Here is a 144,179-nt window from a genome sequence, read left to right as displayed (position 1 = left end):
TCTTTTACAGCCTTAAAGTCTCATGGAAGCTATAATAATTTTAACATTAAATTCAGAGGAAAGAAAAAACAAACGCAAAGTATTATCAGTCTGTTGATGACAAATAACTCCAGAATTGTAATCAGTCCTTCCCAGAATTTTGGTTCAGGTACAAAGTAACATAGAAGACTAGATAAAGTCCTAAAACGTCTTCTCTGGACAATTTCCAAGGGGTTGAGCAGAAATATCATTTTCTAGTTGAGTCCAATCTTAGAGACTGTAGGCAGAGAGCCGTGTTAGCCTGTGGTGGCAAAGCATCAGGAGTCTGTTAGCACCTTTTCCGACTCACAAATTTTATTAAAAGGCATCAGCTTTCACAAGCTGCCGTTCACTTCATGACATGCAATTCTGGGGGTAGCAGCTCACAAAAGCTGATGCTTTTTAATAAAATTTGTGAATCAGAAAAGGTGCAAACAGACTCCTGTTTAGTTGAATCCAGAGAACTGGAGGGCCATTACAGCAAAATGGTGTCACTATCTCCACCTCCCCCCCCCCCGCCCCAAAGTGCTTCCACAAGACACTACAATCAACAACATTGAAAGCTTTTGAGAAATCCAGGAATAACAGTGAGGTCATACTGTCTATTTCCCAGTATGGTAATCCATGAGAAAAACTCCATACTTTAAAGTTCATTCACTGAACTGGAATGGGGTCTTACACAATTAACATGAGCAACTGTTAGCAATACTTTGCATCATGTGTATATGTCTGTGGTCACCGGTGCCAAACAATAATTGAAAAGGGCCTGTGGATTTATCTTCCTGTAGGTTACATTCAGATTAGATATTATATGTGAGGCTGGATAGAGAAGTAGATGCAAGAAAGTGTTGACTGAAAGTTTCTGAAATACCAACCCCCATACCATATGGAGAAAAAGATATGGCAAAACAGGAAAGAAAACAATTGTGGTATGGCATTGGTTGTGTGTTCAGTGTTGGAACTGCTTCTCAAAAAGAAGTAAAAAAAAATCAAAAACTTCCAGCTATAACTCTTTGGTTTCCAGCCATGAATCTGCGGAACTTATCCAGATTTTGGTTTTCTGGCTGCCTGCCCCTTTTTCTTCCTTTTTCTGCAAAATGGCATTTCAGAATAATGAGCAGGTTTGGTGTGTGCCAAACTGATAATTAGGAAGGTGATATTTGCAGAGCACTTTCCAGGATCCATCAGCCAACCTAAGACAGAAAGGCAGCACTGAACTGAATAATATTCAAAAGAAGGTGAATGTTCTTCCCAGGTTCAAATGATTTCCTACTTATGAAATTCTATGCGTATTTACTCAGACATAAGCCCCACTGTATTTGGTGCATCCTATTTTCCAGTGAACAATAACTGTGGTCTGAATGAACTACTAACAATACTGGAAATACAGTATAACCTGTAGTAATTTCTCCTCTTTATGCTTAATGTGAATCTACTGCTACAAGACAATAGAAAGTACCCATGACTTATTCTTTCTAGGCTATGCCATATTACACATCTGTTATTGCTCTCTACCACCTTTTCAATGCACCAGACCCTTTTCACCAAAATACAGAGTCAAGACATGACATGAGCTAATTGACAGAAAGTTGGCATAAATTGGCCCCATCCCACTTCCTGTTTTGTGACTCATAGAAATCAGCATAAATCCTAAATTGAATTATCGGTGTTGCTCTCTCTCCCATGTGCCAGGAACATAATAAGCTAGCTAGAAATTGAGATCTTTAGCAGGATAGCCAACTGACCAAATATTGTCAAAAGGATGACGTTCTCAAACTTAATTGTGTGTGGCACCTTCAGCCAAAAATAATGCTAATACTATTTGAGGATTCACCAGCAGAACATTGTCTGTCAGCCTGTCTACTTAGACCAATATTTATTGCATTAGTAGCTATTCTGATCCCCCAAAAATGAGCACCATAGGAATAGGTGTTGAACACAGTAGAATGCATTAATACCTAAAATCTATACTGCATTAGTGGATCTTATTTTATTGGTGACAAGCTTGGGGACAGATTGTCATGGAGAAAATCCATTTATGTGGTTGCTAAGAGTTGACACCAAGGTGTGTGTGCGTGTGTGTGTGTGTGTGTGTGTGACAGAGAGAGAGAGAGAGAGAGGAAATAAGAACCCATATGTGAAAAAAAATAAAAGAAGCAAAATTAGGGCTAAAAATAATGGAAGGAATGTTATCAGTTAATTCATGAGCTGTATTATCCTGATTCCCTTGTTAATGGCTGACTGACTCAGGGGGTTACAAAATAAATGAAGTCATAGCTTTGGCACAAGTTGAGCACCCAGGTCATCAAAGGCTTCTTAACTCTGGTGTCTTGGAATCATGAAAAATCTCTGTACAATTGTTGTAGGGAGTTGCTGTTGTTTCCAAAGACAGAAAACATCTATTTCAAACTAAAAGTGGCAATTCTTTGATCTCTAGACCACGTCTGTATAACTTCTAGAGGGAAAGGGGCTACATTAATAAAAATAATTCCGGGCCACAAAGGAATGGTTAGCAAACCAATGAGCTGTCTGGTGGCTAGCAACATGGTGGCAGCAATGGAGCTGGTGGTGTTGGGGAGGCACTGGAGGCACTCAGCAGTGTGTCTTTTGGGTTTCAGCAGTGGCAGATCCTTCCTGGTAGCGGCAATGTTTGGCAGCAGTAGATTTATGGAGTTTTCAAAAAATACCGGTGGACTGCACAAGGCTGGATGTTGTACAAGCCTGCTCTAGACCATCTAGAAGTTCTAGCCAATCAGTTCTGGCCAATTTTGCTTGTGGTGACTTTGCCTGGGCTACTGTTCACCATGGGAATGACTGAAAGATCAAAAAGACCACAAAGAGATCTAAAAACAGCCAAAACAGCATGGACTGATCTAATTACAAACTTTATCAAATTGACTCAAGATTGCCTTTAGAATGCCTGGAGTTACCATTGGGGATGGAAAGGTGGGATCTCATGTATTTATCAAACATTTCTCTTATCAAGCATTCCCACTGAGTCTAGCTAATCTTTAGACTTATCTTGAATTGGGAAATGTTCTACTTGTATTCTTTTGCTGAGGATCTGGTGCAAATGCTGCACAGGTTAAAAAAAAAGCAGGTAAATTAGTTATTGGGTCTGAACTTCTGAAATACCCTGACCCATTTTCTGGTCAAGCTAGGTCTGGAAGTGATGAAAGCTCATAGTCCAAGCCTCTGCAGGATTTTTGGCATTCTGCGTGGCATTCCCCAGGTTTATGGTGCCTACTCCCCCAAATGTGCTATTTGAAAATGAGGCAGAATTCAGCAATGCAATTTTCATTATCTTTCTTTCAGATGGTAAGAGCTCTAATGACCTTTGATGTACTTGCTGGAGAGGGGGATTCTGGATGTTCATCAGTGGGATAATGAACTGAATGTTACACCTGAACTAAACAGAACATTTCTGCATTCCTTATCAAAAAGGTATATGTCACGTATCTTCTTGTTTTGTGTTGTGGAAGGTCTTTTCTTTCAACATCCTTTTGGTCTGAACTCCTCTGAGGGTTTTGACGTTCTTTAAGTCTCTAAGAAAAAAGAAGTAGGTGGAATGTGGGTAACATAGAATGGCCAGACATTTCTGATGATTTTAGGAACAAATGGGCTTTTCTGAAATAACTTATTTTAAAAATTAAAAATTTATTTCCACAAATATCTATAATCCCAATCACTACTAACCTACCCCTACCCAAAAATTATTCCTAATCCTGTATCCCTGACAGGACAGTTATTCCCAGACTTAGACTCTGAGCCTCTCTTGGATGTATCCTTCCACCTCCTCAATCCCTCTCCTCGTTTTTTCCTTACTGTGATACAACATGGGTTATCATCCTTTGATCCCAGCCATCACAGAGTGCAATCACAAGCAGAAGGAAGAAGAAATGTCCCTCAACATAATCCTTGACTCATGATGTAGCTTTGCATCCATGTATGAGCAACAGGAAAGGAAACTGCAAAGAATCATCCTAACGGCTGTTCACGCTGCCAGTTCGGGCCAGCCTGGATGCAAGGCACCATGACTGTCTACCCACTTGACCTGAGAGAGAGAGAGACAGAGGCAGAAATGAATATTGACTTTCCCTGTCAAGTCATTGATTCTCATGCCCTAAAAGAGGATCCTCCATGGAAAGACCAATGGCCCTGTTTCATTCTATGCTTCCAAGGCATGACACCCATCACTGCTTATCTGTGCTTCCACGCTGCACTTCAGAGGAGGCAGAAGTAGATCCTCACATTTATGTCCTCACTGGACAGACATAGCACCCCATACTATGAACTCTGCTATCCGTCCTTCACTTTGGCTTCTGTGAAATGGATTGGTTTTCATGGAGAATATTGGCATTCTTCTGATGAAAACTCAGTGGTGGTCTAAACTATTTCAGCCTTCTAAAAAATGGATCTGCTTTGAATTAAGCTTTCTTTTCTCTTCTGCCTTCTTACACACTTTATTTACAATATGTTGATATAAGTTTGCCCCATCCTTTCTTAATAGGCAGATAATCCTTCTTTTAACGTCATCCTATTAGGGGAAAAAAAATCATTTCTTCTCTTAATAATTTGCCTGTGAACCAGAAGATTGCAAATCTCTCAGTGTATTAATTATCAAAAATAATTAGAAAATCCCTCTGGTGACTAATTTTTGTCGACAGACTGTTTACAAACACAACATTTTGAACAGTCAAAATTCGTGCTGTGTAGATAAATTGGGGGGAAAAACCCTTCTCTTCTATTTAGGAAAAACAGAAGTGGAACCAAGAGTGCATCCTCTAAATATTATGATAATATCAAGTTTCAAATGCATCTTCTTCATAGGATGTTTTAAAGATTAACATAGTTTTTCATTAGCGTTCGTGACAGGAAAGCTTGATTTCTTATACATATGGAGAAACAGCCACAATTAATATAAAATCTATTTAAAATTCTATTTGTTCCCCAGTGAAGCCAAACATCCAAAGACTGAAGCCATTTCACATATTGTAGAGCAGAAAATCTAGATTTATCATAAGTGATAGTCAACCGGGACTCTCAGTAAATCTTGGTTCTCTGATATTTGCTGATAATACATTCGAAATTCCATGTTAATGACATAATATGTTTTATTACGTTCCATATCTTCCATGTTTATGTGTACACTTAAAGAACAAATTAGGGATAAAACATTTAATATAAGTATGTTTGTGGAAGTAGTTATGTTATTATCAGCAGCAAAATGTCCAAAAGACAGGTAAATGTACAAAGGTCTTGTTATTTTTAAAGCCTAGGGTAGGAACCAAATATTAAAATGATTTATTCTATATTAACTATGTCAGTGGATGTAGGAGAGTCTTGAAGCAGCCATATAAACCTTTAAGGAACTTGTTCTTTTGTGTCATGGATTGATATATGCCCTGTGCTCATGAGTATGGCATATCATGGAATGATCCACACAACTCTATATGTTGACTTGACTTGACTTGACTACATAGTTCCAGGAGTATATTGTGGGCAAGATCAAAGGCACCCTTTTGCCTTTTCTCTGGACTGTTCAGACAACTCTGTTTTGTGCTCTGGCTGTGCCAAAGTATGAGAGGCTGGGAAAGAACCACATGAAAGAGATAGCAGAATGCAAGTCAAGTGACAGCTTATCTCATAAATGGCCACTCAGATCAGGTGGGGAGAATTGGCGACATCCAAACAGACTCTGCCTTAATTAGTGAACCATGAATCAAGCTGAGAAATTCCTCTCACAGTTTCTAAGATTCTACAGTTACCCCAGATGAGCAAGAAAGATACCTTAGTGAACTTCATGTCCTTCTTTCTTCCTTGGTCTTGCTCAGTTTTTGATTTCACTGTTTGGTTGCCACTGGCTTCAGAAGACTCTTCTTCTGCTGCTTGACAATATGATTAAATGTGATCCAAGCTCCACAGAAGACAATGCAATCCATTTGATGCACCTGGCATATATTCTAGAGCAATGTGAATAGTGTGGCTGCCTCTTTTGTCCAAGACAACAACTGCTGCCTTCCTGAAATTCGCGAGTAAAATATTAACCAAAGAAATTCATGGTCTATTATATGCAGATGGGACCTTCTTCAGTTCCACTTTCATCTTTTAAGATGCATTTTTAATATAACTGCTATTGGTCTTCGGCACTTGTCGTCTTCCAATTTATATGAAGTCAATTATTGTCTTGGGCAAGAAAATTGCACATCTTTTTAGTTAAACCTTATACATCCATTGCTTTCAGTTCTCTGTTTAATTAGGGCATTGTGGAAAAAATATACATGGGGGAGAGGAAGCTGGACTTTGTATGTGATTTCAGCAAACTTGCCTTTTTTAATCCCATTGATTGCATGTCACAGTTTCATGGACCTCTTCTCTGCTAGCTAGCTGTTGGTTGGAATGTGTACTCTATTCTATTTATTTATTTATTCTTCCATATTTCCATATTTAATTTGATCTCAAATTAAAAACCCACTTTGGATATTAGTAAGTAAGTTTTCACATGCAATAGCCCTCCTAGGAGTGGCAATATGACCCAGGCCATGGTCACTTAATATGTTGTATTGTAGGAAGACTTTTGTGTGTATTGTCTCGTCACCGAGAATCCTCTGTCATTAATTGTTAGAAGGCAAATTTCAGGCTCCTTTCTTCAATACCAGTTTCTCATCTTAAGAACAATTGTTTTTAAATGGAGACAATTTCAAAGATTAAATTTTCTCTCTGAAAGTTGGATTATTAACTATATTTTATGTCACTCAGGACCAAATGAAACCATTTAAATGTAATGTTTATAGGAAACACCTTTTCCAGCAACCTAATAGATGATTCTACACATGGGCATCGGCAGATGGGCAAGACCAAAATCAAATTGATTCTGCAAGTAGAGATGGAGAAGCTCTACCCAGTCAGCTAAAGCAAGACCTAGTGCTGAATGTGGCTCAGATTATGATCTCCTTATAGCAAAATTATAACTTAAACTAAAGAAAACAAATAAAGAAATCAGACCAATAATATATGATCTCATCAGTACCCATATGATTATGCTGAAGGTAAAAAATAGATTTAATGGATTACAACAGAGAGCCTGAAGAAATTGGGACTGTAATTTGTGACATCATTAAAGATGAAACAAACAAAAATATATTGAATTGCAAACAGTAAAAGAAGGTGAAATGACTGTCAGCTGACAGTTGCAAATCACCAAAGAAAAATAGAAAGGAAAAATAGAAAGGAAAAAGCAACAAAGATGGAAAAATATTCCCAGTCATATGGGAATGATGAATTCTAGAGAAGGGACAAGGAAACATATCTAAATAAGTAATGCAAAGAAACTGAGGATAAGAGCTGAATGGGAAGCCCAAAAGATACGTTTAGGAAAATTACAGAAATCAAGGGAACCGATGGTCACAATAAAAGACAAAGAAAACAAAGATTTAATGGAAAAAGAAGACAAAAAAAGGAGATGGCAGAAATATGCAGATCTGTACCAAAAAAAGAAGAAGAAGAAGAAGAAGAAGAAGAAGAAGAAGAAGAAGAAGAAGAAGAAGAAGAAGAAGAAGAAGAAGAAGAAGAAGAAGAAGAAGAAGAAGAAGAAGAAGAAGAAGAAGAAGTCTTTGAATTGTGATGCTGGAGAAAATTGTTGAAGAGATCTTGGGCCACAAGAAGAACATCAGTCAATACTAGGTGGAGAAAAGTCAGACTACTCACTGAAAATACTAATAATGACGCTGAAATTTAAACATGCTGATCACATAATCCAAAGGCAAGAGTCACTGGTGAAGACTCTGATGCTTGGCAAAATCAAAGGCAAAAGAACAAGCAATTACTAGATGCTATTACTGATGATACAGAAGGAGCTTACCACAACTCAAAGAAGCTGTTGCTCACAGAAGGGACTGAACAACTGTACATCAATGTATGTGGACAGCAAAAATCGAGAGAATTATTTTATGGCAACAAACAGTGAGAACAGTCTGCATCTTTTTACATCACCATTTTTTCCAGCACAGTTGGTAGATCTGTTTTAATAGTCTTCATCTTTTAAAACAATTGAAACATTTAAAAATGTAATTCTTAAATGACATGGTGGTGAATTAATTAATAAATAATAACGTTAATAAATAATGTTATTTCAGAATGGGAAACAGCTTTCTTCTAGACCAGCCTTATGAGTGTCAGCAGTGTAGCACTAACCACACATTGGAAGAAACAGTTGATTTAACTTTACTGGATTTCCTAAGCTGACTTTTTAAATGCACCATGTGCTGAACGCCACTTATGTCTCAAATAGGCTTGATCTTCTATTTGAACTTGATTATAGATTAAAATATCCTATAACTTAGGAATTTAGTTCTATATCTCGTATACAAATCTTTCCCCCTGAACTTGTATTTCCATGACTTCTGCTCCTCTCTACTGGCTTCCCATATTATGTTCCTATTTAATTAATTTCATGTATCTTCATCCATTTTTCACAGTATCACACCAGCTCCCCCACAGGATGTACAAAGCATCAGCTTCCATCTTCTCTTTCTTTTCCTTCATGTGACTATTTCTTAAAATTATAAACTTGCATGAATAAAATCGTCATCACCATCATCATCATCATCATCATCATCACATATTGAAATTGAATGGAGGGTTTGTCAGATCAGCGGTATTTGCATGATACTGATTTATATGCTACAGCAGTAATTCTCTCTCTATTTTTTTTTCAAGGCCACAGAACTTCTGTTAAAAATGAGGAATATCTGTGATTGTTCCTTTGAAAAGAAGAGGGAATAGAAATATTGAAATAAAATGTGTTTTAATGTTTAGTTTATTTTCATTTCCATTTAATGCCTCAATTATAAATCTTTCAGGGATGCATGTAACAGCAGATCTTATCAATGTTTGGAGTGAGATTCATTAAAAATGGTCCTAGGATTGGTGTGATAATCAGTCTTGTTTCGACAGCAGCTGTTTGGCCCTAGTTGTAGGAAGAGCTAAAAATCCTCTTTCCACAAAGACGGATTGAAAGGAAAGATAGTAGGACCTTCATTGTCTTTCAAAGTACTCATGGAATAATTTATTTTTCTCCCCCTTCATGTTACTTGGGGATAACTGGTTTTCTGTGGAACATAGTTTAAGAAATTCTACATTTGATGAAACTGGATAACCTTGCTTGGGCTCAAAATCTGCTTAGTATGATGAAAACCTTCAGGAGATACTAGGCCTGTAGACTAGACTAGGAAGTAAAAAAAAAGAGCATTCCAGAAGATGTCAGCAATGGATGACTTCCATGCTGTTCCCATGAAAACCACATGGTCACAGACATTCAACTCAGAGGAGTTTTTTCCTTTATCTAGAAGCAGTTAGCTTTAACTGATCTTCAAAAGCTAAGCAGACGCACATTGTTAGTACTTGGGGAATGACCTGGGTCAGAAAAATCAGAAAGAAAGAATCAGGGAATAGCAAACCATCTCAGTAATGCTGGCAAGAAATCGGGATGCCCTTCCCCTCATGAAGACCTGGCTCTTTTCTGAGGCCTTTAGTGAGGGAGACTGAAGACACTTTGCTTTCCTCCTGTTTGGTTTGTCATTCTTGCCATCTTTTCTTTCCTTTTCATTTTACTGGTTATTACTGCATTTTGCTTGTTTTTTGTCCTAGTTGTTGTGAGCCACTCTTATTCTTTAGTAGTAAGGCAGGGAGAATCCAAATTTGATATATAAATAAATAAAATAAAATAAAATAAAATAAAATAAAATAAAATAAAATAAAATAAAAATGGCACAGGCATATCCATGTAGTCCCTTTTTCATTATAGGAAGAACATGAAGGTGTATGACTTTGAGACAAGTTGATACCGGCTTTTTGCTTTCCAGCACAACCATAGATTTATTATTCTATCATCCACTGAAGGTTCCTCGTCTGGAAATCACATTGTCTGGTTATTATTAGCTTTTATTTTCTTTGTCTGAATGAAACTGAGAAGCCTTTGTTACCTTATTAGTCAAAATGTAAATGAAATGTCCTTGGTTTAATAGGATCAAAACCAAAGAACAGACAGAATACAATAATATGCCATAGATAAGTGTTGGCATTAAACATGTAAGTTAATAATATCAGATGCTCCCTACTGTTAAAAATGCTTTGATTTTACTCATAATTCATTTCCTTGCAATGATAAACAAAGTCTAAATCATGACAGCTATTAAGTGTGTGTGTCATAGCAAACCTGTTGTTTCAGTTTCTGTAGGCTCATTGAACGTAAACAATGCCACCCATAAAATGGCTTTGTGATTCTACACCATGGTGTAAAATGCCTATGAAGTCCCTTTTTAATTATTGAGTTAATTAGATTCCTCTAGAAGATGGGAATAATAGCCAGAGGCCAACATGGTGTTCTCTTGATAGTCCTCATCTTGACATGAAAGAGACAGTTTTAATTCTAGTACAAAAATAACCTGGAACACCCATGGTACTTCTCATGCATTGTTCCTTTTGGAACAATGAATAACAGTATATCCATCTACTTTTTCCCCTTTAAAATTATATAAAGTTTTCATGAACAGCAAAGCCAGAATAGAATACATATTTTATGAAGTAAGGTCCTCCAGTGAGGCATTGCTCCAGGTGACATTTCTGTTGGAAGGCTGGTGATGATTCAAAGCAGAGCTTTTCAGATGTAGCATCAGGACTGTGAAATATCTCTACACCTGCCCAATGCAGTCCAGTTTTTTCTTTTTTCTTTTTTCTTTTGCCCTACCAGGAAGACAGCATTGGTAGCTTACAATTCTTACAGTTGTTGTATTTTTCAAATGTGTCCAATGGGAATCACTTGTACAGTGAAAAGTTTCAATAGACTTGTTTCTAACTTGATGGGGATTCTGTGCCTAAATAGATAAAGAATGGTTTCTAGAGCCATTCATAATTATGATTTCTGAGTATCCTTTGTTGCAAGAATAAGGCAAAATAATCCTATTATTGTGGAAAACTGTGTGGGGCTCTGATCATATAGCTGCCATTATGATTTTTTTTTTTTTAACTTTCCCCACCCTGATGTAATGGCAGAAGGAAGTTATGAATGTGAATGCTACACTTATTATAAGGTTCAGGAACAGAGTCTGAATCCCGTTCCCCCCTCCTTTCCTTTATCTTCAAGAGAACTAGGGAGGGTCAAGCCTGAAACACCTTATCAAATTACATTTCTGCCTCAGACTCAAACTTCTCCTGTCTGACCATTGTCTTCCTCCTGTTTCTCAACATTATTGCTACTGCCCATTATATCATGTTAATTATTATGCAAAGGGAAATCTGTACTACTTCTGCTTTGTGAAAGTACAACCGGTCAAGCAAATCACCCCTTGATAACTGCAGTTCCTAGGAGGCATATTAAGATTTGTCATTGACATGCAACCAAATTAAGGTATGGTTGATGTAGAAAAACAGACCTTCCTGCTTCTTGTTAATTCTTAAAGAAATCTGGTTTGAATAATCCTAGTGCACACAGCTTGGGATCACTGAAGCAACTTAACCTGCATTTTATATTTTCCAGTTGACAATTATCCTAGTTTCTACTATCATCTCAAACTAGGATATTTACTGAACCCTACTAGAATGGATGGATTTTTATCTGATGACTTCCCTATAGTCTTAAAAATACTTTGATTATTCTGAAGACTACTAGTTAAGCCCTTTTGCTCTGAATGCTTGATTTATGGTAGTTTAGCCCAGATCTGAAAGCCTTGATTTTAGTGTCTACCTCCCCACAACAGATTGACTGCAAAGATGGAATATCCATGGGGTAAATAGTAAAATATTGTTGTAGACTCTGACTCTTTGTAAGATAAAGGCTTTGATTTCAGAAAGGCGGCTTCAGAGGTAGTCATGAGTGCTTATGAGTGTGTTCATGAGGGTTAAAGGCCTTTTTGCTTCATTTCTATGCTTTTTGTTGAAAACTGTTCTCTCCATCTTTCCCTCTCAAATCAGATATAAATAATTTGGCCTTTAGGAAAAAAGAAAGAAGAATCTTTAACACATGTCAGTTAAAGGGAAAAAAGAAAAGACTTACTGCTAATAACACCAGAGATTATAGTAAAGACTCCTTTCAATTTCACTGAACAAATAAAAGTTTTGTCAATCAAATTAAACCTATTTTTAAATTATATTCTGACAAAAAAGCTATTGTTTTTGCAGAATGCCAATGTAATGTAATGGCATGGTCTGAACAAAGGACCAAGCAGTTGGCTTTTTAAAATTTATTTTATTTTTCTGAGAAAGAATCAGTTCACAACAGTCAGCCCTGTGAAATTGCCTTAGATGTAATGCTAGACAATGTCACTTATTTTTGCAATGTCATTTATAGATCATTCCTTCTAAAGCAATTAATTTGATTGAAATAGAATGTACCACCAGTACTTGGGAGTATTATTTGATATGGCTGACAGACAGAAGCAGAGCAAGAGGTATAAAATTGTTCCTTCAGGGTAGAGCTAAGCTCAGGTTTGATGTGATTCCAGAAGGATAAATGTATGAGATGTGCCAGATCACCAGTCAATCAGTCCACAGGGAACTGGGATTCATTGTGGGAGCCAATTTGGGAACCTATCTTCTTGAAGCTGCCACTGCCTCTAGAAAGGCAAGAACCAAGCATAGATATGCTTCCTTATTGGGGGGATGGTTATGGTATGATGAATTCTTTGCTCTTTTTGCAAAGTTCAGCTATTAAATTAAACTTTTCACCTAAAGATAACAAAGAGTGGGATACGTCTGTAGGGGAACATTGTGCAAAATGAAAAGAATTCAATAATAGTTTGAAGATTCAAAGGCAGATAAACTTCACCCCACCCACCCCCGTCCACCCCCACTGGGGAGGAAGATGAAGACAAAGAAGAGATACAGAACATGGTAGTGTTCTCCTACTGACAAGGAAGATTCTAAGTCAATCAGATATTCCATTAATCCTTCCTTATTGGAATAGACTATCCCAATCACACGTGTCTAAGATGTTTGTCAAAAAAGTAGGTAAGTAAAGTCCTAAACTCACAACAGGACAAGATGCTAAAAACAAGATATGACAATTAAGATAAGGCCTATTTTTCTATTCACCAAGTTTGGAAGACCTCATTGCAGCTTGCTCACCTCTGTCTCACTTTGGTTTCTCCTAGGACTACCAGATCTGGACTTCAAAAAAACCTAAATAACTGCTAAATGACAAGAAGGAGAGTGTTTGATATTTCTTTACTGTCATTCAGTAATTATTACATTATTATTATTATTATTATTATTATTATTATTATTATTATTATTATTATTATTATTATTTTGGTAGCCTAGATCTGGTATTCCTTGGTTTTGTACCATGCCAATTCTATTTTAGAATTTTGTTACTAGTCCAGATAGTTCTTTCTACTGAGTATTCATAAGACCATAGCATACAAATTATACCATCAGAATGAGTTTAAATCATTAACAAATTCGTTTCTTGTTAAGGAACTTGAGCATCTTGGACCTCAAGAACTCATTCAATACTGGATGAAATAAAACCAGACATCTTACCGGAAGCATTAATAATAAAGCCAGAGCTTAACCATTTAGTTGCAAAATGTAAGGCAAGAGTCATGGGAGAAGACTCTGTGGCTTGGAAGAATTAAAGGCCATCAAAAAAGAGGACAGTGGAAGCTGGATCCTATCACTGGTGACCCAAGAATGAGAGTTCAATTACTGACAACCAAAATGATATACCGTATTTTTCCGACAATAAGACGCCCCCATGTACAAGACGACCCCCACTTTTCCAACCTAAAATTAAGAAATCAATATTTTAAAGATAGTGCAGAACACATTTTTATTTAGTAATTAGTTAACATTGACCTGATACACTCGGTGGGAGGAGGTCCAAACCGTCTCTCTGCAGCTCTATTTCCAGGCTCTTTTGCTTAACTGATTACATTCAAGCACGAGTGAAACTGCCGATAGCTTGTCTCTGCAAACAGCCTTCCTCCAATTGGTTTGTTCAGCATTAGCTGACGTCAGTTACATCAGGCTCGTGATTGGAGGAAGTCTGTTTGGGAGACAAGCTATTTCACTCGTGATTGGAGGCTAGCAATAGGAGGAAGCCTCTCTGCAGAAACAAAGTATGGGCAGTTTTGCAACCACGCGATTCTCGGCTGACTTCCTTGAATAAGACGCCCTTCAATTTTTAGGGTAAGGATTTTAGAAAAAAGTATTGTCTTATAGTCAGAAAAATACGGTACATCAGGTTATTTAGAGTCAGAAGCAACTGAATAACTGAACAACAGGTATTTTGAAAAGTATAAAACTATTAGTATAAGGAAGTGAGAGGGTGTGAGATCAGACAGCATAGCTGAGACATCGGAAGGAAACTTTCAAAGAGACACTGACTTATTGGTTTGCTATAAATTTACCTTGGAATTTACATTTACAGGTTTCAAGAATATGATTTTACACCTGACTAACATTAAAGATGGGTTTCAAAAACCTGTGTGGTTCTCATTTCCTGGGTTTGCTAGCTATGTCTGGTTTGCTAGCTATGTCTGGTATTCACTGGTTTGAAGACACCGGATGATCTGGGATGAAGTTTTGCTGCCCTGAGGAACTAATCCAGAGGGAGGTTTTGCTTACAAATGAGTATCTCATTGATTTGTACAGGCCTGTTGGGAACATAGTCAAAAGTGGACATAGTTACTGCATCACTGACAAGTAGGGATCATTCTAAAATTGTGTGGACAATCTTGTGAAATAGACAATCATAGGAAAGGACCAAATCTTATTAACGTACTCCAGTTCCTGAATTACATCTGTAACAGCAAAGCAAGTACAACCAATCCTTATTCATGAGCAAGGTATCTCCCTGCTGGTAAATAGGCAAACAGAATAGTCTCCATACAACAGTCATATGTGTTTCTACTCAGGCCCAGATGCTAAGTAAGTTTTTTTTTTTTTAATAAATAAATAACAAATAAAAAAAAATAATCCATGCATTGTTAGTCTGCCCATTGTAGTACCTGTGGTGTCAGGAACTAGTAAACCTGAGTATCAGAATTTTCAGTCATCTTTCTGATCAAGAAACTGCAATCTTCTTTCTGCAAGACCTAACTTGGACGACCACTATAAAGATTGCCAAGTTTCTAGGAATAGCTAGATGGCTTACAGAAACCAGGTGCTATGTTCCTCTTGTTATTAATTGTTTCAGATTTGGAATTTCCCCTGTATTTTAAAGTTTGTATTTGTTTTTTATTGATGTTCCTGTATTTTAAATTTTGCATTTGTTTCACTGGGTCTTGGACCATAAATACAGTGGTACCTCGGGTCACGAACGCTTCTGTTCACGACCAATTCGGGTCACGAACAGCACCGTTCGCAAAATTTTGCTTCCGTCCGCAAACTCCGCATTGGGTGACGAATAGGATCCGCGGCCATTTTCCCTGCCGTGACACATGGTCGTGGCTTCCTGTAGGGAGGGGGATTCTCCCTCCAAGCAATAACCGCCTCCCCACCCGCCTTCCTGTCCTCCATGCCAGAAGTCGCCTCGAGCAAGGTTAGCATTCTCTCTCTTCATACTGTACTGTACTTTGTTTCATATTTTTGTGGTTTTAAAAAAAAATACATATGGTTCAGAACGGATTAACCGTAATTACATTGAACCTTATGGGAAAATTTGATTCGGGTTGCAACCAATTTGGGTCGTGACCAGAGTCGCGGAACGAATTAAGTTCATGACCCGAGGTACCGCTGTAAATGAATTTAAGTCCTTATTCAACTTTCTCTGAGGTTACCAAAATTAATGAAATATTATTTTCCTGTTCTAGGAACCTCACAATAATAGTGGTTGGAGTAGTATTAAAAACTGTAAAATTAAAAATAAAATAAAATCAATACACTTAACATCAAGAAACTAGTTTCACTTTTTAAAAATCTTCCGTATTCTTAAAGAATATTGGAGCTTATTATTCCAAAGCTTATACAGGTAATATCAATTTCATCTATTTCTTTCAACTTTATATGAAGATGGATTACTGGCTCAGGAGACCCTATAATTTTTCTAGAATGTCTAACAAATAACTTGACAAAAATCATGAAGACCAAGAGAAACATTTAATTTGAATAAATTGCCAAGAAACATCAAAATACAAATTTAAGTTCTACTAAAGTTGCTTTACTGGATCTAATTTGATCCAAAGTAGTAGTAGTAATAGTAACAATAATAATATTTATTTTATGCCAAAGCAGTTTACCAGCTATTCTTAAATTAATGTTATTCCATAAAGAAAGCTTTTTATGAGATGAAAGGATAAAAATTATAACTGAACCAATATTTTCTCTCTCTGTCTCTTTCTTATCTATCTATCTATCTATCTATCTATCTATCTATCTATCTATCTATCTATCTATCTATCTATCTATCTATCTAATAGGTATTCAAGTTTATCCCAGAACAGATATATGGGACAGATATATTTTTTTTAAGAGTATTTAGAAAATTAATACAATAATACATGTATTTAAGAAAGTAGTAATAAAAATAGATACTAGAGAATGATGCCTCAGGTATACACAAAATGCAGATGTTAGGGAATGATGTATTTGAAACCTTTTTTTTTTTAAATCACAGAAACGGTGCAGAATTTTGATGGAAGAGATTAATGATTATATATACATAATCTAAGACTGATTCATACATAGTATTTCCCATTTTTTAGGCCACTCTGACTATACTGTGACAGAAGAGCAGGTTAAATAAATTTAATTAAAATAATAGCATTATACTTTACAGAACTGTAACAGAAAACAGTAAAAAGAGAATGTCCAAACTTGCATTTTAAGTCCCCCGTGCTTTATTTCTAACTCAGAAGTAAGTTCCATGGTGCTTACTGAAATAACATTGTTAATTAAGTTTCCGGCCTTATATATTACACTCTATCTCCAAAGATTATATGCTGTATAAAGTGAGTATTTACTTTTTCCAGCTGCTAATCTTACAGATACCACAATACCTATTTTGGGGATCAATTGCTATCAATTTACGCTTGCAGTATAAATACAAAGACCTACATTTTATTATGAAATGTAAACTGATATATGTTGAAAAGAAAAGCCATAATTTTGAGACAAGCTACTTGCCCTCTTGCCTTACTACCATAAATCAATGATATTTGAAATACTTGTCTTGGAGTTTGGAGGGGGGGTATTTTGTTTTGTTTTTCTTTTCTTTAAAATGCCTGAGATTTGAAATGAGCCATCTGTGGTGACAAAGCCATAAAAAAAACAAAAAACAAGAATCTTGATATAAATCTATGAATCTGTGGGTTTACAGCAAATGCACTGCTAATCTCCAAAGTCTTCCAAAATATAGATATAGATGTGGGAGTTTACCAGGTTATACTGAGGTATAACAGGGTTTGGTTTGGTTTTCTTTTGCTTTTCACTATTAACAGGAATATGGCTTCCCTTTTTATTATTCCATTCATTTGCATTGTGCAACGAACATATGTACTCCAATTTACATAACTCTCACACAGTAATGCTTTCAATGAGTTGGACAAGTCAGATGAAAAAGAAAATGAATCTGTAAGCTGTTTCTTACACTGTGAAGGATTTGTATTTGTTTACTCACCCATCTGTACCATTCTCAGACAAAAGAAGAGGAAGAGGAAGAGGAAGAGGAAGAGGAAGAAGAAGAAGAAGAAGAAGAAGAAGAAGAAGAAGAAGAAGAAGAAGAAGAAGAAGAAGAGAAGGAGGAGGAGGAGGAGGAGGAAGAGGAAGAGGAAGAGGAAGAGGAAGAGGAAGAGGAAGAGGAAGAGGAAGAAGAGGAAGAGGAAGAGGAAGAGGAGGAGGAGGAGGAGGAGGAGGAGGAGGAGGAGGAAGAAGAAGAAGAAGAAGAAGAAGAAGAAGAAGAAGAAGAAGAAGAAGAAGAAGAAGAAGAAGAAGAAGAAGAAGAAGAAGAAGAGATCTAATTTTTCCACTAAAGTAAAACTGGGTCTTCTCCCATCTCACTTCATTGTATGTAATCAGTACAGGCAAACTTCTTTTCAGCTTGTGTTTTTCTGAGTTGCTAGGGTCAAGCATGCCTGCAAGGGGCAAAGTGCAGGGAGGTAAGAGTTTCAGTGTTCTGTTTTGCACACAGCTTATGATGGTAAATATGAATGAGCCAGATATGAGAGACAAATGTGGTTGTTCCTCTTGTAACATTTAACCTTCAACACTGTACACTGTTGATAAGCAGGGTGGAGGAGAATGAGAGAAACAACATTGACTAAGACAGAATTATGGGTAGGACGCAAAATCTGTCTCCTTTGGAAGGATAAACAGACTATATTGTTTTTTGATCTACCTTTCCCTATTTACTTGTTTAGACAAAAGGCTCCAGGTTTGACAGAGCATAAATGTGAGGACTATGTAGAAACAACCTTTCTCCTTGTTCCTTACAATTTCCTGGAACCAGATCTTGTTTCATATCCCAGTCTGAAAATGGTGCGTGTTTGAATGGCATAGGCAATGTGGTTGAGAAATGGTGGCTGTTGAAGGCTGCAAGAAGAAGGAGGACAATGGGGGAGATGGCACGTGATTCATTCCTGGGCCAATAGACCCATCTTAATTAAATGCAATGGATTTTTGAATCAGAAACACTTTCTTAAGAAATAAATAGAAATAGAAAGAAACTCTGTGAGGAATCAGTAGAAGCCATTCATGTTCTCTCCACTCTATTCTGACCAGATCTGTTCAGACTTTTCCCCTGAAGCATAACTATCTTCAGAGCCTCCACTGAAGAGTGTATTCACTTTCAGAACTTTTCCCAATCAGAAAGCTTTGAAGACAAAGCTATTTCCAAAGCTTAGTAGTCTTCAAAGCTCACCCCCTCCCTTGTCTACTTTAAAGGATAATTTCTTTAAAGAAAGGTCTATTCCTATTACTATGATGGCAGCATTGCCAAAGGAGGCCTTGGAAAGTCTTTTCATCACTCACACCCTTGGTTAGCTTGAATGGCAAATGAATGGCAAGTGGCATAAAAGGATTCTGAAGGAGATCCCATCTTGGTCTGGGCTGTTGCTGCTGTTCAGAACACAACTTTTAGAACTGAGAGTCAACATTTATATTAAAGCCATCAGGTTTGTTGAAACCCTCCAGCTTGTAATTGGTCAGCCTATTCAATTTGCATATGCAGATTAATGGCACCTCAGTGACAATTACTGTGCTTGTTTTCGGCATATGATTGAAGGTGACCGTTCATTGTTGGAAAAAAACCCGTATCTCTCATTGTTTAGAAAAGGGAAAGACATTTTTCATCATTTTAATTACACTTCTCAGTCAACCTATATTCTAACCAGCCTGCTTTTTTTATGAGACTTTAACTGGGATTTTAAGGGCATCTGTATGCCACAAAATTTAATCACTGTTTTTCTTTCACTTTGGATGTTTTGGTTTTCACCCAAATAATTCCTCCTTCTTTTGTTTTCCCACCCTTACTTTTCTGTCCTGCTGATAGTTTTACTTCCCTGGATTCCCAGGTTGGCAAGAGGAAACAGCTCTTAAAACCTGAAGCCCTTGAGTGCCATTTCAGGAGAAAGGTGGGATATACATTGAATGAATGATGGTTCAGTTTGCTCCATTCTGTCCCAGGATCTACAGGGATTATTTACAAACCTATTAGTTCAAGGACCAGAACCAGCCTTCCTTCACAGGATGTAAACACCTCTTGAGTACAATTCTGGCATATGCCATATTAAATTTTAATGGGATAAGAATGAAAGGACGAGAATTATTTGAGAAGCAGTATCTCTGTGGATAAGTGTGATTGTCTGTGGGCTCGTGCTGGTGGGGAGAAAATGTGTTTTCCGAACTGACTCAGAAAATCAATTCCACTGACCCTCTTGGACAATTTGATTTGAGTTTCTAAACTGAATTGAAACTTTAAATCATTTCAAATTTCCAGTTCAACATGATCCAATTTTCTAAATCAGACAAATCCAGTGAAGCTGATTGGACTCAGTTTGCACACTCCTAAAAAGTAGAGGAAAAACTGTAAAATTTGGGTCAGTAGTAGGAGGGTCTCAGTAATTTATTCATTGGCTTTGGATATCAGTAACCTCTGTTCAGGATGACCACTGAAGTTGGGCTGGACTTTTTAATCAGTGTACTAATGTATATGCTTGATTGTCCAATCCAAAAAAAGGGAACTGAAAAGACATCCTGAAATATGTTGTATGTAGTTCTGCCATGAACAAAGGTGTTAGCTTCGGAAGGCCTCTTAATGAGCATGACTAACACCAAGAGCCATCAAAACTTTCTCTTTTTTTCCACTTTTTAAATTTTCATTTTTAGGTTTTTGTTTTTTGTTCTGGCAAGTTGCTTAAGGATACTTTTTAAAAGGAATAGCCCAGAGGTTAAAACTGAAATATCCAGAACAGACATAGAATGCTCACTGGAAAAACTGGTCACATGGATTTTCACAACACAGAGACAAAAGTGCTGTGGTTTTCATGTGTTATTTTTTAGACTTCACTTATATGCACATTGGGTTTTCCATTTTAAAAAAAGGCATCCATCTGATTACGTACAGATGGGAATCCCTGTCATCTTTAAACAGAAATGGACTTTATTGGCCTGAGGATCCAGTTTACTCTTCTTTGTTTATTTTTGCTTGTTTGTTTCTTTCATAGAAGGACTTGGGGGCTATTTATCCATCACAATAAGTAAGCAGTTTTACCTTGAAAAGTCAGTGGCTATTGATATTGCATCACTTATGTGATTCACAAACCAATGGATAACGTGGGTCAGATCTGTAGTCTTTCAGAGCCAGAAATGTTTATAATATAAGTGGCACTGCTTAAAGATTGTATGTCAGGGAGGTTGAGACCATTGTTGCTCAAAATGTGTATCCATATTTGCTTAAATTCCCTTTGAGGTGAATTTGACTCATGGCTATGTCCATGAAGGGTGGTTTTTTTTTCTTTTTTGTATTTTTTTTTTTGCATGGGGGTGCAAAATGAAAATGTTTTGTTATTCCGTCTTCTAGGATTCTTTTATTTATTCATTTATTTCCCTATTTGTGGGTTGGATTGTTTACTGGGCCTTAGATGCTATTCCAGTTCATCATCATTCTATATGAATGACTTCCATTCCCTTCTTAGAGTAAAATAGTTAAAATACAAAAGCATAGGCAATATAATAAACCCTAAGCAAGAAATAACAAGAACAGAAAGTTATTAAAAAATAAACTAAAGCCACCACAAACAGAAAACATCCACACACAATCCAGGTCTGGGGATAGGAAAGGGTTCTACCTTTTACTCCAGTTTAGCCTAGAAACTGAAATTGCCCCTGCTTAACTTTGTGAGATCGGCCAAGGTACCGCCACCAAGCCAGACATCCAGATTTATTAGTTCCTAGAAAAATGTTAATCCATAACCTATACATCATTGTAAAAGCCTTGCCTCTGAATATTGACAACTAATGTATGGGGTGGATGGTATGGTTTGTTTTTATTACAAAGTGCCCTCAAACATGGCATTTGAGTTATTCTCATACTATTCTTTTACACTAGACAAAATCAAGGGGTGTAATTTAGAGATCTCATGGGCAAGGGTGTTCACAGGGCATGGTCAAAAATGTCAAGATGTTGGCCACGGTAGTACAATTGAAGTTCTGCTTGGTTTTTAATGTGTCACACATAAACTCTCCTTCCATCTGCATAGCTGCACACTGGGCTCTTAGACCCCCATAAACTGTGATGCAATTTTGCGCTTTGACTTTTATAAATATATGGAAACTATCACAGAAACAATGTTATTTAGAAATGATGCCAAGAGTCCTGGGATTAGGCGAATAGAGCCAAATCAAGCTACTTTGTTCTTCTTTGGGTTTTTCTTAAAGACACTGCAAGATAGCAATTGTATAATTGGTAGGTCATCACTCACTTGTCTCCCAGTGTGTTTATCCAAATAAGTAGTGAAATAAAATTCAGGAAGCCCCACGTTGCTTTTATAATTTTGTGCTATTTGGAAAGTACCATTATATCCCTGCTTGTTCTCACTGAAGTATTATTTTCATGTTGGAAGACTGGTGGCGTAAATCAAAGTATGTGTAAAGAAATGATTTTTCATTTCCACAATATCTGCTTCACTCTCTTTATCTGTTTTTTGTTTATTTGTTTGTTTGTTTCCCCTACCTTCTTCCATGTCATGGCTAATGCTTTGGAAAAGCCACCCACTTGCCATCCATCAAGCCACATTTTCTTTTCTTTGAAAACTAGAGAGGCTGACTATTGCATTCCTCTTGGACTCAGCGAGGAGTTTAGTAATGCTCACAACCAGCTAAGCATTAAGAGCCTCCTTAACCTGCCACAAAGAACTACTTTCTCATTTGCTACTCCCTCTTTCCCCTTTATACTGAACTCAGTGTCTGGTGACTATAATGGCGGGAGCCTCAGCCACTGAAAGACACTAACTTTTCTGGCTTCTCTCATTTTGTCACCCTGCTGGGGAAACTCTTGAGTAACAAGAAGTTTATTTAAATGGGGGAACCAAAGGATCACACTGAATGCCATGGGTTGGCTTAGCTGAAAGAAGGGGCACTGATCCAAGGTCAGAGACAACCAGGGACAAATCACTCTCTTTCTGTCTACTCTACCCCACTGAATTGTTGTGAGTATAAAAGCAGGGGAGAGAAGAGGCAAAACATCTACTGTCTACCATCTTCTGGTTCCTATCCTGGACCATCAAGCTGATTGGCAATGTTTCTTGACAAGTTTAAATTCCTCTCAGAATGATGAGTTACATATTGTACATGAATCTTTTTTTTTTTTAATAAAAGAATACCTGAGACATGCGTATCACATCCTGTGGTACAACTAAATAGTCTGTAATCTATGTGCAAACAAGCATACCGTCTCAGATTCACTCGCATAATGAACAAATTTGTTTCTCTCTCACTCCCTTTCCAAGTGAACCTGCCTAAACTAATTCTAACAGAAAGGTGGGAGAGCATCAAAGCAGCATTCCCTCAAGCACCCTGATGGGCCAAGTTTGTGCAGGTGACACACATGATTAGCTGGCCACTCCTGACAATATTAGAAAGCGCTAAACACTGCTGAACTCCCATACCCCAGCTTTGCCTGTGTATAAAATGAATGCCACAACAACCTTTGAAATTTTGCAAGCCAGAAATTCTATTAAAACATCAAATTGCTTTCTGTTTGTTTGAAAAAAAGAGAGTCATTCAGTCTAAATCTCCTTGAAATCAAAGTGTCCTCTTGAAATGTCATGCGCCAAACCATCCAATAGAGGGTTTGCAGTTTTTCAGGAGTACTTCAAACTATATTATTTCCAGGGACTGTAATATAATAGAATTTTCTCTGCTCAGCCTGTTTGGTTTTATTAACACCTTGGTTAGGAGCAGCCACGTTTGGAGATTCAGGGATCTCATTGTTTGAGAAGTGATTGATGGAAAGTTTCACTTTTTTAAAAAGTGTTCTGCTTGGGACTCTTGTCTTTCTTACCTCTGTTTTTCAACATGTATTTATCAGGGCTATGCAAAAATGTGATATGGAGATTCAATTTGAGGGTGAGTTGATCAATTAAATAAAATGGCCTGTACAATTTGAAGTATCAAATCACAATTCAGATCAACTCAATAATTCAATTGCTTTCGTATATGCACAGCAGTCTGATTTTTCAAATCAACTGGATTTAATGGATTGAGTTGAAACATCTGGCTTTGAAATTTTCACATCATTTGAAATTGAATTGTTTTGACCTTTCCAGTACAAGGAACAATTGGTTTGGAATCAAACTGGCCATGTGAATTGGATCAGGGAAGATTTCCACATTTCAAATATTTATTACTTGTTAGTGTTTGTTTCTCAGTACCTTTCTTCCAACAGAGAAATATTGGGCAAGAGTAATATCTGCTATAAATGCTGATGTAACATTCCCTAGAAATTCAGAGAAGGAAACTAAAATTTGATATAGTGAGCCATGGGAAACTTAAGAGGGCAAAATGAAGTGTATCTGTGCATTATTCATTACCCTATACAGTGCCTGTTAAGAATATGATACGAAACTGGTTAATAGTTGAAAGAAGAAAAGAACGGTAGTTTTCACAAATGTTGCTGTCTAAATAGCATGGTTTCCAGAGTTCTCAGAAAGTAGACATTGCTGGCTCAGAGTTCTGGGAATTCTTGTTCAACCCAGCTGGGAGATACCAAGATAGGGAATTACACAACTGGGAAAGCACTGGGGTATGTTTGGAGCAGGGCAGTGGGAGAAATGGAAGAGTGGACTAAATCAGGGTTCCTCAACCTTGGCGACTTGAAGATGTGTGGACTTCAACTCCCAGAATTCTGGGAGCTGAAGTCCACACATCTTCAAGTCGCCAAGGTTGAGGAACCCTGGACTAAATAATAGGACTCTTATGAAGAGAAGCTGGAGAAGCAGAATTATTTTTAGCTATTGGAACAAGAAGATTGGAGCAACACAAAATGTCATGTTATACAGCTCTCTTGCTCAAATTCAGATTAACAGTTCAGAGGTATCAGATGTATATTTATATACTCGATTGTGAGGGCAAAAGAAATCTTAAAAAAGGGGAGGAGGGGGAGGAGGAATGTATTTTATGGGAACAATTAACAGATTTTGTTATAGTGAGTTCCAAATTAATTCTAGCTGAGAGAATGAAAGGGATGCAGCAGCCTCTCTCTCTCCGTTGTTTTCTCATTTCTCTCCCTGGCAGATTGCAATGCTAGATTTATTAAGATCTATTCTTGCCATTGTGTGCTTCAGAGAAACCTCCCCAGCCCTGTGCACCTTGACAAAGCAGACAATATTTCATGGAACCAAACAGCATCCTTTGGAATGTCAAAGCTCCTTTCCCTCCCCCCCCCACCCCGCTGCCAGTTGAATATATCTGCAACTCTGCCCCGTCCATGGTGCAATGCCACAGTAAAACGTACAAAGCAGTAATTATATATTGCTTGTAGCCTACTTGCATGATGCATCTCAGAGAGCAATGTTAGGATAAAAAAAAAGGAAAGGAATCTTTTTCATCTGAGTCACACCTTGAGAGAGGTGGCAAAGAAATATTTACAAGCAAACAGAAATGAATTAGAGGCTGTTCCAAAACTGCCAGTAGGTTTACATCCTTTGGAAGGAACATGTACTCTTTTCAGCTTTTTGCATATGTATTTTAATGTTGGAACCCAAGACATCAGAAAACCAAGAAATACAGACATAGCCAACTCTAGGATTAGAAGTTGAGAAGTTGGGACTAGGAGGCATGTTTGATAAGAGAACAAACTACCGGCTTCTTTTGCTAGATGTCTACACAATGAGGTTCGAACCCCCCCTAGAAATAACATGTATCACAACAGCAAAGACACAAAACAGATTCTGTTATGTTTTGTATTCCAATTGTGCCTTTGACATTAATTAATTTAAGACACTTTCTTAAATTTGCTGACACCAGCATCACAGTTGCTAAGACACCTCTAACGTATGTTGCTGGGACTGAGACGTGCGTGCATTAGATGCTTGGCTGAAATGTCAGGATTCAGGTAAGGATGGGATCCTGCATAATCACATTCTGCTGGAGAATTTATGCTTTTGCACATTTGCACCAGTGTTGTGAAAAGTCATACAAGAGTCTGAAAATGCAAAAGAAATAAACAGTTATAAAACTTGTGTGCACAAACTGAGCTCTCCTCCTCCCCCTCCTCCTTTTCCAGCTAGCAAAGAACTCTTGTCTGCATATCTTAACTTGTTAGCATTTTGATCTCTCGTTCAGTGGCTTTCTTTGTGCGGTCAAACTAAACTGAACTTGCTGTTTATCAGTAAAGCTCTGCTAGCAAGCATCTTCCCCATTCAATCGCCCTTCCTTCCTAGCAGCTGACTTATGCTTCTTCAATGTGCTGCCCTGTGACGACAAACTCTGACCACAAATCACCCTCTAATGGTGGATTCTCCTCAACTGTTCTCGCTTTTACTCACTTTCTCTCTCTTCTATAACCTGTTTTGAATGTTGTTGTTGTTTTAATATTTGAGATGCCCATAGTTTTCCAAAAAGGAGCAGCCAGGGCTGATTTCAGGCAGTTTGTAATAGGAATTTTAAAAAAGCCACAGGCATTTTGGACGTTGGAACCATGGGAGTTTCCAGGTTATCGCTAAAATGGGTGTCAGAATGACATCAAAGTGTTACATTCAGGAGCTCCAAAATCTGGTTAAGTTACACTTCTGATTTTAAGTGATGGATTTTTTCAGCAAGACCTAGATCCTTTTTTGTACTTGTTAGGATTAAAGGATTGGCATTACTTCAGCAAGCTATATTGCTTCAAGTTCAGTTTAGATTAATTGGGATCAGTGGCATCTGGGGTGGTGGTGATGGTGGGGGTTGCCAGGGGGTTCAGACTGCTGAAAACAGCATTGCAGCATCACAGTGCAAGCCCCACCTCCTTTCTATGTGTGTTGCAACTTCAGTGTGTCACTGCCTTTGTCATTCCGACGAAAGCAAGAAGATCCCACAGAGGCTGCTGATTCAGATACACTTTTAGCTTTGGCTCATTCCAAAAGGCACTTAAAATCTTATTCCTACATAATGTTGTTATGAGATGTGACATGCTTTAAATGACAATTAATTTTCCAGTCTCTTTTAATGACAGGAGATTTTGCATCCTGATGATCAGACTGTCACAAATTCTTTTTGACAAGTTAATTGTCCACCTTATCTTCTATTTCTCCAGAAGATCACAAGAAGCAGGGATGACCCGTTATTTCTAAGGTATTAAAACACACGCACACACGCACGCGTGCGCACACACACACACACACACATCCAAAAGAACTAGGTCTGAGTAAATGGTATGGAAAAAAACCAAATCACATCATGCATGAAAAAGGTAGAATACAGAAATGATGCAATAATTTTTTTCCATGCCATTTTAATTATATTCTTTGTCCGGGTTTATTGGAAAATAAATACAAACTTTCTTGGGAGAATGTAGAGTTCCTGTAGGTTTGACTTTGGTTCTCAAGTGTCACATATGATGTATATGAGTTTCTTCAAAACACAGAATAAGCATACTGAAGGGCTTTTTCCCCACCTCTCTCTGACACTGTTGTGTTTGACTTAACATATCAGATATATATGTTCAATTCTTAGATTTTATAAGGGTAAATATTTATTTAACATGAAAAATATGTAGTGCTCTCTGCCATCTTTCATCGTTTTTTAAAATGATATTTGAAGGATTACAGGTTAACATTTCTTGAAACTGCAATGAGTTCACCCTCCTGATTCTAAGAACTATAAAATATAACAAGTAACCATATAGTTCCCTATCAAATGTGGCTATAGATGCAATCAATCATCAATGTCCATAATATCAATTTTGAGTTTAGAATGTGGAATACATTCAAATTTGTGTGGAATACATTTCTGACCATTATTAATCATCTTTCTTAGTGGGTTCCATTTTTCTGAAATGTTAGATGAAGCAGAGTCTATGGTTCAGTGGGACTAAAATGAGCAAAATGCAGCCAAAATTAGATAGATTTAAAACAATGCTTTGCCTGGACTATCATTGCATGTTGTTGCCATCCTAACTTTCTGTGTCCCTGTCATTGTTTGTTCTGACCAACTGCATATTTCATTTATATCCAGACTTGTAATGTTATTGGCAGGCTTTCTGGTGACTCCAAACCATTCTTGAATCAAAAGACACAGAATACAATTTATTGGTTTTTCATTTACTTGCCTAATTGTTAATTCTACTGAAAGAATTGGACTTGTGGCCATATCTATGTTTCTCGGAAATCAGATTTGCCTTGGTGCCCGGGATTCTAGGAGTTGAATTTGGCAAAGACTGCATCTGACTCATAGTTTTCAACTTCTGGGTCCAACTAAGATGAAACATCATTTTCAGATTAACTTCTTTATAGAAAACATCCATCATCATCATCATCATCATCATCATCATCATCATCATCATCTGTAAAAATGTATTGTTTGGAATTAATTGATTACTATTGTCCTTATAGAGAACAGAATCATGAATAATGGTCAGACTGCATGTTATATTAACTACATATGATGTATCTCTCTCCTTGACTTGTTTACTTGAGAAGAAGCACAGATTTTGTTTACTTAACCTTCCTGATATCCACTGTTCTCCTAAAATTCCAGTTTTTCTGGCATTATTGGAAGCTTCCACATATTTTATTAATTGTGACATGTGCAGAACAGATTTTGGAAGAAGGCAGTGATAATGGAAGAATAAATACTCTCTTCCAATCCCATGTTTTTTTGGGTGGGACGGGGAAATAGAAGGGACTATGGATTAACTTGTATTTCAACTGAGCTTTTAGTTCATCCAATCTGAATTTTTGAGAGGAATAGCATGGTTCCATCTCAGGTAAGCTACAAAAAGAAGCAAAAGAATATTATGGAAATGACCAGTATTTATTTGTTTATTTATGGTCCAAGTCCAAGTCACAAAAATTTAAAATACAACACACCATTAATACATACCTATGCGGCAATAGAAACCCTACAGAATTAACAATTCATTTAAGGGACCAAATGGATTCTATAAGCTAAGGCTATACATAACAATTTTGCTACTGCCTTCAAAACATCTGGGTATTGATTGTTCAGTAAGGATACCTCATGAATAGAGTTTATCAGATTCAAGAGCAGGTGTATTAGCTCTGATCACTAATGAGAGTACAGTGAGCACTTTAAAAGGATATGTGAAATCAATTCAACCTTTAGGTTTGAAAATACATACTTTTCATATGGAGGGTTGGCATATCTACCAGCTGGAAATGACTAATAAAAATGTAGAGTTGGGGCCTATGCTTAATTAATGGGCTTGTTTTACCAAAACAAACAAGCTGAAATGAATTTACTGGGGCCTTAGGATAAGTAATCAAAGAATTATGAAGAAAAATTAATACAACATATCACAATCCTCAATTAAAAAAAAATCAAGATGAATTCCATATGCTTTCATATAGAATGAAATCTAAAGCAAATTTTAAGCCTGCTAGTTTTGGTTTTGGTAGAGAGGAGAAATATCTGAAATATCTTAAGGGGAACAAAAAGAATTTCCTCCTATTTTTATGCATGTTTCTGTTTAGAGGAAGGTCTGGATTCAACGATATACTGTATATCATTGATATATATATAATATATCATTGATTATAAAATTCCTCATATACAATGTGATACTGAACATGAAATATGTGAAAAAACATTTTGATATCAACAGTACTATATTATTATTCCATCTGAATGTAACAAAGGTTAAAATACCGTACAGAAAAAGTAAGAAATCTAGTGTGTTTTAAAACTTTATTTAATTCCAGTTCATGACTACCAGTGCTCCAAACATCCCTTCTTGGAGGCAAAATTATTCTCTGAAGAGCAGCTGATGTCAGCTGCATATTAAGTATGATGAAGAGGTTGAGACAAGAGAGAATATCAAGATGGAAGGAACACATGTCATCATGCAGTATTTTTATTTCACCAGTTGATCCATTCCGCCTTCACTTGAAAGCAATTAAACGTTGAATGTGACATCTCAGAATGTTCTCTAATGAATTCTTAAAATGGCAATTTGGTGAGTACAGAGTCCAGTCTCCAGGGTGACAACCAGAAACTGTTTGAAGGAAGATTGGTGCCCAGCCAGGCATGCCCTGCTCATAGCCTTGACAGTTTATGTGGCTTCAGTCACATACGCCCATTTAATACAATAGCTCTGCATTCCTGTTCAGCTTGATTGGCATTGTCTTGATAGGCTTCTTTAAGGCTGGGGAAAGATTGGAGTGGACTTGGGTTCAGATTCATGTTTTCATTCAGATGTGGGCTGCAAAAATCCAGTTATAACTATAATTCTTTTTTTGTCTTCTAGTGGCTGTCCATATTTTTGTAGCCCTAATTTATCCAATAAATTCACTGTCCACCTGAATGAATTACTGTCTCTCAAGTTGCCTTATTTCTGTACCATCTTCTGCAAAAGTATAAACAATGCAATGCTCTGAGCCCCTTGCAAGACAAGAAGGGCAATCGATCTATCACTGTTTTTGAGGGAGGTCACTATAACCCAAATTAAGTACACTTTTAACTTCCGTTGATTTCAGTGGGAAGAGTAAATATGTGTTCAACAGAATTCCCAATGAAATCAATGATAATTGAAGCCAAGTAAGTGTGAGCATATTGTACTACAAACATATTTATTTTTGAGAGAACTAGAAATTAACTGGTGACAACTCTAGATAAAGTTTGGTTGATCTGCTGTCTCAACATGTGTAAAATTAGAAGAGTAAACCAGGAGCTACTTTGTCTCAACCCAATGAAATAACTGATTAGGCATACCTTTTTCTGTGAACAGCAGACCACAATGGACCATCTTCTGCAACTCCTCATGGTTCAAAAGTCTCTTATCATGCACTGTGTATCTATATTCAAACACTGTATTTTTTAAAACTATAGCTTCTTGAATAATTGACATCAGACTAAGTTTATGGTTTATATGCCACAAAATGTTGAGTTTCTACATAAGCCAACATTAAACAAAGCACCTAATGGTGTTGTACAATGTGAACTTAACCATTGTGTATTAGCGTAGATGTAAATAAAATCCAAATTACAGTACTGGACTTTTCTTGAACTGAATCTATCATGTTCTTCAGTGCAAATTCATTGTTCACCATATACTGACAATTCTACCTCTGAATAGTTAAAACATTATGAAAATTAGCTTTAGAAACTATTTAGATTGTTAAAGATATTGTGGGAGCATTTTCTTTTTATGACTGGCTGAAAGAGATGTCAAATGGAAAATGTTGACATTTGAGCCCTAGGAAAATCAGTTTTTATTGTTTTGAGTGATGGTGTTTGTGTCTGCAACCAACCTTCCTTCCTTCCTTCCTTCCTTCCTTCCTTCCTTCCTTCCTTCCTTCCTTCCTTCCTTCCTTCCTTCCACACAAAGCTGGACTAGCGTCATAACCTCATCATTATTTTATTTTCACTGCTGTTTCTTATCTCGTCTTACAACTTGTCTTACAAGTTGTCATTTTAGATTTTTCATTTGTAATTGCTTTGTTTATATGGAGTTGTCTTCTCATAATGGATGTGTAGCCTGTCAAGTCTGCTTAACCTGGCCCTCAAAAATGTTATTACTTGATATATCTCCAGTCATATGTTGACTACTTCAAGTCTTGAGCTTGGGTAATATGTGAAATTTTAATAGACAGCAGTGTTTAATGAATATCCATTAAACTTGTATTTCTAAATGTAATGTCTACTGCAACAGTATAGTCGATGCACAGCAGATGGACTTAATGAAACAGCAAATATTTTGAAAAAAGAAAGCCTTGACTCACTTCAGGGCATTTCTAATTATTTCAAATATGTTTAATCTTTCTTCAGTTCTCTATCAAAAGCACTGATTAACATATGTAAAAAAAATGTATTAGTCTTCTCCAACTCTGTTTCATGTAGGCACAGAAGAAAAAAAAATAATTTAGTTGCAGTTTAATATAAACCCTCTTAATCTGTATCTTCTGAACTAGGATGCTGTTATTCTTCACTTTCAGTGTTTTTTAGAACTTGGAATCCAGTTTTCTCATTAAAAATGAGTACAAAATGCATACATAGAGTCAATAGCATATACATGATGCAAGTACTTGTAACGTGCATGGGGAAATGCACACATGATCATTTTAAAAAAAGTTTTGGAAACAGAACAAAATTTGATATGAAAATGATTGAAAACAAAATGTATTCATGTGGCCCTTTTTCTATGTAGTTCTCAGCCAAAATAAGGTGTCAGTTTCCATGTGATGTTTCATTTCATTTGTTTTTCTTTGAATTGTGAGTGTCAAGTCAATGGATATCAGCAAAGATTACTGGGCCATATTAAGGTCTAAGCAATTCCATCAAAAGCGCCTTTATTTATTTAATAATTCTAAAGATATTCCATCCATTTTGAATGGGAAAAAAAATTTCCCTTAAAATGATTCATGTGCCACGCACTCTTTCAAAATCAGATGTCCTCATTAATTTTTACAATTACAATCTTTTGCTTTTCCTTGCCAAATCTGTTTTTGCTTACCAAAATTTCTTCTTTTCATTGTATCATTTTACTTGAAAATAATCAAGCTTTCAGGGTCACTTGGGGAAGCACAGCACCTCGAACCATTTAAAGGGGAAGAGGAAGACAAGTAGTGGGCAATGGAACATGTTCAGTGAGGTTCTCTAACTCCCTCACATTCACCCAAAATCAAGCTGAGCAGCAGTTTTATAACATTAAAGCTTTATGATGCTGACTTTGATAAAGATCCTCCAGCAGCTCAAAATCTAAGCCAGATAGTGCTTGTTAAATGAACACATGAGGTCCCAGGTGGAAGAGAATTACTGATAATACTTTCATCAATGTACTAGCGGCCAGGGAATTGGCTAAAAAAAAAAAAAAATTGAAATAAACCACAGAGAATACATCTCTCTCCCTCAGCCCGCAACTCCAGTGTATCTTGTCTACAAATTCAGATGTGTGAACATGCTGGTTTTTCAAAAAGAATTAAAAAGAAAACTTGTTGATTATGTAATAAAGAAGTGACTGTGATTCAAGTAGGGCATAAAATGCAGCAGTTTCAGTTAACAAAAATAACTTTCTTGCAATTGCAAAAAATGTACCAAAAATAGGATAAGCATCCGAGGCCTAAACTAAAAATAATGTAGTTAGGCATTTAGTTAGACATTTAACTAAAAAAAAAAAACATTTAGACATTCATCTCTCATGGAAGCAATGTACAAATGGTTCTAGTCACCTCCACTGAAGGACTGGAAAACTTTAGCAATGTATCTCTTTGCACAAGTACCCTGCAGCCTAGCGCTGAGTTCAAGGAATTCAGCATATGCTGGACATAGCAACAGGTTGACTGCAGTGGTTATGACCTGCCAGGACAAGTTGGACTGTTAACCTTACATGGTAGCCAGATACGTACTCAATACAAGGTTGTGTTTAAAGCAGGCTGCTTGGACAATGTCTAGGAACCACTCAGTAGATCAAGCAGGAGGGCTCCAAAATGCACAAGGCTTGGTTGATCATATTTCGAAAAAATGACCTAACACACATTTCTGTTTAAAGAGAGACTTCACACCAATGAAAAGTCTAGAGTTTCAAAGTACCTATATATGCTACACATTATTTATCAGATTTCTCAGATGTAGAACAAGCCCTTTTTCAGCAATAAATGACCTACCATGCTTGGCCAGAAGATTGCAACCGTGTTTAAAGCGTATTCGGGTTTGGTGGGAATAACTTGAAATTGACTCCCTTGAAAGGTTCCAAATATAGATGAATACACCATTGTTCATTCCTGTGAATGCCAGAGATTTACAGCATGATCAGTTAGCAAATAAGGTGATCTGTTAGCAAATAAAATGATAGGAGGTTGCCAGGAGAATTTCATACCCAGAAAATCCACAGGAATATCACAGCTGATAAATGAGCTGTAACTTTAATAGTAGGAGAAGGCATTTCTCCTAAAATGGGAGACTATAATATTTCTAGCTTAAATATATAATACAGACTCTATGCTTATAGTACAACTAATGGGTGGAAGATCAGGGCAAAGAGTGGGAAACTGTAATGGTGCCAACACTTCATAAGTCTGCAGAACAAACACAGACTTAATGTGTTTCCCAAGGCTTTAATCAGACATTTACTCAGCTCTAATGGGATGCTCTGGTTTAATACTCAACATACATAGCCCTGATCTGTGGGCAGAGGCCATCTCAGTTAAAGAGGCTTTCATTAATGCGACATTTAATTCTGGCTAACATCACTCTTTTTAAAAATAGATTTGATTGTATCTTGGCATGGCTTGAAATAATAATGTTTAGTTCATGGGGAAATTATAAGGGCCAAAATTTAGGTTTTAAGGTGATGTGATCCCAAATTGCAGTAGCTGTTCAATCTGAACATGTGTTATAACTCAGCCTTCTATATCAAGGCCATCATCTGTGTTGTTGTTGTTACTATTATTGAATATTGTCTTGCATTTCTATATTGTATTATATATGTTTACTACCTATTATCTATTTATCTGTCTATCTATTATCTGTCTATCTATTCTAATTTGTACACTGCCAAAATCAAAAATATTTGGTGGTTTTACAACTTGTTATGATACAGGTCAAGAAACATGGATTGGCGAGTTTAGTAGTAAATATTATTACTCTCTCTCCGGTGGGAGGAAAAATGCTGGCAGCGCCTTGCAAAAAAGGAGTCGGGAGCAGTTGCCGGTAAGCGCGAAAAACCGCGCGCGTCCGAAAAGGGCGCGAAGCAACGGAAACCCCGCCTCCTGCGCTCGCCAGCTGGGCTCTGCCCTAGGAAGGAGGCTCTGGCAAACCACTTCCGAAAAACAGTTGCCTTGAAAACTGCAAGGACTCGTCCAAGCAGTCACTGCAGGGTCAGCAATGACTGAGCGCAGACAAAAAAAAAAATAAAAAATTATTACTAAAAATTAATATTAATTGAGAACCAGGGTAATGTACAGGTTAAGGAACTGGTTTTGAACAGAAGATATCAACGTCCAAGTCCTCCTTTGTAATTCAAGTCATCTTTATTTGGTCCATATGAAATAAATAAAATAAACAAAGAGTTAGAGAAATAGAAAATACAACGCAACATCTTAACGTCCCACCTCTCAAAAACATCTCAAGCAGGAAAGGGAAGTAACAATATCAGTATGTTGCATCATTAAAATGTATCTCGAAGACCAGATTAATTTTCAAGAACTTAATATTTTTGACATTAAAACTATAATCCATAAGAAAATGACTGTTGGAGGAGCTGAAGGACCAGGTTAGGGACAGATCATCATGAAGAAAAATCTATCTATGTGGTCGCTAAGAGTCAACACTGACCTGATGGCACATAATCAATCAAGAATCAGTCAAGGTAGTTCCTAAAACCCAAAAAACATAGTATTTTAGCAGTATGACTGTAATCTATAAAACCACAGCCCAAGGAACTGAAAAAAGTCAGCTTTTGTACCAGCCTTTGCTTTATTTCCATTGCAACAACACAAATCTTAGCTGTTGAGTGATAGGAGGTTTCAAATCTTCTTAAAAAAAACTTCACAAGGAGTCTGTCTTATCTTCTAGCACATCTGTGTAATAGGAGTAAAGTAAGATTGGTCCAAATGGCCTTGTCAATTTTACAGTGTAATAATAGAGGGGTGATTGTTTAGCTCAGTACTATCACGTCAACAGATGCAAGCCCTCATTTCGAGCACTGATCATACTGGTAACATTGGCTCAATCACTCTCTCAACCCAACCTTCCCCTCTCCCTCTAAGTGCCAAAAAGCCAGGATTAAAAAATTATCATTACTTGTACTGCAGTTATTTTCTGAAATCATCAGCAATGCTCTTGAATGATGAACTATTAAGCAGTTCAGAATTACATTCTGACTTAGGAACCAGCCTCAGCAAATTTGCTAGCACATGGTTCTGCTAGCAAATGCGCATAGATTTACCCTGGCAATTATCAGCAAGTTAACTTATTCCATTCTGGAAAGGCTATGCTGATCCCAGCATGGCTGGATCTCGCTATACCCAAACTCTAGAACAGACTGCAAAACTTGGGTTATAAGCTAGGCTTGTTCTTAAAATCCTGTATGTGAGGAAAACCTGGGTAACTGTACTGACAAACAACATTGCTGGAATGCAGCTGAGAGATACTCGATCTGTTCTGGAAATTATCCCACCCCAAGTAGGACCCCAGGGTCTCTTTCAGGTGGAACTGGACTGGAATGAAATTTCATTTCTGCCCCCAGATGGCAAGCTGCATTAGTATGTGTAACATCAGGGGGTTGTGCAGAAAATACATATTAGATGTTTGGGGATTAAATATGCTGTCTTGGATGACACAACAGCTCTGAATTATTTAGCAATGTGGGAGCTAAACCTGAATTATTCTGAAGGGCAAAGGCAGAGCAAGAAATTTCTGCATACGTGAGAAAGAAATCCCCTTTGGCTCCCGCCTAGCTTTTGGGCTCAAGTTAAGCAGGAGTCAATTTTACCAGTATGAATACTTTTATTGATCCTAGCCTCTGTGTAAAAAGAACTCGAGTGAGGTCAGAAAGTTTCTAGCATAGCAGTCACAGAGCAGGTGATTAAAGTCCTGTCTCTCACTCTAAGTGTTCCAGGCTGGCCTTGTGAGGTTTAATACCTCACCTCAGATCTCCAGTGGATTAGAGTTGACTCCGCAAACACACCTTCAAATTTAACAAAGGGCAAAACAAAGAGCAAACAATTTATATGCCAGAATGAGCTACTCAGAGATCAAAAAGAAGAAGGCAGAACTGCAAGATGGCTGCGAAGAGCACATTCTGTGGTTATTGCCCTCTCCTTGCTACTAGCTAGAACTGAGGCCTACCTCTTGAGGGATGATCAGTGTGCAGATAATCACGATCCACGTGACCATCCTTCACCCTAATGTACTCTGCACTGAGAAGTTTGTTATGGCAAATTTGGTTTTTCTAGACATAACTCCCAAACTCGGGCAGATTTGGCTCCCCATTTAAAGATGTCTCCAGTCCTCCTCCTCCTCCTCCTCCTCACTTCTGTGACAAACACTCTCAGTTCTCATCTGGGTCACTAAATAGCAATCCCATGATAGGAAAAACTGATGCCCAATTCATCTTGCATTGGATAAGCGCTCTTTCTGTCAGGAGAACAATGTCACTGTGTTAGTTTTATATTCTCTCCATAAACTCAGCCTCGGATCAGCTGCCAGGTATCAGGTGAAAGGAAACACACCCAGACACACCCAGACACACACACACACACACACACACATCCGGGAGGAGAAAGAACAGGAAAGAAATGTTAGCTTGAGATGACCATAGAAGAGCAGAATAAGACAGTGGACACTGTGTTTGGGATTTCCTCCCTCTATGCCTTCCAAAAATTATATACCTGAAGTGTATTGTTACCATGAACATAATGTGATAGATACCATACATTTCACTTATCCATGAAAAGCATAACCAACCAAATATTTCCATATTCACAATGCTATTCTCATAAGTGAATGCAATTCCAAAGAGGCTCCCTGATTTGGTTATGAATTTGTATTCTCAAAATGCTGTTAACATTTGCGTTCAATTGTACCAATCAGATATATAAAAATTTGCAAACTGAAAAGAGAACAGTTCAGTCTTCCAGGACAGTCTGTCACTCCCTTTAAAGTTGCAATACTTCAGTAAAAAGATTTCAGAGAAGATTTCAAACTCCAAAGGAGTCGCTAGGATTTATGAGCTAGCTTTGATTCTATGGAATTCTGGCTTAACAAGCTTTCATAATTGCTTGGACAGTGCAGAAAGGAATTGTTTCAATTTTGTCTTTCAGTAGTGGCTTCTTTGAGGCAATGGATCAGACCTATTCTGACTGGAACTTCAGTTCAATTGTACAATGCATGAAATATCTGCATTTCAGTTCCTTGTCGTTCTGGATTTTTGGATTCTACTCTGCAAAAGAAAAGAAAAAAGACCTACTTTACACTGTTGCTAGGTTTGTCAATTTTTTTCAACTGGTCTCAATCAGTCTTTTTTTCTTTTTAATGCATTTATCCAGAGGAATTAAGAGATGAAGCTTTTGACGGGCGTTACAATTCAAATTGATGTAGGAATATAAAATCCAATATATTTTGCTTAATTATAGGCTCAACCCACAGAAGCACTAAATGATTTTGACTTGACTTTGCATGCTGGATTGTACAAACTTAAAGTATATTTTGGGTACGCTGGCTTTGTGCTGGAACAGCAGACTGTATTTGATCTACCAGTACACTATATCAGACCAGAAGAAAGTTACCTTCTGTTACCTAATCCTTTGTTAGATAATAAACTCAGATATTTTCTGTTAGGCCATATGAGTTCCATGCTGAAATGGGCAGAGATTGACTACAAGCAAGGCATTTTGTTTGAGGTTCTAATCCTGGATGAGCATAAAGTTTTTATTGTATACTATTAAAAAGTTTTAAAAGGAGATCCACTTCTTAGATGACATTGACCAACCTACAGTATGTTGTACAATGAGGCAAAGGGACTTATTGTATAACCTTTAACATTAGGAAGTTTATTTTGTAGTTAAGGTAGAGATTGGATACCACTGTATTTTTCTTAGAAATACTTTAATGTCAGTGGGATGGTTTTCTTCCAAATTAAGCTAGATTCAATGATATCTATGGGGGGAAATTCAATTCATCTAAACCACCTGGCTATTTTGTTCCTCCCTAACGTGTACATTGATGCAAACTATTTGAAAACAGATCTCAATGCACAAACACGTCACAGCATTTCTTCCCCTTTTCCCCTTTCCAATACTGATCCTTGATAAAATATTTCTAAACTTGGAAAGCTTCCTTCCAATATTTTAAAGGCCTCAGTATTTCACTCATCAGAAATACTTCTCAGATCTCTGGAGTAGAGGTTCTTTTTCCTTGTTTTCAATTCTATTCCTTCAGGATAAGCCCTTGTGTAAGGCCTGGCTAAGTGTCAGCACTCACCCAACCTTGGCTGATCTCAAGATCATAAACTGATTAGTATTTGAATGGAGACTACCAGGATATCCCAGGGCTGTAGGCTAGATTCAGAGGTTTGTTTGTTTTTTAAGTAAACCAACCAACCAACCAGAGTCATTGAGAGTTGAGTGGCATGATAAATAAATAAACTCTGATAAATAAATAAACAAAACCACAACCTGCAAGAAGGCAATGGCAAATCATTTCCATATGGTTTTCAGAAGACCAACACAGATATTCCCAGACTTTCCCCAGGAACTAAGCTGGATTCGAATAGGAAATACTGGTTTTGTACACATATGGCAAGTGAAGCAACTCTTGCAGAGTCCGTTGGAGTACAGTGGCTTATACATTCAAATAAATAAATAAATACAAATAACTGGAGGGAAAATCCTATTATTGCAAATAATTTGTTTGTTGCTTCATCATACTGTAGTGCCTAAGAAAATGAGGACAACACTGTTTAAGCCTTGATGAAGGCTGAAACTAATACCAGGGTATAAGGTAAATGTAATCAACTGCGAATGCTTGTTAAAGATCAGTTTTAAAAGCATTGTAAAAGCTACTGGGATACAAGATGGCCAATCACAATAGAATTAATTGAAAAAAAAAATAGAATGTTAAGTCTCATTTCATACCAGTGGATAAATAGACAGTTAGAAATACACAAAGAGGTATAAGGTACAGAGTCAGATTTTAAATATGAATTGAATGGAAAAAAAAAGTTTTCCTACAGGGATTTTTCACTCTATACATTTAGTGTAATTTCATCTCACCCCACACCCTTCCTATTATTGCTGTCAGTGGGAAAATATTGAATAAAAAAATTGTTCTATTTATGTGAGGGGATAAGTTACAAATGCCCTCTGACAATGTTTACCCCCATAGAAATAAGTTACTATAGGTTGGCAACATGTAATACTTTTCTTCTATTCATCTCACCTCCATCCTGTTCTTCAAAGCAGAGGAACTGAATTACGCAGCGGCACAATTTTTCACAAAAAAGAGGCCTATTTAGTTCAGATGAAATACAGGTTAAAGTGTAATCTCTGGTAATCTGATGGATAAACTACACACAAAGCATAACTAAGGGCAGGCTGGAAAACCAAAAACGATTGATTTCTTCTTGACTTTGTTCCAGAAGTCCACAGTTGGCAAGGATCATAAGAGTTGTATAAGAGAGATGAAGAGGTAGAACTCAGTTCACCTTGGGTTGTGGGTGGCCTGGAAAGACTGCCTCAAGTCAAGCTCAAGCAGTTTTCTGGGGAACAGCTTCCCTCACAAGGTTGTTGTGATGTGGGATGCATACCAATACCTTGTTACATGGAAGAAGAGCAGGACGCAAATGTAAAAAGTCATCACAGCCCTGCCTGTCCTACTCCTGAAGCTGCAGAAAATCATACTGTGTCTCACAATGAACTCAATATGAACTTTGTTGTCATAATGCTTGATTTCCTTTATGTCTCCCAGTTGTCATTCCAATGATATCACAGAGTTGCATAAGCTGAAAGGGCAGTATTGTTGTTACCCTCGGTGCATTAAATATTAAGAGCAGTTTGTTGAAAGACAAATCTGGCAAGTAATTCAAAACATAAATTCAATTTTCTGTCTGTCTATAGTTTACAGTATTTCCAAGATTAGAATAAAAGCGCTGCTTTTTTTGACCTCCCAGAGAGTATAAGATTCATATTTTTGCATATTTTTGACAACATAAGGTAAATAACATTTCTTTTGTGTCAGATTCAACGCTTGGTGAACTCATGAACACATCCACATCCTTTTCTTGGAAATACTACAGAAGTGATTTGATTTGCCATTGCCTTTCTCTGGCATTTTTGTTTTGATTTCTCATGCTAGTCTGCAAACTGAGATTCCCTGGTTTTCTCCCATCTGAGTCCTAGCCAGGGCTAACCCGACTTAGCTTTTCAAAAATCCACAAAGGGAAGGCAGGCGACACCACTTGGCCGGGCTTTGGTATGGTACAGAATAGAAAACTGAACTGACAAATGTAAATTAGAACAGCAGTCCACGCTAACATATACTATATACAGGGCTGAAAACACCCATCCCACATAGATGAATGTAGATCTCTCGCTACAAGCCAACCAGCATTTGACTAAGTTCCTGTTTCTGATGTCCCAAATATGAACAAATAAATAAATAAATGCCAAGAGGCTTATTGAGTTACAGGTAATTGGGAGACAATTGCTTAGATAGATTACAAATGGTAGAAGAACACCAATTTGCTGAAGACACCTGATTAAAGAAATAAGGTTTGAAATAGAATGCCCACCACTAAATCCAGAACCGTTGCCTAATGGGCTACATCTGTGCAAGCTGTGTAATCACATACTATGCTCTGCCATTTGCTTCACAATCTGCGTTGCTGTCCTTTTGATGATTTTCCAGGCAGGCTAAAGACCCTCATACCTGACTGGTGAGTCATGGTTAGCTTTGTGCCCTGTAAGCTTTGCATTTCTTTAGGAAGAATATAAGGGACAATGCAGAGAGAGAGACACCTGCCAAATATTTCAAAATATCCTAGCAGACACAATGTCAAATATGCCACCCTATTTAAGCTGCAGATCTGCTTTCTGGATTTTGCCTTGCAGGAAAATCTCTAGCAGTTTTATGTCTTAAAGGCTGTTGCAAAAGAATAGGCTTCACTTCTGTTCACTCATCTCTTGCCCAAGTGAGCCAAGATTCTCAGTTGTCCAAATGGCATTGAACACAGCAGTTACCTATTATGGCTCTTGTTCTACAGACTATTGCAGATGGGATGCTGGAAGTCAGATGCACCATTAATTCTGGTCCTGATGTTCAGGATGTCTACTGAAAGGCTGAATAAGGCAGTTGCAGCAGGCACATAGTTATAAGTGTCATGAAAGGACAATAAAACATTATTTGATGTTATTACTATTGGACTTGATTCTCAAGGATATCATTATTGTTGTTGTTGTAGGTGCCCAGTGATTCAGCTAGACTTGAATACTGTATAGCTTGAATAGTAGGAGGAAGGGGAACAAATCCAATTCCCACCCAGGTTCTAGTCCCCTCTTGTCAATGGGAATTTACTGGCTTAGAGCTGTCTCTCTCTGTCAACCCAACCCACCTCTCAAGGTTGCAGTTTTGAGATTAAATCAAGGGACATTCCCATGTAAGCTGCTTTGAACTTCTGATTCAAAGAGAGAAAAGACAGGATATAAATCTAGCAGATGATAATGGTGATGATGATGATGATGATGATGATGATGATGATGATGATGATGATGATGGCAACAGTCATGATTATGTTCAGTGTCCTGTCAAAGACCTGTCAGTCAATTTTTCTGTATGGAGTTGCAGATAATACATTCTTATTCTTCACCTCAAGAGCAAAATATGTTGGAGTCGCCTGCATTCTGGGCTTGGATTTCTGCATTTTCAATTCCATTCAGTTAATCTGTAGATGTCCCTGGCACTATCAGGAAAAACTGCTTTCCTCAATGTAGGTAAAATTGTCTGTAGGTACTTAGGGACCATCTGACAAAAAGAGATGAACCAAAGAATCTATTGATCTTTGTGATGCCAAGATTTTAGCTGTTGGTGTTGCTGTACTTAGGGACAGTGAAGTCCTGGAAATCAGTGATCTTGCAATGTCTCTATGCATAATTCGTGCATTTTTATAGCAATGATTCTCAAGCAACAACCCATGAGGCATACCCAATCTCTGTATGTATATAATTTAAATTTTGCAGGTGTACACATGTGTAAATGAGTGTACGGGTGGTGCCATTTCCTGCCTCCAGAACCTATATCTCCAAAGACCTACAGTGTACCTTCTTTCTGATGTTCCCTCACAGGAATATGTCAAACTATCTGACCAACGGCTTTAAAACTGCTGAAAGTTTCCAAAGCCACTTGGGATCCAATAAGGTGAGGACAGACATGGATGTCAACATCCATGCACCCATGGAGTATTGTTTAAGCTATTTATCAAGTAGTTTTAAAAGCATGATTTAAATTGAGTTATCCCTTTGAGATAAAATGTATTGTGATAAGCATATCCAAAGTACTGTATATCCCCTTCGCACACCTCTTCATTCTCTCTTTAATTGTAGCCAACAAGCTTACACTGCAGGTGATATATCAAAGGGCACAAATGAGTTTTAGAAATGTTATGAATTCTACCAACATGCCTTATAGATACATTTCAAAACAAATTTCCGAAGAACATGAAGGTGCAGGGCTTGGACATCAGAGTGATATGCAAGATCTACATATATATAAATGCACAGCTGCCAACTTTCATCCTATAATATATGTATGATGACAATTATATTTTAAAGGCCCAGCTGCTGCCTTATTGTATAAAATGGGAAGCTCAATTTCCATTTAAGCAAATCAGTTTGTGGTTCTCATGAAATCTTACAGATATATATCTAGAATGTGCTCTAACAGCTTAAAGACTCAAGAGGGGGAAAAAGAACACATTAAGATGCATCTTTGGTGCATTTAATTTTTATTATTTTTCCAGTGCTTGGGACAAGCTAAAATGCTTCTCCCTTCTCCCCCAAACTGTGCTGAAAACTGCTTCCCTTTTCCAGTAAATTATTCATTTGAAGTATTTTTATGCTGTCTTTCCGGAATTATCAAGGTGGAGTTCATGTAATAGCCATTAAAAATATAAAACAAAACAACTTAGGACCATATAAAACAGCAGTGATCATAACATTTAAAAAACCACATTAGATATACTAGCATTTAAAAGGCTAAATGTGAAAGACAACTCTGAGGCCCTCTCTGGAAGCAGAAGAAAGGGGGACTGGTCCCAACTGCTGCATGCATTTCCACTGTTTGAGGCTGGTGGAGAAGACTTCTTCCTATATGTCAAGTGCTGGACCTCTGTGCATGGGGAGTCTTCAAAGAGGCCTCCCTTGTAGATCTTGTAAGAACTTGTAAGAAACGACTGTAAGTAGCTTCTCACGTATTGGATCCCATGCCATTTAGAACTAAAAAATCCACACCTGGACGTGAGCCTGGAAAACAATTGACAGCTAGTGATGGGAGTGATATAACTAGGATACTGCATGTTAGTTATGATGGTGATGATCATCATACAAATGTATGCAGTCCAAAAGTCTAGATGACCTTTTTCAGCATTGTTCTACATTCAATAAATAACATAAAGGATAAAATATGTAGTTCAATATAGTGTTAGACATTAGTTCCATAGCACCATATTCAAGACAGGATCAAACTAGAAAGACCGTGCAGGGCATCTAAGGTCAATCTTTGTCAGGTAGACTTGGAGGAAACCATGTGCTGAATGGCACTGACAGATCTTTGAGAAGTTACATGATCAAATCTCCCCTCTCTAGATTCTAAGATAAAGCATCCATTAAAGAGATAAAAATACTCTCAATCCCATATCCAAGCAAAAATGGATTGAAATAGATCCAGATAATTAGTGCCATCCAAATGCATCTAGAGCCCTGAGGGTATCATCTTCTTACACAAATGGTACATTTGAGATTGGGCTCTTACTACCTGGTTCATTTGGGTTAAGGGAAGTTTTCTTTGCAGAAAGTTCTACAATGGCCTCCTTTAATCATGTCCTTTCAACAAAGAGGTGTTAATCATTTTCTTTTACTTATAGCTTCAGTCCCATCTATCTACATCCTCAACATCTACAAGGTGAAAGGAATGTAGCTAGCCAAATTGTTGCTCAGATTACAGCAACCTGGCTGGTCTAACAGTGGAGTCCAAATTGAGAGAACTTTGTTTATCAAACTGCCCAATCATTCTCTGGTTTCTGTGCTCCAGCATCCTGGGAAGAATGCCTTGGGCCCGGCATTTCTTGCATTTATATTTGCTCTCCTTCTCAATTGCAAATATTTGTCCAAATATATATTGTCACATATATTCAGACAGAATGGGGTTCTGTTATCCTATTCGGTGTATTATCCCTGAAGAATCATTTATGTGGGCTAATCCATGCAGAAGGAAAATATAGGAACTAGTAGCAGCAGCCAGTTTTCAAGTGGGGGAAAAAAACAACAACTTTACTTTCTGCCCCCAAGATCTATATTATATTTGACACAATTATAATTATGTATTTGATACAGTTATATATTTGACACAATGATAATTATATATTGGACACAATTACAGTTATAATTATAATAAACTGGAGAATTATTCTTTGAGATGTGATTTTGGTTCATCAAGTATTTTATTACAAGGCTCACCAAGAGAAAGTATAAAGGCATATTCTGACTGTTTGCATTAAACGCTGAGACTGGTTAGTCCTAATCGTGTTTCCCTGTATTGCTCAGATCAAGCCAATGAAATCTGTTCAATGTACTGTATAAACCAGGTAACTGGCTACCCTAGTAAACCAAGATTAATCTAAATTTAGCAAGTTGTACATATGCCAAATATTTCTATTCCCTACATTTAAACCTTGCATGCTAATTAAATAGGAGGTCAGTTCAGAATCCTGCTGTACGTCAGCTAAATCTTACCCAATCCCGGGGGTGCCTGGTCCCTTGATGACCCTCCCTGAGTGGCTGCCAATTATTCCTGGATCTATTTATTTTCTATTTATTAATAGTATATTGTAATTTTGTAATTTTAATTGATTTTAGGTGTTTGGTAAACCACTCAGAGTCGTTTCAACGAGATGGGCAGTGACAGATTTAGATATATATCCTAATTCTTTAGAATCCAGTATGATTTTCTGGAATGCATTGACCATGATGTTGTACTGAAATATTGAGTTTCTCCTCTTTTCTCCTTTCAGCAAAGTCCCCCTTCCCAAAGTATCTGGTCTCTCTCTTTTCTATTCTATATGTCATTCTTATTCCTTCACACACACACACACACACACACACACTCACAGACACAGAGTATAGTACTACTTGGCAATTGATATATATGTATATTTATGTTCACTTACTTTTTAGATTTTATAGCACTGTTTTCTAGCCTTATGGCTAAAAAAAAATATTTAATTTTGTTCTATCTTTGCAGACAACCATAAGTAGCAAAAATGTGGTTGCTTTGTGGAACTGAACATAATATTGAATATAATGGGCTCGATGACTAACTTCCTTTGGATAAAGTTTAAATGTCATTGGGCCTGGGGAGGTCCCATGGAAATATGGAATCTGTGAAATGGTTGTTTTGGATATAAGATTTGGAACGCCCTCTCCAGTGTTTTTTGTTCTGTGTTTTTTAATTGTTTAAACCGTATTTTAATGGTTTTGTTTTTAATGGTTTTGTTTTTATTTTTGTTATTTTAATTCTGTGCACTACCCAGAGTCACGTATGTGAAATGGGCAACTATGTAAATTTAATATAAATAAATAAATAAATAAATAAATAAATAAATTCTAATTCAAGAAAACTGTTAGAAAAGGTAAGAAATCAGCACAGAAGCCATAAAAGCTCAGTTAGCAATGTAAAAGAAAATATAGACAGGATAAACACTTTTTTAGGAATAGTTACAGAAAATGCACACAGGATCTCTGTCTTGATGTTTTGGGGAACCCTGCATCATGCTAACGAAGCTCAAGCATTATTTTTTTTTTTTTTGAAAGAAGTAGAAAATTAGCAACTGATCAACAGATCATGGCCCTAAAACAAGTTTTGTTTGTTCTAGATCACTAATGGCCTGAATAGACCTCTAAAAAGATGAAGTCCCTTTTGAGTTAAGCTTGAGCCCTCACAGCTTCATGGATCTATCCATGCAATTTTTTTAGCAGCATAATGTTTACTACTTGTGCTCTTCTGTGAAGTTTTATGCAACTTCCCAGCGTAGACTGGTAGTTTCCTGAGAATCTCCCATCCAAGTACTAACCTAACCTCCCAGCCCAGACAAGATCAGCCTTTAATAACTTCCTGTCTATTTTGATGGAGTTTAAGTAAGCATTGCTTGTATTTGCCCCAGAAGTCTTCTAACGTAGGTGCCATCTCTTGAGATGGAATGTTGGCATCCTTGCCAATTGCAGGGTATCTCATCATGTAAACCAATTTGGTAACATTAGCTTACCTTTTTCTGTTTTTTTTTTTTCCCCTGAATGAGGATTATGTTCAAGAAATTGGTGGGACCAGGATGGAGAAACAAATGTTAAAAACAGTGGGTGGACTCATATTTTTAAAAAATACACACAGATACATACATGCATGCATACATACATACATACATACACATACACATACACATACACATATACATATACACATATATACATATATATACACATATGCATATACATATATACATACACACACACACACACACACACACACACATATATATATATATATATATATATATATATATATATATACACAAACCATATAACCAGCATATTTTGACTTTAGAGCAAACTACATCTCCAAGATCCAACAGTGTACTGAGAAGTGACTATTGGGAACTGCAGAAGGACACAAAAGGACCATATACAATCTTCAGACTGCAGTTTATCATCTCCCATACTTATTATTAGAAAAAAAGATGTTTGCAGATTTTCAGTCAAGCTCTGTACTGGCCATTATTCTCCATCTCTTAGAAGGACTGAGTGTCTTGGCTGAGCCCAAGCTCTGCATGTATTGAGTAAAGGTGACAAAATATAGACTAATGCTACCATGGAATGTCCTCTACAGTAATATCTGAAGCAAAGTTAGAATTGTCAGTTCTGAAAAGCAAAACGTTCTAAGGAATTGAGATACAAAGATGCAAATGTTCTGCAGAAAGTCTGTTTAGATATGACTGATTTTTCAGTAGGGCTCCCTAATCTAAAATCTCTTGTAAAGATTGTTCTATCTATTATAACACCGATTTCAGTGGCTTTCCCTGCTGTTCAAATGATGATGTGTGAGGTGTGCAGTCATATGTCAGTGTGCTGAAGCAATGGGCCATTGCAAATCTATTTGCAAGCCATTCTGTATCAGAACGATCTCTCACTTGGGTTTTCATAGTGCTGCCAAATATTATGTAACAATTGAATGACACAGTCACATTTATGTTAATTATCCAAGCATGATCATGTCCTGAATGGTCAGTGGCTGAAAGTTAATACTATTCATTTTAATAAATGCATGAGCAACTGGCATTTTTTGCTTTCCTTCCGGCACTATCAAGGCAACAGGAGATGTGTGATGGATATTTACTGGAATCCAAAAGCCGACTCACCTGAGCAATGGGCATGATTCCAAGGGCAGGGTTTATTCATTCTATTAACTCCCAATTATAATGTTCAACTGTTGTTCTTTTTTTATGGAAAGATAGCAGAAGCACGAGTCATTTCACACGTGGATGTTTATCACTTACGAGCCATCCCGATTTTTGCTCAGCCACAGCATTTTCATATTATCTGATGCCATCTCAGAAGAAATGGCTCTCAATAGAAGGTGTCTTTTCATTCAGCTATGAGCTACTATTAACTGGTTCACAAATGTTGCTTCCTCAGTGAATATCTCCAACATCCAGAATTGAATTGCATGAGTGAATGTTCATTATAGATTTGAAAATGTATCTATCACCTTACCACATATTCTATTTGAGGTTAGAACCTCTTACTTTCTGACTTCAGTCCTAACAAAGGCAAAAGTTCATAAGCTTGCTTGCTAAAAGACTTACTGGATACTGACAGTTTTTTACTAAGGGCACAAAATGCTGTCATCACAATAGACTTGAAGGTCAAGGTTGCATCAAGTAGGCACAGTCTTTTTTCTACCAAATAAATACTCTTGATGGAGATTGTTCTGTTCTAATAAAAGCTTGCTGTCTTGTCACAAAATCATGAAATCTCTGCCTGATAAGCCACGACACTTCTTGGAATGAATGATTAAATCTCACGTTGCTATTTGACACTTAGGGGAAGAATTGGGACTGTTTTAAAAGGTGCTTCTCTTGACCTTTAAATTGTGGTTAATTTAAACGATAAATTTAGGGCTCTGCTCCACAGAGTGTGGAAGCATGAACAAAGGATCTGTTTGCAAATCTTGAAAATGATCCTGTTTTTTTCTGGGAATGTGTGGTTCCTCTACGTTCCTGGGGGAAAAAATCTGGCTGCTTTAAAGAGTTGCGGACAGGTGCTACATTCTCCTCCATCCCCTACCCCCATTCCAAAGCAAATTCAAAATATTGCTCAGAGTCTGCTTATTTATCCATAAAAATGCACTGGAAGTCAGAAATTAGATCAAAAGAGGATTGTATCTCTCTTAGTCAGCTGTAATTGATATAATACCATATAGCATTGGCCTCAAAGTAGTGCCCTCAAAGTTATTTTCTGAAGACCTTATTATTATTTAGGGGGTTAGAGGGCAGAGTGAGCCCTGCAGGGCATGAATCTCTCAGCTGGTATGGTGGGCCCCAAAAAGGGTGTTAGTGCTCCCTGCCCATTTCAATAGGTCTAATAACGGAGAAGAGAGCAAACCAGATAGCAGACTAAGAGAGACCACAAGGGAGGGAAAATGCTGGCTTGTTTGCAGTTCAGACCAATAAAAAGCACTTCACTTACTGCACACACAGCAGGAAGTAGGACACCAGATCTTGGCCAGGTACAGCAAAGCTTCTTTTGGGCTTAACTCAGCACTAAGTGACTGACGCAGATGTGCAAGGCTGTGGCATTCATTAGAATCATTGCAGGTGCAGAGGCCAACAGCTTCAGTGAAGGATGTCATGGTTCCCCCCATGCACCTTGGACTTAATTAGCCTCCTGAAATTCACTCCCTAGTTCTGAAAAATCATCCTAAACTACTTTCCCCCTCTATGAATGTACTAGCTTACTTTTAAGACATTTGTTTTCAGATTGTATACTAAGAACCTTTACTGCTATATTTTAAAATGCTAATATACTGTTAAACATTGATGTGTTGTGCTCCAATACATTAAGTTCAGAGAAACTCATCACCAGGAAAGAGTGCCTAGGATGAGACATTAAAATTACCAACCAAAATGCTAGCTGGATACTATAACCGACCTGACGTATTCCTCTGGTTCTCACCCATTCCAGTTAGCCTCCACTGTTCATTCAGGGGATAGTAGAATGATATGTCCTTAAAAGATTCTCCATGTTACCATTCTGTGTGAGTTGCTGCTCTGGGTCCAGAGCAACCTTCAAGGTAGCCTCTCGTGTTGTGGGGTTCATATGAGAGCTAGCTGTCATACAACCTGTGAAGAACTTGAAGGAAAACCTGATGGCTGCAAAAACAAAAGACAGATGGGGACAATAAGCAGCCCTCTGAGAAGAGGGGCCAGGTAGCCCACTATGTAAGGGAAAAATGAAAACCAAATACAGGACAGTTTGTCGTATAGGGTTTGTTTTTGAAACATAGCAGTTGCTGACATTCTTTGGAGAAGTCTTCTTCCATAATATTACTTCTCTGTAGTTTCTGAGTCAAAATAGTTTATTCCTGCCTATGTGGTGAAACCTAAGAGTGAATTTCCACACCACTAGTTCCTCTTCAGCATCATCTCAGTTGAATTCTAAACTTGGTGAAGCTATAATTCCATCTCAGAAATACCTGCAACTCGACCCTAATGGAGATCATGCCTTCCTGCCACTGACAGAGAGAATTAATTTGTAATAAAATAAATGTCTCCTTATCTAATAACCTGACGAAGGATTGGCCTTCTCTGAGAGAGCAGCAGCAATGCTGAAGTCTTCTTCACATGATAGGTGAGAAAGGTCAGCTTGCAGGATGTTACTAGGAAATAAATATAAGGGGTAGCAGTGATTTAAACCTTATAAAGCTCATTTACTCTTTGTCTAGCATATGTTACCACGACACCTTATCACCTTTGCTGGGAGTATGAGTATGTATACAGTATGCGTGCCTGGCATTGCCTCCAAATCCTTGCTCCAGGCAAGCTCTCAGATCTGTAGTGATGCCAGGGAGAGGATTATGTGACAAAAAAATGCTTCAAAATACTGGCAGCCAGTGTATTTGGGATGACACTTTCCAATGTAGCTATCATCCGGAAGACATCCTATGTTTACCTTGAGTTCTACCCACATGTAGCTACAGTAATGATCTCCACTATCAAGTTGCTAAATGTCGCCTGACCTGATGTCGCAGGACCTCTCAATCTGGCGTCCGATCTGAAGCCATTATCCTTTCAAATGCAGCTCGCATTTTCTTCATTTGCCTGCCTGCAAGATTTAATTATACAGTTGGATATAACAGTATCAGGCTCTAGATGCTTTTGTGGAAATGGATTTCATAAACATTATTGGATAATGCATTATTTTAATTTCAAAACATATTGTTCTTCACATCCTTCTAGCCTTTTTTTCTAGATGGAAGAAATAATACTTTTCATGATTTTTTTTCCCCCTCCTTGAAAAATACATTTATTTTTTCTTCCTACCCTATTTTATTTTCAGAACAAGAGTATGAGGTTAGTTAAATGGAGGTCATCTTTAACTTTTTGCTTGGGAAGAAACAATCTGGAAACTGCAGTCTACATACTCCCTTCTTCCCAGTATAGTTTTCACTGTTATTTTTGTTTTCCTTGTACATTGCTTCTTTTGTTCTTAATGCTGAGCTAAAATGATAGCTTTTCATACATATACAGACACCAATCCTGAAATTTCCACACAGTAAAACTTATCTTGCAGTACCAGCCATTCCGAAATGGAAAAATTCCAGGACCTCAGGCCGACAACAGAATTGTCTCTGGAAGTTGGCCTCCCACTTGGATAAACAAGCGCCTTCATTCAAGCACGCTGAATGTCAGATGACTATTAATATATGCAGAAAAAGAGGGAGGGGAAGGAAATCCAGAGGTGCAGGTAACTAAGTTGGGTTCGATGGCATTTTTAAAAGATGTATGCCAAGGGGGACGCGGTGGCGCAGCGGCTTAATGACTCTGAAAGCTGCCGGCCAGAAATGGTCGACACTGCAGTGGTTCGAGCCCAGCCTTCCCGCAGCAGAGCGAGCTCCTGCTTCCTCCCCAGCTCCTGCCAACCCAGCAGCTCGAAAACTTACGTGAGTAGATAAATGGGGACTCTCACTCCGGTGGGAGGAAAAATGCTGGCGGCACCTTGCAAAAAGGAGTCGGGAGCAGTTGCCGGTAGTGCGGAAGCCACGCTCGCCCGAAAAAGGCACAAAGCAACGGAAACCTGCCTCCTGCGCTCACCAGCTGGGCTCTGCTCTAGGAAGGAGGCTCTGGCAAACCACTTCCGAAACACTTGCCTTGAAAACTGCAAAAGGACTCGTCCAAAAAAAGCAGTCACTGCAGAGTCGGTAATGACTGAGTGCAGATTAAAAAAATAAATAAAATGGAATTATGCCAGACACAACATGTGGGTTTACCAGAACTGATGTTAAAAATCTAGGTTATCACCTGCTGGAGCAGAGTTGGGACTTTCTGCACATCTTTTTTTTTTTTAATTTTTTATCCCACCTTTATTATTTTTATAAATAACTCAAGGGATTGAGTATACTTAAATACTCCTTCCTCCTCCTATTTTTCCCATGACAGCAACCCTGTCAGGTGAGTTGGGCCGAGAGAGAAGGACTGGCTCAAAGTCACCCAGCCGGCTTTCACGCCTAAGGTGGGACTAGAACTCACCACCTCCTGGTCTCTAGCCTGGTGCCTTAACTCCCCCCCCCCTTTGTTGCCTTCCCACCTTCCCCAATGTAGGTTTCTGGCCACCTACTGTAGATCTGGTAGCTTTCCAAAATGGAATGCAACTCTTACTCCAGTAGCAAAGTGTTCATGACACTAAGTGGAAGTGATGAAGCAATAATGGAATAAACTTCCTTAGACAGAAATCTGTATTAATGAATGTGTCCCTGGAACCACAAATAAAAGCCAGAGCCCAAGCATATTGGCTGAGTTGAAGAGGGCCAACTGGCAGAGCTCTGAGCTCTGCGTTTGTTTTTGGAAAAGAACCATCTAAATAAACAGATCTACGGGGAGGCAATGATTCATATGGAGAGACTGTTTGATTTTTGCTCTGCAGGATCTCATTGATTTATTAGGAATTGCACGAGGTACCTTTTTGAGAGAAATTAAGATATTCTGTAATGCACTAAGCCAAATGTTCGAAATGCCAAAATATTCAGCATGAAAGGGTGTTAATGTTTCACAGAAGTTCTTTTTTCACATTATTCCTTTTTTTTTTTTTTTTCCTTTTACTGTTTGTTTGCAGTCCAAGAGGCAACAGCTTTTTGCCACTACTTAGGGTAAATCCATGTGGGGTGTTTGGAGAATCCAGAAGCAGTTCCACATCTCTGTGATTCCTTGCCCTTGTCCAATTAGGCACTTGAGCTAGTCTATTTCGGGCTTGAATGTTATGCATTTGAAACCACAGTAAAGCTATTATTATTTCTGCTGCAGTTCTGCAACTTGTGAGAATCTATTTCCCCCATTTGTGGGATTTCTTGCTCAGTCTGTCTCCTCTCTCCATGCTTTGGTTCCCTAGCAGGTCTCAGAGGAAGAGTGGCTTGGTGGCTGTTCAGCTCCTTCTCACAGGAAATGCTACAATTCATAATACAATAAACAAGCTTTTTGAAAGAATGAAACTTCTGAGAAGTGGCTTGACCCCTCCCTGCTCTTCCTCCCAGTGACTTACTGTTGCAGAACAACAGAAATCATATACAGATAAATGGGGAATTTGTTTTAGCTTAGTTAACTATTGAATATCCCCAAAATGAAGAATTTACCATCCTTTCCTTTCCTTTCCTTTCCTTTCCTTTCCTTTCCTTTCCTTTCCTTTCCTTTCCTTTCCTTTCCTTTCCTTTCCTTTCCTTTCCTTTCCTTTCCTTTCCTTTCCTTTCCTTTCCTTTCCTTTCCTTTCCTTTCCTTTCCTCTCCTCTCCTCTCCTCTCCTCTCCTCTCCTCTCCTCTCCTCTCCTTTCTTTCCTCCTCCTCCTCCTCCTCCTCCTCCTCCTCCTCCTCCTCCTCCTCCTCCTCCTCCTCCTCCTCCTCCTCCTCCTCCTCTTCTTCTTCTTCTTCTTCTTCTTCTTCTTCTTCTTCTTCTTCTTCTTCTTCTTCTTCTTCTTCTTCTTCTTCTTCTTCTTCTTCTTCTTCTTCTTCTTCTTCTTCTTCTTGCTGTTCTTAGAAGAGTTAAAGGTTGTTTAGAAGAACCATGAAGACCTGGCTCTTCACAAACGTCTTTGGCAAGGGACAATGAGACCCCTTGCTTCATCGCACTTGCCATCTTTTAGCTTTATTTGTTATGTTTTATTGGTATTATTGTAATCCCTTGGTAAGTTATGAGCCACCCAGAGTCATTGATAGTCAGGTGGCATGCAAGTTTAATATATTACCATGGTTGGTTGCACAGTCAGCCAGATGTTTAGACTGGATTTGGCATTTTTATCCACCTATTGAGTCCTTCCCAAGGACTTGAAATAGGCAGATGTAGTTGTTTGATGGTGTTAAAAGTATTGTTGCAGGAAGTAAAGCTGCCTTTTGCAATTGACTGATGGTGATGTTGTCAATGCTGATGAACTTCAAGTGGTTCTCCAGATATTTTGGGATGGCACCTAAGGTTCATTCATTCATTCATTCATTCATTCATTCATTCATTCATTCATTCATTCATGCAATTTCTATAGCTGCCCATCTCAATGCAAATGTCTCTGGGTGGGGACAATTTCAGTAATCAAAACCATTAAAACAATTATAAATTATACATAGAGGCAGCTGACAGTTATCATAAAAATTACATAAAAATCAACATAGTTGATCTAATTGCAAGTCTTTATATTTTGTGATTTTCTCCAGTACTTTCTCTTCCATTCTGCTGTCTCCAGGTATTGTAATGTCCACTATCCAGACTTTTTTGTCTTTCTTATCAACAGCTGTTAAGTCTGGGGTGTTGTTTTTTAGTTTTAGTTTTATTTATTTTTTTAGCTTCTTCATTTTCTATGACTTTGTCTGTTTTGTGGTCCCGCCAGTTCTTGCTTGCAGGCAAATGGTATTTCTTGCAGATATGCCAATGCACCATTGTTGCTATTTTGTCATGACATTGTTTGTAGTCAGTCTGTGTGATCTTCTTGCAGCAGCTGACTAGGTGGTCCACTGTTTCTTCAGCTTCTTTGCAGAGGCAGCATTTGCTGTCTGTTGCTGTCTTCTCAATTCTGGCTTTATATATGTTTGTCCTTAAGGGTTTGTCTTGTGCAGCCAGAATTAGCCCCTTTGTCTTTTTCATCAACTTTCCTGCTCTTAGTCATTGCCAGATCTTCCTCCTCCTCCTCCTCCTCCTCCTCCTCCTCCTCCTCCTCCTCCTCCTCCTCCTCCTCCTCCTCCATTTAAGATATAATTGCATGCAGAGATTGAGACACCTACTTTCCCCTTTCATGTTTTCTTTCATTAGCATCTGACACAGATGAACTTGAAACTTTATTTTGTGACTGTGAGTTGGCCTAATAAAGATATTAACCCAGCATCATTTCAGATTAATTTTCCTTATGGCTACAGATGTCCCTGCTTTATGTATTATAAAGATACAATTTGATTTCTGCAAAGCCTTACTGTATTACTGAATCTGTGAAGAAATGGGATAGCAATTTAATGAAGTCTGTAAAGAAAATATGTAAGTCTTTATATTGCAAACAAAAAATAAATAAAAAAATAAACTTGAATCTTTGTTGTATTCCATGAATTCAAAAATTACTTGAGACCTACAAGTCATAACAATAATGTGGAGAAAAATATATTCGTTGATTAAGGACTCGTTGAGGGAGTTAGAATTGCTTTTCTACATACTAATTTTTCAAAATGCCTTATAATCAAAGAATAAAAAGCACAGAATAACAATAAACTCAGTTGAAATAGCTCCAGACATTGCATCTTAATTCTATCTTTTGTAACAGCCTTTTAAAATAGACTGATCTCCTCCACACAGAAGATTCACAGATTTGAATAATGACCTCTGGTATAAAAGCAAACATTCACACCTACAGTATTTATTTTCAAGTACAGACCTGACTTTCCTTTTTAGGGTTGAAGAGGCAATACTTTAGGGCAATGACCTTGGGAAACAGGAGAAAGAGACTGGACAACCAGCATGTAAAAGATATCTCAGCCCACAGAAGGAGGGAGAGTGTGGGAAACATTTCAGAAAGGACCCTCCCTAGTTTTATGGAAAGTAAAAGGAAAGGAGGGGAGAGATGTAGTTTCAGACTTACAAGATTCTGTTAATGCAATTTTACAATAAAGGTAGAGCTGGTACTCCTGGTTGTGCTTCTTCTCTGAACTATCTCACAGGGCCAACATATGTAGAACTTTAAATACCATAAGACAGAATTTTCTGCCCTTCAATTCAAACAAATCAAAACCATTTGAATTAACAAGAGCTTCTGAATTCTCTTCAGTGGCACTCCATAGCACTCAGTTATGGAAATCTAAATACAGGCTGGAAATAATTAAATAATAACAACAGCAACATCAACCATACATCATGTAATTAGTGAATGCAAAAAATTGTTCAACCTAGCTATATACAGCATCATGATAGAGCAGCCTCTACGTGTAGTTATTGATATTTTTGCAAAAATGATAATTTCTGATTATACTCAACCGTGGTATCATCAAAACATTGGAAAAAAAAATAATTGAAAATGTTGATGTTAATTTTTGAGGGGGATTTTTGAATACAAATTTATCACCATCTGGAACAAAACATATCAGTTTTGTTTTGAAAAGAAAAAGAAGTTTAGATGTGGCAATACCTAGTGACAGCAGAATCGAGGAAAAAGAATTGGAAAGAAAAATTCAAAATATGCAAAGTTAACAACCAATACAGGTAGATCTTGCAAAATCATCCCTCTAATTATTATGCAGAATAGCAAACAGATTAAACAAAAAAATTCCAAGAACTAGATCTTTTGGTTATATCAACTGAGGATTTACAAAAAAATCCAGCTTGCTGGGCACATGTTATATCTTACAACTTTATTTGGATAAGTTCTAGATTGCTGGCTGGAACTTAAATTCCAAAGAACATCATCAAAGATGTGTCCCTTTTGTTTGTTATTTGTGCTATGCTATTCTTTGCTGAATGATCATCGTCATCATTAGCAGCAGCAGCAGCAGCAGAAGCTGAATAGCATTGTGATATATCAGATATCCCCTCACCAAGACTGAATCTCCCTGTCTATTATAAGCATCCTGTGAAGACCAAGTTTCATTGACCCACCAAGACAAGTCTGTTTCACTGCGCTTTTAATCCTATAGCATTTGATTGGCTTGGATGCTCATTTGTTAAGATTGTTTGGGATGATTAATCAACTTGCGTTGTTTTTATTCTTCTCCTTATTGTATGCCAGGGCGGGTTACACAAACTGTAATCAAATCAAATAAATACGATCAATGAAGACTTTTTTTACCTTCTTCCTCCTGATTCCATACAATTTACGTAACACAAAACAGTTTTAATCAGTTTTAACTTTTTTTCTCCTTAACAATTCGATACAGATTTCTTTCAAAATGTTCTGTTAGAAAGAACTGGCTGAATGTGTGAGAAGTTACAGTCCATGAAATCAAAGAAGCAGTGTGGTTATTAATCTGTCCCTCCTTTATCCCCATCTAGGCAAGTCGATGTTGTTTACAGTAACACCAGTAAACTATCATCAGGATCAGGGCAGGAAGGACCAATGTCACTACTTCAAACAGGCTCTAGGTGGCTTTCAGTGGCCACCTTGTGGCATTTCCACATTTTATTCCTTAACCAAATTCAAGACTCTCAGCCTTTAGTCTGAACAAATTTCAGGTAGCAAGGGAGCAAATTTCAGGTAGCAAGGGAGGGAGGAATGTCCAGCAAGGGATGGAGGAATGAAATCAATAGATATACCAAGAGAAAGGTGGAGCCTTGAAAATGTAGAAGGAAAGACACCACATTAAACAATGGGAAGGTGAAGAATAGCTGCTTAATGCAATACTACAACAGACTGAGATATTTCCATGACACATAAAGAAATAAAATATTTAAACCAATCATACCTTTAAGATGTATCTGTGTATCAATGTTCTGCCACATGGTGCTGGTTTTATTGCTGATGACTCAGGGATAAGAGACAATACACCGGTTAATGTTTATTTATAATAGCTGAATTATACTAGAAGCTATGGAGATTACAGAGTCTAATTTATCTGTGGGTCTAGCTTTATAAATTTAAGAAAAAAAAAATAAGGCAAGATATTTTCATGCATTTCTTTTCTTTTTTTTAAAGGACTGGGCTGGTTAAAATAAGAATGTGGAGTCTGGCTTCTTATTAGAAATCATCCTATCTCAACACAAGGTAATTCTGAGACTTGATTTCTATGGCTCAAGGAAAAATCTGTATGTTGGACGTAGAAACAGCTACGAATTTAGTATCTACTTCTGATTATTTGTGTCCTTTGAATTTGCTTGAAAGAGAGGGAGATGAACCCCAATACTGAAAGTATTTGGTTTAATTTGCATGAAGATCGCAGTATGCATGAGACATGCAACCAATTCAGTCAGACTTGAAACAGATAATAGAAGGTAACCTTTACATCAACTGATCTGTATCTGGTTTGTATAGCTACCCATCTCACTTATTGTAATGGTATGTGGGAAATGACCCTGGGAGATAGGGCACAGAGATGCAGTCAGATAAAAGACAATCTAGTCCACAGCAGGAATGAGGGTGAGGCAAGTGGCTCAGAAGGGACCCTCCCTTGTTTCTAGGGCTGTAAAGGGGATGGGGGAAAAGATGTAATTTCAGACTTGCAAGATTCTGTGAATGTAACCTTACAATAAAGTAGAATTAGCTCATCCGGCCGCATTTCCTGTCTGGTCTACCCTGCAAGGCTGACATCAATCTTGCAAGTCTGAAAGTATATCTCTCCCCCCATTATAAAAGAATGGATTTGTTAATTCCTGCTCACTTGGCCAGTTTGTCCTTCTCTTTCTCTAGCCCTTGGGATCCCTGCCTGTCTTTTTTCAGAGTCTGGATTTGCACAGCAGGGCAAACTGGGTTTGGATCACTTGTGAGTTACTGTGTTGGGGGACCCCAGCCATTACCTTAGCACATTGTGTGATCCAGGCCATTGCATTTAACCATAATATGATTTATATGCTTCAGCATATTATATAAACACAGAAATGGTGTTTGGGTTTATTCTGTAATATGTTGTAGATGTTGTAGTTTTGGGTGGTATGCATCTGCAAGGAGAGTGGGGTGGGGGTGCATTGTGTTAGTAATGAAACAAGTGCCATGACATCACTGGCCAAACTCCATGACTCAACTGTTTGTGTCCAGCTGAAGATGTAAGTCATGGTTTGTGTTGTGATATTGCAAAGGCCATTTCATCCTTTTTTCATCAGTGTTGTTTGTAGTTGGAACCTGTCATTCAGGCAGAGAATGGTGTTTTCAGGACCAGATGTGTCATGAAACACAGTGAGCTGGAAGGCAAGATGGGCATGGAATGAAGAAGTTGTTGGAAGGTGCTCAAGGAAGTTTCAGCTGCTAGTATATGAGATGGGATACAGGCCTCTTTTCTTTTGAAATGGGTCAGATGAGCCCTACCAGATTTAATTCAGAATGCAATATAAACTTAGAATTGGAAGGGGACGTTCAGCCAACTGAATCCCACTCCAACTCAATGCAGAAATCCAAAGTAAAGTATCCTGGATAGAGGAGTGATCAGTCTTGTAGTACCTTGAAGACTATTTTTTTAAAAAGAAGCTTGATGCTAAAGCTGATCCAAGATTCTTGTTATGTTTGCCTACCTGTGTTGCCTTGTTATTTTATCTGACTCTTGATAAAGTGAACATCTCACTTCAGTTCAATATCCCACTCTGAACTGGCATTTCCTATGTTCCTTCTTGCTATCCCAAATTCTACTCTTTGAATTTGCAATACTTTGATGAGAATTGCTGCATCTGGTACAGCTGCATTCATTCTGCTAGGTGGACTATGGAGTCCTTCTGATGTTGTCCTGATGCTTGCTAGGAGCTTGGCCAGTGCAAAACCTTTTCTCTTTGAAGCACTGAATTTTAAATGCCTTGTTTCGCGTTTGAAATAGTTTTGAGTTCAGCTTCAATGTTTAAGCTGAAAACAAAGCTCCATCAAACTGGAATCATTTCCAAAATGATCAGGATAGGGTGTTTTAAGTATGAAATAGTCATTTCATGATCAACATGGGATGCTTCCAATTTAAAGCGGTTCAGATTTGAAACTTCTGCACACTATTATTAGAAGTGTCGCTATTTCTTGTATAAGGATAGAATTTGTGTAATGGCAATTTTTCCTGTAGATGGGGAAACTGTGGTGTTCCTTCATACAGTTTTGAGGGGGAGATGGCAATTTAGGGATCTTACTCCCAAATATAATTAAATACTGTACATAACATTGAACAAGAGATCCATTGAAGTCACTAAGAGTAAGCCTGCATTCATAGACTATTTGACAGCAATTATTTAAAGGTGACTCAAGGGTCATCTAGTCCATTCTCCTTGCCAGCAGAGGCAATCAGTTAGGGCAATGTCTATATGACAGGACTAATCTTCTTTAAAACCCTTAATAAAGGAGTGTCCAGTTCCTTTAGTATAAATTATTTCTATGGCGAACAACTCATATCATTAGGAAATTTGGCAGATCTTAGCCAACATAGCTAATCTCAAAAAACTAAGCAGGGCCAGACCTGGTTAATACTTGGATGACAAAATTATTTATGGGCATTCTCTACTTTTTACCCAAAACAAGCAAAAGGAATGGGTGCAGAAGGATATGAGGTTGCTGGTTGGCTGAAAATAAGCATCAGTTGCACCAGGCAAGAGGGGGATATAAATAATATAAATCAACAAATTTTGAATCCTGAGTGTGCAAATCCTGAAAAAAAGTCTGCTTAAACAAAATATAATTTAAGTGAACAGGAAAATCAGATTGTATCCAAATGCATTTTAAAAAACTACATGTCCCTGAGTTTGCTATAATTCTGTAAATTTATAGGACCCTCCTGGAATGTGTAAGTCAATTATAATTCAACTACTCTTGCTAATTAATACAGGAGTTACTCATTCACTGTAGACTTTGGCCAGAGACCCCAGTTCTAGGATGCAAGTTTGAGCACTATAATCTTTATATTTTCTAACCTCCTGAAGTTTTCAGGAATGTGCTCAGGCATAATGAACTTAAAATAAACCACATCTATTAAATTATTAACTGATTAACGATTAAATTGGGACTATTGTCTAATGTGGTAGACAAAGATATATTTACATTTCCTTGTCACAGATAAACATGCACACATATCCACAAAACACTTCCTCTGGACAGGATGAGATAAACTCTACCCAATGTGTGTCCCTGTGTTTTATGTCCCTTTGATAGCAACTTGAAACAATCTCAGAGCCCCCTGAGATCTATTCATTGGTTTTCAGTGGAAGTATCTTAAAAACAGCAGATGTCATCAAAACAAATAAAAGAAATGTATATATTGGAAATATGGAGGTGTGAAAAACTACCAGGATGAGTCTTAGGTCAAATGCAACAAAGGGGGTAAAAAAAAAAAAATTCAGACAGCCAATACATGGGGCAGAACTGTGCATGTATGAATTAGGAAGAATAGAATTCAGGTGGAGACGCAACCAAGAATAGGGAAGCTGAGTGAGTGTCTGAAGGTAATGACAAGTTCTGGGGAGGGGGGGGGAAAATATGAAATCAATTAAACCATGGATTTGGACACCAAATCGTCAGGCCTGGAGAGTTCCAAATGCCCAGCCAGGGATCATTCCAGTGTCCCATAAACTGAATCTGTAGAAACAGTGTAAAGCTTGATTGTTTGGGCTGAAATGTGTTTGAGGACCTGATAGTTCAATCCATGCTTGCTAATCCCTTGACATTTTAAACTGGGGGAGAAGGAAAGGGTAGAGGATTCTTTAGTGGTTGTGCATTTGGATTTTATACACAACTGAAGATGAGTGCTGTCTCCAGCATTTATCAAATCCCAATTTAATATCAGAAACAAGCTAGTTCCTATCCATCTCATTTACTTGAAATAACTATTTACTTTCTCTCAATGCTGCAGCTAGATAATAGAAAACTTCACCAGTGGGAATAAGCAATTCAACACTGTTATGAATTGTAAAAGCAGTACTACAACCTCAGCTCACTAAGCAGGTGCATAATTATGGCTATATCATACATAAATATGTTGAACCTACATTTGAATATTAAGGGTGAGAGAAAGTTGTACAATTTTGCCTGGTTTGATTGTAATAAACTTTTAAATTCCTATTTTTAGCAGCCACTCTGCAGGCATGCATTTTAAGCATGTCATTTTTATAATCACTCCGATTATAACTCTAACCTTTGTAACTGCCCAAGGGCATCTGATATATATTAGAAGAGGAAAATCAGTTTGGCCTCAGTGACTCTCTTGTAGACCATATAAGCTACTCACTCCTCCTGACTCAGTAGTTTCCTGAAAAAGAAACAAAGAAAAGGAATAATGACAGAGACAATGAGTAATGAAAGAAAACCATTGTACTATGTTTTTGCCTTCCCACCCCTTTCTGGCATATTCATCAACAGTTAGAGCCATGCTTAAGAATTGCTCACCCAGTGGTTGGCTACCAAAGCTACATGTACTTGTCATCTATGGGACTTTCTTACATGATTCTTTCCTGTGCATGAGCATCATTGATATTAGTAAACCAGTTTTACATTGGTGTTCCTGAGGTTATTCTTTGCTGGCAGACACTCTGTGATGTGAAAAGTTCTTTTCCAGTAGACCTGCAAAAGAAGTTGGCTTGAGATTTTGGAAGAACCATCACAGTTCTGGCCACTGTGATAACAGAGGGGTGCTGCTAGCATTCCTGGAGTCAAAGAGATATACACTGCAGGCATGACAGGTGCCATGGAGTCTGTTTGTTGAATTCAGTCGCTTCTTACAACTGTGAATTGCTCCCTTTGGATTAAAGCTGTATATGTCATGCACAAAATTTGCTTTACCTCTGATTTGCTGCAGATTAACCTCCAGTCTTCTACCCATATGGCATCATCTCAAAGCTGGAAATGTGCTTCTAAAGAATCAGATGGATGGTCTTTTTGTGTTTGCTCATTATTATTATCCTTCCAGCTTCATTTCATACACAATAAAATATGCTGAGTGCCCACTCATCTTCCAGATTGTTCTTCTATTTATCTCTGAAAGGCAAAGAATAATAGTCGACATATTTCTTTTTCTATAGCACAGGTCCAATTTAATTGTCTAGATGAATAATTTTATTCTGGCAATGTATATTTTCCCTTGAGCATCTAAGAGTCATCTTTCAAACAGCAAGGTCTGTATGCGTCTAAAAAAAGCATTTATTTTAACATATTAATTAAATATTAGAAATAAACTTCCTTCTCTGTTCCTTCTGTCTTCTTGTGCCTTCTAATCAGATGGTTAGCTTGATTTTTACTTCTTACATAAATAACCTATGCTATTTAGCAACATCCCACAAGCTGAAACCTTGAAGCATAAGATGTGCCTACAAATCGTACAAAGACATGTTATGATTGTTTAAACGAGCCATCATCAAAACAGTTGTGGGGTCAGGATTTTTGAGAGAGAATACAGTCAAAAGGATGAGGTAAAGAAAGCATATGTTATCTGTTTTGAGAGCAAGTCAGTCAACCTACTGACAGGTTGTAATGCCCCTCAGTTCACCCTCCAACTGTCACTGCTGCTATTCCTTCTGCAGCAGCTGCTTACTACAAATAGCATCTCTCGGTCAAAGTCACTAGTAGAGCTTTACAAACCCAAACCTGTGGATGGATTCTCCATGCAACTGCTTGCTCTCAAAAGAGACAAAAGGAGAAAATACAAATACAAATCACGGCTTGTATGTTTTAAGCATCATACGTTATCTGACCTTACTTCTTCTTCATGTTTCACCTCCTGGAAATGCAGGAGTAAAGTACAAGTAAAGCATTGCATCTGCCCCAACAAAAGCCAGTCATCAACTTTCCTTAACACCTCCATGCTGTTTGCAGTAAAGGTCACCAATTTTATCCTTCTTCACCATCTCCTGCCCTGGTGACGTTTGTGCATTGCTAAAAATGACTAACAGTTGAGAATCATGAGAAGTCCTTTCATGTTTGAGTAACACAATAGCAGTTGTCACACTGTACTGACAGTGTTTAACTCTTTCTCAGATATGTTTCCATGAGACATTTTATTAAATTTCTTTTGTATGTTTTAGGAAGGATATGTTTTAGTCAAGAGCCAACATCCACATACAGAGCACGTTGGTATAGAGTTGAATATGGACACCAGTGTGGGTATCCTCAACAGAAGAGTTTTATATGAATGTGAAATTCATTTATGTGGAGACCATTCCATTTTAATCCACAGGTGACATTGGGAAATTGATCCCAAAGTATAAAATGTAACATTTCAGTGACTGGGTCATTCCAAGGTTAACACTATCTTATTTCTAATTCTTTTGTTTGTTTGTTTTTCCCCCAACCTATAACTGCAGTGATAAGCACATTTTCAGGTCATCATAGATATACCCAGCAGCAACAGAACTTTTCTCTCTCTGTCTCTTTCTCTTATATCTGAAGTATCCCTTAAAGTGAAATAACAGAATACTCTATGGGCCACCTTTTTGCACTTAGAGCAATCATATACTAATTCAGTCCAATGCCTCATCTTGCATAGGTAATAACATTGCCCTGTAAACTATGCTCAGAGTTTAAAAATGTTTGTACTCGTCTTGATGAAGGGGCAAGTCATTTCTTTACATATACAGTATATATAAAGAAATGACTTGCCCCTTGATGACTGGCTTTTGTCGAGGCAGATACAATGCTTTACTTGTACTTTACTCCTGCTTTTCCCGGAGTATACACACACACACACATTTAGTAGACAAGGACACGGATCTTTCTCTTCTCTCCCCCCTTTTTTCTTTTTTTCCCTTTGCACATTTTATTCTTTCTTTTTTTCCTCTTTTAAAATTTTTCTTAGTTTGTATTAGTTTTTTTATCTCTGTATTTTTAAACTTTAATAAAAATTATTATTAAAAAAAAGGATGTCTGTGTGTGTGAGAGAGAGAGAGAGAGATTCTAACTTAATGAAAATGAATATGAAAAATATAAGTAATGAAACCAGCACATACAGTAATGGGATCATTTTGTAATGTTGCCTACTAGCCATCAAAGTAATTCCTTAACAGGAGAAAAAAAGTAGCTGGGTCATTAATCAACCACATTTACTTATTCACATCAATTTAACATTTAACTTAACATTTAACATTTCATTAGCATTAAAATATTAACTCAGAGATACTGCATTTGGAAAAGAGATGTCGCAGTTCTGTTCGCACAGCTTGTATTACAGCTGTTGAAAATTGGTAATGATTCGTGAAGCCAACAAAAGAATTGTGAAATTTTTGAATTCTTTTTGGAGAAAAACACCATCCACCTGCATTGTGCCTCTGGACCAAAGGAGGGTTATCACTTAACTTAGGCATAGAAGCAATGCGTGCTTATTTAGAATTTTTAAACTAATTATTTTCCATGAAACAACTTTATCAGTGGTACCAGCTCAGGCTGTATATTAATATTACATTATCGTCTGATGCTGTTTGATTAATAATGTTATTAATATTATCAATATTATCACATCACCGATGCTATTACAATTCATATTATCAAGCCACTTTTTGGATCCTTGGTTCCTGAGTCCAAAGAGCAGAAAGGATGCCTCTGTCTGTAATAACAGAAAGAGTTCACATTGCATTTAAGGCAGGTTATTTAACAAGAAGCTATCATCTTTTTCTTTGATAATTATTTATCTCCTCTTTTCCAATTAAAATGGCCTGGATTTGGGGTGTATTTGTTTTATTTTGTTTTGCTGCCACTTCAGTGAATCCCTGGGAAACGTTAATTGCATGTCTAGCCATATATTTTCACCCCGTAACTCACTTCTTTAATGAACCTCAACTGGCAAGCATTAGGATGGTGGAGAAATATGGATAGAGAAATCTGGGATGGTCATTTTTTTCCTACAATGAGTAAGGTGGGGGGGGGGGAAGAAACATAAATTGCCTTCTGAAAAAAAGAATTAGCTCCACTTTAACGGTTGGCATGAGTGGGATTCGAGCCTGTTTGTAGCATGATTACTTTTTTATTACTGCAGTCTTCGCTTCTATTGTACTAAAACATGCATTTGCTGCCTGTTACAATTCTTTTGGTATTCCTGAAAGTAGGGACTTGCCTTTTGTACTTGGATACAGGATTCTTCTTTTCTTTTTCTTTTCACTCATCTCATAGCTTTGAGAACAAATGATAAGATATCCAGCTAATACGAGCATTTCCTGACCTCCCATCTGTTCTCTTTGCCCTTTGAGTTTCCACTTTGAGGATCATGATGTTTCTTCAAGGATTTCGCTCTACATAGGCTTACCATAAATTCCACTTTGACCAAAACTTGTCTGGGCATCCCAGCTCATTTACACCCCCCCCCCCCATTCCCAAAAGTAGGATTGTATAGACTCACAAAGGGGGGATGTAGTTAGTTTAGTTGTTAGGTAGGTAAATAGCAAGTTAATTTAAATTATAAGCTGCTTTGCCTGGAGACCCAGCCTTAGGCCATCTGTCAAAACAGAGTGAGTTTTTGAAAGGGTGCTGAAACATCTCAGCTTTGCCTGAACAAGCCTGCTGAGATCATCTTTGTTCCCATCGAATTGCTTTAAAATAGGGTAACACCCCCCCCCCACACACACACACACCCATTACCTTCACAAGTGACTCATGGAATGTGCTGCATCTGAGAAATTCAGTTTCCCATTTCTCCTTCCTTAAAGAACAGCAGAATGGAAAGGAGATCTGTCTTAATCGCTATGAATTTACTCGCTAGAACAACTAATTCCAATATAACGCCCATCACAAATTGACCACAGAGAAATACATTTCAAAGGTTGACCAAAACTGTTAAGGTGTGTTCAATTTTGCATTGCGACCTTTGCATTAACGTAAACAAAACATAAACATAAACTTTGGATTAACATAAACTTTGGCATTAACAAGAAACATAAGGGGATAACTTCAATCTGTTTTGTCTTTTACTTTAAATTTCAAGTAATGCAAAAGCTAAAAGTACTATCAAAATTGAACGTCTAAACCAAAGTGTCAAACATTACTTCCTTACTGTTATAACACTGACAAGGTCATTGTATTTCAAAAGAAACTTTTAAAAAGTATTTATTCAAGACAAACATTTTACTTTGCCATAATTAAAACTAAGTTCCTTCTGATGCAAACCACACAGAAATGACCTTCTGCTACCAAAAGCTGTTTTGCTCCAGGCTATTTATGCATTGTTGTGTAAGGTTATTTCATATTGTTATAATCTTTAGATGATCCTGTTGATTATGATTAGATGTAGTATTTATTTAGTTTTAGACTTATTTATTAGGTTTTATAAATTAGTCTCAGATTGCAAGTTAAAAATAAATTTTATTTTATTTATTTATTTGTTATATTCTTAAAATATTCAACATAAGCACAGGCAGGTAAAAACCGTCTTTCAAATACAAGGAGATTAAGCCTGCATTTATGTGTTTGTTTTTAAAAGATATTAATTCAAGTTTACTATTATCTTATTACAACATTGGAATACCAGTAGCACAATGAAATTTATGATTGTTTATCCTTTAATCTCTAATGGATAAGAAGAACTAAATATATTTTTCATCTTCAATCACAGACTCCCTATCCCAAAACTTAAGGTAAACCTTTAACCCTAAACATACAAATTTTATCAACTTAAAAAAAAAAGTGTAATTCTTTATTTAAGGATTCCATAGAAATGACTTCCATTTTATATTCAAAATAATTTGCTCCGTGTCCTAATACCTTTCTAGTTACACAGTTCTCTATGTTCTTAATTATTTCTCATTAGACATCCCATTGGTCTATAGTTCAAATGTTTCTAAAATGAAAGCAAATTTTATTCCTTATTTAAAAAATGGATCCATACAGTTCTTAGTAAATGTGCCCTGCAGTTCCAGGAGAAATTGATAAATTCTTCTTTTGAATCTGGCATATCATACTGCTGTAGACTATCCATGGTTGACTGCATTCAGTAGGGTAACTGAATTTTTCAAAAAGTTCTTTAGCCCATGTTTAGCCTTATAGCCTTAAAGAAGCTACAAGAGACTGCCAATCTCAGTGGAATTACACTTGGTTTCTCTTTCCAATTTATTAAAATTCATACACCAATTACCTTATTTTTCCCTATTGTTCAGCCATTTATCGTAATCTCACAGTTTTCTGAAACTTTATTTAGTGTTTAATCATATACTTGGAAACAAGGCAGAGTGGACAAATTTCTCCATATAGGTTTCACTGTTTTTTATTTTTCCAAATTCATTTTCCCCTGTGTATTTTTGTATGTATATGTATGTTCAATAATCTGTATTATAAGCAATCATTCTTATTCCTTAAATTTTGCATATTTTAATGTTATTTTCAAATTTATATATATATATATATATATATATATATATATATTCTCAACCCTGATTGCTCATTGGAAGGATCGATAATGAAGCTCAAGCTCAGATATTTTGGTCACCTAATGCGAAGAGAGATCTCTTTGGAGAAGACCCTCATGCTGGGAAAGATTGAAGGCAAAAGGAGAAGAGGACGGCAGAGGATGAGATGGTTAGATAGCATCACTGAAGCAATGAGCATGAAACTGAGCAAACTCAGGGAGGCAGTGAAGGACAGGAAGGCCTGGCGCAATATGGTTCATGGGGTCACGAAGAGTCGGACACGACTTAACGACTAAACAGCAAATATATATTCACTTTCCAATAAGAGATGAAGAGATATTTTATTATAATCAAAGATCAGCTATAAAAACAAGCACAGACTGACAATATGTCAGTTACGTAAAAGTTTCTTGTCATATTGATAATGGCAGTTTCATAAAATTTGGCCACTTTCTTCAAAACAACTGAATTCTGAGAGAGAGAGAGATGATAGAGATATGATACGTTTATCCACTTTGCCTAACATTTTCATTAAATAGATTCTCCCCTCCCCTCCCCTCCCCTCCCCTCCCCTCCCCTCCCCTCCGCTCCCCTTCCCTTCCCTTCCCTTCCCTTCCCTTCCCTTCCCTTCCCTTCCCTTCCCTTCCCTTCCCTTCCCTTCATGTTATGTCTAAAGTATTTAAATCTAAAGTATTTAAAGTTTACAGCAGAATTAGTGGAAGAATATGATATCAAACTTCTCCAACTGTCTCAGAAGGAATCAGGCAGCACCTTTTCCAACTAACAGATTTTATTAAAAGGCATAAGCTGTCATGAGCTGTGTCTCACTTCATCAGAGTGAAGCACAGAATGGGTATTAAGAAATTACTAAAATATGTTTGTTGGAAACGGTGCTACAGGAGTCTTTCAGAGGGCCAGTTTTGTGCAGTGGGCACCAGGCTAGAAACCGTGAGACCGTGAGTTCTGCTCCTTCTTTGGGCATGAAGCCAGCTGGGTGACCTTGAGCCAGTCACTCTCTCTCAGCCCTAGGAAGCAGGTAATGACAAACTACTCCTGAAAACTGCAGGGACCTTTCCAGGCAATCACCAGGAGTCAACACTGACTCGAAGGCACACAGTTACCACACACAAGAGGAGTCTTTCTGATTCTGAGCCACCATAGATTAACATGGCTCTCCTCTTACCATAAGAATAATATAACTGTTTTTTTTTGTAAGGCTCTCATAAAATATGTATGTTATAAACAAAGCACATTGCTCAAAAGCCTCCTTCCCCTGGGCACTTATTTTTAATTCTAAATTATATGGCCAATGGCAAAGAAATGGGAGTTATCTGATAATGCTGAGCATTGTTTCCAGACTTATAGAAATACAAGGATAGGATTATGAGATCCAGTTTGCAACAATCTGGAAAAGCACAAAGTTCAGAGTTTTCTGTATCTCTTTGCTGGCATCTACATTTTTACACTCTAGATCTGGTAGTCCTACCCAAGAATCCAGGTATCAACCACTTAGGACATGTGAACACGTGTGTGAACCAACTGTTGGGTTGTCCTCCTAGCCTGACTGTGCATTCCCAGCATTATTATTCAGTCATGTTAAGAAGTTCTGTAATTCAGATCTGATCTGATCCATGATAAGAAGGCCAGGAGCCCTTCTTCTCTCTGTCTCCTTGTGCAACTACATAGGAAATGTTCAAGTGACTAAAATAATGCTACACTTTAAATGTGCTGTAGAAATGATAATTTTTTTACTAGTGTTATACACTGATTCCTCCCCCTACAGTGCACACACATAAATGCCCAGCTTTCCTTATCTCCCTAACCAGAATCATTTACTGCAGAAAAGAAAATGTGGGCACATAAGAATTCTTCTGGAAGACCAGGTAGTATATGTGTACAAAGAGATTGTGATATTGTACAGCTGCCATCTGCCTTTCAGAAGAAATTGCAATTTCAGATGGGGCTTTTTCTATGTGCATTTCAGCATCTCCATTGTTCTGTGCAGGGAAAGATGATCTCTTATTAGAATGTGTAGCCAACCTCATTTATCATATGTGATTCCACTATAGAAATATGTTCAATGGAGACGCTTTGTTCTACATTGCGAGGAAAAAATTCATAAAGGATTGAGTAATCAATGTATTGCTTGTTAAAGGAGGGGAAAAAAATTAAACCTAATTGATAGTGTGTCACCAAGAATGCTAAAAAAGAATCAGAAAACCAAGGGGGGGAATCAAGCTGAAAATCACTAGGAAGAAAAGGAGGGAGAAAGGGAAGGGACTCCAAAAAAGATTACTTTGTCTGTGGCACATCAACTCAATAACTGTAGGGAGGAATAGAGAAACAATAAATGTAATATGAAAAGACAAAATTGGTAATAAGCAGCACCATGTAGAAAATATCTTCTGGTGTATAGCATTTCAAATTATCTTTAATGTACTAAGCAATTTCTGCTGTAGCTTTGCTCTTTAAATCCCAATGCTTGCTTGAATATTTCCTAATGAAAAGGCTATTGATGAAATGTGCTTTATTTCTCCTTCTCTTCCTTTAAGTATTTTTAGTTCTTCTATAATCAACCACTGAGCAGCTAGGTCCTTTCATGTGGGATCCATACTTATACAGGGCATTCTTCTTAAATGACTATATTTTCCACTATCTGATGCTATAATATACAGAATAAAAACATTACAAGCAGAGTAAATGTGAAAAATGAATTGGCATTTGAAGGGTGCAGAGAGACAACAACAGCCATTAGGCCTAGAAGGAAGGAGCGCTATTAGGACTCCACTTCAAACAGCCAAATGGTGTTACTTGTCCCAGGCAGAGGATTTCCCTACCAGCTTTCATTCAGATTTATGGAAGAAAATTGGCTTTAGAAGCTCTGCAATGAAGATGAGAATTCTGGAAAGGTTCTCATGGGGGTGAGAATGTGCTGTTCTTGCACTTCTTTAGGCTGAAGAGGCCAAGAAGCCCAGATTAACATCTTCTTTCATTGTCCACATCTTTCTCTGACAGCATCATCTTCAATTAACCTCAACAGAAAACTTTGCGAGGGAATATTTTCCATGACAATAGTAGCAGCATTCCAGTCACTGCTAAGATGACCTACCCTGAGAAACATTTCTCCTGGACAAGTTTGGAAAAATCATCCATCTCTTCATCCCAAAATGGATTGATTGGATGTAACTGTTTCCACAACATGACTTTGGGGTGGGATTCATTTAAATCTGTTGCTCTGTCCTGTTTAGAGCTAAATTTAATCCCTGGGGTTACTTAACTGGATGAATGGACAGCTTTTTGATGTTCTTGTAGCTGATTCAACTCATTCATTCAGTTAATGATAATAACATTATGGAAATACCGAAAGACCCTTCAGATGGTTAGTCATGCCCTAAACACCTCACAACTGGACTATTGCAATGTGTGGTACATGGGGATGCCTTTGAAGACCAATATGGAAGCTACAGTTGGTCCAAAATGCAGCGGTGCAACCAGTAATGGCACTTCTTGTTATGCCCATGTTTCATTGCAGCTGCACAAGCAGCATTGGCTACCAGTTGGCTTCTCACTGCAATTCAAGATGTTGGTCATCACCCATATAAAGCCCTTCATGTCATATCTGGTTATCTTTGGGACTGTCTCCAATTGTGTCTGAGCAGATGGCATGTTCAGGCAGAGTGGTGCACTGCAGTTAATTAGTGGAGTGCTCCTCAATTAATGTTGTCATCTTGTGAGTGTGAGGAAGTGACCCTTCTTTGTTGCAGGCCCTGCCCTTTGGGATAACATCCCTCCAGAGACAGATGTGGCGTCCACTGGACATTAAGACCTGAATCTCTTCCGAGGCCTGTGAGTAATGTGTTAGGGAGCCCTTGTTGTGTGTTTGTGTGTGTGTGAGTGTCCTTTACTGTTATGGCTGCTTTTGTCCAGACTGTTATACTTTGTAGTTATGGTTTTAATTGTTTTAAATTGTATATTAGATGTTGCTAGTTTTTTGGGGAGTGGGGCAGCTATAAGAAATATAAATAACAATAACAACAGCAAGTTGTTATAGTGTGGTTGTGTGCATGACTACTCAGAAGTAAGCCCCCTGGACCACATCAGTTTGATAGACTTCATAAAATTGCTACCTCCGTGCATTTTATATCCTTGAGTATTTCTGATTGGAACACATCCTTAAGGTTGAACAGCATTCACTGTATCACCATAACTTTGCTCCAGTTCTAACTTCAGAACATGAAAGAGTTTTCTTTTTAATCAACTCTATTATATTAGTAACTGTGTTCCTAATTGTGCTTTGAAAGATGGTTGCCTGCAAGGAAATGCATTCCTTTTGTGTAATGCTCCTGTATGATTTAAATATCTTCAGAAGAATGTGAATAAAAATGGATAAAGTCCATTAGTTTAATCCAAGGATCTGCAAATTCCATCACCTCAAAGACCACCCCAGGTTCTGCAAGGCTTGTAAAGTGCTTTATTCAAAAAGTGGGTGGAGCCAGGCCTCATTTTAAGAAGGGTGGGTGGGTGGTTCAAGAGTTTTAAGGAATTAGGAACAATTCTGATTCAGGAACATCTCCGACATAGCAGACTTATCACCCAACAGGAATATTATGAACTTTCCTTGCATTTTTTTTTTTTTTACTCCTTTCATAAATCGGTCTGCGGAAGAGGTACTGTAGAAGGGACATGAAGCATTTGTTAAGTCACAGGATTTAGATTCAATTCAGTGCGGTCACGAGCAAGTGTAGCTGGACGTTCAATAAACACAGCATCTATATCCTGTCATACCCATATCATGCTGCACTTGTTCATGGCAGAGCATAGCCTGAAGCCTACCGTTTGTACTCACTATCACTTTTGCCACTATTTTGTGAATTAGGAAAAAAAGGAAGAAGCCAAGAAAATGTTCTACAGGGAACTGCACTCTGTTCCAAACGGGTTGGGGATCTGCGATCTTCATTCTGAAGTTCATCCATTTCATGTCAAGCTGAAAAGGCAGGAAATGCAAAGGGACAAAGAAGGCAAAACTGAAGGAGGTAATTATACCCAGTAGTGTATTTGCTCTATAAGTGATATCTGCTTTATTAAGAAAGCTAAGTGATATCTTGGTGTTGCTCTGTCAATCGACCAAACTTTGTTACCCTTCTTAACCAGTGACTCCTGTCTTAGCTTGGGTACAGGCACGCAATGCAGGATTGGTCACAAAGATACTTGCTATTATTGTATATAGATTGGGAAATAGCTTTGTCCCCCAGGCTATTTAATATCAAATGTATAGAATATATATTTTATAGTAACTTAGGTATTTCAGTTGTATTTTAGTGTATGTTTGTAAGCCAGTTGCAACGGAATTTCATTTTATAATGCACTTCGTGTACAGTGTATAGTGGAATGACAATAAAGTTATTATTCTATTCTATTCTATTCTATTCTATTCTATTCTATTCTATTCTATTCTATTCTATTCTATTCTATTCTATTCTATTCTATTCTATATACTAAGAGGCACCAATGCTGGAGTTGAATATTACAAGGAATACTAAAAGATTTCAGGAATAGCTGATGCATTTTTGTACATGACTAATGTAAATTAGGCATACAGTATTTACTCACAATGCATTACTGATCTAGTATCACCTTCTTACCCAAACTTGCAATTTTCCACCCCCTGATCCATTTAATTCAGAACAAGAAAAATTAAAACCATCACTGGTTCCTTAGTCTGAAAACAGAAATACTCAAGAGAGTCGAAAAGTGATAGCTGAAAAGAGGTAGGTGTTCTAATTTTGTCATACTATTTTCTAGTTTGAGTAGAAATAATGGCTTCTTTATTGTGGCTTTTTTTTTTTTTTTTTGCAAATCAATTGTTAAAGTTTATTGATGAGTTACACTGGACTTTAAAAGAGCGGCTTTATGTCCTTAATGACTCTTTTCTATTGATTATGGCAGAAAGTATGATTATGCATAAGAATCTCTTTAGAAAGAAGCAGAAGATGTTTTTAAAGACTCTGGCCATTTTTCCAATGTATTGCTTTACTTCTGGTCTCAACATAGTCTTCATAATAAGCTCTGTACCTCTCTGAGTGTCACAGGCAAAAGGGGGCAAGTTAAAAATGGGTCACTCTTCCCAACAATAGGATTGCCTAGCTATTTGCCCCCCACCCTTACAATGAAACTAACTTGCATGGGTTGGACATTAAATTGGTTTCTATCAGAAACAGTGAAAATATGACATCAGAATGAGTCTTTCTGGCTCCCACCCATATTTTTAAAAATATTTTTCCCCTTCCAATTAAAAGCAAAACAAAACACTCCAGGTATAGGTATAGATTCTGGCCAGATATAGGTATAGATTCTGACTCCTCTGCAGATGTTGCTGTTCAGAAGGAGATCGAACTATAACAGATTGATTTGTATGACCAGACCTGAATATACATGATTTTATAGGCCATTAAAGGAGCCTGAAATAGCTTAGATGTGTTATTATTGTTACTTGATTACTCATGAAGGATAAAGGAATAAAGTAAAGAAACCTGATTAAACTTAATGGGATTTATTTCCAAGGAAAATACACAGAGGGTCAGGCTGCTGGTTTGGCTGGTGGAAACTGCAGGTTTCCCTTAATATTTAGTCCCAGGCTCCCTGTAGGCCTAACTGAGTGAAAACCAGAAGAAGGTACTTTGTATAGGAACTGTCCATTAATGTTTTAGGAAATGTTAAGAGCTCCGCTTACAGTGGGGAATGCTTATTAGAGCATTAACAAATACTCAGACGGGCATTCACAGTGAGAAATGCAGCTGAAATGTTCCGAAGTGACTATGGGGACTCGCCTCTTTCTGAGAAAAGCAGCCAGCAGGGCTACTTGGAGGGCAATTTTCTAAAGGCCTCCTCCTTTTTTGGCAGCAAGCTTGTCAGTAAGTTGTAAGATGGGAGTTCCTGCCTGCAGAAATAATAGCACCCGGCCAGTGAAACCCAGGGAGATGGTTTTATTCTAATGCTTCACATTCATGCAGTCTAAACACTCATAAGTTTGCATTTTATTCTTTGTTAATAACATAAACACTCAAAGAAGTATCTTGGGAGTTAGCTCAACATCCAATTAGGCTTCGTTCTGATATCCGTCTTGCTAGCCTTTGCAGTTTACAGGTTCCTATCTAGCCATGACTGATGCCTTTCTCTCTCTTTCTCTTTCTCTCTCTCTGGATCAAGACCTGCAGTTCATCATTGTTCAAAGGACCCATAGAAAGTAATGAGCATTTTCTATAAATAAGGACACACGAAAATGCTTTTGTTATGTCTTGATTTGATTTTACCCAGAGAGGCATCTCTCCCACCATAGCATCCAAAACCTGAATCAACACCTTCCTCCCATCGCTGCTGCCATCACTGTTCATCAGCGATTTGAAGGAAAAATGAAATGCTCATCCCTAGCAATTCCTCCTTCAAATGGAGATGCTTAGGAAATAGAGGCATCACCACTATGTTAAATATGGCAAGAGTTCCTTAGAATTGTGTATAATATAACATTTGGGAACAAAACGTGTTATTCTGCCTTGGTTACCTACACATTGGAATTATATTATTGCTTTTAATATGTAGTTTATGTACAAAAGAGCATATTCCAGAGCAACAAAACCCCATCTGTTTCCAGTTATATTTCCAATCTGGGGTCACTGCCTGCTCATGTATAACTTTCCTTGACTCACACATTTTCTGACTCTTAGCTGTCAACCAAGAGACCAACCAAACAACCAAGAGGCCCATGAGCAGAAGATCTCAATTCCCGAGACAGAACTTTCTTCCACTGCAAAGAAAAAATGAAGGAACTCATCACTACACCCTGAAAATGGAACTTTCACCAGCCAAGGAATCATACTGCCATGGTGAATTAAATGTTCACTCAGTCTTGGCGATAGCAAGATAGGCTTCCAAGAAGTGCTCCGGGATATTGTCATGTTGATTGCTGAAAAGGGAAGATTGCAGTGACCGATCTTGCTTCTGCTTTGGGAGTTCATCCAATTATTGTGTCCCAGCAGCTGGCACTACTGGACTGCATTTTCTGAGCTTGGAACCTAAACAGGATCTGGACTGATTAATAGTTGAATGGGAGGCCATCAGGAGATCCTATGGCTGTAGGTTAGACTGTGAAGTAACTGTATCAACACCAACCTATCCGGGAAAAGAGAAATGATAAACTACTTCCAAGAAAAGTACATAACTGTATCCTGACATTGCTAGGAATCAAATATGACTCAAGGAAGTCTCTATCTTTACTTATCAGCTGGGAGTAGCTTCTGGATAATCTTGTCTGGACTTAAAAACTAAGCAGGATGGGATTGTTGGAATTTGGATGGAAGATATCCAGAAAATCCCTCTAGTCTTCCAGGACATCTTCCATCAAATTCCAACCAGTTTCATTCCTGCTTAGTTTCCAAGCCCAGACAAGATTACAACCAAGTTCTAAACAAGTCAGAATACGAGAGGAAACCACTTCTGTACTCTTGCCTAGAAAACAGTATAGCTGTTTGATATCTTATATCTTGACTTGTGTATTACTATCTTTACTTTTCAAATGTGTCCAGTTTACTGCCAGTAAACATTTTTATAAACAATAATTTCAGTGAGAGAATTGAGCAGATTCTTAAATAATTCCTAGTATCTTTTAAAGTACTTAATTTAGAAAGGATATTTGCCTATAATCTAAGGGTAATAGTTGTATATTTGTTTCTATTTTCACCTCACCTCACTCACCTCAGCAACAAAGCTTGATGAGATTGCTAACAAAACAGGATTAGAAATGTACCATCACAAAATGAATTAAAAGCAACCTTGGGAGCGGGGGACATGCAGCCTATAGTCCAGGAGAAATGAGATGAAATTAATAAAATCAAGTCCAAAGTCTTCCAGAAGAAATAGCTTTTCATAAAATTAAAATGCCATAAATGTCACCAGAGAAGAGGCCAAGTGAACCATGAATTGAATTTTTCATCTTATACCGAAAAATTCTTGTTGTGGTAGCACATGCAAAGGGTCCTTCTCATTTGGACTCAGTGAATAGGCAAGTTTACATGCTTTGGATTTATAGGCTAACATTTAGGTTTAACAAAGAATTTCAGAGAGCTGGTAGAAGACAGAAGAAGCAGTATTACAATAACATCTGTAAAGATGGACACAGACATAGAAAAAACAAGAATAGTTTTCCAAAAGATCTCTGAACTCAGAAGGAGGTTTCAATCTCAGATGGAATGCTAAAGAATGCCAATGGACAGATAGTAACTAATTTTAATATCAATCTAAGATGGAAGGAGTATACTAAAGCACTGTATAGTAGAAATGTTAATATTCAACATACATCAGAAGATATTCCTTACTTATAAGAACCTCTAGATGATAAAATTAGATCACTCCAGTTTGTTTAGGTTACAGAAACTGATTGAATACTCATAGAAATATGGCAAGCAGCAGAAGTAGAATCCGTAAAGGTTCTAACCAAGCTATGCCAGCAAATCTGGAGATCAACACAGTGGCCAACAGATTGGCATAATTCCAGTACTGAAAAAAGATGCTTAACAGTGTGTGCAAACTGTCATACAATATCCTTAAATTCACATGCTAGGAAATAATTCATAGGATCAGCCGACACTGATAGAGCCCTACAGTACATGGAAAAAGAGATGCCATCCATCCATCCATCCATCCATCCATCCATCCATCCATCCATCCATCCATCCATCCTTTGTCTGCTGTAGAATATTATGAGAATACTGAATTTTAAAGACATCTTTAAAGTCTTCTTTAAATGTGGGACTTCTGCTGCTTTTGGACTGTGGTATTAAAATGCACTGGGAATACCCTTTGTGAAGCCTTTTCTGCAAACGACCAAAGTAGCACTTAAAACAACAATCTACAGGTTAGCAACAGAGCTACTTTGCACATGTGAGAGGCCCCTCAAGGGGTTTCTATAACATCTGCCAGTGCCAGCAGCAGGAGGGAGCTTCCAGTGTTCTCAAATAATTGTGGCTTTCTGGGAACAATAGTTCAGTACTCAGCAATTACCACACTTTGTCACTGCACATCTGGAGCCATAATGTCTTGGAATCAAATGAGGATGAAAGAATAGCTAAAGATTAACATTGCCAAATATCATGTGGAACTGGAAAGTACCTTGATCAACTAAAACTGTCACTCCCTTACTGCCTGCCTGAGTGCTTCAGTATGACATGAGGAAATTGCTAGGTTAAAGGCTCCAATGAGCTCCAAGTATTAGCTGATAGAGGGTATTGCCTGATGCATCCCCATAAGGCTTGTTATCCAGAATTTGCCACTTATCTTGGAAACTTCCATCGGGGGCAACTCATTCAATCACTTTGAAAACAAATGAGGCAAATGACCTGTCTATAGTGTGAAGAAGGATGGAATAAGAGAAGCATATCCAACAGTCTTCTCTTGAGCATCTCCAGTGAAGGCCAGCCTACTAGCTGTTCAGGTCATTAGGTTAGTTCTGAACTACTCTTATTGTTAGAATTTTTTTTTTCTAACAATTGGAACTTGCCTTCATGTGATTTAAATCCTTTATTCTGTGTCCTGCGCTCTGATCTTCTTCTACATCTTCCATTCAGGTAATTAAAGACTGCTATTATTTCTCCCTTCAGTCACTTTTTCTCACATCTAAAGCTGCTTACTTCCTTTACTTTCTTCACTAGACTTAGTTTCTAGTCCCCAAATCCTCTTTCTTATCACCATTTTTTGATCTTGTTCCAGTTTCTCCGAATCCATCTTATAGAGTGGGATCCCAAACTGTGCACAGTATTTGAGGTGGGCCTGATGAAAGAATTTGAACAACTTCCTATTATTGTGATCCTTATGATCTATCTGTTGGAAAAGAATTCAGACAGATACAGCAATGGCATTAATAGAAAACCTGTACAGTGAGTGTGCTGTGACAGATAAGGCTGAAGATTCGACCTAAGGAGGATGGAAATTTGATCAGCATTTTAATGCAGTGAAAAAACAGTTCCTAACTGTTCCATAAACTGAAACCCAAATTATCTTTGGTAGTGTTGCCTGCCTAAAGAATGTACATTCATTCATACATACATACAAATATACATAAATCCTGCTATAAATAGATATTTAAAAAGACAAGGCATTGAAAATAAACTTGGGGGGACTATTACAAAAAATACTTGTGTTATGTGGAAATATTTCACACAAAGTATTTTTTGTATGTATGAAAAAGTGACAATTTTCACACAGATTTTTAACAAAACTTTTGCAAACTTATGCAGAGACAGAAAAAGAGTGGTCCCCTGCTTGAACAAAAAGTGATTTTGGTCTCTAATTTTTATGATGGAGAGGGTAGGATGTATCTACTAGCAAAACTTTGGAAACAAAGAACCAGAAAGGCTTCCATGGAAGCATTATGTAATGTTAGCATAGTATTGAAATTGATACAATCTGGGCTTAAATGAAATTTTCAGTCGTTCTTCTTTCCTAGGAAAGGAAGGTATCATGCAGATATACCCTGTGAAATCAACACCTGGTCCAGACACTTGCTATTGTCTGCTCAGAACAGGTTGGATTTTGCATTTATATTTCCTGTGAAGTAGAAGTTTAGCAGTTACATGGCTTGCTCACATTGTTTTCATCTATCATCCTCCTTAGTTTCTGAATAATAAAATGGTGGCAAACCAAAGACTGGAGGAACCGAGAGAAAGGAGAAAGGAGATGGCGTTTCACTGAGGAATTTAAGGTTCTGCTTAGATCCCTCAATGTAAAACAAGAGAATTCTAGCTTATTCCATTGGTGGTTTAGTGGCCAACATTTTGTTATAGGCTCTTGGCTTTAATTTGTTTTTATTTGCTTCAGGTGATACATTTGAATATTGCTCTGCTATTTTGTTAACTGTGCTTTAACTGGTCTGCTTTCAGAAGATCCAGAGTTCCTTATCCTTAAAAACACAACTATTGCAACCAATAAATTGTCAGTGAACCTACCTACTTTTTGTATGCCTTGGTCTAACTCTAACAGACTTTTGATATAGATTTTTTATTGCAATTTATGTTGTTTTTATTCCCTATTTTCTGCAGTGAATACTATTGGTAAAATTTTGGCATGTTTTTGTTATGATACTTTTTCTCTTAATACTCCAGAAACATCTAAGGTTTTTTTCTCCAGACTTCACACTAGAGTTAATATATGTAGGTGCCTTTGTTAAAGCTGTGTTGCTCAGAAATAACCTTCTGTAGAATGAGTTTTACAGAACATCTGCTGTTTCTTGATCACCCAAGATACAGTATATTCTCTTTTCTAGGAAAGGTTTTGAAGCTTTTTAATTTTTTTTAATGCATTCATAGAGAAATTCACAGGATTTGTTGTTTTATAATATATGTATTATATTACATTATTATACACATTGTATGATTTACAGTGGTCCACCATACAAATAATAGTTTATAATAGGATCTCTTTTTTTAGTAAATTAATTTAGTGCTATAGAGGTTTATCAATAGCAGCTGTAGTTTAAATAAACAGATCATTCATTTGGCTCTAATTGCATTTTTATTTATACTATTAGCATTAAAATAGGGATTAGATCTTTGTTCCCATGCACTTTTGTATGGCAAAAATGGCAATTAATAACACAGATACAGATAGATGGGAGAAATAAATAGGTAAGCAACATGAGTTCATCAAAAACAAATGAAGCTGAACTAACTTAATTTCTTGCTCTGATAGGATAACAAGCTTAGTGGATAAAGGACATGCAACGGACCTACGACGTTTTGATTTTAATAAAGCATTTGATATAGTTCTGCATGACATGCTCACTGGAAAAGGAAAGAAGTAATTATTTACACACAACAACAATATGCACCCTACTGAACATATCTGAACTCAGGACAAAAAAGCAATTCTTAATGGTTCAGCACTCCTTTAGGAAAAAGAGTCAAGCATCACTCAGAGAGATCATTTCTGTTATAATGTTGTTCCTCCCTGATCCCTGCTTAAAGAGTTGGTGGCTGTGGCAGATCGGACAAGCCTGATCCACCAGAGACTATGGAACTCACTGACCACGTTCACTCCTTCCTCCACAACTGTGCACACACATCAGGGAACACGATAACCAAGAACTCACTGAGTTCTTTTAGAGTTCCATACCTGGAGGAAAAATTCTATCATCCAGATTTTTGGTGAGCCCTAATTCAGTGCTTCAAATTTCCTGGGACTGGATCAATTATAACTCCCCGTCTGTGCTTCCAATTAAACCCCATGGAGGATTTTTTAAAAATATTATGTCTCTGAGCTATTTAAACCCCAGCATAATTTTCCTGAAAGTTATATACAAACTCTTCCTCTGCTAATTATGATTTGGAATATTTGGTACTGTTATTTAACACATAATATTTGATGGTTGAAAATTGTTGAAAGTTGTCATATCATTCTGATAGCGTTCGATAGATGGTATTATTTTTAATAGTTCAACATTCAGCAACACTTGGAAGGGGGTGGGGGGCAATCCTAATTAAAATGCCTTCTGGTGCCTTCTGAATATTCACAGAATTATTTTGGAGAGGCTACTATCTTCTTTTTCATCTGGAGCTCCAAAAAGGGGGAGTATTAAATTTGTCACAGTTCAATAATTTTTTGCACCCTTTGTCAGACCATATTTCTGAAGTGTGGAGCTTCACTGCAAAGACAGCCTTCTCAAGCTATGCATATCTGTTCAGACGCTGCCAGAGAACCTTGTATTTAGAAAGGTACAGTTAGACAGTGTTCTCTCCTTTGATGATTGGAAAGTTGCTTTCAATGGTCCCCCAAAACTTCAACTATCATCAGTGGGTTCTCTATACATTCCCTTATGTAGGTTGGGTGAAGGTGGAAAGCTTGCTGTCATGACCCTACTGATTTTTTTCTGCCATAAGCATCCAGGCCACTATCAAACAGAACGATTGCTCATTCCCTCCCCACCCAAAAAAAATTGCAGATTGTTAAATACATGTATTTAACTTTGTTAATAATACTTAGATTAACTTAAGACTTGTAGGATTATCAGAGGAGCTAAAAAATAATGGGAGGAAACTCTTTGAACATTCACAACCCTCCTATTTGGAGGTTTATGAATTCCTGTGATTGCTGATATCAGGTTCACTGTATTTTCTTCTGGGTTCTTCCTCTCTGGGGCTTTGATTTATAGGGATATAAAGGCATAACAAACACAAGTGATCGACAATGGATAGAAAGAATCATTGCTCTTCCCAGCCTCCTAACAAATATCACATTGTAATCAAAGCAACCCCATTTTACATATGTGAGCAATCATGTTGACTTCTAGGGCTGTCAATTATGTCATTGGATATATGTTCCTTGGGGGCATCACAACACCCCAGCAGCTCTGGGGAGGGTGCCTTGTGCTCCAAATGTCTGTCAAAGGCATATCTCTATATAGATATGGTTTTTCCCAATTAAAGATAAAATACTTAATTGGGATTGGATTGTGCCCTAGGTCATACTAATGCTTTTCTCTCTGTGTGTGTCTCTCTCTCAATATAAGCTTCTATTTAATCACTTACTTGGGAAACTAAATTAAATCATGAACAAAATATTGAAAAAGAGACTTTTTGTTCATCAACCGTATATAATTTCTCAATTTCTCCTGTGTCTTAAATGATATTTCCTTCCTCAGCAAGAGAAAGGGTCATTGACATATTTTAGACATGTCAAAGAAATAGCCCTTCCTTTTTTTTTTTTTTTTTGTCTGCACAATAAGTCCTTGATGGATCCAGTTTGGGATACTAAAAAGAGGTTTCTGGACTGAATAGTATCACACACTGACTATATTCTTAAAACAACACATCTTCCCTATATTCCTCAGAGCTATATTGTTGACGATGGCTCATCTGTGCATTTCTTTGTACCCTCCTCATTCCTGTTCACTTGTTGTAGCCTACCCAGGTAGAAAAAAATAGACATCCTATCATGACTTATTCATTGGAAACATAAACAGCCACTTGAGTCAAACAACAGCAAGGATATGGCACATCCATGATAGCTTAGTTTAGCATCTGCAAGAACATGCCCTGTTCCCTCCCCTTCATTACAGTATGTGAAGGTAGAAACCTGGAAGTACAGTATGTGTTTGGTTCGGTTTCCTTTCCTTCCTCACTTGTCAAGCTGCCACTCTTCATGACGGACTGGCCAGGTGTCTGAAGGTTGTGTCAGTTCTGCCCCAAGGTGATGACCAAGTAACTGTAATTAACAGGGTGACCTTCAATCCAATGGCCCTGTGAAACTGATAGAAGCCACTGCAGTTTATTGTATTTGATTTTTATATCAGCATTCTGCTTAAAATAGCCCAGAACCGTTGGACAAAAAGAAGCAACATACTTTATGAGCAGGTTCAAGGACAAGAGCACTTCTGGGAGTATGAGCAGAGGACTTAATTCTAGACCATCAACCTGTGCAGTGGTAATGTTTAGTGGTTCAACATACAAGTCTCCTTCACTGTTACTTTACAACAGCCTTTTCCTATATGATGTCTGCAGATATGGTGGGACTGCAACCCTGAAGATTCCTAGCCAGGTTGACAAAAGCTGCTAAAAAACACCATTAATTGTGATCACTTGCTTTGCCTTCCCATCTGTGTTGGATGGCTACAGCCAACAAGACCTGCATGACAGTCCTTGCAAGCAAGACTACAATATAGCTTGGCTTAAACTAAGAGGCAGGATATGATGAATTGGTTGTTGTTGTTTTCACCCAACATAGGTCAGTCATGTTTGGCAAAGCTTCCAAGAGCCTAGATCAGGTAAATATTGGTACTTTTGGTTTTTATGTATTGGTGGGGTTCTATCATTGGCCACTGCTCCTGAGATGGAAGATGTGTGATCAAGTAACACTTTTCCTTCTGCTATATCACAGAAAAATTTGATCTGAGTAAGCATCTTCTCTCCCTTCTTGTCACTGGGAAGAAGACAATTTCAGTAGCAACAGGTGATCATGCATGCGTTAACCTTGAACTAGTGGAGGAAAAAAAAAAGCCTGCCCAACATTTTGGTAAGCCAGCTTCTCTAGATGCTCCTCTTAGCATGAAGGGGCTGCTGTGCAAATTTGTGATTTTCTGTTCAAGGACTATGCTTATGTTTCCTCTTCTATCTGAAGAGCAACACAGTATCAGTGTCAGAATCTCATGTGGGTTGGGAGGGAAAAACAGTGATTACATCAATAAAAATCGGCTGATATTCCTCTCCTGAGGATATACATATGTACTTCATTCCATGCCCTTGGTGTATCTACCTGAAATCTGTCCCAATAGATAGAGGTTAAGATAATTAAAATCAGTCTTTTCCTCATCTAATTTTTAATGCTATTTTGTAAGGCAACTAGATGTATAGATTTTCTGGCCTTGAACAGGATAAATGTATAATTTTGTTTCCAAGCTTCAATTATTCTCTGAAAGTCTTGAACATTTCTGTTTATTGTATGAACCAAACATGTTTTCAAAAATGTATTTTCAGTGTTCAGAAACTGTGGAAGATACAGTAGCTACATTTCTACATCACCCCATATAATATTAGTGTTCGTCCTTCTCTTCTAAATATGCCTTCAGTGGAACTGTGGACAACATATATCCTGTGGTTACAGATAATGACCATATTGTCCACCTATCAACTGGCAAATGACTTGACCAGGGCTGGAAGCATGGCTTGAGTTTCAGGATTCAGTCCACACAATATATTCATTCCACTGAGACAGCTTCTGCTTCCATTGCAGAGGTGAGCAACCTCTTTTCCATTAGGCGCATTCAGACTTCCACAGGATTTATTTCTGGAGTGGTTAAGGGCAACTTTGCGGGACTGTTTTTAGTTCAAGGGGATAAGGGGTAATACCAGTGACATCTGCTAACCCTTGCACAAATTTAAGTTACTTACTTTACTTCCTAAAATAAAGCAATAAAAAATCCCCAAAACTACTGAATGAAATTTCCAGTTTGGAGAGGGTGATACAAGAACAGCTATGCCCTTAACCCAACGTTTCTCAACCTCAGCAACTTTAAGATGTCTGGGAGTTGAAGTCCAGGCATCTTAAAGTTGCTAAGGTTGAGAAACACTGCCTTAAACCCTTCCTGAATTTCTTTGCTGACTGGAGACATTAAGGATTTGGGCAGCTTTCTAAATTTAATAAACAAAAAAATATCTAAGCAAAAGAGAACCCAATCAAACTCTCTGTTTTTTTTTTTTTTAATTTCCCCTTATCGTTCCTGGGGATATGATAACATCAGTCACTATAACTCTTGCAGACTCTGAGAATTAAAACAAAATGGGGGGGGACCCCTAAACCAAACAAACTGTAACAACAGCCCCAACAAGCGTGCCCCTAGCCACAAGAAATTTGCCTGCTCCTATTATGAAAGATTCCACTATAGATCAGGATCAAGAAACTTGACTACCTGAAGCTCCCCAAATTCCACCTCTATCCCTCTGGTGCCCCAAGATATCATCACCAAAATTTGATGGAATAATTGATGAGAGGGAGAGGGATGGATGGATGGATGGGTGGAAGGGAAGGAGGGAGGGAGGGAGGGAGGGAGGGGAGGTCTTGAGGAAAAAGCCCATTATCTTTTTATCCTTCAGTCTTCCAAACAGTAGCCTCAAGTTGCACTTTCGCTGAATTTCAGTGGCATGATTTCTAGCCATGGGGGGGGGGGGGTTCAAAGAGTAAAAATGGGAGGAGTCTGCCTCCCGAGGATTACCCATTTCAATCCTTAGCCCTCTTCCCAAATATTAAAGAATGGGGTGGATTTTTTTCCCCCATCCCTTCCTGTTGTCAGATTCAGTCGGCGCAGCATGGCTAGGGACTTGCTCAGCTGCACCTAGTCAATTTTACTGCCTGGGCGCTAGCTGGGGAAAAGGGGTAGTGAAACCGCGAGCTGATTACGGACAGGTGGCGACACTTAACTCAAAACCGCAAGCGGATACTTTGCATCAGCGCTGCAAACAAAGGAAAGCCCAGAGGCTCGGAAGGGAAGCAATCAAGGAGCGATCAAGAAGGAGAACTCCTGGCTTTGCGGGCAAACAGGCAACCCAACAAAGGCAACAACAGCACAACCCATAGACTGCAATCAGAAAGACAAAAGCACTGGACTGAATCTGCCATTTGGGCGAGGGGGGATTACTCCGGGTAATCTGTAACCTAGCAACGGGGCAAAATGTGGGAATGGGGAAGCTATAAAATACATTGTAAAATGTGCCAAGCCAATCCTGGCTTTGTCTGTACTTACTTATGTTACACTTGAGTAAACTTCTTTGCTGAACACACGTGTCACAAGAGTTTCTCTGATATGAACGGGGGTAAACTTTACACCTGTGATGTCACTGCTCTTCAGATCACTATTGCCTGCAATCCTCCAGGTAGTCAGATGAGGGAATTGTGATCTCATTCTTTGGAAAGTTGCCCACTTCTGCTATAGGGGAATACATGCTACCATTAGTAAGTACAGTGGCAAGGTGACAACATCTGCTACCTCCACCCCCCATATATTGTAATTACAAACATTTATTGAAGGGGCAGCTGAATTGGGCTACTGATACCTTTGAAGGCACATGGCTTCTCTGAACCCTGATTATTATGCTTTAAGCTTTGACATTTGATCCATTGCATGTAGACCCCCTTTGGCCAATAGTATTACTCAGGCATTGTCTACATATATAGGCTTCTCTAGTTCGATACCAAGGCCTAATGAATGAACCTCAGGAGCAACAGAGGTGACATGAGATTAGAAAAGGGTTTTTTGGATAATCTCCTATTTCTCAGCATCAGGGCTGCCTTACATATTGGAATAAAAGTGAGCTACCTTCCTGCACTGTTATACAGCAAACATCCCCAATCTGATGCCTCCACAGGGTCATAAGGGCCTGCTAACGTGGTCAAACTGAATATCCCTGACAGATGGTAGTCTAGCCTCTGTTTGAATACATTTAGTTACAATAAGTTCAATTGTTCTTATTATTAAGGATTCCCCTGGGGGGTGAAATTCAATTAGAAACTGTTTTTCTATACTTAAATCTTTTTTTCTAGGTCCTGAACTCTGGAAAACTTGAGAATAGTTAAGAATAGAATCTTGGCCTTTTCTATGTGGCGTCTTTTCAGATTCTTGAAAAGTGTTATTATGTCCCCTCACAACTTTATTTTCTCAAGGCAAGACATATCCAGTTTGTTCAACCTCTCTTCATAGCACTTGTATTTTAATCCTCTAAACATGCTCCCTACTCTTCTTACTAAAAGTGTGGTGCACAGAATCAGACACAATACCCAACATAATTTGTGATGGACCTTCTTTATGTTCTGTGATTCCCAGCCAGGATGTCCCTCAATTGTTGTGAGAGATCAAGGCTGTCAGGAAGGAGGGAGTGCATTCCAGGAGGAGAAATGAGACAAAAGTCAACACAGTCCGCAGGGGGAGCATGGGAAGCGAAAGAGGCTCAGGATAGCCACTCCCTAGAATCTCCCAGGGTAGATCCCCTTGTTGCAGGAGTACAGTTTTAGTCAGGCAAGATTCTCTCTATAAGCTGTAAGCAAATAAAGGAACTTTACTCAACTGGACTGTTTCACTGTTGTTCTTGGGCTGGGCCTGACATCAGTCTTGCCAGACCCAATCTATATTACTGCAACAAGTGGATATACCCTGAGAGATTCTAGGGAGTGGCTATCCTGAACCTCTTTCACTTCCCATGCTCCTCCTGCAGGCTGTGTTGTCTTTTGTCTCCTTTCCCCTGCTGGAATTCACCCCCTCCTTCCTGATAGCCTTGATCTCTCACTTCAGCCTCCTCTTCGTAGATGCATTCCATCGCAACTGTGGAGGCTATTACAGTCCTCAAATTTCTGGAAAGAACAGGTTGGGGGGACAGATGTTATAAGGACTGAAGAAGGTAATGCATGTGAAATACCTTGAGTCCTACAAATACTATATAAGTAATAATTACATCTGACTTTGCCTTGGTAACAGCAGAATGCAAATGCATTGGGAAAGAGCTCCAGGGGTAGGACATCCATCATTATTAAGCCACACAAGAAAGTCTTGTGCAGTTGGCGTGAAACAACTATCGATGGGCGGACTTAGTGTTGGTGATGACAAACATGGCTTTGGTAATCATGCAATTACAACTCCTTCTCAGGCTTATGACCTAGGCAAGCCAAGTTTTAACTAGACTTAAACAGAATTGCTTAGAGAAACAATTACTTACCTTAGTTTGCCAGCCTGATGTTAAAGCTGCCATCGCTGCAGGCACTGCAAGTTTAATTTTAATTAGAAAGTAAATGTAAGTTTAATACAATGAAAATTGTCAGTGAGGCTGAAATACCTAGAGCCAATTTGATACAATTTATCATGCATTCACATTAGATTAAAACTCTGGGTTGAGGCAAAGCATGTTAAAAGGATGCATTTGCAATCAAGTCTACTGAGAAGTTCTATCTTGTAAAGAGGACTACATAATATTGTAGTGTTATTATGAGGTTTTCTAATTTACATGTGAATTTAACCTTTGCTGTACCAAAGAAAGGTTGTTTTAAAACATAGTTATGCAGTAAGCTAGAAAATATGAATGAAATTTTGCCCTTTGCAGGAATATGGCAGTGAGTGCAAGCTGTCATACAATTAACATTTAAGAATGGACTGAGACTTATTCTACTGGACAAAATATCCAGGAGTCTGTGTAAGCATGATGCCTCTACTGTATTAATTTAATCATAATTGTTTTATTATGTTGAAAGACATGCTTTAAAATAAACACATCTTCCAGATTGAATATCCTTATATTAATATTTATGGAGGAACTGTGGAATGGGCCAAACTGTCCTCTTTGAATTCTGCTCAACTCACAATAATTTTTTAGAAAAGTCTATGGTTTCTTGGTTCTTGGCAACCATCTGGGTGGAATCAAAGTGATTACAGGGATATTCTTGGAAAAATTACAGTTTTCTGTTAGAGACAGGTCAAAATGCTGAACATCTTTCCATGCAGTCAAAAGAAGTTGAGCTCAGCTTGTATCTAAGTAACTAACTCTTCTGAGATGTGTTCTTCTATTCTTCAATTTCTTAGCCTAAACTACAGCTCTGGAAATTTTTGGTGGTTTCCCATTCAGCTACTAACAGCTATTTTTCTATATCATTTATTGTTGACTTTTAGGACAAAGGAACTCAAAGGTTTTGAGTCTGGTGGCTTCATTGACCTTTGAGTGATATATTAGGGACTTCATCCCCCTTCCCCCAAAAGTGGATCTTAGACAAAGAGATGGATGGGGCAAGACTAAAAATTAATTAATTAAAATATACTTGCTATAACATTAATTTAGTATACTTACAGTAGTATGATCTAGTAATTTCTAATTTGACTGAAGGAGAAACGTATGTTGGAAAACCTGACCAAACTTTAATTATTCTTGATTCATCAGACCAAAATCCCAGCTTTGTTCACTTATGTGATGATGTCATCACCCAGACTACTATAGCCCTTTGTGGAAGTGTGTGGAAGGTGTGGGGTTCTACATACATACATGGACCCATATAAACACACACACACACACACACACACACACACACACACAGTCTAAAGGATTTGTTCTCTCAAGTTTGAAAAATGTTATCTGCTCTTCTTTAGACTGAAGTCCATTACTGGATTACCCATTCTGATCATAGGATTAGTTTACTTCATTCAATCTATTTTAAAAAATAACAGGAATCTTCTTCTTCCTCCTCTTTATTTGCCTCTCTTTTCTCCATCATATTTCTGATTGTCATGTGGAGCTTTTCATCCTTCAATTAATCCAAACAAGCTTCCCTGATCATTCTAGATCACAAAGTTAACTGGCAAGATAAGACCAACCTACACATTACCTTTTTTCCTCATGCTTTGCCTCTGCTGTGATTAAGTCTCCTGACGTGCACCTGGGATAAAACTCAAGTCAATTTTTGCTCCATTTCAGGACATTGCTCACACAGTTGAGAATCTCATTCTCACTACAAACAAGCTACCTTCAACCAGTCATGCATGTAGCTGGCCAGCTATCTGAATGTGAGATAGTTGTGGGAGTTTGGAAAACTTTGTGTGTATTTTATATACAGAAGTTTTGTGTATTTTATGATTTGCATAGCTATAAACATTGCCTACCACCAACTGATCAGAATCAATTCATTAAGAGATAAAATGAACAACTGAAGAAGCAATTGGTAATCTGAATTAGCAGTAGAAGCCATTTAAAATAGTATTTAATATATCTTCCCTTTGAAGAAGTAATCTGTTGGGTTCTTCAAAGCCACAGTTCTCTTCATCAAAAAGATTATTCATTTGATGTAAGGCAGTGTTTCAATAAAACAAATGCAGTGCATCTAAACAAATAATCTTTGAAACAAAGTAAATGCTTACTATAAGGCAAAGAACTAATGAGAATATCACTCAAGCATTTATATAGCAGAGAAATAATATTTTGTTCAGCCTTATTCTGTAAGCCAAATAAATGCCTGTTTTTCTCTATATAGTGTCTATCAGCAAAATTGTCATCCTCTGTTTACCCTAGAAAAGAGGTCGCATTACTGATAAGTGGCACATTAAACTAGACGATATGGAAATCACTGCTTAGTTTGAAGATTAACTATGACTTATGCGTGTATCCTTTGTTAGCCAACAGGTGCCAGGAAGACAAATAAATGTTGAAGTGAAAAATTAGCACCTCGCTGCGTCAGAAGTGGATTTCAGAAGTCTGCAAAAATCACCACACTCTTTTTATTATAGATATTGACAGAAGAAATAGCTGGCAATTAAGGGATATATCTGGAGAATGAGTGCCAAGGTAAGCTCTGTGGCTGACCTTTTATTATTGGGTATGCATAGGCCAAGCAATAATCCACAAACAACAAAATCTTTGCTTGGTACACGTAATTCAAACAGGCACATCTTATCACTTATTGACTGATTTTGTGTATGTGAAGGCGCCGTTCCAGAATCCACACAAATGGAAGCATAATCTGAGAACGTACAAGTATGAACCTAATACTTTTCAGTGAAATTCAGCAATGAATGTCCCAAAATGTAGTAGTTAAGAGATGACTAGGATAGCTCAATCAACCTATAGACAGACAGATCTACAGTACCTTTTGTCTAGTATCTGTTTATCTATCCCACTGTCTATTTAACATCTCGCTATCCTGTCTGTCTGTCTCTCTCATGAACACATGGTTGTCTGGGGAGCAAAAAATCTCTCACCAACCCTTGTATTCTGTCACACTCCTCTTCTCATCTTATTGGAACTCTCTTTTTTAGTATCCCAATTTTGCAGCTACCTTTAAATCCAACCTCCTGTACCTGTCTTTTTCCTTTCTTGCTTCCCAGTGGTTCTACTAGCTTCTGTGACCTCAAAGCAGCCTAACCAAAGGGAAATATGAGTTCCCAATCTGATAGCAGAAATACATAGATTGTTTATGGCCAAAAAATAAGTTCAGACTAAGAGTTCCACTATACACATCCAGAGTGAAAGGAAATATTTGAAACTAGAATTAAGAAAAGGATGGAACATGTTCTGTTATCATCTTGCACCATGTACTCTTCTCCAAATTTTTCTACAGTTATGCTCTTCCTATTCTCCATGGACTTTTAACAAGCAAGATAATGAATTCATTTTAGGTCAACTATTTATTTATTTTGTTCAATTTATATGGCCTCCCATCTCAAACAAGTGACTCTGAACAGCAAACAGTCAGAAAATCAGTGTTATGCTGTTTATTGAATGTTGGTACAATTTTGTGAATTATGAGTTTAGTAAATTCTAGAACCATGCAAATATTCACTTCGGAGATTCGAAACAAAGTCCAATTGAACCACCAAACTGAATGCCTTCTAGGCTTCAAATTGGTTTGACTCTTTGAAAATCCTTCTAATGCTTAATCTTCTAAATTCCTCCAAAGCATAAGTAGTTAATGCAGCATTCATAATATGTATGTTGATAAGATATAGATTAAGGTATAAATGCTAGCCCTGATTTCACCATGGATATTTATCTGACTACATTCATTAACAGGCTGTTCCATTATTATATGTAGGATCATTATTTGTGTTAATTTAATGATGCATCCCATTTAGTACTGAAGTGGCTATAAAGCATATGTTGAGATCCTAATAAAATAGGGATTTCACTTTCTCTGTCACCTCTTTGTGGAACTGAAGAAACAATGTGCAAGTTAATAAGCAGGAAACATTTGTTGCCTTCTTCTATGGAGATCCATATCACTCTCAAATTTTCATTCTTTACAGAGGAAACAGCAGCTTAAGCCCCATGAAGTGTATTAATTACACCAAGTTTAGTGAAATTACGTGAGGGAAAGCTTTAAAGAAAAAGATAGGAAGAAAAAAGCAGTGTGGGGAGGAAAGAAACAACAAAAACAGCAGTTTAAAGTCTTTGTTATTCCTATAGTAATCTTTTGTTTTTGTTTATCTCTTCTAAATTGTATTTATAAAACATCACAAAAATAGGGGAGGGAGGAATCCAATCAAGCTAAGCCACAAAGGAAGCTTGTGCTGTCTGCTGAAGCAATAAAACACCACTGTATACCAATAACCAGTTGGTGCTTCATTTTGAAGCATTTTATTTTGAAACACGCCAGCTCTGTATACAGTATACACACACACTCACACACACACACACTCACACACAGAGTGAGAATGTATGTATCAGGAGGAGAAGGGAGACTAGAAGAAAATAAATCACTGGGTGCAGTGATATTAGAATAGATTTTTGTTTAATTGAATAAGTGCCATCAAGCTGGAGTTGACCCAACAAAGACTTTCTACAGGATTGTCTGTCTCCAAGATCTTCAGATCTTCTACCACTGTGTCTATCACTTCCCAGCATTATAGACTTCTCAAGAGGGAAAATACACAACCAGCCACTCAATCTTGAATGAGCTGCCTAAGTCTGCAGTAGATAGCAAACCATTCAGGCAATAAAGTATTGCCAATACAGCTCCGGGGGAGTAATGTAAAGCTGGGTATTATTAGCATACTGATTATAGTTCACCCTGAATCAGCAGATGACCTCCAGTGCCTCATGTAGATGTTAAATACCAGGGTAGAAAAGGAGTGAATTCTGCAGCATTCTACAAGCTGGTGGCTACACTTCCTTATCAGCTGAAACCACTTGCTAAGGAAGGAGTGCAACCAGTGGAAAATACTTTCCTCAATTTGCAATTGTCACAGGTAGTCAAGAAGGTTACCATAGTCAATGGTATAGCTCTATTGCCCTGTCAAAGTTTTGACAAAGTTAATTTACTGCAACCAATGCTGTTTTTGCCCCTTATCGAGTCCCGAATCCAGTCAATCCACTTCTATTATTTTCCCTACCACTTTCTCAACAGGGAAGGATGGAGTCTCAGCAATAATTATCAAAATAATAATCAAAACCACAGGTGTCACACTCCCTCCTACAGTGAGGTGTTGGCCACTTCTGGTATCCAGCCAGTCCTACAAGCCCTCCAAAGGAGCTTCTTCATCAAACTCCTCAAGCCAAAAGGAGCCCCAGCCAACATCACAAAGTGTTGCCCTGCTCACCACTTCAGAATCTGCCCATGAAAAGTAAAAAAATTAATTTAAATCTGAAGTGGTTTTGTCAACAAAGTGCTAGGCAAAATAGTCACAACAGCCAAGCGAGAAATCTCTTTTTTCATTGCTCTCCAGAAGGTTCAGAAAATTCATAATCAATATGCTCACCTCCCTGGGGTCCAGGTGACCAATAATTTCATCAGGACCAGGAAATGATCTTTGATGTCCTCTATGTCCAGATCATTCAACAACTGCTCTGAGGCAAACTCAAGATCCAGTGCATGTCCTCCTGTGCCTATCAAGCCCAATATTGCTTAGAAGAAGTCCATAGTTGCCCAGAGGCTATTAGGTCCTGAGCCTTTCCAGCCCCAGGGCATGAAGAATGAACTCTTCAGAAGGCAAGGAGACTGCAATGCTGGCCTTGAGATCATATCAGGAGCTTGAACAGGGATCCGAACAGGTAGCAGGGACACTGCCATTTGAATAGTCTATGTCCTAATTAACAAACAAGCATTGTAATGCAACACCTAGAAACTATAGCACTTCCACACATACAGGCTAAAGTATGGAGCTGGTATGTAGATGACACCTTTGTTACAATAAAAAAGGAACAACTAGAGAAGATATATGAAACTATCAACATCTTCAAAGGAATAAAATTCACCAGAGAGGAAGAAAACAACAACACGCTACCCTTCCTGGATATCCTCATCAGCAGAGGAAACAACAGCAAATTAGAAACGCAAGTCTATCGGAAGACAACCCACACCAATCAAGTACTCCATTACCAAAGCAACAACCCAACCTCTCACAAGAGGACCTGTGTATGAACATTATTCAAACGAGCATAAATGCACTGCAGCAACCCAGAACAGCAGAAAAAGGAAACAGACCACCTATAGAACATCTTCCAACAAAATGGATACCCATGCAATTTTATCAAAAAGTGTCTGACCATCAACCTACTACAATACAACCAACACAAGCTATGAAAACGATCACACTGCCATACATCAGAAATGTCTCAGAAACTACCAACAGACTATTACAAACACATGGCATTGCCGTAGCACACCAACTAACTAAAGCCCTCCAAAACATCTTAAGCAAACCAGAAGACCCAGTAGCCCAAGAAGAAAAAACAGGAGTCATCTACAACATACAGTGTAAGGACTGTAACAAACACTATGTAGGACAGACGGGCAGAAGGCTTGCAGAGCGCATCCATGAACACCAACTAGCAGTCAGAAGACACAATGAAAACTCCTTAATCTCACAACACATGGACAGACTGAACCATAGTTTCAGCTGGGAAACTGTCAGCATCTTAGACCAAGCTAAATCCAAAAATGCCAGGGAATTCCTGGAAGCTTGGTGCTCAGACAAGGCAGCCATCAACAGGCACATAGAGATACACAACATCTACTGTACACACTATTCAAAAAAGACAAAAGAAAGGGAAAACAAAGACCAGAACATCTCCTCACCAGCAATCATCACCCAGATAAGCAGAGATTAACACCAAGATTATCACCAGACATACAATCAAGTAGTAAATAATACCCTAAGCAAGGAACTACCAGAGGGAAAAATAAAACAAAACAAAGCCCCCACCCCCCCCAACACTGGCGGGGCATGCCACTTATATAAACAGAGAGCAAACCTCACTCCCTTGTAGCACTGAAGATGTTACCTGGCTGGGTAACGAAACATTTGCAAGAAAACAACCAAGCTCAGAGAACCCTAAGGACTCCACAAACAAGCATTCATACCCAGTATCTCAGGATTCCATGGTTAAAGGCTCTTGTAGATCAGTGCCACTCGATTCTGCCATGGCCTTCTCTAGGACCTAAACCACAAAGGAAAGATCTGGAGACTGTGACATTGCTGACCTCACCAAGCCAATTTTGTTACCTGGCAGGCTCATCCAAGTTGAGGAAGAACAAGGTTGTATTACAAATGCATCTGGTGTTTGGCATCAGTAGCTTGAAGACAAAGTCACCAACTATTTGGATACCAAGATCCAGAACTTGGGGCAGCAGGCCAGAAAGGGGATTGGGACCATTTGCCAGTCTTCATTCTCCTGGAATAGCCTATCCTGCATATCTCACTCCATCTCCCTGTCACTCCTGGGATTGCCTTACCCTCCTTATCAATGTGGAATGCACTCTCCAACATGGGCTACCAAATTCTCCCCCCATTACCTTTCATACTCTCCACTCAGAAGACCAGTAACTGCCCTTCCACCTCCTCAGTTCCCCCTAGTGTCTTACAGCAGCAGGAACAACCTCCCACTGGGCCCAGAATGATAGGCTTTTCCCCTTCCCTCCTCTTTAGGTTGAAGTCCTGGTCAAGTTCCCTGTCTCTTGGAAATCTGCCCAAACAAGGTACAAACTAGCACCCAGTATAAGCCACCTTCTTGAGGTTGTGGCCCAGCTGTTTCAGCTAGAACACTAGCATCTCCAGAGACTGTCTCTGCAGGAACTTGTGATTCATTGATTGATTGATCCAAGTGAATATGAGGCCAGGAGTATTGTCTCTAGGTCTCACCATTTTAATTTCTAAGGGTCTCTGGTGCTTACTGCAGTCTCAGAGGAGGATTCCACCCAGGTATTCTATTCTTCTGAGAAATACTCCAACTCCAGTTCTCACCTGAAGTTGAAGTTGAAAGGGAGAGGAGAGGGGAGGGGAGGGGAGAGGAGAGGAGAGGAGAGGAGAGGAGAGGAGAGGAGAGGAGAGGAGAGAAGAGAAGAGAAGAGAAGAGAAGAGAAGAGAAGAGAAGAGAAGAGAAGAGAAGAGAAGAGAAGAGAAGAGAAGAGAAGAGAAGAGAAGAGAAGAGAAGAGAAGAGAAGAGAAGAGGAGACTTCTTGGCCTAAAGCAGGAGGGATCTTTTTATATTATGCTCTTCTGATTTATGCACTATAGGAAAAATGAGAGACTAATTATAGAAAGACCTGTTAAACCACTTATATAAGATAAAGGGATGATATGGTTCATAATGTTTGTGGCATATAATGTAGAATCTGTTTGTGTCCTATGATAGAGAATAAACAAGTGAAGCTTGCATTTTTATTACAAGACTACAACTATCATTTGACAGTAGTGTTGCCCTTTCTGGATGGAAAAATCTGGGTAGCCACTAGGTGACAGCCAAAAAATTAGAATTTTCAATATCTCTTGGCTGCCATCTAGAGTCACCCAATTCCAGGATGGCTACTCTCCATGACTCCCAGGATTGGAGCATAGTAACCAAAGGAGACAACCTTTCAAAAAGAACAGAGGCAACTGAAAGAGAGATCTGTGTCTCTTAGCAGACTCCTCTATGATTCAATGGCAGCCTTTCCTTTCCCTTTCCTTTCCTTCCGCTGCCACCTTGATGCTAATCAGCTCCTTTTTATTCTCTTGGAAATTTGTTTAACTCAGTAGAAAGTTGCTTTTTGTCTCCAAATGATGCTAAAGCATGAAAATTGTCCCTGGGATTTATGCGGGGGGCGGGGAGTGATTTGTTTTTCCTAAGCAACTGAGTCTCTGCCCAGGGACTCTGTAAGTGTGTGCTTCTGGATAACTATCATAAGTGTGCATCTTGCAAGTGGAGACATTTAGATCTCCTTGTTCAAAACCTTAAGTGCCGTAAAATCTTCCAGTCATATGTAAACTCTGTGTGGAAGACTACACCTGCTGATTTGGCTGCATAAATCAACTGATGTCTAATGTGAATAAAAGCCACCTTGGTATTGAACAATCATCCAAAAGCCTGTGTTACTCTTATTAAAAAAAAAAAAAAAAGTCCAATAAACATTGCCATGTTTTTGTTTTGCTTTAAAAATAATCTCCTCATTCCCAGTAGGGGACAGGCTTTGTCTTCAGAAAACGGCTCTGCTTCTAACAAAATCACAACTATGACTGGCTAAACTCAACCAATTGGAAATCTATATTTTATGTCAGACCTGTCTAAGAGACAAATCTAATCCTTTTGGCTAAAAAAAAAAAAAAAAGCTTACGGCGGTGTTGCTTTTATTTGCTGAGATTTGGGAGAAGGATTCAGTCTGGCGAGGAATGTGGCTCAACCACAAAGGGGCTGTGGTTTCCTTTCTTACCTACGAAGAAAAGGGAGCATAACGCTTTGCGATGCAGAATCAGCCTACTGGCCTATCTACCTGTGGATTCCGTGGAGCCAGCAATGGACAGGTCTTCTAGTTCTAGAACAGTGTTGTCCAAACTTGGCCACTTTAAGATGAGTGGACTTCAACTCCCAGAATTCCCCAGCCAGCCATGCTGGCTGGGGAATTCTGGGAGTTGAAGTCCACTCATCTTAAAGTGGCCAAGTTTGGACAACACTGTTCTAGAACAATGGCCAGCACACAGAGATTGCCCTGCTAGAGACTTATGGCAAAATGGCTGAATTTCCGCAGTGCAATTTCAGGAGATGGACTGGTTTTAAGAGAAATACTGGAAGCCATTTGTCTTTCAGAAGCCTTCGGCTCCCATCCTCATCTCAGTCCTCTCCTACACAGCTGAAAATGGGCTGAACCAGTTGAGTTGCAGCCCTCATCTTTCATGCATTGATATCTCATGGTCTGCATCAGTATTTCTTCCAACTGAAATTAGGGATGATAGGACAATAAGGAGGGCCTGTAGTAGAGGTTCTTAACCTGGAACTCCTTGGGGGGCCCATGAATATGGATGGGGGGGAAATTACAACTTTATTTCACTAACCTTCAACTGAAATTTATATTTTCATTCAATAATGTCTGTAGGCAACAAAGTAATTTATGGCCGCTAGATTCCAAAACTTGTTAACTTCAATGCATCTCATTATCTAAAATTATTATATCCTACAAAAGAGTATTGTCTTATTATTGATTTAATGGAAGCACATATATTGCTATGTTACATACCTGTTATATTTTTAATAGCTCAATAATATTTGTCCATAATTGGTTTCCTTTGTAATATGATCTGTATCTATGCATTTTATTTTGTGCTTTTAAATACATTTTTTTTCTGAGAAGGAGTCTCTAGTTTTCATCAGACTCTTGATGGGGCCCATGGCACAAAAGGTAAAAAAAAAAACCTGGCGTGAAGGAAATCTGAGATGTAAAAGCATGCCTGGACAAGAATCAAAATATTTTAAGAGATACATATCAATGTGCTGATTTTGTTTAATGCAATTATGTGATTGTTAGCTGGCATCAAAAAAAATCACCATTGGAAGGAATTTAAAGAGGTGGAAATGACCTTTTGATTACAGAATTTAATCCTTTTGAAAGTACTCGATAAATTCACCTTTGACCCTAAATGGATCAGCTTGAACCTTACAGATGTGCCTGAGGGGTCTGCCTGTAGCCCCAGACTGTTTTCCCAATTCTTTGACCTACAAGAAGCTCCTTTGCATCTGCTAAAGGAATTATCATTAGCAGTGTGATTATTAGAATATTAGAATAATTAACCACGTTTACAGGATGGCTTATTTTATTTAAACATTAGGAGAGGACACTTCATGTAGTACAAATAGCTCACCAATAGACCAATGTATGAAGCCTGGGAAGTGAGTCACATCTGGAAGGATATTACTTGATCTGTCATTAACACTTCATTAACATTAAAAAATATTTGCATAATTTCTACCCCACCTTTTAAATTCATGTATTTATTAAATGTTGTTTCATAATGTTTTAATGTACTGTTTTACAGTCCATTTTATTTCTATAGACTGTTTTGAAATGTTTTGGCATTGACAGCAGTACAAAAATATTAGATGATGACAATGACGATGATAATGTGTTAGATAAGTCATGGCATTATTGAAAAGCATTGTGTCTAAGATGATATCAAATAAAATGTTATTCCATTAGTAGTTATGCTTGTTCCATTAGTTATGTTTGTTCTACTTCTGACACTACTATAAGAAAATGCAAAAATCCATGGGTGAGCCTACTACCATTAATTTGTCATTGGGTGATATGAAACAATTCTAGGCTGAAATCTGTTCACCAACTCCCCCATTGTTTTCCTCCCTTGCAAAAGAAAGTTTCCTCCTTGATTGTTGAGGTGTTTTAAAATGTCTTTAGCATTGCTTTGGATGTTGTGAAATGCAGCAGCAGAATCAATTTCCATGAGAAATGGCAGGCTGTCATATGTTGGATGTGTTTAGATGAAAGCTGGGCAGCCATGAGATAAGTAATTTGAGATAAGTAATTTGGACACCTGCACTGAGCAGAGAGTTGGAGATGATGGTTTCAGTGGTCCTTTCAAACCCTAGGATTCTGTACTTGTCAGCTAGCAGAAAATTCTGCTGTTGGAGTTTTGATTACTCAACATCACTTTTACTTCCTGATCTGAAAAAATTCCCATGATGAAGAGAGGGAAAGCAGAGAGCCCCTCAAACAATGGAGAAAGAAATGAAAAACAGATCGCTCAAACATTATTTTTGTCAACTTCTACTCAACATATGTGAGGGAACATCCCACCTCAGCTATGAGAATGTTACCCTTCTAAGCAAGCAACATAGCAACATCTCATTTTTTTTTTTACAAATCAAAGGAGAATTATTAAAAATGCAGAATATATTTTAGCAAAGCGCTACATTGGACTGAGAGACAGATCTGTGCAACAGATCACTCGGTAATTTTCTCTCAGAGAATTTGTAATTCAAACAGCGCAATGTATGCAACTGATCTGTGCAAATCTTGTCCATGGAAAAACCTGAGAAAGGCTTCACATTGGTCACTTTTAAAAATAGGAAATGCTGAATCTGAGCAAGGCAGATGTATCAGACATAGTTCTTTGTCTACTGTTCTGAATTTAAAACACATTAGGTTTCTCCTAATAGAATTCTGACAGTCCCTGGACTATTAATGGGAAAATCTGGACGGCTAATTGAAATACACCTGCCATGTTTTGTCTAAATTTACTCAATGGACTTGGAAAGAAAATGGCTTTATTTTATATATTGATTTTTATAAATAACTCAACAGAAGGGGGAAAAAAACATTTTTACAAAAATGCCTTGAAGGACATACTGTGGAGGTCTGGATATGAAATAGATTAAAAAGTGTTTTGCTTCCAATCTTAATCTCTTCTGTGGTCTCGGGATGACTAATACAAGAAGATTGAAACACAGCAGAGTGATGTGTATCACCAAACACCTGCTAAGATGAAAACACATTGTGTCTCCCCCTCCAGATTGCTTGCAAATATTATCTACTGCTTGTAGAAGACCCAGTTAGGGGTTGTTTCTACAAAATTCAAATCAAGAAGGAAGAACCTGGGTTTGCTGCAGCCCCTAATTAAAAAATTACTCTGGATGGGTTATATATACAGGAAATGGACAGGGAAGCAAAAACAGAAAGCAATAGCTTTTAATCTCCTGAATACCAAACTTTACTATGTGGATGGGGGAATCAGAAATGTGTTAACAGTAACGCTAAAGATTGCAATCAAGGAAGGAGCAACAGAGTAGTGAGGAATATTTGGCACTGAGGCATGAGCAAGAACCCTTGTTTCTGATAAAAAATATAAGTTCATGGCATTCACAAAAAGCCTGAAGAATGACAAGGCAGGAAATATGACTTGGGCCAGGAGAAACCTCAAGAATCTGCTTGCACAAAGTTGTCATTCTGGAACTTAGACATTGAAATACATTTCCCCATAAAAAGGCTTCTAGAATTAGCAATATTCCAGATTTAAGGTTTTAGATGTAGAAAAAAATGGCATTTGCAGGATCCTGTGCCTTTGCTGAAAACAGCATTAGGCCGTTGTGTCACAAGTCCCACCCGTCTTGTGTGTGCATGTGGCATTATGTACAAAAAAGGTGGGGCTTGCGATATGAGGGTGAATGATGTGACACTTCTTCTGTCATTTTCCCCCCGCAAATGCCATCAGCAGAGATTCTGATGCTCAATCAGCTGTGGGGGTTCAATGGATCACTTTAGATCATTCATGTAGAATCTTAGCCAATGACATTTTCCAAAGCACCTGAGATCAGATTAGCTCTGACCCCGCTGGCATTTCAGAAAACCCCTAAGACCTGCCAGTTTCCTCAGATATAGGGGTCAATATGTTAGCTGAGCCCAGGCATGTTGGCTGCTGATCTTCTTCAGTTGCCATATTATGTTTCTTTGTTTTGTATTACTGTTTTTACCTTGTTTTGCTCTGTATAGATTGTAAATGTTGCTAGCCACCCAGAGTTGTATTTTCAACTTGGGTGGCTATATAAATCGATTAAAATGAATCAAACCAAATAATCAATAAATTAAAATTTAAATGGTCACAATGATTCTGGGCAACCTGCAGGCAGAAAATAATTCACAGGTCCTCAGTCTTCCATTTTTGCAGACCCCTTGAGACTCCAATGGCCTGGTATAATTTTAGCTATACAGTTGCTATTGCAGAGTTTCTTGCCACTTTAAAAGTTTATGTTTAAATGTGTGTGTGTGTGTGCATTAAAGAACAAATTGATTTGGTCCCGCCCAACTTCTGTCACTGTATTGTCCACTGAGATACCAACCCCTCCTGAAATTACCCCCCTTCTCCTTCCAGAAGCCTCCTCTTCATTGTCCGAATATTCCATGTTAGCTTTCTTCCTATAGCAGAAACAATCAGATGTAATGATTTCATTAACATTTTGCAGATTCTGCTGTTCAAGCTTTGGCTGGACCATGGCCTAAGTGAGTGAAATGCATGTGTTCAATCCAGTAAGGAACTCAGTGGGTTGTTCTTAAATGCTGAAGATACGAGTTAGTCAGTAATTTATTACCATTGTTGATCAGCAGAGAAAAAACATGAAAAGGAACAGTAGCAGATGTTCACAGAACTCATGTATGTTTTCCATATTAAGCTTGCCTTGTTACAACACTTCACCATCTTCCCCCTACTTTCTGGGCACTGATCTGCTAAAGCAGGAAGAGAAATTGTATCTGTTGGCAGATTATGTCTGCACACTCAGACATGTCTGCACACTCAGGCACCCAAATATACTCTTAAGGACTGTGCAAATTTCTCTGGGAACAAGTCGTTCAGAATAAGATTATTACTCCCACCATCCTGATGTAAAATAAGCACTCCAATTCTAAGCAAGCTTACTCAGGAGTAACAGGTGATTAGTTCAGCAAAGGAGCACTCCTCAAGAACTGTTTATGAGTCAAGCCTTAAAAAGCTTATCTCAGACCAAATCATGTCCTCCGTTTCTGAACTACAGCATGTTAATAAAGAATTTGCTACAAAGCCGGAGAGCGAAATAAGAGCAAGAGGAGACTGCTTGTGTTACATGCCATTTTCCCCAATTACTGTTTAAAGGGTTCTTGGCGGCCTGACCCTTTTGCAAAGCAAGGGCTGGTGTTCATGTGTTCCATCAAATTACTTTTTGCAAGGGCATGTTCCCACCCAAAGTGACTAATACAACATGAAATGACATTTCCCGAGAATGCCTTTACAGTTCGGATGGCAAAACAATAAATACATCGTACATACACAAAAGAATGGCTTAAAACCAAACCAAATCAAACCAAACCAAATCCTCTCTCTCTCCTTTCTCCAAACAGAAACAAGCCATGCAAATAAATCCAGTCTGCACACAACACACTTAAAGATTATAGCAGATCACGCTTGCAGTAATAAATACACTCGCTCTTCAAGAGGTTTAAGATTTTATATGGGGCTACACCAAATATGTTTTTTCAATTAGCATATTTAACACAGTCTAATTACCAAAATAACTTGACTCATGAAATATTCATGCATATTTCCTGTCCTGTTTTCTTGGCTATCTGCAGCCTCACTATTATTTAACCTGATTAATTGTCCCCCACTTTCCACATCACCCCCAGACGTGTGTAACATACAAATTTGTTTATGGGCAAATGTATTTTTTGTTTTGCTTTGTTTATTCCAGACATAGTATTATAATGTCATTATGTCACATGGGCTGTTACAGCTAATAAATTTTCACTACCACATGGGCCAACCAGACAGAAAACAATTAGGGCAAAGAAGGGGAAGGAAGGAAGGAAGGAAGGAAGGAAGGAAGGAAGGAAGGAAGGAAGGAAGGAAGGAAGGAAGGAAGGAAGGAAGGAAGGAAGGTTGGTTGCAGACATAAACAACATCACTCAAAACAATAAAAACTGATTTTCCTAGGGCCCAAATGTCAACATTTTCCCTGCTTGAGACCGATTTCAGCCAGTCATAAAAAGAAAATGCTCCCACAATATCTTAAATAATCAAAGAACTTCAGACAGGGCGATTCGACAGGACCTTTCAGCTATTCAAGGCTGCTTTACACATTCTACAGACAGGGAGGAGTTTCACAGGAATGGAAAGAGAAAGAAAGGCAAAGGATCTGTGCCTCTTGTTTTTCACTTCTAAGGCTCCTGCGGAAGAAAGGTGTATTTATCCCCACATGAACAGAAGGGTGTGCACCTGATTTGTGAAGCACACTACTCCCAAAGGAAAGGATTTTATTTATTTATGCTTGTTTTCTACCCATTCTGACAGGCTTTAGGCAGCTAAACATGCAGGAAAAAAGTGCTCCAGAAAAACCCAAATACATATAAGTATAGGAAATCCAAACAACAAATACAAATTATCATGCGCTGCAATCCCATCTACCTATCAGACATCACCCTTTCTCTGTGCTAAATTGATCAGGTAGGGCTTCAAAGTCTTCCTGAAATTTAGGAGGGATGAGGTAGATCAGATTTTTACTGGGAGGGAGTTCTAAAGTGTAGAGGTGCCCCATCGAGCGCCAATCCAAAATGGGCAGGACCTAAAAGGAGATGGCCTTGTCTGATCTGGCTGGATACACAGAGGAATACAGGAGAAGGTGGTCCTTCAGATAATCTGTTTATATAGTGCCTCAAAGATGACAATCAGCACCTTAAGTCACACCTGGGTGACAAGTGGCAACAAATGCCGATCCCAAAACAGCAGGGTCACCTGATTATATCATAATATAGTCAATGGGTGTTTGCATTCTTCATCAGCTGTAATTTTAGAATTTTCCTCAAGGGCAGCCCCATGTAGACGCATTTCATTAGTGCAAATAGGAAATGACTAGGTCATAACTGGCACAAGATGTAGTAGTGTGAAAGCCCTGTTACTCTCAGCTGCAACCTGGTCTTCAAGGAGGAGCTGGAATCCAGAACAACTCCCAGACGATGGGACACTTCTGAGTGAGGAAGTTCAAGCCCTTTCAGAGTCTGCAATGGAATTTCAATGGAATTATTAGGCTCACAAGCTCTACACCGCTGCATCTGGGAGGGATTCATATAGAATCTGTTCCTTCCCATCCACACTCTGACAGCCTACATTTTCCCACATGCACAGAAGACTCAGAGCAGTTCAAAACAATTCAAAGTATCCAAACTGTTGGTTTGATTCAACTTTCAATCATGATTTGGAAAGGTGATTCACTTCGGAGATTTGCTCAGGTATTATATCTTAGAATCAAAGATTTGCACAACTTTTTCTTTGCAGGGAAGGCCCTTTCCTTGCCATTTCTAGAGAAAATCTGAAGTGACCTTTCACCTTGGAGGAAACAGACACTGTAGTAGAACTTAAATGCAAAATCTGTGTTCATCTAGCACTTCTCAGCTCCCTCTCCAATGGGTTGTGGGTGGACCGTTGAGAAACAGCAAACATGGATTGGAACCACTATATTATGTTTGTTCTGGAAAAGATTTCCATTTTACCTTTGACATTGTATTTGCCTGGTTCCTACTTGAAACCAGACTTTCCACCATATTGAACTAGTTCCTGGAAGTTGATAAAGACAGAGCTATTCCGGTGAAATTTTGGTACCGATTAGATAATGCTGTTTACTGTTGGGATAACAGTCTGAGCTTTTTAAATATAGTATCATTATCATCACTACCATCACCACCATGGATATTTAAATTGAATTTATATCAAATTAATTACTTAAACTGATTTATGATGGAAGTTTTATGTATGCTATTACCCTCTGGAAGTCCAGAATACAGCAGTGTACAGCAATGATAAATACATATTTAGTGAGATGGACAGTGACAAATTTGAAATATAAATAAATAAATAACAAGAAATCTGGGAAGACATACATCTTAATGCCCAAACCAGTGGTATAGCTAACACTGTGATCTGGGAAGCCCCATTTCAAATCTTATCTTTGCCACATAGCCATAACGTCACCTTAAGCGGGTCATGATTTGCTACCCCTCCAAGTCAGATGCAGGGATAATAATGCTATTTATCTTTCAAGAGATGATGTATGGATTAGTGGGATAACCACATACAAATATACTTGTATTCTAGGCAGAAAAAAGGATGATTTCATTACAACTACTGATAGCATCCTGATTTCCAGCATTGGCATTATAGATAAAGCTGCAGTCAATTTCATGCATTTATTAGATACCATGCTGCTTTTTATTTAAGTGGTGTTGGAAGGAAGGAAGGAAGGAAGGAAGGAAGGAAGGAAGGAAGGAAGGAAGGAAGGAAGGAAGGAAGGAAGGAAGGAAGGAAGGGTGGAATTATTAATTTCAGCCAAGAAGAGTCATGTTGCAGCACACGCCTCCTCCCTATATGCAGTTTTCCTCCTATTGTTGTTGTTGATGATGATGATGATGACGCTACTGTCTATTCATCTAATAAATCAGTCTTTGGACTGCATATTTAGTGATGATTCAATTTCTGACAAAGAGCCTAGGAATCATGGAGGTTACATTGTAGCACATAGGAAGTTCCAAGCAAGATGTTTTGGTTTGGTTTTTCCTCTTTGGAAAATATTTTTATTACTATCATTATTAAGAATAAGACTAAGTGGTGTTTACAAAATAGTTGCTCAGTCCTTTGAGATGTTATGCTGGCTGCATTTTAATAGGAGAACTTTCTGGTGAATCAAATCCTAGAGCCCAAACAGAGACATTGTACTGCAGTTTACTCAGAAGAGCTAATGAAGCACTGTTCAGTCTCACAACTGATAAGCCAGCTTGGCAAACATTGCTAAATCCTTAGTAACTGTCACTGAAAAGCTTGGGTACATTTCTGTGGTAGGGGGGAAAATTCTCTGCTGAAACTATATAGGGAATAGGAATAACACTTGTTAGTCTATTTCCATTAGAATGGAACAAAGGAAAATGATCGCATTGTAGAAGGGCATCCAACTGTATAAAGAATGCATGACTGATTAGCTTTTTCTCTTTTAACAGGTTGATGATTAAGCAAGTGCATGTATATGAATTTGCATGCTATGAGGATCAAGATGCATTTTGTGGTGCCTTCGAATTTAAATCCTTCATCTTCTTTTGAGGATCAAGGTCTTTAAATGGTAGTGAAAGATGAAAGACAGTTTAAGAAATAAAGACTCTTTCTCGGTGGAAGGGGAAGCCACTTTAAATGAACTACTTTGGGGATGGGGGTGAAGAGATGAACTACTGCTTCAAACTAGGCCTGCAAGGAAGATCTGTAAGTTAGGAAAAGAAAATAATCTACTGCCCAGATGATGGTTGCAACATTATTGTTGCATGTGTTGTGTTGGCAAAGCTTTCACTTATTCTCTTCGTTCTTTTGGAGGCCATCCCATCTTTCATGTTGCAGACCATGCATCAAAATTAGCAATCTTCCCTGTGTGCCTATAGTGAAGACAGAGTGTGCAGGTGCATAACTGGCAAATAATTTCATAATCTCAATTTTAAATTAAGAAGATGAGTTTCAGGATAAACAATCCCTCCTCAGGAAAATCTCAGTATTACATGCTGAGGAAATTTATATTCCAAGGATATATTATCTTAATCTTGATTTTTTTTATGGCTCTTGGCCATGGGTGTGCTATTCTTCCCCTCTCCCCAACTCCATGGCTATCAGTTAAACTCAACTGAACCAAGGCAATCAATGACCCCTATTCTGGACATTGTGCCCTTAGAATGTCACAATGCCAATACAATGATACAACCTGCTGCAATTGGGAATTGGGTGTACAGCAACAGAGCCTATGCAATGCTTCCCCAATAGATCACAAACCATCTGATTTTGCAGCACGGCCTTCGAAAAACACTGAGGAGGAACCCTCTTCTCATTCAGAGGCAGCATTTCACAGAACAAACTTTCCCTTTCTGTTCATTCCCTAACCTGCATGGTGTTCTCCTTCTGTGAAATATTTCATTTTAAAACCAGTTAACTTGCCAAGAGCTCTGTCTTTCCCCCTTTCCCCCAGAACTGTTGAAGTTTAATGCCTTTCAAGCTTCCCAAACAGCATAATCATAAAGTTAGTGGGCATCCATTGTTCTGTGTGAAAGTGTGGATATACTTGATAATGATGCCTTTATTCCAATTTATAAATTCAATGTCAAATATCACAGGTAGAACCACAGTGCTAAAGAGGCATTATTAGTCCATTTCAACTCCCCAAGTAACTCACAAGTCCAAGCATGATATTGGTTTTATACATTTCTTTTTTCTCTCAAGTGTGCAGGAGACGGCCAACTCCAGCCAGAGTTCATTCCACGCTGGTGAGCTTATTATTATATTTACAGACAGAAGTCTTTTGATTTCACATTGTAGAGACAACCCAATGTAGCAGTACAACACAATTTTACAACCAATCTGCAAATTCTTAACGATTTGGTAAACTACAGTATGTTGCTAATATTTCAATGGAGCATCTCCTATATCATTTACCAGCTCACCTTTCTAAATTAACATTATTAAGTTTATTTAGGAATTGGGCAGGTGGGCATCATCTCAGATCTGTGGAATAAGGAATACTTAGTCAACTGTTAGGGCCAACTGTTACTTTAGAGGCAAAAATTAATCTTGATTAGACTTTATTTTCTTGCATTGGTGTGTCTGTATTAGGACTCTGAATGTTTCAGATTTGATTCTGAAAAAGTCATTTGGAGCATGCAAGGACACCTACAGAATATTTGTCATCAACTCTTTAAAATTGCTGCATCTTTTCCTGGGCGTGCAAAGATGATGCAGAGTGGAATAGAACCTTCTTGGAAGATAATCTGGAATGCTGTACAGTCCTAACATGTAGATTAATTTTCACAAGTGTACAACAACACAAATTACATTTCAGGACCTTCGGACATGAGCCCATGAGCCCAACGATTTGGTATATACCAAAGATGGATTTTAAGTGTCATCCCAAACTGGATCTCCAAATTAAGGAAATACAGGTTGCAATTTACAAGCCATATCTGGGTTGCTTTTAAAGAGTTAGCCAGTTTTATAATTTCAGAGGATTTTAACCCCCCAATGACGGGGGAGAGATTCATTGTATGCTTAATATTTTTATTGAAACCTTAACTGTGATAGCTCTTAAATTAGGCACTGAACTTTGATGTTCAACATTTGTTTGATTATTATTGGTCTCCTTGTTGCCCTATTGGTGGGACAGAAATGAATGAATAAATGAAGTCAGTGACTCATTTTTCCCCCCCTCAGCAGTCCATAATCTCTTTTTCCAGAAGTCAGAATAAAAGAAAAACTAGAAGGAATCTCTGGAGAAGGAATACCGATTCTTGTGAAAGGAGAGTATGAAAAGCATAGTGGTTGTCTGTCAATTGAAGCTAGAATTCAAGTTAGATTAGGATGACAATGTGGATGATAATAACATTTACCCAACAGAAGGAATCTGAACAATCCTTTTGCTGTTTTTAGAACCCATGTTAAGGTACTTTAGAATTATCTATGACTGTAGTGTGTGTGTGTGTGTGTGTGTGTGTGTAGTAGAGGAAGGGATTGAATATATCCCTTCCTCTACTATACATACACACACACACACACACATACATATGTGTATGTGTAAATGTATATGTATATGTGCGTGTCTGTGTGTGTGGATTTTAATATTTTTGTGTGCATCATTTTCAGCTGATTCATGCAAGGAAGACACATTGGTGAAGGCTGCACACAGAAAAAGCCCAGAATCTAAATAACCTTAAATAATTCTCAACTCAGTTGCTAAACCAGTGTTGCAGCTTATTGGGGCTAATCAATCAACCTTTCTGTCTTTCCTAGAGGGCACCTCTCTTAATCTTCTAAGGAATGAAAAGCACCACACGTATTTTCTTAGACGCCACTATTTTATTTCATTGCAATTTAATCCTGAATGCAAGAAGTTTCAAAATCCAAAACTGCATTCCTGATGAAAGAAATGGAGCGTGAGGGAGACAATAACAGTGGCCTTTCATTTTGAACAGATACCTTTCCTTGTCTATTTTTGCTATGTAAAATTTAGCAAGGAATTGTCTTTTGCCCATTCAGCTTTCAATTATCTATCAGTTTTTAAAGGAAATCTTCCTTCCAGCTTTGCTGTTCTTGGTGGGCAGAATCAAATAGCCAAGATTCTAAAGCTTGCTCATCACTGAGATGAAAGTCTCTAGAGAAAATCAAAGGCAGAAGTGAAGAAATGTTATATTTGACTCTGGCCAGAACTGTGTAAAGAGCTGTGCTGATCAATACTAGTCCTATTAATTCTGATCCTAGACAGATGATCATTGCCTCTGTTCCCTCCCTTGAGTTAAATTACTTAGAAACAGCACACACACACACACCTACTTCATAGATGCTCATGAGACACCACGAGGAAATTTTTTTTCCTACGCTGCCAAGCATAAATGAAAGCTTTTGCAATAGGGAAAACTTTGGACTCTTAACTCCACCATTCATGATCTTGGCACAACCCATCCCACATAGTTTGGAAGATAAGGAGGTTCCAGTGGAGAAATGAGAGGGCCAAATTCGCACATAAAGGCCAACAGATTAAATGTGTTACAGTAAGTGAGCTGTAGGTTGCCTTCTCCATATGAGCTGACACTTCCAACCAGCACCACTAACAGCAAAGGGGCTTCCGCAAGTTTACTTTTGATAACTGTGTTTCACTGTGTCAGACTTCCCAAGTGGGGAACTAAGACAGCTAAAGAGCTAGATTTCCAGCCTATGCCAGAATAAGTAAATAATACAGAATAAATATTTTCTGAAGAACTGACTGTGTTATTTTGTGTTGGTCATATGAACATTAGCATTCCAGTTGACCTTGCTATGTTTCCTATGCTGCAGGTTCTCATAAGTTGTCAGGAATCAGAAGACAAAGCTGGAATAGTAACCAAGTGTAGGGCTGGCTCAAAATAGTGCAATGGTTAAGAGGCTCGACTATGATGGAAACACATCCAGGTGAAATGAATGGAAGCTTTGGGGCCAGTCATTATCTCTCAGCCTAACCTACACCACAGAGTTGTTCTTGTGTGGGTAAATTGGAAGGACAGAGTCTATGTCTACCATTATGAGCTCTAGAAGGAAAGGGGAGGTAGAAATTTAAGGGATTATAAACAAACAAATAAATGTTGACCATTGAATGGCTCCAACATCAATGACTGGCATTTATAAATAGGCCATCCTGACACAGTTTTAGAGAACCTTTAAACTGAATTATATCAGCTCAGATTGTTGTTGATGATAATATTGTACAGTTAATTTACAAATCATGGATAAATTCATTAAACACAGCTTATGTCCCAAAACAACAAAGCTAAGATACTTTTTAAAAACCCAGATCTTTAAAGGAGTATACTCTGAACTCTCTTTTTTGAGCAGAATTCAAAATTTGCATGTTTTATCCTTGCCCATCCAATCTCTTGCCCACAGGTTTCACCATACAGTATTTTATTGAAAAACAAAAGTGTTAAAGCCTTTGCATTTGCATCCCATGCTAGAATATAGATAACAGAGCTCCGCTTGTTTTTCTGAATATCACTCTGGATATAGGAAGTAAAGTGGATCAGAATCCTCTTACTACATTTCCAGAGCTCCAAACTAGGCCTATACCTGCCCCTAATATCCATTAAGGAGCATAGGTGCCTAGAACCACTCCACTTAAGGGTAACTGTGGGCCTATATTAGTTGCTTGAAAAATGTTCAGAAGTTGCCACTGATACAAATTCCAGCAAGTCAGCTGCTAACTGATACAAGATACAGGGGATACAATGGTCATACAGAATAATCTGCATTGGTTGATTTGCAAGGAAGAAGACAAAGGGTTAGTTTTAACCTTTAAGCATATCGGTGCAGAGATATCACACTGACAACAAAGATAGACAGCAAGAGTTTTCCCAGGTATAACACATGCTGTGAACACTGGATGAATAGAAAAGATGAATGACAAAACATTGAATGGTTCAGTTTTTTTGACAATTCCTTGCACCACAAAAAGAATCAGTCATGCAGTACTAGATGAAGTAAAAACAGACTCCTCACTGGAAATAGTAACCATGAAGGTAAAGCTTAATACGGACACATAATGCAAATAGCAAGAGTATTTGGAGAAGATCCTGATGTTGGGAAAAAGTGAAGACAATCAAAAAAGTGCGTGACAGAAGACAAAATGGCTAGATACTCCCACTGATGACATAAGCAGCAGCTTTCAAGAATACCCCCCCCCCCCCAAAAAAAGAAAAACAGTTGCTGATAGATGATCTTGGAAAAATGTTGAGTGGACCACAAAGGTCTAAAAGTGGTCACACAAAGAATCAGAAATGACTACATTACTGAACATGAAAACTCTCAATGGCTTAGGGGTTGACCATTTGTGTAGGCCTTTGGCCTGTTAAGATTATCAGGACGGTCCTTCTGAAGATGTTTATCCTTTCGGACCTCGATTATCTGGCACACCAGGGTGAAGTGGGGTGATAGAAAACACTTTTTGAAAACGGTGTTTGGCCCAGGACCCAATCATTTTACTTTTCAAGCATCTTCACTGAAGCTAGACTTTTATCTATCAATGAAGTTTAGTTTAATTTTATCTTTTAAAACATGTTAACCATTGTAAGTTGCCTTGCATATTCATCTGAGTAGAAAGGGGAGATAGTAAATGAACACATATATACATACATACATACATACATACATACATACATACAGGTAGAGACTCCAACCACTTTGGATAATATCCTCCTCCCTTGGTGATATGTAGCACTCAGCATCTCAAGCTGAGGCCAACTTGATTCTCAGTCTGAAATTAATACGGGAAAACTTATAAAAAGGGAGTATTTGAAGGTCAATTTATTCCAGGAAGGAAATTATTGTGCTTGATTCAATCTAGCCATGAAACCAGAATAAAGGTGCCAATCCTGTTTTACTGTAGAAAGTTGTCTACAAAGACAAAACCGTGTATGTGTGTGTGAGATATTTTAAATATAATGAGATATTAGGTATAGTACTTGAGAAGGGAAAGCAATTTAAGGATTCTTAGCAAGAAGAAACATACAAATCCCACTGGAAATCTGCTGGAGTTAGGCTCTGAATTTCATTATGTATTTTAGAAAATCCATCACAGGGCTCTATCAAAATTTAAAAACAGATCTGAGAATACAATATGGTGTGAAATATTGGATTTACTTGTACACTTTTTTCTTGGCTGGAGAGGGTGGGCACCAAGGAACTGAAATGAAAGAATAATTTGTTAATTCATCAGATAACTTCACCAAGGGGTTAAAACAATAATCACCATGATAAATTATTGGGATCCTGAATCTGTACTGTTATAAGAGTATAATTAAATTTCTTTTTGTTTCACAAGGCCTAGCTGCAGGACAATCCTTGTAGTTTCTGATTGTAAGAGAAGAATTTAGGATAGAAATAACAGCATTTAATTTGATAAACAGCTTCCCAAAAAAGTTGTAATATGGAGAAGATGGAACCAGACAATACAGCTACTCACTGCATGAAATAGCTGAGAAGTAAACTAAAGCAAACCACATACTGATTAATTAGGTCCCTCCCCAACTTAAAAGAAACATGGCATTATCAAAGTGGCAAGAATTATGTTTACAGTTTCTCTTCAAACGTTGCTCTTTGAGAACGAGAAACTGTATTCTCAGGAATAACAAAAACTAAACATTTCTCCCAAACCTACAGTAAGATTTCTCAAATGTCAAAGAAATCCATCATTCCAGGAAATTTCGAAGAAATTCCCTCATCCCAAGAACTCCATCCCCAACAAGCCCCCTCCCCCATTATATCCTAAATGATACGTCCCATATGTCAGCTTACATTGGCCCTTCTAGGATATAATATCCCACCTTTTTATAACTCATGGACTGTTAGTGGACAGGAGTTAATTCGTCCCAGTTCTCAGTAAATATTCTGTCCTTGACATTTATGAGGTTATTCTGGACCAAATGTGTTAATCTGATTTTTATACTACACAATTCTATTTTCTCAGCAATGGTTCCAGAGAGCTTTAAATAATAAGAAGTCTTCCCTGTTCTGCAGTTACCTGAAGTTCCAGAAAATTGATTTGACTAACTCTCCATGATCTATTTCTAGGACTAGGTAAACTTAGTTATGATCTGCCTTCACCAAGTTCAACTTCTGGTAATGAGATGGACATGTTCATGAAGTTTTATTGGCAACAATACAAAAGAGGCAATACACAATATTGCCTTTTTAAAAATAAACAAACAAGTTTACCAGGTTGTTTCCCTTTCTTACTTGGGATTTTCTGGTGATCACCCATCCAGCCACCCAAATTTTTAGTTTCCAAGATCACTCAAAGTCAGGTAGATGCTACCAGCTAGTAAGGTTAGTAACTCATCTACCTTCTGAATTTAAGCATATTAGTGTTTAAATCTATAGATTTTAGATCAGAGAACAATCAGAAGTGATTCTTGATGCTCACAGCAGTACAACTGTAGAAATGTGTATACAGAGCTGCTGTGAATAACCTGGATCACACTAGTATTTCCCTATGAATGACCAGTTCCAGTTCAGAGAAGATGGCTAAGGTGGTTTGACTAAGCAAATGAGTAAGTAAGTAAATACATAAGGGAAGACTTGACCTGTGAACTGTCCTTTAGGATAGGTGTGTTCAATCTCTGCTGAAGAGCACTGCTAATCTTTAAGTAACTCTTTGGGTCATATTCACCAAATATCTAATCCAAGGAAACATTTCCATATTCAAGCCAGGGAATTTGATGGAAACATTCTGTTCAGCTGCTGTTTTATACTGAGTCCAAACATTGTGCTCTTTAGCAGCCATGCTAAGGAATCCAGAAAGAATCCCGACAATATTGCCCATAATTTAAGTGAACACCCAACCCTGAAGATATTCAGGCTTGGTCCCTGAGGGCCAATGGCTTCCACACACATTCCTCAGCCGAGCTCTGATTTCACTCTTCCAAGCCCAAAGGCGTGCCTTGGAGTTCTGAATTCCCTTTGGTACTTCACACAGCTGTCATTTGGCTCTGCAAAGTCATTTGGGAAAGCAAAATTCAGCCTTGCTTTGAGGAATCCAAAACTTGACTTGTCCATATATTCATATGGACCAGGGGAAAAATAAGCAAATAACTAACATTTTAGTTCTGGAGGGGGAAAAATACTGGATGGAATATATAAGCTCTCCAACCCCCTTTCAGTATGTAAGCCTGAATACTTTAGACAAATAGTTTCCATCTAAGTTTGAGAGTCTTTCTGCAAATGAGATGCTTATAACTCCTTTTTTTTTTTTTTTAATCACTTTTTGGGGGAATTACATGTAACTTGCAGGACTGGTTGACCTTTTAGAGAGACAGGTTTCAGTGAGGAAAATGCAGACCCTGTTGGACAAGGAAGCCTTTTAAAGTTAAAGGGATTACAATCAGTTCCCTCCCCCACCTCTGTAGTTTGGTGAACATTTTTTTATGAAAATGCAATACAACATAATAGTGCCCATGAGTAAATAACATCACTAAAAGGGAAGCACAAAGGCTAGTGAGGTAGGAATAGCAGACAATTTTATTTTATTTTCTGCTGATTGCTTGTTTCTCTTCAAAAGGGGCAGCTGAACAACAACGATTGCTCCGCCCTTTATGGAGTGGATAAATTACCCTTTACTGGGCGGGAGGGAATAAATAAATGAAGTGCTTCTGCAGGCAATAGAATATGTTGGAAGTAGCTGGGGAACCTTTGAAGTAAGGATGATGGGACAGACTTTTTTATTCTACTATTTGTCTAGCAGTGGCAAGATAATTTCTTTCACTTTCACACATATGCACCTAGTATTTCCCAACTCGTTTTTCTTTGCTGAGACTACGGCGCCTGGAATTCCCAGAATGTAGGTCTATCTCCATGTGATGGGATAGTTTAAGTGCTGGCCTGAGAGTGGGGATCCCCAGGTTCAAGCACGTTCGCAGCCATGGAAACTTCTCGGGAGACTTTGAGTCAGTCACACTCTGTCTCAGCCCAACTTTCTTCCAGGTTATCATGGGCCAAAATTGAAGGCAGAGCCATCATATGAGTAACCTTGAGCTCCTGAAGGGAAGACCAGATATCAATTCAGTGAAATACCTGTCTTTTCCATATTCCTTCCTTCCTTCTTTGTTTGTCATTTCAGGAGCAACATATCAACCCCATGGAACAGTTAGATTGACTTCAGACAGTGTAGAAAAGGCTGTTTGGAAGGACTGGGTAGCTGAACAGACTCTTGTTATCAGCACTGATCCAAAACACCAAGTGCCATTTCCTGACCAGCAAGATCTGTGTTTCCTCCCTTGCTCATAAATATGCTTGGTAGGTATTGAGGTCTGGGAACAGAGAGAGGATGTGCCTGGCAGGGCATGGCATTAATTACTTTCCTCCACATGTTACTCTGGTGCTTAGCTAAGTATTCTGCAACTGCTGCTGTAACAATGTCTAATTTGCACAGTGTTCAGTCGTGAGCAAAAGCAATTTGGCAAGCCCTCCTTCTAATTAGTTTAGAGTCTGATTATCACATTTTGCCTCTCACTCACACATGCAACATGCTGCAGCTGCTTTGTGCAGGATTAAGCCAAGATGTGGAAAGAAACAAAATGTGTTACTCTTTTAAGCATTTCCTCCAATAATTCCTTCCTGGGAGCTAGACTTAGCTCTTATCAAAAACTCACAAAACCCCCTAAGCTTGCAGGCAAGGCGCCTTTAACCCCACATATCAATAACATCTATCAAAGACTTGCCAAGTTGCTGTTAACTGCCCAAGTGCAGGATCAGGGCTCTTAGATCCACCATTAAAATGCCACGGTTTCAAACATATTATATTTCAGTCTTAAAGCATCAGGTTTTTATTTGCTGAACGTTCCCTTCGGATGCGTGCTTGCAATTTACCGGAAACTCAGTAGCTATTGTGCAGGCCAGCTGCTGCTTTGAAACACAAGTGTGCATTAGATCTCCCATGTGACGACGAATTTATTTCATTCATATGCCACATTTCCTCCAGGAAAAGTCAAAACTTCTAATACGAGCAATCTTGGAGTTTCATCTAGAGACTAACCTGTGTCAGGCCTGCTTAGAATTAGTCATGCGATAGCATGAAGAACATCTTAATGAAGTGTGTATGTGTGCTGTTTGTGTATGTGAGATTATGATGGATGGATGGATGGATGGATGGATGGATGGATGGATGGATGGATGGATGATAGACAGATTCACAACAGGAAGCTTAAGTGAAATTCTCCGATTCTGTCCCAACATTGTCATCAATTGATTTTTTTTTTTTTTAATATGGCAGGTAAAAAATGTCCAAGTTATAATCATATTAATTGTATTTAATTGCTTTTCATGTAAATTGAATGTTTGTCCTGGCCCTACCTAATTCTTTTCTTGGCAACTTTTTGCAGCTTGCCTTTTGTAACACTACCTAAAGACCAATATGAGCCTCAATGTAAAAACTCTGTTACACCCTCAGGTGAGCTTGCTAGGGCTAAAGCAAGTGTGTTTCCGGTTGCTTTGTTAATTTTGGTTTTACTGAATTTGTCATTTTTCCAGTCCTAAATTCATTAACATTTATTTCTCTGTTGGGTACATGGCTGCCAAAAAACTACGGTCAGTCTTCCCATATACGCCTTCACTATCCACTTTTCCATGCTTGGGTATTTTTTACAACTGATTTCCCCAAATAAATGGTGCTATTCTGCCTACCTTTCTGTAATATACATTTTGGTGTGCATCACAAAATCTGCCTACAAAAATCTGAAATGTGTGGATATTGGGCAAGCAGGGGCATTTCATGTCCCATAAAGATGAATTAGGTTAGTTTGTAACCTATGTGAAGCTAACCAAGTTTCAAGCTGGCTCTCTGTCTTTCATACACAGAGATTTGGTGTCCTCCTTTCTGCTTTTTTCCAGAGATCCCTGATATTGTGACACTGCCATTGTATTAGAGGTTTTTGAATATGAACGTACAACTAATCCTCTCCAATCCAAAATGAGCTGACTCCAAGTGGGCCTGCAATGTTAGCTTGAATTCCCCACATATATTGTATATATGAATCTCCCCCATAGAGAGCCAGGGAGACAGCATTGAAAGCAAATATTCAGAAACGGTTACATAAGCAGAAAGGACAAAAAAAATTCCTTAAGTCTTGGAAAGGGAGATAGTATTAAGAAATGACTCAAGTTGACACCTCCCTAACCCACTGGGCTAAGAGGGAGGGAAAGTAAATCACAATGAGACCTGCAAGATTCTGTTCTTATAGCCAATCTCAATCAAATATAATTTTAGTCTTCTTGTGGAGTTGATTTCCTGATCTGGTTGACCTCAAAGGGTTGACATCTCTTGCATCTCGACCCCCTTCCAGAAAAGGTTTGGGAAGCAGTTCTGAGGTCATAGCTCATAAATGAGTAAGAGTCCATATCAAATCAAGCCCATAATGGTTTTCTCATATCCAGAAACTTCCTCCTTTTGATCTAGCAAACCAGAAAGAGTGAAATCTCAACCTTAGCTTGAGTTGACACAATACAGATTGCTCCCACAACAAACTGACTAATGAAAAGGCAATTTGCCCACTTTCCAAATTTGCAACAGGCAAACAAAAGAACACAGAATCATATCCCTTTCACTTCTGATTCCCAGTGTTGATGGGGAAAGTATGAAAAATGCCCATCACCAAATGAAGGCAGTTGTAGAGTCCTTGGGGGAATTAGGCACCATAATAACTCAGGGTTCCCAAAGCTGAATCATTACAGCTGCTCCTTTTCCTGACAACATGGAGAGAAGGAAACCTAGGAATGCAGCTGGCTGTCTTTTCCTCTATGATTTCAGATTTTGAAAATGCCTATTGAAAAACACCATAGCAGATGGCAGCACTGAGCCAATCCAAGCAGGGCGGGCCTTGTAATTCCAGATTTAAGTTGGGCTAGGAAGTTGAAAATCCATTCTGGCAGAAGACAAACTACTTTTGTATCATGCCAAGCTCTTTGCATGCTCTTCACTGAGGCCTTTGGTGAGGATGATTAAAACCCCCTTTGGGTTATGTTGGTCTGTTCTTTTTTATTCCTGCCTGCTTTTGTCACCTTTGCCATCTTCTATTCCTTTATTTTCATTTATTATGGTATTTTTTTCTTGCTTTTAATGTTTTTTTACTCATGAAAGAGCTCAAAGTCATTGGGATTCAGGAGGAAGGAAGGAAGGAAGGAAGGAAGGAAGGAAGGAAGGAAGGAAGGAAGGAAGGAAGGAAGGAAGGAAGGAAGGAAGGAAGGAATCTTTATAAACATGTCTTTGGAAGTCCCCAGGAATCAGCATTAAGTTGTAAGCATCATTAATATTCACTGTCAATTGACCAAAAAGTTTATTTTGTGTTATGAGATTAGATTTTTGAGGGTTGTTCTTTGAGCTAACCAAGCAAGATTCTGATCAATCTTCTCACACCGGGAAATAAGCTTTAGGGGGAAATATTCAATTTTAATTCTCCAATCCATGAACTAAGAATATCTGTCCAGGTCATACAACTTCAAATAAAACTGAAGGATGAATTTAAAATATGCTTAAATATTGTGTTGAGCACTTAGGCATGCTCTCCATTTTAAAATTAGTCAGTTCAGCCCTGAATGTAGTAAGCGAGATAAATCACCCATTTTATTCCTTTTTTCCCAGCTTGAATTAAAATTACTTTTGGCAGAATTGCTTGAAATAAACATTGAATTACATTTTCCAAAAATATTTGCTTGGAAAGGGCAGGCATTATATGAATCTATGAATTATTAACAGGACAGGATTTTTTCTTATACCAGAGATAGCAACTGGCAGTCAAAAAGTCAGAGTTGCCCTTTGGCACAATTTTATCTGGTCCCTAGTGACTCACTGAAGTTTAATCAAAGAACAATCAAAGGTTTTCCTTACAGTTTCATTTGCAAGGAGAAGAAAAATGTTTTCAAGTTGTAACAAATGGAGATACTCTGTGCTTTAAAGTTATATCCATCTTCACTATTTGTTATGGACACAATATGGAGATATCCAGCTTTTATCTGCTTTAAAAGTCAGTTGATGGTAACAAATTTATCATAAAGAATTGTCAGTCATAAGGAAATCAGACCATTTTCTGTAGTGCCTTATGTCACTCCATATAACAAAAATGGGTTTGTTCTATAACTCTTTTCAAGTATAAAACTAACATAAAAAAAAAAAAAACATAAATGATTATATGGGGACCTTTCCCCTTTTCTTTAGATCTTCCCTGGGGAAAGTCTACAGGATAGATGCCATTATATTGGACTAGACACAGTTATAACTAGAACTGTGCCAAATATTTCTTCCATATTTTTTCACCTATTTTCATTCATTGCTTTTTTCCCCAAAAGAAAAGAAATTGTTGATGATCTTCTGGGTGGAATATGGCATGCTAGCAATTACAGTAGTTTAGTTAAGGAGTGACTGAGCAAGGGGGTTTATTGCCCCATATTTCACTAGAACATCAACTTCAATGGTCAGCAGACTCCTCGGCTTCCTGTTGTTGAAGGAAAGAAATCAGAAGAAAATTGTTCTTTAAGAAATCAAGGACAGCCTGGAAGCCTGCAGAATAATGGAAAGCTGTCCAGTAGAAAAATATCACCAGTAGCTTTTACCACCTTTTAACAATAAAATCTGCATAATCCACTGCCAAATTCTAAAGTACTTAAGAATGTGATAGAAAAACAGAAAAAAACATTCAAGAAATTGGAGGATTTTGCCCTCTCAGTCCTTTACAGGAGCACAATTATAATCTAGCCATATTTTGGAGTTCACCTGAACAGAGGAAGACTTACACCCATCAGAATTTTTTTTTTTTAAAAAGGACTCTTGGTGGCTCACAAACAAACAAAACCAAACAATGCATAATAATAATAATAATCTTCAGTACAAAAACTTACCACCTGAAACAGTATCTGGTGTCCACCCTGAATGTCTTTTAGAAAAGGACCATTTTCAAATGTTTCCAGAAGCGACTAACACTAGGACCAATTTAACTTACCATGGGGTGCCATACCAGACAGCCAGCCCAATTACAGAAAAGGAATGCCTCTGGGCTTCACCTCCCCAACCTCCTGAAAATCAAGACAACCAGCTGCTTATCCTGACATGATCGAAGTGGTAAGGCTGACTTCTCTAGAGAGATATGGTCTGCAGGTAACCCAGAACCAAGCCAAAAGAGCTTTATAGGTCAAAACCAGCACATTATATTGCACTCTGCATGTCTTGTCTGTCCTCTTCTTTCACCTCTCCAACCTCTGTGTATGATCTGAAGGGAAGAATGACTCTCTGTGATTTCTACTAAAAGAGAGAAAGAGAGAAAGTATGTTAAAGAGAGAGGTGAGGTTGGAGGAGGAGGAGGAGGAGAAGGAGGAGGTGGTGGTGGCCAGGAGAAATGATGTGCAGAGAAGGCAATAGGTTTATATAGTAAACATAAATCTATTTTATAGTATATAATCATGTTCACTAGATTGTGCAGATGCTTATTTTAGAGATTCAATTTGAATGAGATTCGGTTAAATCTCCAGATCAAACTGAATTTCTGAACTGAATTGGATGATTTAGGTGATTTCTGGGCATGCAGAATTAACTGGGCATGCAAACCAGAACACTCTGCTTTGATGATTCCATTTCAATGTCCAAATAAAAGTGATTCAGAAAATTGAATGGAATCTGGTCCAAGTTGCACTCCCATAATCTTGTGATTCTGGTTAGAATCCTCCTCCTCCTCCTCCTCCTCCTCCTCCTCCTCCTCCTCCTCCTCCTCCACCACCACCACCACCACCACCACCAAGAGAACTGGAAGGCGAGAAGATGGGGCAAATACATCTCTGTCACCTGCTCAAATAAGAAAGCAGGCATGTTTTCTACAAGGCCAAAGCCAAGCAAATTCTAGGCAGCTTTTCTCAGTCAATGCTGGAACGTGATTAGAAGAAATGTGCGTGGTACTGTTTTTCCTGTCTCTTTCTTCAACTTTCTCACCCGATCTTGTTGTTATCTGCTTTGTGTCCTGGCCGTGTAATACTTTCCCTTGCCTTGTCTCTTTTCTATTCCTCATTTGGTCTTTCTTACCAAATTAATATTTACCAAGGAGCATAGGTGGGCGTGAAGTGTTGCAAGTACACAGACAGTTGAAGAAGAAAAAAGGGCATTGGAAGAGTATCTGAAGGACAGTGAAGAAGATGCACTGAAGCTAGTACACCATGAAGGCTCACTGAACACCAAAGAGACCAAACTGGCCTACAAGAAAGACCAAATTATTGCTGCTGCTGCTGCTGCTATATTGTTCCTAGCATTTCCCCTGCTTGTTTTTCAGCTAGCTTATCACAGAACTGATACTGACTAAGGCTGAGAGGGAGTGACTTGTCCAAGGTCACCCAACTGTTTTTAATGCTTAAGGAAGGACTGGAACCTGGGTTTCCACACTCCTAGCCTGGCATCCACACTGGTTCATATTCTTATTATTGCTTCACTGGCGATATACCAAAAGGAAGCAAAGATAAGACTGTTTTGTTGTTCTGAACCTCTGTATTTTTTCTATGTGGACCATTCTCACCACTGGGAGTAGAACAGCATAAAAATACTAGGAAATAAAATAAAAATAAATAAAAATAAAACTATGATGATTGATTGAAAGTGCAGGGAGTATGTGTACAGTTTTGTTTTTCTGTTGGGGAATTTCTAAACATAAAGACTTGCGATCTAAGGCATTCTTCAAATGCTAAGTTACAAGTCTATTTACAGAAGAGTCAGTGAAGTCCACACTGTTTCTTTAGCCAAAGACTGGGATCAAGCTGGTCTCCTGCTTGTCTTAAAGTTCTTCCTAGCAGATGCAACTTAGTATTACGTCTAATGGATGATATCATGGTGTGTTGCTCTTCATCTAGAACAATCTTCAGGGAAGGATACAGTAATACTATTCTCACTGACAAAGCTGGTTTGCATTAAAAAAAGGAAAAAAAATAATCACTGTCTCTTCACTGTACAACAAGAGCAGAAACTGAGACTGAAGCAATAAAAATAAGCAATTCAAAGGAGAAATAGGATGAAACTAGTGATCCATCACTAATCCCCCTGGCTGTTATCATCTGGAAGAAATAAAAACTTGAACGGCTTTGCAAACAGGATTTTTTTTAATTAGTATTGGAAAGGAACTTTGCTGATCAGGCCATACTTGTAAGCAGAAGACCTTGGCCATAAGGAAAGGTGTTGCTATATTCCAGAGAAGTTAATGTTTTAAAATAGGATGCAGGAGAAGAGCTTCAGCCTTTCAGAAATGGGAGCCTGGCCCACCTCTTCCATCCATTCAGCAGGCCCAATTTTCTTCAGGCTTCTACACCAGCCTTCGGCTGCTTTAAAGACTCTACTCATTAAAGTGGTGCTGAAATACGTATAACAAATCCTTTTCAAAGTATGGTCAGCCTTACTCAATGCTATAGCATGGAATTAATTTCTGATAAGCTGATCAAAAGAACAAAGAGCTACAGCAACACTCAAGCAATCCAAGAGGGTTTTGTTTGGCCATGACTTGAACTTACTGCCTTTCTTGATTTTCCAAAATCCACCAACAGGCTACTTCAACCATTTCGAATAATAGTAACATTCAAAACAACAAAGTCCCTACAAAGCATACTAAGCAAACTCAAAGATCCCATAGCAAAAGAAGACAAAACATGTGTCTATAGAATGAAGTGCAAAGATTGTAAACATAGGACCAATAGGTAGAAGGCTAGCAAAATGTATCCATAAGCACCAACTAGCAGTTGGAAACACAATGCTATGTCAGAACAGGGGTGGTAGCGCCTTTTCAGACTAACAGTTTTTATTAAAAGGCATAAGCTCATTTCATCTGATGCATGGTGTGGTGCTTGTCTGAAAAGGGGCTACCAGATGCCTTCTGAGTTTTGGCTACTATAGACCAACACGACTCCCCTCTTACAATGCTACATCACTAATCTCTCTCCACACAGGTAACCTAGGACATAAAAGAGAAACAGAAAATTTAGAGCAAGCAAGATTGAAAAATGCAAGAGAATTCTAGGAACACGGCATTCCAGTCAAACCATGAACAATAAACATATAGACTTGAATCAATTTTGAATCCTATCCATGGATCTATCAAAAATATAATCACATGTAAATTCACTGCCAGCATGGAACTCCCCTATCCAAGTGGAGATACACAACAGAGACATTTATCTACATCTTTTACACTAATAGTGCTATGCAATATAGCAATGAAATGTTTACAACCCCAAAACCCAGTTCAGAGAACCCTAACCACTGTCGTTTTTTTATTGTTTTCAGCACAAGGTCCATATGATAAATAGAGAGAAAAGCCAGTACCATTGGTCTTCTGATTTCAGTCCAGGGCATCAGAAAGTTTGCTGTCATATTTTCTATAAATTTACAGTGGCAACATCATAAGAACATTGAGATAATGATAGCCAGAAGATGCAAGAGAAAACAATGGTATCAAAAGATGCCTGCCTGGTATCTTTTGAAAGGTCACTGCCAGGCCCAGCCCAAGAACAACAATGAAATAACCCAGTCTAGTACAGTTCCTTTATTTGCTTACACCTTATGGACAGAATCTTGTCAAACTAAATCTATACTACAGCAACTAGTGGATCTACCCTGGGAGATTCTAGGGAGTGGCTATCCTGAATCTCTTACTCTTCTCACACTCTCCTTGCAGACTATGTTGCCTCTTGTCTCCTTTCCCCTCCTAGAATGCACCCCCTTCTTCCTGATAGCCTTGATCTCCCATAGTCACTTGGAAAATCTTTCTCTTTATTTCTCTTTATCACTCTTTCTCTCTGGTCTGCAGACTGATGGAAAAGTCTGGGGTTCAAAGCTCAGGATGCTGTTAGTCCTACTGTCTCTCTATACAGAAGATGTCTCCACAGTACATCGCTTCGCATTCTGGACTTCAGCACTGTAGCTTTCAAAAGGATTGATCATAAAAACATGTACTAATCCAAGTGTAAGTGTATGAGTCACCATGACGTCTTCATTTTTATAAATATCGGTATAAATACTGATTTTGCTTTGGGTTAGATTGACCTGGTTTCTTCATTTCTTTTTCTTGACACATTTTTTTTTTTAAGAATTCAGCATTGATTTGCATGTTCTTTTCAGCACATGCCTTCTGGTACTTTTCACTTGTTTCCACATGAAATCTGTTGAAAATCCTTTGTATTGGTCCATTTCCCCCACTTTCCCCTCTATGCCTTCAATATGCCTCCTTTATTATTCAGAATCCTTGAAACATTTGGGACAGAGAACAAGAGAAAACAGTAAGGCTGTTTGAAAAGTCTGAACTTCTGAATATTTTATTTTATTTTTATTTTATTTTAAAACCATGCAGCACAGGCCCACTTAGATGTATTGTAAGTCTGATGAGCCCTCAGTCAAAAGAAACTTATCCTCCTGATGTTAAGGAATGGATCTGAGGTAGGAGTTTCTGGTCTGTTTTTGAAAAGCCTTTATGTTCTGAAAATGAGAAAGGGAAGCAATATGTGTCAATATGGTCTAGCTTTAATAATAAGCTTAGGGATTGAATTAATTTTAGATCGATACTAACAATATTATATGAATCTTTTTTCCTATTTTTGTGTGGTTGTTAGTCAGCTCCCCCCCCCTTTTTTTTGATACATTTATTTTATTTTAATCACTGTAATACATTTAGGGTCTTTTCACCATAAAACCACTATTAAATTCTTCCTCTTTTTTTTCAATCTGTTGGTGTTACAGTGTTCTGTATTTTTCTGTTAAAAAATAAAATATAAGAAAAAGCCTAACTAACCATTAAAAGATATATTTCCAAATAGATAAAAAAAGTAGAAGCACCTTCATTTTTAAAGAAATGAGAATTTAGAAGACAGCAGCAGACAGCAAATGCCGCCTCTGCAAAGAAGCTGAAGAAACAGTGGACCACCTAGTCAGCTGCTGCAAGAAGATCACACAGACTGACTACAAACAACGGCATGACAAAATAGCAACAATGGTGCATTGGAATATCTGCAAGAAATACCATTTGCCTGCAAGCAAGAACTGGTGGGACCACAAGACAGACTAAGTCATAGAAAATGAAGAAGCTAAAAAAAAAAAAAAGCTAAAACTAAAAAACAACGCCCCAGACTTAACAATTGTTGATAAGAAAGACAAAAAAAAGTCTGGGTAGTGGACATTGTAATACCTGGAGACATTAGAATAGAAGAGAAAAAACGGTTGAAAATCACAAAATGTAAAGACCTGAAAATAGAAGTAGAATGACTGTGGCAAAAGAAAGGAAAGATAGTACCAGTAGTAATAGGCACCTTGGGTGCAATCCCAAAACATCTGGAGCACCTCTGGAAGACCATTGGCATTAACAAAATCACCATCAGTCAATTGCAAAAGGCAGCTTGACTTGGAACAGCTGACATCCTGCAATGATACCTTTAACACCATCAACAACATCTGTCTATCCCAGATCCTTGGGAAGGACTCGATAGGCAGATAAAAATGCCAAATCCAGTCTAACCATCTGGCTGACTGTGTGACCAACCATAATAATAATAACAACAACAACAGCAACAACAACAACAATAGCAGCAACAACACAGCACTTTTTAAAATTTTTCAGTCCAGCCTACAACCCTGGCATGGGGAATCAGGAACAATTTGGGGTTTTTTTGTTTGTTTTTTTCCACATTAGTCAAAGGCAGCTAAGTTCTAAATTTCTGTTAGGATGAATATATATTCCAGGGCCACCAGATTTTGCTTCTCAATGAACAGCGCACCAGAGACCCAGGTTTCATCATCTTCATGATCACTGCTGATGCTCTAGCATTACTCTAATGATCCATTCAGGTACAAAGAGAACTCACCCAGCATACCCGTTGTGGTGGTAATAGGCACCTCCCATACAAATGTGACCTGCATTCACTACTAAGCCTATGAGATCCCCACCCCACCCCACTCCACCACCAACATATATGTGAACTGCTGAAAGTGCCCTTGTAAGAAAACCTTCACAGCAACCGGAACTGACCCTGAGTGGCGACAGGGAGAAGACTCAGTCAGGAACCCGTGGCCCAGTAAACCAGGCTGCTTCTATTCAATGACCATATCTCAAAGAGAGTATGGCTAGAGTGCTGACCCTAGTAGGACAGGAAAAATAATAATAAGTTCACCCAGATGGGTTTATCAAAAACATTCCCATCTCATGTTGTAATTTCCACGGTGTTTGCCTCTTTCCTTGTCTTGCCTTTGCAATGTGGTGGGCCAAAGGTATATAAACTGGTTCTGCTTTTGCTCATGGCCACTCAGCAATGTACGTATCGAAGCTTTGCTGGGGGTCCAGTCTATGCTGTATTATTGTTTGTATGCATGCAAATAAAATTATGTTGTATCTTCAAAGTGATTTGGTCGCTTTAGGCGAGCCAGGTTTTAGCCACAACATCACTGTTGTGATGATACAAGGAAAGGAGCTGTAGTTCATTGCATCTGATGAATACAGGAGTGAACTATAGTAAAGATAAATCTCCTGACTCCTGATTTATGGATACATCAATGTATATTACTTGGTAGCAGTATGGAACGGGGATTTCTTGGTGATCCAAGTACTGTCAGCCTTAGCAAGTAGACCAGACAGGAAACACAAACAGATGAGGTACTTCTACTTTATTGTTAGGCTAGATTAACAGAATCTTGCATGTCTGAAAGTACATCTCTCCCCCCTTCCCCTTTAGAGCCCGGGAAGCTAGGGAGGGTCCCTTCAGAGCCTCTTGCTCTCCCCACTACCCAGTTGTGGGCTATGCCCTCTCTTATCTGACTGTTCCCCAGGAAGTGTCTCTGGACCCAGTCTCCTAAGGTCGTCCCACTTTTTTAGATTCGTTAAAGTTTTCTAGGTACTGCCACCTAACTGAACAGGTAAAAATGATTTTGTTTTTGTTTTGTTTTTTGCAAAACAAGTTGCTTGCCATTAACTGAAATCATAAAAACTCCAGGTGAAGCATGGGAATTTAATGGCAAGAAGCCATTTTCAAAGACATTCAGTGTCAGCAATGTGGAAATTCTCTTCCCACTCCTTGGCACCTATTGAAATTCAGCAGACCCTTGGCTCATGCAGGAACCTCCAGATTCATTTTAATGTGTTTCTGAAACTTGGAGTTGACGTGAGATTTTCCTAACTCCTTGTGTTTTCCACAAAATCCCTTTGATGCATTAATCCTGACATTTAGCATTTGCTGAAATGCACTGCACCTCTTAAGAAATGATTTTAGACTGTCCCTTCCTAATCAGGAATGGCAGGCTAGAATGAATGATTTGACTGGTAGATTTCTTGGGCCAAGCTAAACCTGCAGTGAAATTACGATGGTAGCAATATGGATTTGTAGCTGGTTTCACATATGAAAACTTAGTGAGCACTTTTTCATTTATTTGGGGCCACTGGGAAAGCTGAAATTTTTTCTGGTGATGTGTTTAACATCCATCTCCGCTTCATTCTGGATACCTATTAAAAATGCATTACATCTCCCTTCAGTTATACTTCATTTCTGCCAATGGTTAATATAACCTGGCATGGAGAGTAAGCAATATGGGTATGTTGCCCTAGAAGGCACACACGGTAAAGCCTTCTCCCCCAACCCCTGTGGTATAAATTCCCACCTGGATTTTATGCTTTTCAGGCAAAGAAAATTTCATGCCAAATGGAAGTGGAAGTCCAAATTTTAGGAACTCTGTTCTCTTTTGCAGTGGAATGGTACTGTCATCAGGAAAAGAAGAAATCTTATTATGCACTTCACAAAGTTTTTGTTCTGTGATCAGTGAAAGTGGTTAAAAAATATTGGATAAGAAAGTTTGGTCACTACCAAAACTAAAATTAGATATCCTTCCTTCCTTCCTTCCTTCCTTCCTTCCTTCCTTCCTTCCTTCCTTCCTTCCTTCCTTCCTTCCTTCCTTCCTTCATCCCTCCCTCCCTCCCTCCCTCCCTCCCTCCCTTCCTTCCTTCCTTCCTTCCTTCCTTCCTTCCTTCCTTCCTTCCTTCCTTCTTTCCTTCCTTCCCTTCCCTTCCCTTCCCTCTCCTCTCCTCTCCTCTCCTCTCCTCTCCTCTCCTCTCCTCTCCTCTCCTCTCCTCTCCTCTCCTCTCCTCTCCTCTCCTCTCCTCTCCTCTCCTCTCCTCTCCTCTCTTTCTGCCTTGCCTTGCCTCCCTAGCCTCCTGTTCCCTTCTTTTCTTCCTTGTCCTCCTTTTCCTCCTCCTTCTGTTTCTGTCCCTTTTCTCTTCCCTGCTTCTCGTCTCTCTCTCTCCCTTCTACTGACCAACCCTCCTTCCTTTCTGTGTCTCTCCCTTCCCTTCCCTTCCCTTCCCTTCCCTTCCCTTCCCTTCCCTTCCCTTCCCTTCCCTTCCCTTCCCTTCCCTTCCCTTCCCTTCCTCACTGGAAAGACCTGAAATACAACTCATGTATAAGTCATATATGAACTTTGGGATATTTAAATAGAGTGATACATGCTAATTCTTCCTTACCCCAAATTCAATCTTGCCCTTTTATTTCAAGGTAACTATGGCAATCATTTCCCCTCAGTTGCTGTGCATGCACATAGCTATAGGTGAACACTGTGATTGAAATAAAGGCAGTTGATGCCCTTTCTTGAAGGAGGGGGGAGGAAGAGGCACCTGGCAACTCCTTGAAGCAATACTGATTTCCTAGTCATACCATTTGGATAAGATAGTATCAGGTAAGCTTCCCAAACCCACCTTTGTATTCATCTATTTTTCTGAAAATATGCCTCCAGACTAGGTGGGCGTACTCTTAGAGAACAGGTCCATTCCTATAAAGTGTGTGCAATTTTCACTTCTGCCACAAGCTGGCGTGGAAGAAAGTGTTTGCCACTTGTTGACTTGGCAGGATTCCTATTTGCTCAAGGTAATGTTTGAGAAGACACAAAGACAGAGTGCCATGTATCTGCAACTAAGCTAGCAGAAAAAGTCTTGAACAAATGCTATTGAACTTTGTCTCCCCCACCAAATTGGCTGCTCTTTTTGTTAATTCCATAGAATAATTTCCTCATATAATTGCAAACCATGGGCAGGTGCTTTTGATGAAGATAACATATAAAGCTCCTGAGTCATTAGCTGGCTAAATGCAGCAGAACAATTCGGCTAAATGTGGAAATATGCTGCATAACAAACCAAGCATAAAATAATTTGGTCTGCATCGTGCAGCCTATCTACCTGACAAACTACTTTGGTGAGAATTGCAAGAGCCTATTGATAGCTTATTCAAGGTCTGCCGAATAAGCTTCTCTGCACTCACTTAGAAAATGGGACACATTCACGACTCTATGCTTGGAAGGTATTTGGGGAAAAAATGATTCAGTCTGATAGCTTTGATTAATCATTGGAACTGGGAACGGGGCAGTCATTTTGGCTCACTTCTTTTGCCCCTAGTATGGTAACTAAGCTGTTCTGTTCTATTTGGTTAAGAGAATAAATATTGCTATAAAATAATCATGACTCTTAGGTAGCAAGTCCACTTGTAAGTCTATTTGTAGTGTAAAGCCTCTTTGGAAACACACTCAGATGTGTGCTGTTAGATACTGAGGTGCAAATCAGAAAGTCTTTCCTTTGAATTGTGTCTCTATTGTGCACTTACTTGACATAAGTAATCAGCCACAGTTTTAATGCTCAAACTATCGCACAGTTGCACTCATTTCACATGCTAGCAAGGTTATGCTCAAAATCCTACAAGCTAGGCTTCAGCAATACATGAACCGAGAACTACCGGATGTACAAGCTGGGTTTCGAAGAGGCAGAGGAACTAGAGATCAAATCGCCAACATTCGCTGGATCATGGAGAAAGCACGAGAGTTCCAGAAAAATATCTACTTCTGCTTCATTGACTATGCAAAAGCCTTTGATTGTGTGGATCACAACAAACTGTGGCAAATTCTTAAAGAGATGGGAGTACCAGACCACCTTACCTGTCTCCTGAGAAATCTGTATGCGGGCCAAGAAGCAACAGTTAGAACCGGTCACGGAACAACCGATTGGTTCAAAATAGGGAAAGGTGTACGACAAGGCTGTATACTGTCACCCTGCTTATTTAACCTATATGCAGAGTACATCATGAGAAATGCCAGGCTGGAAGAATCACAAGCCGGAATCAAGATTGCAGGGAGAATCATCAACAACCTCAGATATGCGGACGATACCACCCTAATGGCAGAAAGTGAAGAAGAACTAAAGAGCCTCTTGATGAGGGTGAAAGAGGAGAGTGCAAAAGCTGGCTTGAAACTCAACATTAAAAAAACTAAGATCATGGCATCTGGACCCATTAATTCCTGGCAAATAGAAGGGGTAGAAATGGAAGCAGTAGCAGACTTCATTTATTTGGGCTCCAAGATCACCGCAGACGGAGACTGCAGCCATGAAATTAAAAGACGCTTGCTCCTTGGGAGGAAAGCTATGGCAAGCCTAGATAGCATATTAAAAAGCAGAGACGTCACCTTGCCGACAAAGATCCGCATAGTCAAAGCTATGGTTTTTCCAGTAGTAATGTATGGCTGTGAGAGCTGGACCATAAAAGGCCGAGCGCCAAAGAATTGATGCCTTTGAACTGTGGTGCTGGAGAAGACTCTTGAGAGTCCCCTGGACTGCTAGGAGGTCAAACCAGTCAATCTTAAAGGAAATCAACCCTGATTGCTCATTGGAAGGATCGATAATGAAGCTCAAGCTCAGATATTTTGGTCACCTAATGCGAAGAGAGATCTCTTTGGAGAAGACCCTGATGCTGGGAAAGATTGAAGGCAAAAGGAGAAGAGGACGGCAGAGGATGAGATGGTTAGATAGCATCACTGAAGCAATGAGCATGAAACTGAGCAAACTCAGGGAGGCAGTGAAGGACAGGAAGGCCTGGCGCAATATGGTTCATGGGGTCACGAAGAGTCGGACACGACTTAACGACTAAACAACAACAACAGTTTTAACTCCTGATGTTCAGAACATGGGATGCAAATACTGACTTGGGAATTTGCAGTCCCATTATTAGACTTCACTGCACATTAGGGGTGGTGAATTGTAGCCAGCTTCCAAATTCTGCCACCACTGGCCATGTTGGATAGAGATGCTGTAGGTTAGGTCCCCTATCCTTGATATAGCTTGATATATCTGAGACATTTTGACTACAAAAGAAGCTATATGAATGCTCCTTTCTGTACCTCCTAGATGGTGGGATACCAGCAACAATATGTTGTTTTGCAAAGTAGTCACTAGATTTGAGATCCTAGCTTCATCAGAACAGCACGAACATGCTTGAGTAAAACTAGGATGTGGCTGTGCTTGTAGCACACTAGTCAAAATATGTCAGAACTGGTTGTTACAGGTCTTACAGTTATCAGGGCATGTTTCTTATGTCAGGAGATGTGCATGATAAATGATGGAAGTTAAACATGAGGAGAATAAATGGAATGCTTAGTAAATGATCAAGGAGACTCAAGCATGTGTGATGAACCCTTGGTTGTTTAACGTACTTATGGATAAATTGAAACATTAATGTTAGAGTTGTGCTGGTCAGGGATGTGAATGTGTAACTACTTTTGCACATACTTTTGTATGAGACTATTTGCAATAAATCTCAGATGAAATGTATGATGCATCAAACTGTGGGTCTGAAAATTAGTGTATCAGTGACCTAGGTATTGTGTTTGATGGGGAACATGGAGTGGGTAGTTGCAAGCTACAGATAAATGACAACACTTTAAAGCAAGGACCTACATTTGTGTACCTTAATAGAATATTTGCTAAATATTAGGGAAAAAAAGAATTTTAAGATATGTGAAAGTTAGTGGGAAGGTCATGAGGTCCTTCAAGGAATAAATATTTACAAAAAAGAAGTGAAAATAGCTGGGTGCTTGTCCCTACTTTGATACACGGAAGTGGCATTTTTATGTGTCAAGACAAATCTAAAAGTAAACTAAATTTCCAACTCGAAATGTTACTGAAGATGTTGTAAAACTAGAAGAGACAGGGTTAAGAATTAGTGGTGATAAATGAAAGTGGCTTAAATACAAAAAGGAAGTGATCAATATAAAAGAAGTACTGGTGAAGTGGTCACATATTTAAAAAATGAGGATCAAATTACAAAACAAATATATGAAGGCAGAATTAATGAGCTGAAAGGAAGGAGAAGACTAGGAAAGTTATGGTTGGATGGAGATGATGAGGTCCTAAAAACACAGATGGGAAGATTAAAGAAAAAAGCCAGTATATTAATCAGTATATGAAGGTACTAGACACAAGGATGGTTTGCAAGGATGCAAAAGTATGGAGAGGCATAGTGAATGGTTTTGATGTAAACTAGATTCAGCTAATAATCCTTTTCTTATTTCTCATCTCCCGCTTTTAATTTCTTTGCTTACTATTTTTCACTCTTACCGCACTTTGCGTAATGTTGCTTACCCAGAAGGGGAAAAGTGTGATGGATAGGTATGCATGTAAAGCTACCTGCTGTTCCAATTGCCAATTGTCAACTGGATACAAGATTCTGCTGATTGTCTTTCTCTGCTAAAAGAAAGTTGTTCTGGATAGGAAATCTGTACCTTTTCTAAAGTACTTCTTGCCCACCAGCAACATGTGAAATAATGCATTGCGTTTGTTCCTTCTTTTCTTTTTATCTCACACAAGGAGGGTGGAAGTTGTTGTTTGTGCTAATTTTGCTGAACTACAGTGCAAAAGATTATAGAGATAGATAGATAGATACGATAGATAGATAGATAGATAGATAGATAGATAGATAGATAGATAGATAGATAGATACGATAGAATGTTCTCCTCTGCAGTCTAGGTTGCTTTAGAAATATTTTAAATGTAAAGTAAGATATATACAGTAAGATGCAGTATCACCAATGCAATACTAATGATACAGTGATACATCGAGGAAGGTTAAAAACAGGTTGGGATAGATGGCTTTGACTCAGATTACTCAGGCTTGTTTTTGCAAAAGAAGAAAGGGTAGGAGAAGAATAGAGTAAAAACAACATTGAATCAAGGGTAAGGTGGCACTGGACTCTTAATGATACAATTTTCTAGGACTTCAGATTTAGGTCTACTTGAGCTTAACAGAGCTAAATCAGATTGATGGCTGGACATGAGGTTTTAAACCATGATGAGAAATTTCTGATTCCTAAAACACATGCACACACATTGAAAAGTGCAAAGGAAGTAGAGTTTTGAATCATGGCATCAGAATGATGTTTAACCCTTTCTCTTGCAACTTTCCCAGTTAAAATAATATTCTGTAGTATTTGCTCAAAATGACAAAACTGAGTGATGCATTATGTGTACCATAAGTCTATCTTTTGTTTCATGGGTAAATAGCTTTTGGATTATTTTAATATCTCATGGGGAAAGTGTTGGTGAACCCCACATTAATGTCTTAGAAAATGCATATTCACCCTCTTTATTTCCATCACATGGTGCTATTATTTCAATACCCTTGAAAGGAGCCTTGAAGACTGCTGAAAGGAAGGACTTGTAGAGGTGACATGAACCAGGTGATAGCTACAAATGTGAAAGTGGCTTGGAAATGTTCTTTTTAAATAACAAAAATGGTATGTTTCTGAGTCAATACAAAGCAAACAGGGCAAATGGATAGATCAAAACTTATGATGTGAGATTCACCAAGATCACCCCTTCCAGAAGACAAACCACCCAGATTCCCATTTTAAAAAGGCATCATTCAGACTGGTATGAAATTAGAATCACATTCTCCAGTAGAAATGCCAGTGGGGTAACACAGTTATGATTCATTGGTGCGCATTGCATGTACCCTGGGCTTAAATGCACAAGTGGAAGAATTAGTTGCAATCCTGTTTCATTTATTAGCAAATATAATCCTTTGGCATCAGAAGAAGCAGGTTAGTTTAGGAACTTAAAGGAAATGTTAATACAAAGGAGCACCCAGAATCAGAAATGCCACTTGTGTTGAATACTCCAAGGGTGGCGTGGGGAGTATAAATCCTTCTCTTCTATGGAGATGGAGATGTTCAATAGATATAAGTCCAGCCAAGCTAAAGACCACTGGGAAGAATGCCATCAACTTATTGGTAGTAATAAAATCAAACCAGTCACTGTGCCCTTTTATAATGATCTGAAATGCTGTTATTCCGTATTACTATATATTAATGCTCATTGGTAATTCAATCAGAGTGGGATTTGCGTCCATATAAATAATGTACACTTCTGTTGCTTATGAAAAAGGATTATTGCTTTCTGGCACAGAACATTTCTCAGACTAATTGACTCTTTTTCATATCTCATCCTCCTGTCAAAGGGCAGTTCAGTTTTTCTAATCTGGGAGCGGTGGGCTTCGTTGTTTATGGCTATGAGGTTTCATATCTTGTGTTGTATATTAACAATGCTGTTGAATTATAAATTGAATTTACTTTAATCTCTATGGGAATGAAGATCCCCTATGCTTTTGGCTGGGCTTGATCAGAACAATGGTAAAATAACGTTGTATGTTTCAGACTACATTACTGTTGCCAATTTCGCTCATCTTCGATGTTAAACCTTCAGCTTTGTATCTGAAACATAACAAAGTGTTGCCTTGTGGTTGTCTTTATTCTTGCTTGGCTGAGATTAAAAGTAATCCACAAGTGTCTTCTCTTCCTCCACAATTACTTCAGCAACTTGCTTTCATAAGCATGTGAGTGATAGCTGGTGCAAAATTGCAGCTGTGCCGATTGTAATCAGTACAAATGGATTGGTCATATTATACTAATCCTGGTTCATCAGCTCGCATCAGCCTTGGGGTTTTTGTGCTGATGGATGAAATGGCCATATCATCTTTTAGATAAAAATGCTTCTTAGTCTACATCTGCAACAAGACTCTTCCGTTTCATTTCTAAACATTTTCCTTGTCTCATTTTTCGATGTCCTATCTGTGCATGTTCTCTGGATGCTTCTGGCTACATTGCTTCACAATGGGAGCAGTTTACCCAATTAAAGCTCCAGTGCTAACTGGGAATGGAAGGAGCTTCCCCCCTAGTCCTAACAGATTACACCAAAGTCCACATCAACTTGCACTGATTTATTGCATTAAACTGAAAGCTTCTTATAGAAAGAGGGTGGAATCTGGCCAAGCAAAATGAAGACATTACACTGCTTTCCTTTCCTTTCCTTTCCTTTCCTTTCCTTTCCTTTCCTTTCCTTTCCTTTCCTTTCCTTTCCTTTCCTTTCCTTTCCTTTCCTTTCCTTTCCTTTCCTTTCCTTTCCTTTCCTTTCCTTTCCTTTCTTCTTTTCTTCTTAGTCTATTTGTAACATGATATTTTGTTTATAACATGAGAAGCTAATATGATATTTAGTACTTATGCCCCAGACATAATTCTATATTACAAGTTCACAAGTCAGCTTGACCCTAGTTCCAGCACACATGGCCTTGCACTGAATGGACTGGAAATCTGACCCAACTGTCCCTTAACAATCCTTTTTACGTTCCTTAAAAATGTTTTTATGCAGCAATCATCAGGGAAATAAATAATGTAGGACTCTGAACCCTTGGTGAAATGAACCATGCCCTGAATATGCAATTTTTATATCAGTTAGTATCTTCTCTGCAAACATACAGGATTATATAACACATTGCTGTTTACAATTATTTCTACATACTTTGCACTGCTCCTGTTTTGTAGATATGGGATAAAATGAACCACAGGAACTGTTTTATTAGATATGACAACTCTGTAGGAAAATGCCAAACTATACTTGTTTGATTGAAGATAAAGATCTTCAATTGAGACAATCTTCTACTGGAATTATCTATTGCCCCCATCTTCCACTGAAAACAATGCAGTTACACTATTTTAAGCCTTTAGTGTATATAAAATTCAGTTTTTCTATATGGAGATAGAACTGACTAAACAGACAGGGCTGAAAACCTCAGCAAAATGCACATATACTGTACCTACACTAACCGATTTGTAGCTCCAAGGTAAATTGAATAAATTATCCAAGGTCACAGAATGTTTGAGAAGTGTATTTAACCTAGATTTCCTGAAGTAACTCTGATGGAACAACTGGGGAAATTATCTCAATCAAATTAATTTTAGGTGTACAAGCACCTTCCTCCTCCTCTGATTATATCTCAAAAGGGATTGAAAAATGTAAATGTCAGAGCCATTGCCTCTGATAATCAAATGGTAGCATAAAACAGATGTTTAGAACATGTGCTTACCAAAAGATGTTCCCTGGAAACATCAGTAAGGTGTATGATTTGAGATTTCCTCATTTGTGCTCACTATTTATTTACTCATTCATTCATTCATTCATTCATTCATTCATTCATTCATTCATTCATTCATTTTTGTAAAGAGCAAAGTTACCTGCATACCCTGTTTACCCTGCAGGAAAGAGTCCGTAAATAAATAAGTAAGTAAGAACAAAAAACTTACAGTTTGAAATCATAGTTGTCCTTTTTCAGATCTGGCCAGATGGTTCTGTGCCAATTTGGTCTCCAGTCTATTTGTCCTCTTCAACCTTACAGGAACCCTAATTGTCCCTGGAATTCAATAATTGGATCCAGCAAAATTTCTGTAACTCTTGTAAAGAAGCTCCTGACAATTCCAATTTATGAAATTCAAATCATGTAAAATCAGTTTCCATCTGTTTGGCAAAGAGAAAGCGACAGTAAAAGTACTGAGAGCATCAAGAGGACCTCCTAGAAAACTTTCCATTGAGTTTAAGTTATGACTTTTCCCTTCCTAGAGAGGTTTTTCTTTTAATAAAGATGAAGAGAGAGAGAGAAGGAGGTATATATGGTAGATACTTACTCTTTCAGTAAAGTTTATTGCAATACTGAGGAATAGTTAGCTCTGATTTTCACATTATACAGTAGCAAGAAAATAAAAACCTAACATACCTTCTAGAACATTTTGCAAAAATTTTCTCAAAGGTAAGAAAAAAGGTATTTTCCCCATTCCCTATTAGAGAAGCTGACACAGATGTTCTCTATCTCTTTAAAAAAAGGCCGAAATCTATACGTTTCTTACTTATGTCTATATATGGACAATAATTTGCCAAATGCATTTTTAATAAGAGAGAAAAATATAATTTAAATTAAAATAATAATAATAATAATAATTGAGAATGGAAATTGCCTGCAATAAACAGAAAGGGAAAAAAGAGAAATCTGTTTGCTTGCTTGCTTGTTTTTAATAGTCCTCCCTTCCACATTCCAGTTCTACATTGATCTGAGATATCCAACGCTAGTGTCGCAGTTACACCACTGCAGCACCATTTGTACTTGGAGGAGCAACTCATGATCCGTTGCTCTTTGCTTTTACTATTGTTTCAGAAGATCACTGGTTTACCATGTCAAAGGACTTTAAAAAAGAAAAAAACAAAACTTGTGATGGAGGATTCTGCCATGAACTTTAAATTAGCATTAGTTGGGACTGTTGCCCTTTTTAGTAGGGCATGTGGTGGGAGCTGGGGACTGTAAAACAATGACATTTTATAAAGCGTTCTGTGAGGCAGACATTCCCACCAAGAACATGAATGGGCAGAAATTGCAGCAGCAAAGTTGTCCAATGGGGTTCTGGGGTAGCTTACAATCCAGACAGAATAGTTATCAAGTAGTTTCCCAGACATCTCAGGCCCTTTAGACTAAAGTTCCCACATGCCCAAGGCAGGAGGACTTTAGATGGTTAACTCTGGGTCTGCCCTTCATTCCATTTCTAGAGGAAACAAATATCATTTGAAAGATTACCACTGGCAGCCCAGGGTCAGCAACATCCCACCAGTGGGAAATCTGTTCTCTTGCTTCTGGTTCTTCAGATTCCCCTTCTGCTTCCTGTAGCCATTGTGCAGGGCCACCTTATTTTCTCATATTTACCAGATTCTCCAAAGGATGGCTTTGTTGCTTCCCTTGCACAATGGCCATTTGCTGGTTCCTTTTCCAAAAGTCAAAACCAAGCCTAGAGAGGAAAGAATGACAGCAGAGGCTGGTGGCCAATATAGAAGTAAGAAGGTGGACGTTCTAGCAGACTTTGAAGGCAGGAATGGTGTCACAACTGTATGTGCATGTGATGTCTGTGCATGTAGAAAAGGGGTATGAATTTGAGCAAGATGTCATGCTTGCCATCTTTCTGATCTGATCCCATCCCATTGGGGATCTTGCAGAGACTCTGAAGGGTTGGGTAGTTGCTCTACCCTAGCATATGTTTGGGAGCAAATTGCAGAAGTACTCAATGGGGGTTAGGGTTAGGGTTAGGGTCATACACAAACCAGACCTCAAATTAGGACACAAAGTTTACAGAAAACCCACCCACACAGACTGGTACCTACACAAAAACTCCAACCACCACCCACATCAGAAAAGAGGCATCATCAAAACCCTGATGGATTGGACCAATCGGATCTGCGAAACCCAATTCCTAAACTCTGAACTTAACCACCTTAATTGGGTCCTACAAGCGAATGGCTACTCCAAGAATGAAATAAAAAGAGCCATCAAACCAAGAAAACAACATGCGACTGAAGAAGAAAAAAAGCCACCCACCAACCAAGTATTTCTGCCCTACATCAAAGGGGTCACTGACTGCATGGGAAAACTGATGGAAAAACACAATTTCCAAACAATCTTCAGACCCACCAGAAAAGTACAAGAAGTGCTAAAATCAGCAAAAGACAAAAGGGATCCCCTCACCGCCGCAGGAGTATACCGCATACCATGCAGTTGCGGGCAAGTATACATTGGGACCACAAAACACAGCATCCATACCAGGATAAAAGAACACGAAAGGCACTGCAGACTACAGCAACCAGAAAAATCTGCAGTAGCTGAACATGCTCTCAAGCACACTGGACACAAAATCCTATTTGAAAACACAGAGATACTGGACAACACCAACAGCCACTATACCAGGCTATACCGGCAAGCCATTGAGATTCACAAACACCAGCACAGTTTCAATAAAAAAGAGGAGAGTCTAAAAATCAACAAAACCTGGCTACTAATCCTGAAAAATACAGCCTGCAAAAAGTCAACGAACTCAGCTCAACCACCAGGACGTGTGAACAGTTCACACAATGAACTTGCTAATCACCCCCAGCAGCCCCTCGTTAACAACTCAATAGAAGAAAAAACCCTGCCTAACCCCCAGGAAGATATACACAGATTCTGACACCAAAACAAGCAGCCACTCATTAACCCAAACCCCACACACCCCCACACCCCCACATACCCCTAGCCCCCCACCACAACCCCTCAATCCCCCCCTTCAGATCTCTATAAATACCCACAAAAAGGTCACATCATCTTGGGCACAAAGAGAACTGCTCCTGTCTGTGCTCCTGCTCTCTGAAGATGCCGGCCACAGATGCTGGTGAAACGTTAGGAAACAAAACTTCCAGAACACAGCCACACAGCCCGGAAGACCCACACCAGCCACTGAATGGGGGCATTGCTGTCTCTCCTAATGTGGTCAAGAGCACCAGGAGATATGGATATACGAAGGGCCTCCTTTCAGGGAAGAAATGAATACCTGAAACACACACACACACACACACAATTATTAGGCAGGGGAGTCTTCTAAAGAAGAGTGCTTCTAGAGAAGCATCTTCAGTGGAAAACATTAGAAGAATTAAATCAACAGGTGTCGGTCCAGTTGTGTGCCTGGTTCATAACCAGAGATGCATATTGTATAACCCCATATCAACAGACGGGCTATAACTTCTGTTTTTCTTTTCCTCAAGAACTGGTCATGCCACTAACATATAACCTACTAGGTCTTGGTGCCTATAACTCATCACCTGGACTGAGATAAAGCTCAGTGTATGTATCTAAGTCCCATCAGTCCTACCCAGCACCTGGAAGCTTGCTTATAGATTCTTCAGAGATGCTAGAAAAGCTTCCAATCTGTTTTAATTAAAATCATGTGTTTATGTACACATTTTAATCAAATGATTTTTTTAATAAAATGAGAAAACATACACCCCCAAGTGTTTATTAATCAGCCGAATGCACTTATATAAGGACACCAATGTTATGAGAGTGCTGACAACCAGAGACAATTGCTTCCTTGCTGAGCAATTAGTCAAAAGCTCTTATACTTTTTTTTTTCCTGTTGACATCTTCCAAAGCCAAGTGGGTTTCATATTCTAATAGAGATCCATCTTTAAAGATATCACCTTCCAACATTTTAGCATTAAATATGTTGGGGTGGGGGCCAGAGTGATAGAACATCCTTCTATCAAGAGGAAATAGTTTATCCATGTGCAAATGTTAATTGATGCTTTTCCTGGGGGGAGAGGGGGATTAATCTAAGTGGCAATTGGAAAAACATTGGACTTGCATTCCAAGTGTTTGCTAGGGTAGAAATATAGACCATAATCTAAGCCTTAACCAGGGTGTAGGCCCAGGAAAAACTGTGGTTACACCCTTGAGTTGGCATTTAGCTTCCTTTGACAAGGAAATACTGTAATAATATTTTCTCATCAATATAATAATCAGATTATTAGGTTCTATGTCAATTTGCATTTGTCTCAAAGTGTACTGAAAATCTGATTTGTTATGTATGTTAGTCTACTCTAAAAATACGTCATTTCATTTTCTGGCATATCACCTGCTTCACAAATTACAGATTGAAAGGGACTCAACTCTAATTGGATTCTCTCTTTAATGTGTTTTAATTGTAATGGGAATTTGGAAACATCTCCCCCGATTCACAACTACTTAAAAACCTCTGTAGTTAGAAGTAGCATTAATAACCACTGTCCCAGAAAAGAAACGCTACCTGGTTAACTGAGACCTGTTTTTCAACCCTTGGACATGCCTAGGAAATTAAGACAATCTGTTGTCCTTTATGCATAGAGAAGAATTCTTCTGTACATACTGAATACTCTTTGTTTTCAGCTGCTTTCTGCAAGAACAAAGCTTTCAGAGGAGATAATGTGAACTGAATTGTGGTTTGGGTTAGCTTTGATCAGAGACAGGAAGACTCAAGGTTCTGGCTTTTTCAGAATCAGTATTAATAAACATGTTGGGGTTTTGGGCTTCATAGAATATCATAAGGCAAGCTATCAAGCCCAGCAAAAGCAAGGACTTTGGTTTCAATTGTATTAGTCAATGAAACATGCTAAACAAATGCACCCTTTTTAAAAAAATAAAATAAAACATATCATTTATGTTTAATGAACAAGATTTCAACATTTTAAACCATGCAGAATTCCTTTCAACGTCAACGAAAGAAAATCTGGGTAAGGCAGAACATGTTAAATTGCAACAGGCACATATATTCGAAGTGTGCAATTTGAGCCCTGATCCAGGTATGGAGAGGAGCAGATCCTTTGGGTACAACCAGGCAGTACTGAAGCAAGGTCATGACTCAACAATGCTTAGAAGAGTTCTCCACATCCTGTTCTCTAACGGAGGATCAAGACTGCAAGAACAGGCTTTGTGAAATGTCACCTGGCCAACCTTGGCTGATCTTAAAAAACTAAGTAGGGTCAGACCTTGTTAATTCTTGGGTGGAAGATGACCAAGCAATCTAAGGATTATAGGTTAGACAGGGACACTGGAAAAACAAACTATACTGCAATAACAACGATTTCCGTATTGTTGCCAAGAAAATTGTACAAATGTATACATGGAACCCCTACAAAAGTTCTACAATTATGGGGAGCATCTTTGGATAGATAGGTATGGCATCTGTTTTAGGAAGAGTTGATTAAATCCATGTATGATTGTAAAGGAATCAAGCAGTGTGAATCAGATTTAATTCTGTGTGCCTTTATATCCCTTCGTTATACCAGGTTAACCTTGTCTGGCTGGGAACCTAAGCAGGGTTGGGCCTGTTTAATTCTTGACTAGCAAACAGCTGAGTTTGTTGGACAGACTGAGAAGTTAAAAACAACCTGACAGAAAAGAAAGGCAAATTGTTTTAAAATGATTGCTAATAAAACGATATGGATATATCTAAGGAAATCATTAAATTTGAAACTGACTTTACTTTTTTTTTAATAGAATGTATACATGCACACTTATGTTCCTCCCGCCCCCCTGCAGACTGCACCCCTAACTCCTCAGCAACAATCTTCCAGAAAATAAGATCCTCATTGGGGAAAACTCAGTGCCATTTTTGGATGTGAGGAATAGCTTGAAACTATCTCCTCCTCTATGATCAAATGGGCAAAGTGTCACAGCATTGGTTAATAAACTGGTAATCTGAATAAATAATATGCTTCAACTGGCACTTTAATTAATTCTCAGGTTTGGGTTTGCTCATTCTAAAAATTAAATCTCTATCTCTATCTTTATCTACCTATTTATCTATCTATCATCTATCATCTAAAATGGGGATGAGGTGATTTCCAGCTACATGATTCCTCCTGTAGAATTTGGATGACTGTAATAAAGAGTTGAATTTGGGTTCCTTGTTGCTTTTTCCTTTCTCTGCAAATACCAAGGAGAGAAAAAAGAGTTCCTGCTGTCTGTTAATTACTGTTGGCTCGGAAAAGACAGGAAATAAAAGCAAATTAGCAGCAACTGCAAGGGAAGGAAAATGCACGCACACACACACACACACTTCCTGTAGCATTTAAATGTAGTAGCTGTCAGCTGGCAAAAGTTACAACATTTGTTGATATCAAAGAAGGAAGCCCATTTCAGGAACCACAATGAATATTTAGATATTGTGCTTTATTTATTCATTTAGCAAATTTAGGAAGATCCTGCCAACTAGCCAAGTCTCTTGGCTGCTGGTAATGAAACCTGAACATCAGAATTGAAATCTGAGATATTAAAAATAATTTCAAACTACAGTTGTAAGCAATGGAAATCACTTTTTTTTTCTTAGTTCCTTGATATACACTAACTTGTATCAGTCCATAAAACACTGATATGCTGTGATGGTCCAAGCTGAAATCCAGTGTCTCTTGTCCATCTGCTCTGCTCTCTCCCTTCTAGTCAACTTTTCCAGTTTCTTGGCTAGGTTCCCAAAACTTTCCAGGCAATCAGAGAAAGAGGGAGAGTTCAGTATATGATGGGAAAAACCCACATGCTTGTCTTTCTTGTCAGAGCAGAGTTGCTTCTGGAGGTCTATGGTGACACTAGAAGCTAGCTGCCAGCAGACTAGAAATTTGGCTTGTAGAGATGAAGCTAAGCAAGCTGATTTTGAAGGCATCAAAATGGAACTGTAGGAAATGCTGTTTCTTCTGATTAATCTCCACCTGCAGTTAGGCTGCTCCAAAATCTGAGAACAGGCATGTCCTCCTGAGTTGCTTACCGCTCTTGATGACCACCTTCACTTGG

The sequence above is a fragment of the Python bivittatus genome, unplaced genomic scaffold (assembly GCF_059951505.1).
Source record: "Python bivittatus isolate LINGU-HERP-01145 unplaced genomic scaffold, Pbiv_v1 ctg000210_np1212, whole genome shotgun sequence".
Lineage (NCBI taxonomy): Eukaryota > Metazoa > Chordata > Lepidosauria > Squamata > Pythonidae > Python > Python bivittatus.
Note: the sequence above shows the minus strand (reverse complement) of the source record.